The sequence below is a fragment of the Diprion similis genome, chromosome 6 (assembly GCF_021155765.1).
Source record: "Diprion similis isolate iyDipSimi1 chromosome 6, iyDipSimi1.1, whole genome shotgun sequence".
Taxonomy (NCBI): Eukaryota; Metazoa; Arthropoda; class Insecta; order Hymenoptera; family Diprionidae; genus Diprion; species Diprion similis.
The window spans coordinates 3,108,506-3,252,684 of NC_060110.1; the positions used below are offsets into that span (position 1 = coordinate 3,108,506).

Consider the following 144,179-nt stretch of genomic DNA (forward strand, 5'->3'; position numbering starts at 1 on the left):
TTTGATTTTTAACTCGCGATTGGCAGGTCCTGTTCATTACTCCTTATAAAAATGCCTTCTTATTCACGCTCGGAGAGACGCATTGACGAAGGAAAACTTCCTGTATATGTAGAATATTACCTTCCAGTTTGAAAATCCTTAAACCCAAAATCCGTTCAGGGTCACTATATGTATAAGCGTAGGATTCAAATTTGATTTAAATTGGGCTCGATTGTTAAAAAATATTTGTAAAGTAATACGCGTATTAAGATATAAAAAAGAAATTAAGTAACCTCGATTTCAGTGGAACTATCAAAAACCAATCTGTAATGATTATATGAGGAAGTGAGAGATCAACAGCAACAGGTAATAATAATTATAATAGTAAAAGCAATGATAATAACGATATAAATTGCAATAATGTTGACAATAAAAACAATTGCAACAGTAATAAAAATAATAATACTGTTGATAACATTGAAGAAATTATTACGAATATTGAAGAAGTAATAACAATAATGATAATAACAAAAACAGTAATGAAAACGTTGATAAAAATTTACGATGTGGAGAATTTGGAACGCAAAACTTACAATACGTATGTGAGTCCTGCAGGACGTCGATTCATTTACGTGAACGACCAGGGGGAAAGGCTGTAAGATTGTTGAAAAAAAATTTTTGGACGTTTATCTTTTGCATAATCACACACGGTGTTCGTGAAATAATAATAATTTTAGAACCATTCTTGCATTCCGTTTCAGAACGCCAATTCCGACCTTCCTTACTCATATTACTGACATTCTGTGGTATAGAGAAGTAAACGCCCAAAAACGGCACGTTTATCTCAACAGAAAAACTCCTAATCACATCTATGAGTTTGCAAAGAAACGAAACGATTTAAAAAAAAGATTAGAGTGGAATTCATTTTTTTTTTTTTTCTCATTAAATTTAATTACGAATTGACAAAGAATTCATTATAAGTTATTTTGAACTTTTTGAAGGAGCATTAACCTGGAAAAAAAACGGTTAATTTTCATTATTCATTCGATTTCAAGAATCAATTCTTCGGACAAAAAGTACTAGGTGATTTTAAATAATCGATGAAAAATTCTAACGTAGAAGAAATTGATTATTTTATTAGTCATATGGTGGGCTTATCATATTACGTATAACTGGAATGTATTCGCAAAGACTTGAAAGTAATTAAGCGGTGGGAAAATGAATTTGTTTCTACAACAAAATATCGACGAAATATAAGCAATTTTAATGAGATATTACATAAAAATCAACGATTTCCGATTGTGTTCAGATAGAATAGATGATTTATTCACGGAGAACTATTTGTCAATTCGCAGATAATAAACAGATAATAAATTCTCATTGTGTAAACATATTTTTATTGTAATGTTAATTCCTTGAGAGTGTTTTATGAATTGAATTCGAATGTCATAAGATGCTACTGTACTCTTTCATGGCTATTCCTAAAATTGCCAAGAATTCATACAGATTCTCATGAAGATGCATGAAATTCATTCGCAGGAAAGTCTTTGAGCCGTGTGGGAATGTGATGCGCGTATTACTAATATGCAGAATCCGTTTTCTATATTTCATGTTTATTGTTTCACTTCTATAATTTTTATTGGATTTAATTTTGAAACTAATAGGTTGAAACTTGCTGAGTTTCAAAAAAGTTAAATATAATTTGAATAACATTTCGATCTGAAACTTAGGTATGTGAAAGAACCCAGTTTCATTATGATCTATTCTCAATCCAGCTGAGAAGGTACCTCCATACATATATAAGTGTATTGTCAAAAGTTGAAATTTCAGATTGTGAACAAGCAGAACCTGCCAGGCGGCATACACTCATTGTTACATAAAAATAATACATTAAGTATCGTTACACAATAATATATCCTAAGGAAAATGGACCATGTATTGAGCACCTTTCTAAAAAGTCTATAGAAATCATTACTGTAAGGCAAGTATATTCATATGCGAACAATAACAAAGAATACACACGTGTGTCGTTTCTATGAAAAAATTATTTAGGATTTGCCAGATTCGTTGACTGAGTACCGTTGAAGACGGTTACCCTAATGGGTTTTTTTTTTTGTGTCTCATAGGAAATCACGTCAAGGGGACACTGCAATCAATCCTTCACTTATTTTGATAAAATGCCAATTCTACATCGAATGTTGAGTACAAATATCGAAAAAAGTGTTGTTTTCTTTGCAACAATAAAGCCAATAAATGTATTCGTATAATTGAATTATCACTTAATGCAGGAATAAATTTCCTGGAGTTATTTTCGCATGAAACCAACAAGTTTTTTAATCATTTTATTGAGCATTCCATGTAAAATTACGCTGACCGTGGCATTTCCACATCAGTGCTGTGTAAGGTTTGATAACATTAAAAATAAGTGACGTTTTATTCGATCCTCTTAATCGGTTCCCGCTGATAAAAAAGCTCCTGGGTCATTAAAACGGCTTCTTATGGAGCCAGGCCGACCCTCGCCCATTATCCGTGATGTACCACGAAAAATTTCCTAGGGATAACCATTTAAAAAATTTTCCAGTCGACACCCGGTTATGAACGATGACACCGTGGATTTGATAATCAAACTACGATGATAAAAGAAAATAGACCAATCAAAATTTTATTAGTTTTCCTGTATAGTGATCGCAACATTTAATCCACGTTTAATAATGATTCAAACCTACAGTGTCACGTGATCACATCGTTTGTATTCTAAGCACAATGAAAAAAATATTTTATGCAGATAATAGTAATTAGTTTGTTTTCGATTATTTATTATTCTGTTTTTCAATTATTTTCATTTTTATTTCATTTCGTCGATGTTTTTGTTTTCTTTTCTTTTCTTTTTTCTTTCTAAACGCGCAGGCTTTAAAAGCCTTATGGCACGTATTTCGAGGGGTCATATGTCTCAACATCACCCTAATTTTTCTTGGCATTAAAGAATCTATACACCTCAGAATTATTGAATCAGATGTCTGCAGAAATATATCGTATGTATGAATGAATTCATATTCAATTACCAAATAGATGGAAAAGAAGATAAATTATCTTTTATTTCATTTCGATCTCTCTCGTTTCATAGGATTAATTAATACAACAGCCCTAAATAAATATATTGTGAGGATAATTGATTAGATTATTTACTACCGGGTGAGCCTATTCGTATGGCTCTTTCCTCGAAAAGCCATAAAATACCATCAGTTACTATACCGGTAATTCGAAAGAAACGCTAGAGGTAAAGTAAATTTATTTATTATTGCATATTCTTCGTAAGGAATGTCTATAAACGGTAGTTAGTAAATATAGCATTATGGAACCGCGGCTCGATTTTATGTTTCGGTCAAAAGTTATCATTCTCATTGCACATGACGAATGGCGTGGGAAATTTTATCACTTGTTATTTAAAAAATTTACTGAGCTTTGTCAATTGAAGGTTTGTATCTCTGAAAGAAATTCAGCAGAATCATATATATGATGTATGTACCTCGATACAATTAAAATTCTCGATCGTATTTATTTGAATAAAAATGTAATTAATTTGCATACGAGACACGTGATGTTTTTTCCTTGGTGTCTATAAATCCTTAGAAAAAGTATTTGCAAAAGATAAAATTAAAACGAATTTTATTAAAATCAAATCACCGAATGTCAGTTAATTTTATTACACGTAAACGATTTTTTTTTTTTTTTTTTTTTCTTGTATTCACTTTTAAAACAATTCTGTCGAATTGAAATGGATTCGAAAATTTCTATCGTATACCGAATCAGAAATTCATCTCGTCTCGTTGAATTTGAATTTTATTTTAAGAGAAAAAAATATTGAAATAAAATAGGGCAGTTTTACTTTGTAAGTGTAAAAAATGATTGAAAATATTGACGTTGAGTTTAATGCTTCCTAATTTTGCTAAACTTCAGACGATTGTAATTCAGTGGAAGCTCGATATCTTTCTGTTTTCGATCCTGCCGTTCAGACTCTAAACATCTTCTCCGTCGCGTACCTAGCAAATAATACTGAATCTAAAACAATCGAATAATTCGGTATACAGCATAATAAATGTATTTTGTATTACACATGCTTACCGTTAAATCGATTGGAATAAAAAGATTCTTTAAGACTTGTAGAGTAAATTAAAATGAAATAATTTCAATTTACTGCAAACCTAAAATTTGTGCCGGTCAATCAGAAATTTCATTTAGACGGCCTCATTGTGAGATATGGAATATGGAGTTTCTACTGTATACGTAGTTAATCGTGAACAGAAACTTATAGTTTTCATATACGAGAGAAGCGATTTCAAAGAGAAATGATAATACCCAGCAATAAGAATAATAATTAGAATAACGTTATAAAAATTTAGCCAACACTCGATATTTATTCGTCAAACACATACTTGTCGAAGCTTAGGAATGAGGTGGTGAATGAAATTCTGAAAAATGAATAGTCCAACTATAAAGCTTATGAAGATAAAATGACACTTTTTGCAGGATTTACGAACTTCACGAGTTGAGGATACAAATGTACCAAAATACGGTTCCTATGTGTCCCCATTAAAAACGCGTAGAAAGATATAATAATCATGGTAAATCGACGATGAAACTTATAGCATAAAATTCGATAAATCTATGCTTGCGAACTGGAAATGATGTGAACCAAATATCATTTACTCAAATAAAAGGAATAAATACGATTGAGAAAATCTGTTAATTGTTGATGGTTTTACAAGTGATAAGTTGATTAATTTTCTTTTTCGCTATTTCTTTCTTCTTTTTTTACCTTTTTAAATTTTCTAGTTTAATGTGTCAGTAATGCCTTAATATTCCAGTCTCCAGAACACGTTATTACTGATTTAAATTCACCTGAATATCACAGAAAATTCCCCTACGCCGTTACTTCCACGGATTGAATTTAAAGTAATTATACAGATTCTTTGGTCTTCTATAATGTAAATGTGTAAATTTGATATATGTGTGTATGTATTTAAAATTTATATTGTATTGCGTTCCGATAAAAAAATCAATCCCCTTCTGCGGACATCGATTCAGTAATTAATAAATATTAACAAGATCGATAATAATAATAATAATAATAATAAAATAATAATAATAATAATAATAATAATAAATGTTACAGAATTAAAATAGTAATATAACCACATTGAGAAATGTATACTAATTATAACAAAAAACGTAATATTACTATAAATTGACGTATATAATATAATTGTATATCATTAGTTCATCAATCATCATCAACATTTCAATTCTCTTAGTTCCCCTGTACGACTCGAAAGAACAGAGCTGCGTTCATACTGAGGATAAACGTTAGTCGTGACGAATAAATCAAGTCTCAAGTTTGAACTTGAACTTCACGAGTAGTTGAATTTCACATTTTGGCATACCTACTTAACGAAGCCCTGTGATTACGGTTCATCTTTTCGTGAGGGAATGCTGACAAGCCTGAGCTGCTAGCTGGCTTGATAATTCACAAATTCAACTTATGCGCTATTTATCCACAGTTTTTTTATTGCTAGCCGTTATGCGCCCATTAAGTAATAAAGAATGAGAAATGTTGTATTTGAATAAGAATTTGCCAGAGTTACGAATTAGTGCAACGTTGGTTTCACAGCTTCATTATTTCAACGAATGTCACTATTTGTTTTAACGTGTCATCGGAATTAAAAATAAAACCATTCCCATAGGCATTGATTTGATTAAGAATAAATTAGATTCGTTGAATACAATGTTTAGCATTCGCAATTTTATGGAATATGGAAAGCAATTTGAATATTTGAGCCAGCGGGATTAGAAAGATGCCGCATGAATTATACCGAACACCGTTTTTTTGATTCGCGTAAGTTTACTGGGTGGGTCAATTAGAAACAGAAACTACGTCGCTCTGGTACTAGAAAAAGCGAACGAAGAAGCGAAGGCCACAGCTACGGATATGTCAAGTCGTTCACAAGAATTCCGCACAAAAAACGCACCGCGTACACCGGGCTTAATATAAATATACATGCAAGAATAACAAATTAAAATAGAACGTACGTGGAGCTCCTCATCACTTTGTACAACCGACAATTTCATTGATTTAAGAAACGATCAGTAATAAGATCTTGAAATTATGAATCTATCATGTAGTAGTTCGATTTTAGAGCAACTAAAAAAAAAAAAAAATTATCATCTTTTAACTTCAGATTGATTTCACAGCATTTGAGTTTTTCTTCTAAATATAAGAATTTCTTCTGTATCAGAGTTTACTGAATTGGTAATATCTTAGGTTGTATTATAAATTGTTACTGACACCAATCGAATAGAATCGAATGTACATAAAGTTCTGAATAATCAAGTTTGAACAAAAACTGAATTTGTCACGTATGAATGTATGCTTTGGTAATTTAACTCCAGACTAATTATTATTGCATTGACCTATATTCCGTTTTTTTATCGCAACTCAGTTTGCGATTGACTCCTTGAATTTCCTATTGAAAATTGGAAGTACCGCACAAATCCAGCAGGCAGCTAGGTTTATAATAATTGTTTAATAGCTTGGTATGATATTTTTCGTAATTCAGTTATCAAGAATCCATCAGCAAGAACGCAACGACTTCCAACGAGTTTCACTCTGAATCTTATTATCACAGTCAATCTCCTACACATCGAGCTTCCGTATTTTCGATTTCAAAATACAAATGCTCAATTATTCCATGTCCGTTTTTTATACAGAGAGCGGACACGGTTCAACTGTCGAACTTTAAGTGCAATATATAAATTGAAGATAATCTTCAAATCATTCGTCTAAAATTCAACGTCACTATAAATCATGGCAAGCTATCCGTCTCTAACTTGACACACTTCCAAACTTGAAAAACATAAAATGGGTAACAATCCCTCTAAATTTCGAGAGCTCAAAATCCGACAATTTGTCCGTATAATATAAACTATTCATTAAACCTATAAAAACAAAATTTACACAATACCCCTTTCATCTTACAACATCATCATGAATTGGTGTTGACATAGACAGATGGATAGATCCATGTAACAGTGCCCGACTAGCTGCGAATACCGTTTACATGGTAAATTCGCAAAATGGGTGTACATACCTATAATATGTACGCGTGTATGTCGTGTATTTACGTTATATGTACTATAATTTTCACACGATCCGTAATATATGTTCATTTGTTGGCTTTATTTATCAACCGTTTATATTTCATTTTCTTGACTCTTCATATCTTCTTTCTTTCTTTTTTTTTTTGTACATTTTTTAAAATTTATGAATTTTTTATTTTTATTTTTTTTTTATTTGTATTTTCTTTTTTATTTGCACCTGAGGGAGGTACTGACCTGACTAGTTCAATATTAACAAGCTCTCTTGCTCGCTATTCCTGAAATATTTACTAACAATAAGATACGTGACAATCTCATTGACGGGCAGAATTCTTGAATAAAATTATTGGAAAAAAGCTGGCGTATCGTGTAGCCGTCGAAATAAACATACGACCGTCTCATACTCCAACTTCATATACAATCGTCTCGCACGTTATCGTTGATGATACGACTCTCGAGGCTTATGCCCGGTTATTTGAATACCATGCTCCCGTTTCTAATCTCCGCTAGTTAACGACACTATCATCAATCGCTACTTCCTATCTACGAGTCTGCATCTCTACCTCTCGCTCCTACCCTTCACCTCTTTAGTTTTATCTTACTCATCGTCAGTTTCTCTCTCTACGACTCTAAATCTTTAATGGTTAATAATATACGCGCGTATTTATCATCGCTTGCTTGACTTGACTTGACTTGACTTGACTTGACTCGGCTTGACTTGCCTATAATAACTTTAAAACTCTGGAAGTCTACGGCGATGCGCTACGACGACGACCTGAATCTTTCGTTTGTTGCAGCTTCGTCGGAGACGCCTTGCGTACGATCGTTATGCTGCATATAGTATAATGTACATTTTGATGCTGACGTTTTACGTACTGACGCTAGCCAATGCGTCGTAACGGTTCATTCGGTAGCGAGGCGAGGGGAGCGCGTATTATTTGGTAAAGTTGCGTTACGTTGTATCCTCGGGGGCTAACTCGGAGCGTCCTCTGGGTCGATGACGCCGCCGGAAATTGGTCCAGCGTCGGTTTCTTCGGTCATTGACACGAACTGTTGAGACAGTGTTTGCAGACTCTGTCGTACCTGAAAACCCCGCATGGTTCATAGATTATTTGAAGGTTGAACGACTTGCTTCATTTCTATTATCTATATAACGAAAAGATTGAATTTATATTTGATCCGATTATATTATCGGAAAATGTCAGGAAACTCAGACGAACGAGTTAACATTTCTTAATTTATGGTTACCGCAGTCTTCCTAAACAGTACAAAACCATCTTTGACTGATATAAGGTGAAAAGACGACTATAAGACATCTTAAAAGCGTTTTCGAACGTGATATTGTTTAAAGATAATACTGAGTTCCTTTTTTGACCATCTTGTTACGGTCTTATTCAAGCACTGCTGTCTTCATTTTTTTTCAACCTACCTTAGATTTTTTTTTTTTGGTAATGCTAGCATTAAATGTAATTCCCTTCTTACTCGTCAAACGTTTGCGCATTAAAATACCGTGAAGAAACGGTGAAAATTAATACGTTGAATGAGCGACTGTGCATGCGTAAAATAGTTGAACACTATTGGTCGTTACTCGAAATGGGAATGAGATGTGAAATTGTCAAGTGAAGAATTGAAATTATGTTGTTAGAATGACGACAATAAAACACTATCGAGAAGTAACCATAGGTGCAAGCATTTGAACATTTTTTATTCAGTAAGAAAGTAAATTTAACTGAAAATATTGTACAGCTAAAAAAAAAAATTGTTCAGCGTTTGTTCTTCTTTCTTTCTCTACTTCAAAATTTCCCAATTCTATAATAGATCTGGATGAGCGAAAGTTACAACGAAAAGAACGCCTCTTCGGTAATCAACGTCAATTTGAATAATCCATAAAATGTTCACCAATCGATATACTGAATAAGCTAGCGTGCTAAAAAAATTTCTATTTCATATCCAGATCATGTGTATATACATTTTTTTCAATCAAAGGTGTCCAAAATACACTTCACCAGAGTTTTTACTTTAAATACGAGTTTTAGAAAAATTTGCGACAGTTCACCTGTCGTGAAATTTACTTAAGAAAGCCAAACTTTTATATTCACAAACTTTCGATCAGATCACTGGAATCTGATTTATAGTCATTACACGAAATAAAATTATTCATAAAACATAAATTCAAAAGTTAACTTCACCAGCATGGACGTTGAAAAAAATGAGGAATAAATGACAGACAATTAGTGTTGATTGATAGATAATCCCAAATAATCCAATGATTCATTGGTAGCGGGATAATAAGTTTTTGGGAAGAATGGTCACTTGCAAGAATTCAATTTTCAATCGCAGTTTTTTATCAGCACACGAAGTGACGTTATTCAGCGTACAAAATCACCCTTCAAAGAAATGATAGAATTTGTAACCCAATGAAGTGTGATCTGTTGGACCTTTTTTACTCTTTGATCGAAGTAATCCAAGAATCATTTCATTAAAAATCGAAACTTGAAAGTGGAATCATTCCGAATAGTTTTTCATTTAATAGCAACAGATTTTTATGTAATATGTATAGCGTGATCAGACCGATTTTAAGATGCTCAAAATCAAACATTCAAGCAAATCAGACACTATAGCTTGTACTTTGTTTCTTCTGCTTAGAATTAATTAGCCAACACACCTTAACGATTTGGTCGAGATTGGAATTGAGATACTGCAGGAGACGATCCTGGGTGAAGCGTTCCGGTGAGGCCAATGGATGATTTAGGTACGCCGCATGAAGACGATCAATCCGCATCATCATTAGCGCTGCAGATACGTACAAAATGGCCAACAGGGCAACAAGAACTGCAATTATGGTACCAGGCCTGAAGCCACCCCAAAGACCAGATGATGGTGCAACAGGCTTCGCGGTTAAAATCGTTTTTACCGGCGCCGGTGACTCTATCCTGTGTGTAAAAAATTAAATCCTTATCTAACAAGTACATGAAACCTTACTTATTATTAGCGACTAAAACGAAACAGACTCGTGATGACAATGAAGAAGAAAAGAAAATATGTATTGATTGTGTAGAGATGAAAAGTATTGATCGTTCCGACGTTTCGATCGGGTTTGATGGGTAGTTTTCTGGTAATTCAGGATTCGCGTCTCTGGTAATGGAATTATGTGACGGATTCACTCCTCGTGACGATGGCTGGTCCTGTTCGACAAATCCATCGCAAATAAACAACACTGTTATGAATTTTTAAACCGACAAATATTTTCTTCTCATTGTAAGCCAGCAAAGGAGATGTCCAGTCATGGTAGTATGTAACCACTGGCCGTAAGGATACTTTTTGTCACAAAGAGGTGAATTGCAATAATTTTGCAATCCTTTGCTAAACCATCCAGTGCCATTGATATGATCTAACATTGCTGAATGTCGAATACTTGTCAGTCAAAAATAGCAGGTGAATGAGGGAAAACGAAAACAGGCCTATACTGAAACGGAAATGAAAATAAAATTTTTATCCTTGAAATAACTATTTATGTGACATGCCCGTAAACCGCCTGTTTTTTTGGCAAGGATAAAGATTTCAGGACGAGCTGAAGACGAGCCGGAAGCGCGGAGTACTGAAATTATCCGAGCCAAAAAACGGTTTACTGGCACGCCACGTACAATATTTTTTACGGTATGGGCATTGAAAAGTAAAACGAAGAGTGAGGTTATGTCGCGATCTGTTCGACGAAGCTACTTTATAAGGCAGTTTGGGATGCGCACTTCGAACTGCGCATCAAAACTGCGGAATAAAGACTTTATTCCTCAACTTTGTTCGCTGGCGTATAAATCGTCACTTTACGTAACAAAAACTGCCACAAAAAGTGAACTTTTCAATGCCGATGGCGTAAAAAAGAAGTTATTGGTCTAAAAGAATAGAGTTACCTCGTCGTGGTGGCAACTGGTCTTGGAATGCTAGCTGAGAATCCATCTGTGTCCGTACAAGCTGTAGGTGGTCTAGACGTCCGATCAGTCCCACTCTCGGACATGCTGGAGTCGTCCTCCTCCAAATTGGCCTCGGAATCGTCGACCAAAAGGGTTTCCGGAGAAAGAAGTTTCCGCTCTACCGGTAGCGGGATGTCAGCGGCGGGTGTCGGTTCTTTTGCTGCGTCCCAGACTTGCTTCATTAGTTTAAAGGTCGAGTCCCTCGAGAGTAGAGAGCAGAAGACATGTCTGTCCTCCTCTGTGGCAATCGCAACTGCGTTCGGAATGATTCTGGCCGTCTTCTCTTTGCTGATTTTTAAAACCGACGCCGTTGGTATAAGTATTTTAGTCACGTAGCCGAAGACGTTGCTATAGAAGCCGAAGTAGTTTGGTGTGATGTAGAGATGTCCTTGTAAAAGGATGTCGGCTACTAGCGCACAGCTGTAGTAGTTCAGAACACGTTCCTCGGCGGGTACCTGAAGTATTTAGTCACATCAAACTCTGCGTGCTGATTTTCTACAAGCGCAAAGAAATTCTAGCAAATGACGAATCCTTTTTATAATAAATTAATAGGAAACTGGTAAATATTTTTCGTCCTGTCGCTCGCGCGTGTTTCTTCTCTTTCATAGAATTCCTCATGTTTTAAATATTATAATCTAAAATGGAATCGTTTGGTTCGTTCACTGTATTTTACTATTCTCAGGTAATGTCTCCTGCTTCAGGAAGTCGCTGTTCTTTCGATGGAACTACTCACTCAATGTTAGGATTCTAATAATGGTTGACATCATCAATACTTGCGAAATAACAGGGGCAATAAAGCGATCGATTTTATTTTGTCCGTCTAAAAGAGAAATATCTGGACTTTAAACTAAAAAATCACATTTTAAAAAAGTAAGGGTAAATTCATTCATTCAATGGCGTGGTAATTTGACATTGTAAATCGATTTTCTCTCTCAACTCACCCATAATATGGGTAAATTAATACTACAGGCGAAGAATAATTTGCAGCAGACTAATTAGGTTACTGATACTATTACTAACTACTCTTTCACTGACCTTACCAGCAGTGTAAATGTTAGTTATTAGTGTTGAAATTATATCATTTACGAAAATTATCCTTCCATTGAAGGTCTGAAAGATGAGGCTTGCTTCGAACGATATCTTTTTTTTTTTTTTGCTATCACAATAACGCACTGGAAACAACATTTTTTTCTGCCATCTAAAACCATCGCGTTAAACTACGACAAAGGATGTTCAGAATACTGTAATTAATAGTAAAATGTACAAGTGAGAAATTTCAAACTCACTTTTCGTACGTAAAAAAAAAAAAAAAAAAAAAAATGTATTCATTATGCAAGTTGCGGTAGAAATTTTCTTTTTCTTTTTTTTTTTTTACGAGTAAAAATGCTTTTTTTAACTGAAAGCTATCGCCTGCAAATCGTTTTTTTTTTTTTTTTTTTTTTTTTTTTTGCAAAAATAAACTGTGTTATTATCGATCTGCGTTAAAATGTAAGGAAATATAGTTGATAGAACTAAAAACTGAACTTATTCCTAATCAATGGACAGTTTTTAATTTTATTTCACACTCACACGAGTTATGAAACTGACATTAGAATTGCATCATATTTTCAATCCATCCCGACATGCGCTTCATAAAATTTTTTCCACATCGAAGATCAAAAAATTCAAAATCAAAATTGACCCTTGAAATTTTTCAGAGTATGTGATTGCAAAAGTTATTTCGGTCAAGTTCTAGCCACTTAAAAAAAAAAAGTTGGCATATTTTAGCACTAGTATAAAAATTATAATATATTTTAAGGACTCCATAACTTGTGACATTAAAAAGATCCTGAAATCGTTCTTAATAATTGAAATATACGTTTAATAACAAAAAATTAACGCGATATAACATACCTGGCTAAAGTGTCGGTGAAATTTCTTCTGACGAGCACTGCTCGTAGATGTCGATGAAGATCTTGTCGATGACCTCGTTGCTACAGTCTGAACACTAGCGGCCATGGATGGCGTACTTCTACTAAGCGGTTTTGATAGTTGGCTGCAAGTATACAAGAAATATTTGCATCATGAGACTAGCGTCAAGCCAAACGTCACGTTAATTCAAGTGAAAGGTGACAGCATATTATGAAAATCAGTATATTATTCCGTCAGCAAAGTTAACGTCACGTAAAACTTTATTTATATACCGATTCATTTTATGCAAAAATCATATGTGGAACTGGAATATACAAAGTGAGTGATCGAGGCACCAAGAGTCATGGTTGTGCACACATGATACCAATTGTATGGTAAATTCACGGTAGTTTCCATGTTCGATTTCACTGCTGATCGTAATAAACGATCTGCAACAAACGGGTTATGAATAGTCAGAAGGTCCAAAAAAATCGATTGTTTAAGAATTTTTTTTAACGAAGACCTTTGAATTTATTAATGTAAAAATTTGTCAAAATATTATGGTAAGTTTAAACTTTATTTTAGATATCGAAGGAATAAAAAAAAGAATAATTTTTGAGAAAATAGCGGCACCTGAGGAAAAAAAAATCGATTTTTGACAAAAATTTAAGCCTTATATATTGTTTACAAAATGAAAAATATTTATCGGTGAGTAAAAACCTGCGTTTAATTACTAAAAAATATATTTAAAAAGCTTGTGTTAAAATTTGAGACTGATCGGTTGAACTGTTTCTGACAAATCTTACTCACTGACTTTAGAAACACAGTTTTGAGAAAAACGAGTTTAAAGTTTCAAAAGCACTTGACATGTAGTAGAAATTTATTAATTTTTTTAACCTACATCGAGTTGTCAATATTTGCCGGATTGATAAGAAATTTTCTGCGTGTGTGCCTAAATATATGTGCAATACGAAAATAAAATAAAGAAGAAATCGAATTTTTTTCAAAATTTTAACTGTACAAAGGTTCCCCGTTCTAGATGAAAAGTCTCTCCGTCGTGCATGCATTGATTAACGAATGACGCAACAAAATTGGCTATTACAACAATTTGAGGCCTACATTGTTCCCGCCTTAAAGACCAGAGATTATGAATCTGAATTCGAAATTTTGGAATTCATTCACTATTACGTTAGAAGCACCAAAATATGAAACGATACTTGGGTTATGAAATTATCTATCTATATTATGTATGTTGTTGATTTGGATCAGATGGATGAGAATGAAGAGGTGATTGATGGAAACTTATTGTTATTGATGCCACAAGTTTTTCCAAAATCGAAAGAATTCATGCCACACACAGAAGAACGTGGTAAAGTAACTAAGTGATTGAAAAAAGCAAGTCACAGACCATTTTTAATGTAATACTGATTAACCATTTTTCACAACAAAATCACAATACAGTGATTGGTTTGAAAACTGAGGCTAAAACGAATTTTGCAAGCGTGTGACTATTGGTACAGAGTTATTAAAATGTAAAATAATATTTCAAATTTAATCTTTTTCACCGATAGCCAATATTTCGGTGATTCTAAATCACTAATTCACGTCAACGCAAGCCAAGGAATGATTGAACGAATGTAGTATCAGTAGTAAAATGAAAATTCCTAAACACTAACCTCCACTGCATTTCACCGAGACGAGTTTGGATTGACCAGTATAAGCATACGACACAACACCGGATAGGTCTGAATATTTCGATCGGATGTATAATCTTACCACCTGTTCTGATAACGATTTTCAGACAAGCGCAAAACGTTGATACGCCGACATGTCTGATTCTTCGGAAAGAAAGAGCTGGCCTACATAATAAATTCTAATGATGCTTCGTAAAATTAAATCCTGTATAAATCCCGAAAAATCAATCAAAATTAATACCAGAAAAGGAACCAGATTTATTCCACTAGAAACAGCTGTCCAACAGTTTCTGGTTCTTGGTTGTTCGCATTAAACGAATCTCAATGATAACAAAGTTTAACTCGTCGAGATTTCACTTTTTATTGGTATGATAATGATACAAAGATGCCATAAAACGAGAGAAACTTTTTCCAAATCTAAACACGGACGTGCTTCCGTATTAAAATCTCATTTTGTATTCGGAAAAAGACGGTATATAAACGATGAAGGTGACCGTTAAGATAACGAAGTACACGCACCTGGTTAAAAGACACGTCCAGATTCCCAACATCGGTTTTAAACTGAGCCATAGCTGTAACACCTGCGTTTACACCTCGCTATCTCTAGACACTAACACAAATTCCGTCTGTTACGCTGTGCGCAGTGATATACTATACCAAGTCAATTTCAAGAGGTAGAAATATTTTTCTAGATTGGTTTTTTAGGAAGATATATATGCTGAATTGCGATGGATTGTCGTTACAAAGAGATCTTGGATATCGATGGTATTTGCATCAAAGCCGTAACGGAATCGATTTCAATTACGGTGTATAAACTAACGTTGATCCGTAAGAGGTGAGTAAATTTTTTTTTTTCTGGACTGTTAATTATTTTTCGCTTGTTTTTCATAAAGAATTATAGTCTTGCCGATCGATTGAAGTTTCTTTAGAGATTACAAAAGAACGTGAAAATGAATTCGAAAGGCTTTGAAAAAACATATAGTTGCAATGAAGATTCTTTTTTACGAAAAACATGAAAATTAAATGGTGATGCTTGGAATTCTATAAACAAACTTCAAGTTCTTTTTGTTTCTTGAAAAAAATTTGACTCGATATCGCTAATCTCTCTTTTAATGACCAACGGAAGTAAGACTAACGATTTTATAAAGATAAGTTTTTTTCTTAGCCACCGTTGAGACACGATTTTAAATACAGGTTAGTAAGGAGACTGTTTTTCTTACAAGTTAAAAATTCAAAATCAGTTTCAAAACCAAGTTTTTTCTTATTTGTAAGAAGTGTGAGAACCTTCAAATGGGGGAGAAAAAAAATAATGCAGATTTTACCCGGAGTGGGTAAGAAGATGGAATTTGCAAAAAAATTTCAATGTGTATGACGTCATTGTATTACCGATTCTCCTGAATTTAGGATTCCGTGGAAGTTTAAGCTAGAAACGTTGAAAGCACTTTGTGAAAGCAACCCCTAAGTTTTTCAAAAATGAAATAATATTTCGTACCAACGTCGATAAATTTGATACTATTTGGGATCATCAGTTGGGAAGATTATCAACTTTTGGTGTTGAGTTTTCGTGCTGTTTTAACAAGCACACTTTAAGACGCAAAACCATAATTGGTAATTTTTGATAGAATCATCGATTTTTGACTTGAGGTTGTTGTTAAATGAATGTTGTTAACTTCTAAATATGTTTTTTCACTTATTTTCTTTACTGCATTGGGATGTTTTATAATAAAATAATCGGAACGGTGATTTTTGTCGCTTTCATTCAATATACACGTTTTTGATACTTGAATAGTGGGTCGGCAAGAAAAGCATATTTTTAAAAAAAATCGCGAGTTGTCACATACGTGAAAATAATTTCCCGACAACTTGCCTCATTTCGATTTTTCCATGGTTTTCTATGTTCGGGTCAAGTTTTTCGGAATTTTCGGAGTCTGAGGCGAATTTTTCATGGTTTCCAGAAAAAAATATAACGAACAAAAGAATTATTACTAACAAATATAAATTAAAAACCTAAGTTTCTAACATCGAAACAAAAACAAGAAGTCAAAGGTGCAAAAACAAATTATTAATCATTCTCCACCGGTTTTCGTAATTTAAAATACTTGGGACAACTTGTCACACTCGACAATTTTTTTTTTTTTTTAATTCAATTCAAAAAAACCTTCTTCAGACTTGGTCCAAAAAACAAACACGAATTTCTCTAGGTGTGTAAAGGATGCATCTACAGTTCCCGATACCTGAATTGAATAAAACTTTAATAAAAAACAATCTAAAAATCAGATAGTAAAAAGTGAGACAACCAGCCACCATCCCCCTTACCGAAAACTGACTTTTTGTACCTTTCAAGTCGTACTTTTGTTACTCAAAGTATCGCGCGTGTCATGGAGGCAAAGTTTTTGTCCTGGAAGATATACTTTGCCTCCTTGATGCACAATTTATTATTGCACTTGTCGTGTGAGGAATTTTTCATTACCTTTCACTACATTTCAGGGCAGTATGACTAGGGCTGCGAGGGGGTGGCAATTGTTGATTCGGTCCTGATACTGTAAGTTGTGCACCACTGATTGGTTGTCCTGCCTGCAGAACTACATTTTGAAGAGGTGTGCTGGGTGCCGATCGCGCGCCTAAAGATCCCGCTGACCTGAAAACCAAATTCGACAGGTTTTTTACTAATTTTTCCACTAGTTATGTAGTACAGTATTCATAAATTATCCAATATATTCTAATGGAAAGGCTTGTTTGACATTTGAATATAAACTTTCTAGATAAACGGAAAATTCTGCAATCCAAGTTGATTTGCAAGTATGTAACATTAGGGTGGCGCAAATAAAACCGACTTTTTTTTTTTTTCTTGAGTCTTGTGTGACACAATGTTAGTTTTTGATGTTTTAAGAGCCCACTCCAAAGGAGAGTTCAAAAAAAAAAATTTTAAGAGGTCGCTCCATATTTTTTAAAACGTCAGAAATCGTCAAAAAAAGGATTTAACATTTTTTTTTTTTCTCGTTACGGTATAATTTTATAAATAAAAAAAAAATTAGTTTCCAAAAGTTTCAGTTCAAAATTTGAATTTTGAAAGGTCGTTCATAATTTTTTTTCAATTTTTAGATGCATTTCTTTAGATCTCTTCGAGCGACCTTTTAATATTCATATTAAAATTTCATAAATTTTTTTTCTTCTATTTAGTAAGAAAGAATCGATAACAATACACCGCGACATGAATTAAAAATCAAACAAAATACTGAAAATATAATTTTTTTAATTTAATTTTTTGACGATTTATGACATTTTTTAAAATTTGGAGCGACCTCTTAAAATTTTTTTTTTGAGCTGTCCTTTGGAGTTGGCTCTTAAAACATCAAAAACTAACATTTTGTCACACGAGACTAAAAAAAAAAAAAAACAGTCGGTTTTTTTTGCACCACCCTAATGTACATACATACATGTGACATTGTTTCTTCAGATTTTTTCAGTAGCTTAATCAATGTTATCCGTTTTTTGAAACCTACTGATCATATGCAAAATCGAACGAAGAGGTTGAGTTTTCTGGGAAATTTTTATCTTACTTGATAGCAACACCTTTAGTTGCTATCAAGTAAGAATTCCTACGATTCTGACAATCTCGTTAAAACTTTATGATCACGGTAACGATAAGTTTTCACATATTGATTTGAAAAATTAATCAAACAACGATCTTTCCTTAGTGATTTTCTACACGAACATGATTTCGAAAAATTATGTAGATAGAATAAAATGTAAGCCATTATGCAGAGCCAAAAGTGACACTTTGATTCAACATATTCTCAACACACGGTTTTTTTAAATGAAAGAAGCGACTCAAAACAGAGTACAAAAATTGTGGGTGAAACAAAAAGTTCTGAGATCAGTTGTAGGTAATTGAATGAAGAAACTGCGACGAAAATAAAGTGCAACTAGTGAGAAGAATTATGCTTGGAAACACTTGAGAAAATATGAGAAACCCAGAGAAAACATGTCATGTTAGTAATCTCCTCAATTATATATATCTTTGCCTTACTGAGAATCAATTTCCACAATCTTTTCCACCTTCGTCTCAATAATCTTGGCACAAGATGCGGCAAGAAGCAGGTATAGTGATATAGTGATTCACTCACGATCGGTCCGTTCGCCTCCAGAAATGAGAAGTTGAGCTTGGGGGTGGGGATCAAAACTTGAAAGGATCAATATTTCGGTTGGCCGATGTATCGAAATTTCAATCAAGATCCAGAAAAATAACTTGTTAAAAATCTTGATTTTTTAAAGAGTCACTGATTACTTCTCATTCTAATCAGTGACACTTTCGAAAATCAAAATTTCGAACAAATCATCTTTTGTCACTTTATTTTCACTTTATGTTTGAGCCGCGTGGACCAGAGCTTGGATCAGACGGGTCGGTAAGTCAGTGATCGCTGCTTTCACGAATGAATTAAATAAATTCCAACTTCGAGCAAATGAACAATAAAGTAGGAAAGATTTTATACCTCAAAGTGATAAAAAAATTTTTTTAGTATAATGACTACGGTTACAATAATAGTTTGAATATTGTTGGAATCGTTGGAAAAAAAATGTGATACAAACAATGATTTAGGATAATTTCAATTGCCAAAACTATATTTTGTGGTTATTGCGTAAGTGAATTTGTTTGCTTAGTTTACTAAAATTTTTCACTTGAATAAAGAAAGTATTTTCTGGACTGCTGGAGCGGATAATTTATCACATAAATTAATAACAAAATAATTTTCTAAATATAACCTCAAGCGGCCACATTTCGTAGGAAAATTAATGTTAACGAAAAATTATTTCCCATCTCGTAAATACTCGTTGATCAGTCACGTGGTTTCATACTAAAATAATAATAATAAGTAGCACGTTGACTGGAATTTAGTTTTTGAATACCTATAACCTATTCCAGGTTATTTCAGTAAAGTTTATGATTCATATTAAATTATCAAGAAAATGAGGAATAGTTATATTAAAATACTACGATAGTTTTAACTTGATAAAATGACAATCTCTACCATTAAAAATATTATAAATGTTGATTTTTTTATCAACAATCTTGAAATACGAACAACCAAGCAAAACTGTAAATCGAAAATATAATCTGAAATATGATATGTCAAACATCGCGAGAATTAAAGATTGTCACGTTTTCCTAGCGGTTCCCAGTAATCACCAATTGACACGAATTCAGATCTTTCAAATTAAGACTACGTTATTGCATAAAGCAGGAATGTTTTATTCCCAGCTGTATGCTTTATATTAAATTAATAAAGTTTCATATTTTCAGACATCAGTGATGTGTATAAAATTTGATAATATCAAAACAGCGTCACGCTGCTCTACTGAGTGTTTTTAAGCTGAATTGGGCTGATTCGAAGGAAAGTAAATCATCCTCTGAATCCTCAGAAAAGTTAACAAACAACCAAATACAACTAAAACATAGAATTTTATCATTAGATGTGGATGGTTTCAAAAAAAAAAAAAAAAAAAACACTGTTTAGAGAAAAAATCATGGTCTCAAAACTAAGATCAGTGTCGAACAAACAAACACACACACACACGCACGCACTAAGACATTTTTTCTGACTAATGTGCAAATGAATCAGATCTATTTGCGAATCGGTTCGCAAATCAGGACGGCCTTCACGCTACCAGCGAAGCAGCATCGCATCTCTATTCTCCGGAAAAATGGTCAGTTTCGTTCGGATTTTTCAAATCGCGAGAACGCTTATATTTTGGATAAACCCATTCAGACTACCGGTAACCGTGAATCTCGGAAATCCGGTGAAAATATTGCAAACCATAATTGTGAGGGTGGATTATTTGTTTAGTGCCGATAAATTTGAGTAAAGGTTGAAAAGTGATAGAGAAAATTGTTAGTCCGTTCATTATAATCAATCGATACCTTTAGTTAGCACATTTATGTTATTAGAAAGTTACCGAAATTTTATAAATTATCCATTCCTCTAGTGCCAAAAATATTTTCTATTTTTATAGATCTTTATATGCACTGTAGAAAATTTCGTGTCACTTAAATATAAGTGAAATTATGTATTAGATTGAGATTGAATAACGTTGACTTCACATTAGATAGCGTTAGATTAACGTCAGTTAGAGTTTGTTTGATTGACATCGAATTATAGTTTATAGAAGTCCGCACCGAAATTTTTCTGAGAGTGTGCAGACATATTGTGAGCAATAGGGAGATTAGAATAGACACTTACGACGTAATTCGATCTATTTTCGATTACGAGATTGATACTGAAAAGCTGAGTCATTAAGGCGACATCTTGAAATTAGATATCTATATAACGTTGTACATTAAATTAGGTACACGTTTGTAAATTTTAGTATATAACTATAATATTGATGAAATACTGAATCCAACGATTTGGTGATGTTTTTTGTTCATTTCGAGCAAATAAACAATAAAGTATGAAAGATTTTATACTCCAAAGTGGTTAAAATTTTTTTTAGTATAATGGCTACGGTTACAATAATAGTTTGAATATTGTTAGAATTGTTTGATAAACAAATCAATTTACAGACTTACGTGAAAATAAGACTCGGGGATATTAATCTTTCCTTTTTATCGGTTTTTTTTTTAAATATCAAAAATTTAGATGAATGATGGAATAGTTTATGTTTATGATCCTATTCCGAAGTGAGCACAGGATGGAAAAGAATGGTATGGAAGCATTAGAAAATTTCTGATCAATTTTCATTCGACTATCTCAAATGCAAAACATTTTACCACGAAGTAAAAACTGGTTATAAACTATTGATATATATATATATATATATATATATATATATATATATGTATATACTCGTCTAGAAAAAAATCTCAGTAACAATTTTCGAAACGAACGAAATCGAACGTATATATATATATATATATATATATTCACGTGTTGAAATCGCAGATCATTTTGAAAATCAGTGATTTAAAAATGGCTTCAAGTCACTTGAAATCACATGAAATCGTATAAAATCCTTTAAAATTGTTTCAAATCATTGCGATCACTTGTCACCGGATTTATAAGTAAATATTGTAAAGATCACACTCGCGCTATGGTTCATGCATTACGTTGACACGTGATGCAGTTGCGTTTGATTGATATGCACTATATAATACGCTAACGTTGGTATTCTATATAAAAAAATGTATCGTTAATTAAAAATCAAGTGATGCAAACTCAATACGTGTAGATTACATAAACTGAAATAAAACAATTTATTGTTCTGTCACGTTAATAATTAGATTAAAGAGACATTCGTTCAGCAATGGTGCCTCTCTGAAATAACGAATGACCTCACATTTTGATTATACCATTGTCGGCCAATGACCCGCGTGTGTTAGCGCAATCGGTGTGGAAAGCAATGTTTTTCCAGTGTATATATGCATTGTTTGTTTACACGACACTTGGGATTTACGAAGCGTTCTATTTCAACCAAAGACCGATTTTTGGCAGATAGTCAATGAATTTTAAATCAATCTGCACGTAACCCAGTTTCTTTTTGTCGGTGAAATTAATTACTAGATGTGTATTTTTCATCCAGTTTATAGTGAGCCTTGAACACACATATTTTTTACCATTGGCAAAGTAACAGTTAAAATTCAGATAATTTTGGAGCAGGAAAAAAATTGAGATTCATATAATTATGTTTTTCTACATCAGAATGATCGATTCAATTTTCGTCTAATATTTCATTTTCTTAGGTACGATTCGAAATTTTCATCAAATATTCAGTTTTTCCGAAAAACAAGACTTGGAAGAAAAAATAAATTATATTGAAATTAATATCTTTGTTACATCTGGCTTATGAATCACACGAACTCTCAACCTCGCCGATGATCGATTAGCTGTTAGCAGATTAACTACTAGCCATATGCCACATTCTTCATGGTAACCCTCTAACTATCTTCCCATTTTAATACTTTCAGTGTGATCAGAGAAGTCTAACCATATCGTAGATTGACTTTAGGTGAAACTTTTTCCTTAAAAAAAAAAAAAAAAAAAAAAAAAAAAACTTTAACGCTTATTTCTCAAAACTATATTTTTTCCCTGGAACCGCAGAACCGATCTTCATGGAATTTTAACCACATGTTCTAAACAGTAATAGCTTCAGTCGATTCTATAAATGAATAAAAATTTTGATTTATACTATTTTTTTGGAGCCAATACAGTGAAAAAAAACCTAATTTTTCTTTTTTTTATTCCTTTAAATGTTTGCCATTTTGTTATTTATCAATAAATATTAATTTCCATAGAAGGAAATTTTAGTTTTAGATAAGCCGTTATTTAGTTATCAAGGTTGCCAGTATATATATAAAAAGTGTAAAAAGAAAAAGTTTAACCGAATGTCGAGTTGGCATGGAATGCCTCGTTTATTTTTTCCTGTAAAATGAAACGACAATTCGGGAAAAACATTAGCATGAAAGAGGGTCGCGAGTTTATTGAATTCGTAGAGAATGCACCATAGCATAGCTATAATTTTACTTCGTCAACCTTGTCATCCATATAGTGGAGAGTTAAGGCTGCGCTCGATCGAAACTAATTGCAACACTTCTAAGCCTTGTTCTTCTCTGAATACCTAGAGACACGTGGTGGTCAGTGTCTGGACGTCTGCAGGGTCAGCGTGAATAAAATGATATATACGTGAAATAAATAAGTCTTGGGCGATGGATGGCGGCGAAGGATTTCCTAGTACCTTTTACCTACTTCTCGAGACGGCAGCTAAAATTGGCACCCTGGCGATTAATCGAGTAAATAATAAGTCGATTATCCACTAGCATCCAGCTGAAGCGCATATATATGCTCGTTACTTATGAGATCGATTGGACAAAAGTCAATACTTTTCATTAATTTTATTACAATAAAACAGTCGTATATTGTGAGTATATATGAAATTGTTATGTACCCAGTCGTGAACTACGAGAATCTCTTGAAAAATAAAAAAAATAGAAAAGCTTTTATATCGATGCTTAATTTCAAATCGCTGTAAAAAAAAGTTTTACCGAGTCGCTGATACATGTTTTTTTATTTTTTTTTTTTATTTTTTTGGTAGCTAATTTATTATTGCCATTTGTTAATTGTATGCAATATCAGTGGAATGTGGTGAAATTAAATATTTAAGATGCCAACGTGATGAAAAAAAAAAAAAAAAAAAAAAAAGAAAGTGTTTTAGTGAATTTGTATAAAGTACGAATTTGCCAGATTTTTTTTAACATTTTCAATTTACTTGAAATAAAGCGTTGGAATTAGATAAGCTTCTGTTTGTGATCTGTTTTTACTTTCGTATTCTTCAAGAGATCTTCGTAGCCAATGAATATAGTAATTTGATAAATACTCAATTTACCACGATCTTACGATAAAGTTAATAAAAATTATCGGTCTTCGGCAAAAAATCTTCTTTAAAAGTATCTTATTTGAAAACCGGATAATGAAAAACAAGTTATTTCACGACCATACAGATTCCTGTCAATAACGAGGAATTGGTGTAGTTACATTGAGGAAAAATCGTTGTTTCGCAACTTCGAAATTGTATTTCGAAATTCAAGAAATAACCATAAAGCAATTAAAGAGTCTCACATTTTGCAAACTGTTTTTCAATGCTTTTTTACATTACCACTATTCACTTGACTCTCGTTGCCTGCAATTCGCAGCCAGTTTTTTCGATTTCAGCAACGACCTGTCAAAACGCCAGCGGACACAGGGGTCAAATTTTGAATGAATTGTATAAAAACTTCAACCGCCAATGCTTAGAAGCCAGATTTTTCGGAGATGACAGATTAAAGAAACACGTCTTACACGGCGTTCAATTTCCAATAAAAAAAAAAAATAATATGCCGCAAAGTTTTTACACGAGACATTCAGCTGCGAGACAGCTTGACGCGCACGAAATACTGCAATTTTGGCGCATCGAGCGAGTTTGCTAATTTTAGTCACTTCTTCGGACAGCTCTGTCTTGAAAACTATCTCTGTAAATAATCATTGGCTGAGAAACAGTTTTGTAGATAATTTTATAGTCGACAAGAATGATACAGCTTGTTTGGCCTAAGATGTACAGTGATTTCTCAATTCAAAGGTACTCATTCGTAGTTTTAGTGGATTAGATATTTTGTTGTAGAAATTGAAAGAAATGTTTTCGAACCGATTGCTTGATATTGGACAGTTTAAAATCGGACAGTCGGTCGAATTTTATACCAACCAAAAGTTACCGCCTGATTGAGCAGCCGAAGCAATACCAATTGCAATTGTCAGAAAATGTCCCTAGGAGCCCACAGCTAACGGTGAACTCCTAGGGACATTTTCGGCTGCTCAATTAGGCGGTAACTGTTGGTCAATTCCAATCGCGGCTGTCAGAAAATGTCCCTAGGAGCCGACAGCTAACGGTGAACTTCTAGGGACATTTTCTAACAATCTTGATTGGAATTGCTTCAGCTTCTTAATCAGGCGGTAACTGTCGGCTAATAAAATTCGACCGACTTGACGCATGCGCATTTTCTTCGTGGACACACGGTATATACTTTTAAATATTAATGCCTTTATTGAAAATCCATGTAAGTAATTAGCTTAGTATAAAAATTTCCTCTCAATCATCATCATACAGGTCATCTTATTACTCCTAACCTAAAAATAACTTTTATGTACACATAATCAAAATATCGTGGTTAATTTTATGAACTTTCATTGGGACATTATTTGGGATAGAATTACGTTCACATTAGGTAAATTGAAATTTGATTGCATAATATTAGGAAGGGTGACTCAATGCTGTCCAGTCAGCCTACGTATCGATGATCAGCATAGTGCTCGTGCCAACCGTCTAAAATAGAAGAAAAAAAAAACCATAATCGACGAGTAACCACAACATTATTTATAACATTCTGTACTTGGCCCAATTTGAGAATACGTCATAGCAGCTTACTTCGAAGACTTGTTTTGAACTATCCATGGAACCGTTAGTCACGTAGTGACGGGGGTGATGATTTGTGGATTGCTTTAGGAACGTATATCGCATATTCTAGTGATAAGTTGGTTTCGTATTCACCAGAATCGCATATGAGTAAGAAACCGCAGGACTTCGATATGCATCATTCGAAACGTCAAAGCTTGTGGAACCGGGAGGATTTGGACGGAAATCCTTTTATCGTTCGTGTTTTTTTTTTTTTTTTTTTTCTTAAGGCCAAGAAGCACGGCTCTTGTAAATTTATATCGACGTATTTCTCTGTTCCAACCTAATTGTGAAATGAAAATTCAACCAAGGGCTGATCATTGTTATACCGTTGAATTTTATTTGCAACTCTTGACATATGGCGACATTTAATGCTGATATATTCTGTTTAAAAATATTTTTATAAAATGTATAACACGTAATACTGAGTCAATTCATGGAAAACTTGTCGTACCAACCACTGATTTCTCAAGGATCACGTGAGGCAACAAAAGTCTTACAACAAACGCTTCGGCTTATGCTTATTATAGCTTATTTTCTCCAAAGTTAAATTTTCAGAAAAACCAGACTTGTTGGAATGTCACAACATACCTAAGTGTCTGTATTTCTTTAGCAAAGAAAAATTTTTCAACAACTAAATGAAATAAAAAATTTTTTACGAACGACTGTAAAAACAATCGTAAAAATAAGTATTCACAGAAATTTTCTTTTGTTGCACGAAAAATATTTTAATCAGATTTGATGCCAATGTCATTTAAACATAAATTAATATGTAATACATGTTATACATAGACATTTGTTTTTTTAGATTTGAAATATAAGGTAAGCTGGTAAATAATTCACTGTTCAAAGAAGGCTTATAGTTATAAGTTATACGTATAGTCGAAGACAATCATCATCATCCTAATATTGCAGTATTAATCCATGAAAAAATTATACCCAAAACCATCCGTGCATTTAAATCTTGTTCATATTAGTTGAAATATTTAATTTCAGAATTGTTTTTCGCTATTCACTTTCAGTTTCGGCTTCTTGTCTAGTTCAAGTCATCTTGATAATCGTCTTTCCTTTATATTCATGTCCCAAATTATAAGTAAATAAATTACTTACTTAACAAGGTGAGTTTTAGAATAGAAAATCATCATGGCGATTCTTTGTTCTACCTCATAAATTTGTCGTAAAATGTATGATGTGATATAATATTCACTGTTCTATACTTAGTTAGTTGATCCGGTTACGTAAAAGTCTCTTACACATCATCTATAGGACAACTGGCGCCTGTTTGAAATTGATAAACATCGGAAAATCCGTATTCAAACATTTTATTCATTCAATAATCACTCTCAATCTGTCACGAACGGAGTTTAAAATGGATGAACCAAAAAAAATTGTGTGATCTTCCAATATCATTTTAAAATGCTAAGCGTATTCGGATATCCGTTGATTCTTGTCAGTCCAGCCGTAACAGGCTCATTGAAATTTTAATGTACGAGTTTTATCATTTATGGGTCTGACCGTTGGATATCTGATGGGGTTGACCATATATTTTCACTATCAGATACAGAAATTCAATCACTCGAGGAGGTGAGACTGGAAGAAAAACTTCTTTGCCTGCCAAGTAGTTTTAGAATATTTTACAGATTCGCTATCGGGAGAGCTAATACATATATTCAACTACCCAACCTTAGCTGTGATTCTTCACTATAATCGAATCATAAAAAATCTTGGTATTTTTCTTAACGCGAACCATGACTTTCAATTTTTCTCGATATTCTACGAACGCTTGAAAAATCTTCTCATCATGAAGCTTACGTGTATAGATAATTTTTTTTCACAATAAATCTTGTGTACTGACATTCTAATAACTTGTGACAGTTGTGTTCACTAACACAACTTACAAAAAAACTAATTTATCTCTGTATACAGGCATACGAACGGTGTAAGTGATGCCAAGAATAACTCACATCGTCTGTTAAAGAATAAAATCAATGTCATCATTAGCTTTGGGCATATGGGCCTGAAATCAGCTGAGCCAACACACCGCCAAGAATATAATATCAATTTTACGCAGGAGTTTGAAATTCATGAAGCTATTGCAGTGATAAATACTTGGGTAAAGTTGTAAAATAAAAATTTTCAACACATAGATCGTTGACCAATGATTTGTGGAATAATTCTGCATTATTGTCAAGAGTAAAAGCTGTTAATCTGATTCACATATTTGCGCGAAGTAATGAATTCGTAAAATTTGAAATTTATTTTCACTTAACACTAACAATACACTCTCTACGCGAGTACCAGAGAAAATTTTTGATCCTGCGCATCCATGCGTGATAAAGATTGTTTAACCTTTTTTTTTTAATTTTGAAAAATTACACTGCGTGCTGGATAATTTTTCTCCGTTGATCATATCACGCAAAATCTACGATGAGGATGAGTTGAGTTTATAGCTTCCTCATCGGTTCTACTTCCCATCGAGGATGAGATAGTTCTGTAAGGTTTTGAAGACGTTATCTTTCAATATCAAAACTCGACGTTGAGAAAATAGATTTTGAAGCTTGAATCTGAAATACTTTCATCAACACGCAAATTTGTTTTCACCTTATATTAAAGTGTAAAAAGCAGTAAAGATTTAAATAGTATGAAAATAATGTGGAAACTCTTAAAAAGACTTTGGATCTCCATCTGATTACCTGTGCATAATTTATTACAAAAATAGTAATAATTACAAGTGACAGACCTTCAGGATTGCTGTTCTAATCTGGACTAGAACCTGAAATCATTTTATTTGATTTTATTCGACGCAGGCACGCGTTACGTAGTTTTATATTGAGAAGTTGCACTTGACCTCTGTAATTCGTTCGATACCGACAATTATAAATCTAAATACGTTGACTTTTGGCCCTCCGCAGGCAAACATAACAGGACATCAGTTACTCAACAGATACAATTGGGCGACTACAGAGTGTATCGATCCATTAGGGCAATAAAATTGTTTTCCAATATATCTCTAAATTTATCTAAAAAGTATCGACGGAGTATATTTCCGACTATGAATATCTCTTACTGTTGTGAAAAGGAATTCAAAAACTATGATCAAGACCAAAAATATATTGTATTTGATTGTAATGCTGCGGTAAGCAAAATTATATTTGTATAATATATTCTTTCGGTATATACATATACACACACCTAACATCTGCCGAGAAAAGTTGAAAAGATGAAAATTAGCAAGCTTAAGAGCACGTAGCCCACCTACCTTACCGACCGAGCAAAATCAACCATTTTCTTCCTATATTAATTCCTATATTATTTCGCTACGACAGAGCGATGCATCGTCGAAATTTGCAGCCCTTTCGTTCGTTTGTTTATTTAATATAAAAAGAAAAAGGATGAGTTTGCTCGGTCGGTAAAGGTAGGCGTGCTAGATGCTGTTAACGACCGACTGCGCATACGCAAGATGACTGAATTCTATTGGTCGTTAATATCGTACCGCGATGATATATATTCTTCTGAAAGATTCAAGGGAGCCAACATACACGAAACGAGGTATCAGCCGTCAAACTTCTACGCATTAATTACCGAATTAATGTTATGTTGTTACGTTTACTCTTAACAATAAACAGTCGTCGATTAGACTCTCAAGTCTTCTTGAATCACGATATGAATTATTTTAAATCTGTCTAATTTACAGTGAAATGGAAAGCCGGAAAAAAATCAGATTGTCAGCCATTTTGAGGAGCAATGTTGGTAATAGTATGAAGTGCCATAAATGCCTGTAAATAGTGTCAGTGTTGAACGTTGCTCGACAATATGGCCGCCGTGTTAGCGTATAATGAACAATATCATCCATGCACATAATAAAGAAGTATCGTTGAAGTGAATATCTGAAAAAATCTATCCAAGATCTTATCTCAAGAACGATACGTGGCGTCTACTTTGACTATAAAACGAATCTACATTGCCAATTCGATTTGAGCAGTCGTGAGGATCTATTTATTCAACGTCGCATGTCTGAAAACTGCAAAGTGCTAGTCGCAAAAGCTTGATGGGAACACTAAGACTCATGAATTGTTGGTTTATGTAAAATAAAAAAAATAAAAATAAAAAAAACTGTTGCTTATGCGTAGAATTCAACACACGGCGATCCTGTGGTATAAAAATTGAGAGAGACTTGTAAAAATCTCTCTTATATAACTCTTTCGACTCGTTTGTCTCCGTGACTCACAAACGGTTTGATAATTTGTACTGGCACGGTTCGTAGCACAGTAAACATTACAGATCCATGATTATCCGGTTTCAGTACGAACCGTTATCGGAACGGTGCCAAAGAGAATTGGCGGTTGTAACGGAAGTCAAAGGAAGCCTGAATTACTTTGAAACTGGAAAAAAGAAGGCACATGAAAAATAGTTGTGATCGCGGACTTTAAGGGCGCATAAAGTCCCAGTAAAAGAGATGATATAGAAATAGGTAAGTTCAGTGAAAATCGATATCGAAGGTATTCCAAAAGGTAGGTCAATTGACGACAGCTATACACCTGGATACATTGTCAGCGGCGGCCTCGATGTAATTTGCATAAAAACTCAAGGACGCGGTACACCAGTTCAAAGTAATACACGTACGATTATAATACCCTAGATAGGTGGTCAGGTACAGCATCGTATTATACATACGTGATACATAGACTTGGAATATTGGATTCTGGCTACCTTTTAAATAAGAAAAAAACTCCGTGAATATAGTTAGAATCCAATACAGTTTGAAGGTCAATGTTATGCATTATAGAGAAGGTTAAATCGCACCCTTTCTTAAATATATGAACATATTGAGTACGGTAAGATGCGTTATAAGCAGAATATAAGAGTATTTCTATTTCAAAGTCTATGACTGATGTATAACGAAGTGAAATATTCGTTTATCCCGAAGACTCAAGTTTCAATTCCTACGAGTGTGCACAATTGTAGGTGTCAGTTAAGGTTATCAGATATTTTGGGGAGAACCTCGTTGTGAGTTTAAGTCCTCAGCCTGTCGCGGAGGACCTAAGCAGCTACTTGCAAAAATTGTAAGACTGGTCACGCCGTTCAGGGGCTGAATCGGCGAATTGAGGTTTGAAATCCTGAAAGACCAAAAAGTCAACTAGTTAAGAAGCCGAACTTTGCGAAAGACGAATTTTAAAATAACAAATAACGAGTGTACCGGAATTCGTATTTTCGATGAATCACCCAGTAGAATAACTAAACGTTCTTTTATCGGAAAAAGTATTTTCAGAACAGTCAGCCTTCCGAATGAACAAAGCACGGAATTTGAAGAAGTTATAAAAAAAAATAAGTTTCGAAATTAAAAATTCAAGGTGGCTAATATTTCGAACGAAATCAAAGTTCAAAAGGAGAAAAATCTGCAGAAGAAGCAGAATCCCGAAAGCCGAGATACCGAGACTCTTGAAAATCTGGAATTCGTGAAATTCGTCAACTCGATACTAGTTTTATCTAGATTATGTCATTGTATTATACAATCGTCAATTTATTCGAGACATTATAACATCAAATCATGTTTTACATGCACGTACGCGCCCTCGTGTCAGTTAGTGTTAGTGTCACTTCACAAGCGTAACGCCATCTATTAGCTGCAACTGGTGACATTGGAAAAAATAAGTCTACTTCTGACGTTTTGCAAACTTTCCGGATTTTGACCTTTCGAGTCTTTGTATCAGTCAATATTGATGATAAATTCGGGTTCGTCAGTTTTCGAAAAAGGCACGAGTCTGACATTTGAAAAGTCGACATTTTGTAACCTAAATTCTTGTTCTCCTACAAGACAAATTTCCACATTTATAGTCTTTCTACGTTTTTAACTGTCGTTTTATCCCTTCGAATTTTTGGTCTTTCGTATTTTTTTATCCCACCGAGTCCGGTTACATCTTTACTGATTAACTGATCCATTTCCCCTTCTCTTGCCTCACCTATTATCATTACAATTATTATTTATTTGCACGTAAACTATAATTGTTGTATCAAAAGTAATATTTAGTAGCATTGGCTGAATTAGTTATATGGATTCGCGCAGATTGCAATCGTCACTAAAAATTTTCTGCCTAGAACCACTAAAGGAATGATATCAGAAAAGGTGAAATGATACGTGATAGTGCGTAATACAACAGAGGTGAATAATTGATTTTTTTTTTTTTTTTTTTTCTTCTAAATCGCAATCATGAACAAGCACACACGAGTATCGCGTAACGTATATTACAGAAGTGGCCGTTTATCGTTTACATCCTGTCGCGTTAAATACACGCAGTCTGGTGACGGCTCGGTGTATTCCATCGTTATCATGTTTATCAGTGTACATACATACGAACAACTCAAACAGGGTATACGTAATAAGTGCTTGAATAAACGTTACAGTGACGTAATTAGGATTCAAAAAACCCGGTACAAAATTTCAATTCCACGGTGTTTAGAAAATTGTAATAAAATTGTTTGTCATCGTTGCAATGAAAAATTATAAAATACTTTTCGAATTGTAAGAAAATATGGTAAAAGTAATTATTCAACGTATTGTTAAAGTTTTAAATTTTTTTTTTTTTTTTTTTTCACTCAAATAATGTCTTAACTTAATCAATTGATTATTACACCAACATTAAATTTTCAAAATAATTAGAAGTAAATATACAGAGTGAATAACACTACAATTGATTTCAGTTTTGCATAAAAAATGAATCAATCGAATAGATTGAATAAAATTAAATGCACGCGATTTTGAAATAACTTTAAAAATTACGAAGGTTTAATGAATCTCCAGTAATGTTCAATATTGATTCCCAGTGGCTTTACTACTTTTTTGAAATCAAAACTGTAACGAGTTTTATTTCCAAGTAAATTTTATGTGCCAATGACTAGCGACGTGAGTGACAGGAGATAGAAACGATACGTTGATTATAGACACATAAAATTTGTATAGAAAGAAAAGCTTGTTTCAGTTTTGATTCCAAAAAAAAAATATAGTAAGCCACTGATATTCCATAAATGAAAGTTACCGCAGAAATGCGTTATATCCTAAAAATAAACATATATTTTTTTTTTATCTGGCAAACGTTTCCGTCATACGACCTGTGTAATTGATTGTGAGCGTCTGCTGACTCTCCTTCTTTCTTTGAAGTTATTACATAGAACTGCACATGTTTACTTGAGATGGCAATGATGAAATATACAATAAGAACAACGATGGTTGATGATGGATACATTCGGAAGATATTTTTTTTTTTTATATAAGCACGCTGAGCCATAATTCGAGCTACAGGTAAGTATGTAATTTTCAATGTCATTATAATACGTATGACGGTAAATTTTATTGAAATAAAGAAGGAATGTATCGGTATCAGGAATTTTTTTAAATTAATTATATTCTCTTTTTTATAGTAATTTGTAATAATTATTGTTTTACAAACTGATTAAAAAACTGGAAATATTACTGCTCTTTGAAGGAAAATACTTATTACAAATAGCTAATGTATAATTTGTACTCTGATCATATTATAAAGATTTTTCTAATTACAGAATTATACAATTGCAATTAGTACTGTTTTCTAATGACGAATTATAATTGAGCAGGTAGTATTTTTTCTAGTAAGTTGCAAATAGTAATTTAAACACAATTATTTACGAGAGGTAATTCGTGATGCTCAATTAAACTGATAACTCATATTGCATTAATAGAAACGCAGCTGATGAATGTTATAGATCATTCTTCATAATTTCAAGATCAATTCATAATTTGACTAAAAATGATCGAGTGGCATGATAAAAATACTGTGTATCTATTGGGATGAGTAAGTTCAGTGAATATGAAAACTGTTGGTTCGTTATCAACAACCAGAGTTAATTGACATGACACAGAATGGTCGCAAGCTATCACAGGCCTGCGTAATATAGCTTTTACTTACTTTCTCCATAGAATAATAATGCTTTTTTTCTAGGTATTTAGGTATGTTGAATTAAAATATAGCACTAATTTCTTTATAGCACATCGAAATGAATTTTTATGCAAAATATGCATATTTAGAAATTTTTGAAAAATTTTCACGAAAAAATTAGATGTAATAAATATGAAATTGAATGTTTAATTATAAAATGAACATCATTAGAATTGAATTAATAAAAAAGACTTTTATTATCTTTTTCTACCTTCTTCAAAACTCAAACTGTTCAATTTTTTTCTCTTGTATTTACGTAGCTTTAAATAGTGTTAAAATCACCATAAACAAGAACTAGTGAGGGTAGATGAATATTTAAATATATATCAGAAAACAGAAAATAAAATTTCTCAGCAAATTTACGTGACAGAATTTTTTCAATATTTTCTTCACATATTCGTACATAATATCTACTAAAATTAGTACTCAATCAGTTTTGTCAAGGCCTGTGCTTATTGGTGCAGATAATATTGTCAAATGTCAAAAAGGGCTTAATGCGCATGCGCCAAAATTCAAGAGCAAGAACGTTGGTCGCCCTGACAAAACAACTGCTCTTGCTCTCGAATTTTAGCGCATACGCATTAAACCATCCAGTTATTAGCAATTCACTCTGTAAATATTACTATACTATTTTTCAATTCATTGAATTTGCAAAATGAATGTATGTACATACATTAGGGTGGCGCAAAAAAACTAACTATTTTTTTTTTTAGTTTCGTGTGACAAAATGTTAGTTTTTGATGTTTTAAGAGCCCACTCCAAAGGACATCTCGAAAAAAAAAAAATTTTTAAGAGGTCGCTCCAAATTTTAAAAAATGTCAAAAATCGTCAAAAAATTAAATTAAAAAAATTATATTTTCAGTATTTTGTTTGATTTTTAATTCATGTCGTGGTGTATTGTTATTGATTCATTCTTACTAAATTAAAGAAAATAAATTTATGAAATTTTAATATGAATATTAAAAGGTCGCTCGAAAAGATCTAAAGAAATGCACCAAAAAATTGAAAAAAAATTATGAGCGACCTTTAAAAATTCAAATTTTGAACTGAAACTTTCGGAAACCTATTTTTTTTTTTTTTTTTTTTAAATCGGTTTCTGACGATTTCTGACGTTTTAAAAAATGTGGAGCGACCTCTTAAAATTTTTTTTTTAACTGTCCTTTGGAGTGGGCTCTTAAAACATGAAAAATTAACATTTTGTCACACGAGACTCGGAAAAAAAAAAAAAAAAATACTCGTTTTTTTTGCGCCACCCTAAAGTACATAGTTAGGTAAAGTTATTGACGTGAAGTACTCTGCATTGGAATAAAGTACAAATAATGGCATTCGACTTAAAAGACATTACCGAAACTGGAATCTTTCTTTATACCTTCATAGATTGAAATATGTTTTTAAAATTATGTCCAACAGTCCGGAACTGAGAAACTTCACCCGTTAGCATTAAATTTCAATGATAATCAAAAGAATGAAATAATATTGAGACTCGATTATACGCATAGAGTAATAACTTCGGATTTGAAATAAGGTTCCATTATTCTATTCAAACATTAATTACTAAACATACATGGAATTTTTTTTCTCCTTAATCTATCGCTTGTGGTAACAATTGTTTGAATTACGCATTTCCCGGGTTATAATAAAAACAATTCTATTTTTTATCTTCGATGCTAGTGTTGTTTGAGAATATTTATTTCCTTCCATCCACGCTATCGCTGACAGATTACTTGTTCACGCGTGTGTCTACATTAATTCAACCGTAAAACACACGAGTACCTTATGCCTTAAGTACATCCCCAAGCGTCACAGGCCTCCTCCATCTATCGTATGCGCTCTATTTATCAGTTCTTTACATAAGTCATTGACGCTCTCACCATGAAATTCCCTCTACAAGGATCTGATAAACCGTCTTGCAGCAAAATATTTACGTATTCCTGAACCAGTAGCGTATAATCAACGTCTTCAAGGAAACCAAAATGTTATATACAGTTGGATCAACAATCGACGCTGTTATACATCGGTTGATAGATATATAAAATATCCGTTTAAGAAAGGAATAGAATATAATGTGTGCAAAAAACTAGCGCAGTTTCTTATTTTATATATATAACATATAATTAAAGATCAGTAATTAACCCAGATTTTTCTAACGATCTTCAGCATTCCTATGCAAATAATTAACAACTGCAAACAATAAACTGTAATTACCATCAGACACAGTTAGTGGGATTTACACTATCAAAGTTGGCTGTTCGATGTTAAACATTCGTAGTAAAGTCGACGAATTTTTTTACGGGATCGTCTCTCCCAAGAAATAAGCTATGAATATGGATAAATTTGAAGAATGTTTTAAGTCAGATTTAGAGGTTAATTTTTCTATAAAATAAGAATATAAAAAACACAGTATAATTAAAATTCGAAATATCTCACGGAATATGTGCGAAATCAAAAACCCTTGGAGTTTTGAATTTGAAAAGAACTGAATGTGTACCAAATTTCATGAAAATCATATGTAGTGTTTCGAAATGTCGTAAAAAAGTGTTGAGAAACGTTATTTCGAATAAATTACGTGTCAAAAAAAAAAATGATAAAACTATTTTTTGAGTTTCAAAGTTTAAAATACAGGCAAAGCTAACTATAGTATCATTCGGCACTACGATCATAGATCATACGCGAACTCACACGTGTTAATATCAGCTCACACGGTGGTTTCCGGTGTTACTATTTGCTAGAAAATTTATTTCGACATTTCTGACATCGAAACTGAAGGAATAGCCCGAAAAAAACAAATTCTGACAATGTTAGTAATAAGAAAGTTACCGCAGCACAACACCGGAAGTACACAACATCATACCCACGTTGACAATACGCATGAATAGAATACGTATTGCAAGTCTATGACAAACCACGATGACTGTGAAGCAAAGTTCACTGCATTCTTCTTCCAAGCAAAACGAGGTTCTACTAAAATACTATAAAACAAAATACCAAAAAACCTATCTTCCTAAATCAACATTCATTCTAATCAATACCGTACTGAGGAAGCACATGAAACATGGAACTGAACCACAATGCTAGACTCGACTCTATGCATAAAAACTGGATGTTATTAAGGTTATTTGACAAGGTAATGGAATGATGCTGGTGTGTTATTGCATGCGAGAAACGGTTCCTTAAAATGAAATTTTTCTAATTTGCTAAATATTCAGATAAACTTTAATCATATATAAATCCTGACACAAATGTCATTTATTCGAAACAGTAAGAAGTCTATCAACTACTACCAACCTCCACTAGAGAGAGAAGAAAAATATAACTTGGATCGAGTAACTTCAACATCGATTTCACACACACTCACTTCGTGAATGTATACTTACTACTTTCTACGTATTACTATCTCTAACTCAATTTACTCGACGCACATTTGTCGAGAGATCTCGACATTCTCTGACATAATTCAACCATCAGTAATACATCTGCGAAGAATTTTGTACCGTAATGATTGGGCCCTTCGGGCCATTCAAATGTCCCGGTGCCTTCCGCTTGTAAGCTTTATTGGTCGACACTTCCACAGCCATGCGCAGGCCCAGATTTTACCAAATGCTTGTGGTATTTATACCGTTACGAACGCAGCACGTCAGAAGCACCTTCACCATCATTACGACTATACACTATAGTTGTTTCAAATTTTTTCACTAAGCAAATGTCATGTACTTGTTTTAAGTAAGTAATGTCCTCATAATAGAAGAGTCGGTACAAAATTTCGATTTCGCTGAGCGTTGATGTGTCATAAGGTGTACGGTGATATGAAAAACCTCAAATTTCAAATTTTGGTTTCTTATTGTTTACGAAGACATGTTGATTCATTTTTTCATTTGATTTCTTTTGTAATATGTTACAGCAGACTAAAAACTAAGTCTGAGATATTTTTTATTTTTTTTGCATCTGCCATTGAACATTCTAAGGAGGTGAAACCATCCTCCAAAGTAAGGCATGTCAAGGGGGGATTTGGAAGTTTGTTTTTCTTTTTCTCTTTTTTTTTTTGAATTGAGAAAATGACACGTTTCATTTGTCGTTATGAGAAAACTTTTCCAATTGAATTAGTTTAAAAAAAAAAAAACATTTTTGTTTACTCTTGACATGCCTCACTTTTGAGGGTGGTTTCACGCCCTTAAAGTGTTTATTGGCAGATAAAGAATAATAGGTATCGCTTAGTTTTCAGTCTACTATAACATATAAAAGAAGAAATTAAATCAGAAGAGGATTGACTTGGGATATCTTCCTTGTAAGAGGAATTTCTTTATTATTAAACCTCCTATTAAACTCAGTCCGAGTAAGAAAAGGAATTCAGTAATGTTTGTTAAAATCAAAACCGGTTTTCAATAATCACATTTATCTTGAAATCAAGTTTGAACTCTTGTGAGGACCTAAAAATTATACACGGAGAGATTTAAATGCATTGAAACAACAAAACACGAACGCTTCGCAAATTCGTTGTGATTTTTTATACATAAGTCGGTAACCAGCCATGAATAAATTTGTAAAACTTACTAAGTTTAATGCCGAAAGAACATGTACACTTTGCAAACGTATAAAATTTACATACAGCACAAGGCAAATGCGCGAATAATTATCGTCGTTGATTTAGAAAAAAATCAAGGACTTATGAATATTTTGTTGGATTAATGCTGTGTATAGAATTTTTTTTTTTTTTTTTTATAGATAAAATAGCGAGTAGTCATCGTAATCATCGAATCGGTGCAACCTTTTGGCCGCACATTTTTTTCTTCACGTCATATCAAGTTAGGGAATAAATTTTTTTGTTCGGCGAAAAAATTCCTAAAAATACACTCACGTATAATGAAAAAGTTACGCAAATTTGAAAACGTAAGCCAACCACTTCTGAAGTCAACAAAAAAAAAAAACACGTTCTCCCTGTTAAGGGAAATTAAGGAGAACGTTTCAGGGACTCTAATTTAAATTCATTTATTCCGATATCTTTACAAGTATAAATAAAAAATGCACAAAAATATATTCGACTGATCGTAAAGTCGCTTGATTTGAACCGTAAAGTTTTTTGGAACGAATAAAATGACTCCGAGTTGATGTACTTCTGTGTTTGGAAGATTTGAAGATTTTCTAATCGTGAAATTATACAATTTTTGTTAATTTGTTGTTAACTAACGGTGGTCATTTGTAAGGATGAAAAAGAACGACGTTGACGAGTGTTTTTGGTGCCTACTTAGGATCTAAAAAATGATGAAGTTCCAAATGAGATGAATTCCGAAATATCAAAATCGTATTATTTCCATAAGAATTGGGTTTAAAAAATTATCAGGTCGGCTAATTCCGAGAATGGCATTTACTTGCAAAATTAAAAATATCAAAACACAAGCAACTGACTTTAAAACTAAAAAATGAAAGTTTTCAATCTAATTAAAAATAATTTGATGTTTTCATCTGTCGTCTAGACTTGAAATTTTTATGTTCAAAATTTCGACACTTTTTCCGGTATCTTGGTTTAAACGAAAACGATCATCTGTAGTATCAACAAGTTTTCCTCGTAATCCCATACTTGATTGTATGTTTGGATGGGTGATTTATAGCAGTGAAAAAGTCTAGAATATTATAAGGTCAAGTTTAAGTCATTTCAGGCTTGGAAGAGCCCTTCTTACTAATTAATTATAAAGGTAATTATTATCAAGTGATGCGATACCTTATGTGTCAGTATTACAATATCTGATAATTATAAGTAAACTCTGCTTATTAAGGCGATTAGAGCGTCGCGTTCTTTCCTTTACGAAGTTTACGTGATAAAGTAACTGCTGTATCAGTGGAAGGTAATTAAAACAATCGGGTGGTTAGTGAAATAATTGCATCCAAAGAAATCACCGGATTCGTCGACATCTGCAAAAGCGAATTTGGGGTCGAGGTGTGTACAAGACTCTGTACCTTAAGGGGTGACGAGCAGAAGAAAAAATGTTTTTTCAAGAATATTTTTAATAAGTTTTAACTGTAAATATCGATGCAGGCTTTGTTAGGCTTAATAAATAATTTGTAAAAAAAGTAGATCTGCAATGTGGATGATTTCTCAGAGATGGTAAACCTGAAACCAAAACATCGAACGGTTTTAGGTTCAGCATGTTAATGGTCTTAGAGTGAATCATACGATTTTTAATACATGCAAAATTAACAAAATGGCGGCCATTTTTCAAAAAAGTTAAAAAAGACCACTTTTTTGGCGTTTTTTGCAAAAAAATATAGTTTGAATCAAAATTTCAAAAAACGTATGATTCATTCCAAGGCCATTAATATGCTGAATTTGAAAACGTTTGATTTTTTGGTTTCAGGTTAACCATCTCCGAAAAATCATCAACACTGCAGATCTATACCTTTTTTCAAACTGATTTGCAACTACGATTTTCACGTATAAAAAGTGATTAAAATCAATACAATTTTTTTAAATGTAATTCGCAGGTTACCACGTGCGATCTCTACTGCAAAGAGAAATTTGTGTGTTTAAGGATGAATTGTTCGGACCGTCTGAAACAAAAGTTAAGAATACAGAAAAAGATCGCGAACACGAATGAAACGAATCACCTCTACTAGAAATGAAAATAAATATTGACAAATTCGAATAATACAAGCTAAGATATTATAAAAATATAAAACATTGTTTTATAATTAGAATGTTCAAACTGATCGAACTTTGATGTTTTCGATCTGATCCCTAGAAGTTATCTGAAAAATATTCAAGATATTTCAGATTGTCTTACAGTTAAAATGCGCAAGCTTAGTTACGAAGAACATTTGTCGTACCGTGTTAGTACATTTCTATTTTTATCCACTCTCGAGATAAATCTTTGTTGCATTGTTTTCACGCGATCTCTCAAGATCTCTATGATGATCAAAACAAATCCAAAAGCGTTAAAATGAAATTAAAGAAAAAAAAAAAAAATATACACCAAAGTTTACTAATTTTTAAACGATCTAATCACAAAACCTTTTCTCAAATTGTTGATATCGGCTTACATTGTTCGAATTAGTCAGATTCATTTCTATCGTTCAAAATCAGTAGAAAAGCTGGTTCATAAACGTTGACTTTCATGAGGCCAAATGAGAGTGCTTGAAGAGTTTTTTTTCCAGTTTCTTAACTTTTGCATTGGAAGTTCGAGTATCGCCTCAACACCGTGTGTCTCAAGACTTTGACGGCGAGAGCCAACAAAATGAATGTCATAAAAAGTTGACACGAAATAATAAATCAAGTTTCGATGCCGGTCAAGGACTTTTAGAGGAATAACAAGTTAGTTCACGATATCGCTTACGATCGGGAGCACTGCAAGCAAGTGTTTTTGCCCACGATCCCCAACGCGCACAATGTCATTCACCGTGCATATCTGATTCGATTCAGTTTATCCAATCACCTCATTCAGCGTGGGGTACGCTTACGGGGTCAAATCGTCAAGAGTTACTAAGCACGGACTGTGCATAAATAATAACACGCGTAGATTGTATAGATTGTAACGTAAGCGGAGAGCCACGCCGCAGCCACGGCTGGTATTTGAGCGCGCAAGCAAATAGACAAATAACCAGCTGCAGCTGCTGAACAACGTCACAAACGCTTCTCTGCTGCACGGGCTCACCTAGAACACAACTTTTAGCAAAGCCTGTCGTTTTCCATTGTTTGAAAAAGCGAAAGGAACAACTTGTTACAAAAGAAAAAAAAATATTTCAGAATTTCGAAATCAATATCGAAAAACTTTGTTGTATCGTGCGAAAATAACGCCGGGAAATGCATTCCTTCAATTGGTGAATAACTCAAATATAATACCCAACAGGGATTATATATTTTCTGGAATTATTGTTGCATAACACGTAATTTTTTTTATTTTTTTTTTAATATTGTTTTGTGTTCAAGATTAAACGATGTGCAGTTTCACTGTTTCTGGGGTTTTAACGTTAGTGGTAAATAGGCTCTGATAATGGTAGAATAACTGACATCGAACTCGGTCGGTAAAGATTTTTTTAAAGCACCGTCTTAAGAGATCTGTAGTCTCAAAACTGAAAAAACGTAAGAACGAGAAATTATTTGAAAAGCATGTTGAAGTTAGTAACGTTATCGTAACGATTCATGATGAGGAAAACCGTTATTTCGCATATTTGGAACGTTCTGAAATTCAGTAAACCGTAATAAAACGAAATAAATTAATATTTTGAAATCCTAGTTCGTTCAAAACCAATGTAAGAATAAGAAAATAGTGATTTTTTCTCAACGTTTCATTACTATAAAGTTACTATCTTCAACTTCGTATCTAAAAAGCCTCTCTCTGTTCTCCAGTACGAATATATTTCCGTCGACGTAGATAAACAATTGTAAAATAATTATTATTTAAAAATATATTTGATTTACTTCGAAAAGAATGCATCTTCAATAATATTTCATTTTATTATGTACCGATGAAAACGAAGTTAGTAAAGTTACTACAACGATACATATGCCTAGAAAAACATACTTTTACATCTTGAAAAGCCAAGTCCTTAAAAACCATTCTCTAAAATTGCGTTGTAACAATAATTATTCCAAATGTTTCGTTACGTTAACGTTACTAACTTCAGTCTCACGTATATATACCTTCGTTACCACCACAACCGTTAAACCATGAAACCAACCTGCCGTACAATCTACCAAAACGATATATATATATACAGGGTGATTCAGTACTCGGGGACCACCGGGCACTGACGGATTCCTTGTGAAAAAATAAGACTAAAATTTCTCTTGACAATTTTTTTTTAAAGCAACGGTTTTTGAGTTAGAGCCGTTTGAAGTCCATCAATCACAGCGCAGATAGGACAGAGCGCGCGAGCCAAGTGCGAGGCTAGTGTAGTTGAGCCCGATGCAGCGTACGCTAGCCTACGCTAGCCTCGTGCTAGGCTCGTGCGCCTGGCCCTATCTGCGCACCGTGATTGGTGGACTTCAAACGGCTCTAACTCAAAAACCGTGGCTTTAAAAAAAAATTGTCAAGAGAAATTTTAGTCTTATTTTTTCACAAGGAATCCGTCAGTGGCCGGTGGTCCCCGATTACTGAATCACCCTGTATACAGACATCGAGAAACCATCGTGTTATGAAAATTCCTAACAAATACAATATAATAATTATGGTTTAAAAATTACCTTTTCGAACGGCGCAGTCTTGAATTTTCACGGGCATTCAACCCCTGGACAAAACAAAGCATTATCGCTTCTCTTGGAGGGGAGGTTACCTCCCCCATGCACTCGGAGTATTCAGCTTCTTCAAGGTGTTGAGGTTGCGGGTTTGTCTGCAGAGAGTCCGATTCTACCGTCACTTTATCTCTGGCATAAATCACTTTTCGCAAAAATATTTTCGCACGTGTGCCGAGAAACAGGTTTACGTCTGTCTCCGCTTTCGAGGCAACCTTTCGAGCAGATTGAAGTGTCGGTTTTTGGATAGCCCACTTCGGGAGTTTTTCACTCCTTTCGCTCTAGCCGAAAACGTTATCCAATCGCAGTAACCGGCACTTCTGAGTCGTCGAGATACGATACGATAGTGTGAGTATTCCGAGCTTTCCGTCTTGAGTATTGCTTGAAATCTGCCGGCACGTGAACGTTTCTAAATCCGTTTCAACCGTAAGCGATCCATGCACCAGCTAATCCCACTAATTCAAGATTTCCGATCATAAGTCAGACGGTGTCGCATTGTATAGCGTTGAATTTATTTTCAGAACCAGTATACAGCTGCTTAAACAGTTATATATATTAGATTATCGTACGATAGAAGAAGAGTCTCGTTATAATCACCGTTTCTATCCCGATTATTTATTACTCAACTATTGCGCAGTGCGCGTAAATTTATACACGCATCAAACACGTTACTTAATTTCCGAATATAATTAGCTATTGGCATTACTAAATATATATGAAAACACCAAAAAATATATGCAACAAATAAATAAATAGCTTCAACAGCTTCTATTTCATATACAATTTAAACACCTAACTTCACTCCGTTTCATCTATAAGGCACGCAACACTGGACCCCACATTATTAAACATAAAGCTCAATAAGGAATGCTTCAAGGATATAACACGTTCGTTATATACCTGTCACAACTTGTATTCTCAAAAAATTGATCCGATATTAAAATAAAAACAACATACAACACACCACACGTTGGCACTCGCAAGCGGCAACTTCACGCGCGTCGTACACTCGTCGGAATAAATTCGCACAGGTTCACACGTGTACGCGACGACGACGTACGCTATCGCGTCATCGAGCGACACGTAAACTTCATAACCGACAATAATTCACTTCTATAGGTATGTACGAAAGAAGAGAATTCGGACGAGCGATCGTTAGACTCAAGATGAACGTCGTCGTCGTGACATGGCGCGTAAAAAGGCCGACAAACGTGCGATCCTCACCTCGGACGGAGCAGATTCGACTGCCCGACGGTGACTGTCTCATACTGATAACTGCCACTGGCGGACTCTTCCGTACCGGAGAACCGACGACGTCGCTACGCTCGATATTCTGCCCCAGCTATATTCCGTTCCCCGTAACTCTGCCTCTCTCCCTCTCTTCCTCTCTTCCTCTTTACCTCTTTCCCACTTGGCCAATGCCGCTTTCCTTACGTCGTCGTCGTCGGTCGCTCCCGTCAATCCGCCGCAACGTCTGTCTCTCTCCGTCTGATTCACGTCGCCAACGCGTTCGCCTCTCGCGAGCGACGGTGTCGACGCAGTATTGAAACTCCCGTTCATGTTCTATCTCTTTTTATATTTCACCTTTCTCTTTTCGTTGTTCTTATTTTTTTCGGATATCACCGTCATGCGTCAAAAGTTTTTGATCCAGGGAGGAACTTGATGATCGATATTCTTATTTTTGGAAATTTAACGATTAATCGGATCTACTCGTTGTTTTAATTAATACAATGCTGACGTTGATGAGAAACCCGTTCGAAATATGTTTGCCGGTTTTTTATTTGCGATAATGAAAGTGAACGAGGATTAAACGTTTCAATCCAGATATACGTGGTAGAGACGAATTTGAGTAAATTTTTAATATGACGGGATTAAATATATGTTCACGATTTGAGGAAAAGTTTTACTATTCATTTTTAGATTAGATTATATTCTAATGATTTTTGACTCATTTTTTTTTACAGACCAGGTTTACAACAATTGTTTGAGAAATGTTCAACAAATCTCGTATTGTAACGCACAAGTGTATAAATTGGTGACGAACATCTACTTTCTTCAACTTCACGGATATAACTCTATGTGAAATGTAGATATATCTATGGTGACCGAAATAAGCCCATAAACAATCTATTCGAATGAAAAACACCAGAGTTTTATAATTTTGAGCGTTATAAATATAAAAGTTTCCTCGGATTAATTTCTGTCGCGTGGTTGAGTCTTCGTTTCATTCAAATCTATGGTCGCTGACGCAAGTAAAGTTACTGGAGATTCTTTAAACGGTTTACTCTTTTTTCTCAACTTTTCATTCAGACGACAAGATCACTGAAATATAAGAATAATGAATCGCGCACTACCGCAGTCATGAGACCTTGCTAAGAGAGAGAGAGAGAGAGAGAAAGAGACTCATCCAGGAATGTTCTATCTTCTTCTCATACAGTCGGATCAAAAAGTATTCAGCATGTGTCAGTGAGCAACGATACGATTTATACAATAACGATAAACATCCAACAACGTTTGAACAATTTTGACATTACATCATTCGTTTGTCTTCGGGTTAAAAATACACTTCAAGCGATATCCATACTTTTTTAAATCCCATTCTATTGTAAAGTAGACTCACTTCACACGACTTTCCCTACCTATCATCGTGTCACTGTCTATTGATAAGAAAAGAAAGGGACGAAACAACCCTCGGATGGTACTTGCTTGGCGTTTCAAATTGGCATGCTTAGTGTGGGTTACAGTATTCTCTTATATTTCAGTAGGTGGATCCTATTTATCCTTAATTCATTTTCTTCTACGCATTTCTTAATAGGGTCGTCCATAAGTGAGGTAAGGTTATTTCTCAATATTTCGGAACCTCGTCATCCCCGTACAAGGCTTCATAAGATCCGCAGCCCCTCCCATCCCATTTTCACAGAATTATTACAAAGGAGTTTTCTCCTTGAAGTAATGCCATAAAATATAAATTACTGGAAATAATTCACCGTCTGTATTCTTGAGAGAGGTTAAAATACTGGTGAATGAACGTTGAAAGTGATCAATATTAGAAGAAGAAAGCTTCATTATCGGTCGAGAATATGAGTGTGTCCAGAACACCATGCATAATACAAATTCAAATAATGTAAGGCTACGTGAATATGATATCGGAAATTATATATTATACCGATCCATAAACGTCCCAAAAAGCCGTACGTAAAAAAGTATGAGACGATTTTACTCGCTGTATTTTATAAAAAAGATATTTGCAAATGATATACATGAAATGGAATTTTATACTGATTTCGTAATGCACGTTTAATTATAAACTTCATGTGGTTACAGTTTTCAATTTGGTGTATTTGCCTTAATTGCTACTATTACTATTATTATCGCAATATTGATTAAACAAGTGTTTCGCAAGTGGTTAAAATTAGTCTCGTCGCGATGAGCTGTGGAATAGGCCAGGCATTTTGGAAAAGCAGCCGTGTATTTAAACATTATACGTCATGATGATTTTTATTACGTTTCAAACGTGATCGACGTCGCGGGATTTTTATTTCTTAACTTTACAACACTTTGTTGCAAATTATTTTGATAATACGCTTTCTTTCACACAGGAACTATCTTTTCAAACTCATCTATAATTGATAATCATAAATTATTATAAAAAATACATCAACAATTGATAGCGACGTTTAAATATTTTTCCACCTCCTGCAGGTTTTACGAAAAATTTTTTCGTATGTCGTTTTTTTCCAAAGTCGTACGATCGATTCCAAAAGTATCGTGCAAAGAGTGCGGAAAAACATCTCGTGTGAATGAAAGCAGTCAAACAATTGCAGAAAATTTTTAAATTTCAAGCTTAAAATAAAGCTGAAACTAATCTTCTAACCATATAATTATTGATTATTTCCGAATCTTTCCGTATAGCTATATATAACTATTCAAAGTTAACCTGAAAATCAAAACCCCTTTCAAACAAAGTCCCAAAAGTACTCTAGAAATTCTGTAAAATCTCAAAAGTAGTTTGTGAACCAACAATCTAAAATCAGATTTGACGATACGCATATCCGTCAGAAGTTATTTTGAAGCAGCATGTGAGTTGGATCCGAGGTAGCAGCATCCCGGTAGCAAACCCTTAGGATTGCTGGCTGTTCAAGAGACCATAATGTTGTGAATTATGTTATACTTGTATAGTTGGTAACTCGAATTATCAGAAAATAATGTCGACGAGTCAATCGTGATTAGCGAAAGCAGCCTGCGGTTTTTAACTGCGCATTTCATTGATAACGTTTCACGTGCGTCGGTATTTTATTAGGAAAAATATCTATTTCTTCGAGTATCCGGTGATTTTTTTTCCCTTTCATTTACGTCAGACTGTTTCATTAGAATTCAACTAAAATGACTTAAGCTTTTACTTTTCAAAGCCTGATTTTATACCTACTATGTTTTTTTTTGTTTTATTAATTTTTGACTTGAATGTACGTCTAACATGACATCCTCGAAAAAAATTTATATATAATAACAGTATTAGACTGTGGATAAGAGGACCGATTTGCAGCCAACGACATTACCACTATTCCGGAAGTGGTAATTAGTATACTTGGAAGATATTTTGAATGATATATTTATTACGATATACTAACGAAAGTTTCTCGACCCAAGTATTATGTAAAAATGAAAGAACGTATAGATTGGACGATAGCATCAGTGACCTTCCAATGAGTTAGTTGACCCATTCCGATAACCCTGTTGATATCAGAGTTTAGTCGAGGCGTAGATTAAAAAACAGATAGTCCGGTATGTCGCAAAGAGATAGTATTTCATCTCGACGTTTAATAGCTAGTATCAACGTTGTTAAAAGTTCATTCGACAAGATATTTTCGCAAAAGAAACTTCTCTAGAATTATAATCGTGACGTTGGATGATATTGCATAAGAATAATTGTGACTTGAAAAAAGGATTGCATGCATTTTATGACTTACGTACGACTTCTGATGAGATACTATACGGACAGGCGTTGATAAGTTTCCGCTCATTAACTGAATCCGCCATTCGCGTAACATTTGAAATTGCGATTTTCTAAGTCATTCTGCGAATTGAAACGAACGTCATGGTTGCTATAGTCATGTGTCAGCAGAAAGACATTTGTTTTCTTTATACGATTACACTTTTAGTTTTACGTGAATACTAGACTTTTCATTCAGGGTCATTCCATATCGAACTGTATACAGCTTTTTCACGCTTATATTTCCGTATCAGCTGCTATTTTTCTTTTGATTTTCCTCTAACAATATGTGTGAGGTAAAATAATTTAAGGGATACAAAGCTGGAGTTCAAAATTCTACTTAGGATTCTCGTGTACTGACAAATGATCGAATTTCTCGTTTGGCGCCTGTTTTCGTTTTGTAAAATGAAACTTTACACGACTGACCTCAGAACTGCGGTCTATTTATACCGCAATCGCGTAGTTCGAAGTATAAATTCCAACGCTGCAGTGTACTAGTGCGGAAAGTGAGCGATTTCCGACGATTGTCAAGTTTGCAGCGTGAGCCGCAAAGGCGATCGAATACTTGGTTCAAAGGAATTCAACTGCCGCAATCGCTTGAGTACTCGGAATCATTATTAATTCTGCGAAAGCTAATTTTTCTCCATTGCCAACGTAATTGACTAGGGAGAAACACGAATGCTCCACAAGCTTCGAAACCCGAACTTTTCATGCAAACGTTAAAAAAGGGCTATTTCATCAAATCTAAAATTTTTTCAAATATACTACAAAGAAATTAAACTTGAAAATGTGGAAATTCACTGCAACCTGGAAATGCTCTGGAATTCCCCATATGCATGCAGTAACATACCGGAATTAAACGTGGAAACAAGCCACCTCAGCACCTACACATAGGCAACCGGAATTGCAACTTACCATCTCACGAACGAAATTGTAACGCTCGGTTGCCTATCTGCAGGCATCGAGGCGGCTTGTTTCCATGTTGACACCCGGTATGTATCGTTGTCCGTTTTTTTTAAAGAGGAAACGATGAAACTTACGAAACTGTTATAGTCAGTCTTTACGACAACCGAGTCTTATGCCACTTATTTTGACTATTATTAAAGCCTACGGATCACTTATGTGTAAATGGTGCATCCACGTGTGCAATGCCGAATATTAATATCCAAAGGAAGTTGTTTCGTTACGCGACATTAATAATGGCGATATTCCTGTTACTGAATTACCACTTATTGCAGAAATACATATTTTCGTATTTATTATGGGTTAAGCCAAAGCATAAGCAGTTGCGTATAGATAAACCACCATACTATGGTGACGGATTCTGACCATTTGGAATGTTGCAATGTTCAACATGATTACGACGATCTTCGGGATTCGTTTTCCCTAAATTTTGAATGCTATGATAGTCCAACATTAGATTTATTCTCTGGGATTTCGCATTCATCACTTTTTAAGACTAATGTTTGGTAATTTAATATATATTATCGTGTAACTTGCATTTGATGTGTGTCAATCCTTACTCAATATTGCAACATGGAACCCTAAATTTTGAATGCTATGATGGTCCAACAGTAGATTTATCACTTGGGATTTCTCCTTCGTCACTTTTTAAGAATAATTTTTTGGTAATGTAACTTCCATTTAATGTGTGTTAATCCTTACTCAAACATTGCAAAATGGAATAAGGCAACAACCAAATTACGTTTCGCGGCATTAAGGCCCCGCTGACCTGGCATGTCATATATATATTTCTAGTCGTCAGAAGCGAGGTAATTGGGTGAAACGCCATTACGAATCCTGCGAGAACGGAAGCACGAATCTTACTCGGAAAATTTTTAAATTGAAGCTTGAATAAAAGTGTACGTGGCTAACTCAGTCACTGGTCATGCAAATCGCTGATAATGTTTATAATAAAGAATAATGAGGTGAATAAAATCACGCCACAACAAACATGGCCGATCGGAGCTACCGCGTGTTGAATATTCACTGATTGCACTGTTTCACAATTTCTTTCACTCTCGTCAGACAGTTAGCCACGTACAAAAGCACTCACTTTATTCGGGAAAACTTACACTATCAGTTATTTTTTTTGTAAATATGGTACGATTCGTAACGGCGATTTTCATGTGACAGCAGCCCCCGTTCATGGACCACAAGAAGTATGTCTCGATCTGTAGCTGATATCATTGGTTGGATCTAACAGAACAAGCCAATGAAATCAGCGGCCTTAGTTCACCGTTTAATATTCAGACGCGCTGCACGTACTTATGACGTCACGATTTGATATTTTCAAGTCAGTTCAGCGGCGCCTTAAGGTGGAAAAAATCATTGGCCACCATCTAATAACACCTCAATTGTCTCACGATCTCTAATGTTCAATGATTTCCCCTCGATTTACTGATATCATCGATCATAGTTATACCGTGCTATCGTGGCAACGGTGGATTGAAAGCGTTTATACGTGTAGTATTCAGTTTGATGTGATGTACAATTAAGCCGACAGACAACGAGTCTCCAAAGAAGCCAGTTCCGTCACGCTGCAGGGATTCGCGTCAAGCAAAATTGGCTTTCTGCTTTCTTCCTGGTATCGGATACGTCAATCTGACTAATTTTATAATACCTTCGCTACATCACCGTACGCAAGTACGGCGGTTATATTATTTTAAGGGATCAACTGAGCGAATGATTGATCGAAGCATTTTTTATTTTCCCAGACTTTTTTGCTATTACGGGACAACCCCTGAAAACCTTTTGCAGAAAGTTTTCATTCTTTTTCATAACTCATTTTCAGTTTGTGAATCTTACAGCTATCTCAAAAAATGTCTGAATAGATTTTCAGAAAGTATGAGCACGATTATCTGTTTTTTTTTTTTGTGTTTTGTTTTTATTTTATTCTTTTCTTTGGACTTTCTATCTTCGTGCTTATTCAAATATTTAAGAACAGGCGTTATTGGATATTCTTATTATTCAAATCCAGAAACGGTGTTAAAAAATTTTAAAGTAAATCCAGAGTGTTTCAGAATCAGAGAAATCAATTAAAAATATTAAGCGAATAAAAAGAGTCGGTCAGAATCTGAATCTGAAAAGAAATGGCCGAATCGTTATTGACTGTCCCTCACATAGACGGTTTTGTATAAAGGTTTAAAAATGGAAGTTTTCGTACAACTTTAATATCAACTGTATAAATTACAGCAACAAATTTCAAACTATAACACTTAGTAAATCGTAAATAAATGGAAATCCAGTAAAAAAAACTCACTTCTAACGGAATTTAAATGAGAATATTCTAAATCGAAAACTGAACGGTGAGTTCTGAAAATTTTTAAGAGAAGTTTGAAAGTTTACAAGTTGAAGACTAGAGATGTTAAAAAAAACCGTTGAACTGTCATAGGAAAAATCCGTATTGAAAATAAAAAATATCATGGTCAACTATTTACTGAGTTCATATGGAACGTTTCATTTGTATTTGACAAACGATTAAAAGATAGCAGTTATGAACGCATAAACGGATCGATTGCGTTTAAGACGCACAAATTACTCAGCACAGTGAACCGCCTAGTATTTCGATGAATTAATTTAAGTCCTAGGCACCTAACTATTTCATTGATATAACACATATGTTATATTTAAAAGAAAATTTCTCGTGTTATTCGAATAGGAAATAAAAAATTGCGACAATGCGTATCTAAATATTAATATTATAAGATTTCACACTTGGACAGCGTTCGTTTTTTTTTCAAATTTTTTAGAATGAATAATTAAATGCGGAAAAATATGATTGTTCGTTTAAAAAAACTAATAAAGATGAAAAAAAAAAACATAGTATAGATTCGTCGGGGAAATATTGAGAATTTATTGGTTTCCGATGGAACCTAAAGTTCAAATTAAACGAGACGTTAGAATTTTTCATAACCATCATGTGGTTGTAAAATTTTATAAGTTTCAAATTTTTTCATCCGGCCATTTTCGAAATGATCTCGATAGTTTGTCGGACAGAGCGAAATTTCTCTAAAAACCTGTTTTCCGGTGTGTAAAGGTTCTGAAACTTAAAGATTCGTTAAAATTAGGAAAAGTGATTTCCGAATGAAACCAATAATTTTCTCACATTACCAAAAGCGATACAAAGTGAAAATATTTGTATTCGGTAATTTCGATAATCATGTCACCATGAAAAAAGCAATTATTGAAAAAATTCATGTGAAATACTCTTTCCGCTGCAAAGTGTTTAGCTATTAGTTGGTAATTATTGTGAAATACGTTATTCTGCTCAACTATACGAGCCTAAATGTGAAAACGATCCGCCTCACCGCCTATAGATAGGCAACCAGGCATTGCAATTTCTAACGGTATTAAAATGAGCTTTTTATCTGTATAGTCTTGTCTTCGATTGAGAAGAAACTCAATTTCCATAGTGAATTTCAAACTTTCTTCTCATTACCAAAAACAAATGCTTTCTTCATTCAATTCCGTTAAGTGATTAATTTTTTTTTTTTGTCAATTATTTATAAGTTTCCGGCGATACTGAATTTGATTACTTCAGTTAATCTCACGATGATCGGCGTTGGATTCATACTTTTTGACAAACTGCACGATCCACCGTATCTTAAATCAATGTGAAATATATTTTCGAATTCCAGCCATAGAATCGGAAAGCAAATTGTTGGATAAATTTTGAATTTTCTAACGACATGCTCTGTGCTGCCGAATTATCAGTGATTACTTGTTAATAATTATAATTCCTTTTAGATTGTGCTTCGTGCGTCTCCGTTATCAACTGCGGGTTGCCTAATCTAAAGCCTGTGAAAGTTCGCGTTAGTTAGAATTAGATAATAAGGTTTGCTACAATAGTCAGTTGTTACCGACCGAGTTAAATCACTTATTTTGGCAACTATCCGAGCCGACGTGAATACCAAACAAGAATATTTAAGAATTTTTCAGAAAACAGGCTCTTGCGATTAGTATTAATTCACATGACAGGAATACATTTTTTAAAATTATTTTTGAGTAAATTTTTTTGTTTTTCATATTTGTATCAGACTTTGCGCGTCGCATTATGCTAGCTGCGACTTTTTTCGGCTTGACATGAGTGACATTCAACGAACGACTGATTACAGCATCCGAGTTTTAACTTGGATTACGTTCACTATACGAATAAGAAAACTGCGTACGAGATTTTTTAGTTTTATTGGTCCTAAAGGAGTTGAGATTGAAGTTGGTGGATACCTAAGGTAACTGAAAACTGCGCATATTTTCAAATGGAAAAGTTGAAAAGAAAAATAATCACAGTATTCGTATACGACGAAATTTAATGTCCGACGAATTGGTCAATTCATTTCTTAAATTGCATCCCTGGTTGACAAAAGTGGCTGATAAACTATACTTAAAATTATCCAAATAACACAAACAATTAATTTTTTCCAACCTACGCACCGCTGTAAGTTCATTTTAATATATTACATCACAGAGAATCCGAAAGGTGGTGGGTTCTGATAAATTCAAGGACACCAGTATCGTCTGCTATCACCTGTCTTACCTGCGTAGCAGACGACACGGGTAGCCTTGATCGCTCAGAATCCATCACCGTAGGATTATACGCAACGTTATCTCCCAAGTACCAATTCGCTATTCCATTGACGACCATCGCAAATATATTTCTTAGAAACCAAAACTTTCTACATCAGTTTCCATGTAACGCTATATAACGAGTGAACAGAAAAAAATTGACTACTGCAAGGGTCACGATCAACTTTACTAACGATGAAAGCTATCACGCTTACCAATTACAAGTGCCAGCAATCGTATGTTTGCGGTAGAGAAGTTCAAGGCGTATCTGCGATAAGATAACCGTTATTTAAAGCACTCTGTGATTGTTGAACAGGATTGTAAAAATCAGGTAACCGAAAAGAAAAAAAAGACAAGAAAATGCGATAAAAATATTCTTTGATGTTGTCTACAGTTTTTTTACAACACTCGGTATTTTCAGGCCCCGAATCGTTTATCCATGATGGATTATCCATATCGTTGACTGAAAATTGCTTGAGACAGACAGCCAACCATGGGTATTCGTGAAGTAAAGAAATGGGCACGACGGGCACGTGGGTGGTAATGACAGTGTCCTACACTTACCGACACGCTTTTGCGTATTATAATGGTAACCGAGTCGGTAACGATAGGAAATTTCTGTACAGAGACTGCAGCATCGACTCTCGCCTAGTTTGACGAAGCCTCGAAACGGCACATTTAATTAACTGACGATAAGCTGTCTTTGACTTCAGTCAACGCTCGTGTCTACGGGGATTTTTTGCGGTATTTATCAATGTTCGCTTGATTAATAGGGACTAGTTACAAGTTCAAAGATTGTAGTATAAGAGAGTAAAGGATCTTCAACGTATAAAGCTTATACACTATCAACCACCTAATATATATGAGAAAAAAAAGTTTATCGAAACATAATTGGACGCTAGACACCTTGTGCAGAGTGATTCGAAAACAGAAATACTTCCGAACAATTGAAAGTCAAATATATATTATAAAATTAATGAGAAATTTTTTTGGTCTTTGGAGAAACATATGAGTTATCGAGTTTATGCTTGTGAACTTAAAGTTCTGGGAATCATTTGTGAATTAAATTGCGAACCTGTGTAGTTCATTATTTGCAAGATGTGCACAAATCAATCGGGGAGTAATAAGTTAGAGAAAACGACGTGCTGATAACTTCAGTTCAAATCCATTACGTTTGTTTATTTATCACTTTTATCAGTATCTTGTTATTCTCGTTGATACTTCTCAAGATACTGACAAATAAACGATCACAAAGGATTTAAACTAAAGGTGGAAAACATAAAACAGATTTGCGATATTTTTTGGTGCCAAATAAATGAAATACGATACAAAAAACTTAATCACCCTTTATTGAACCTCGTAGACTCCAAGTAGAAAACGATTTTACCAACTCTCGGTATCATAATACTCGAATCCTCAAGTATTTCCATGAAACCAACGAGTTATCGGTACCTTATTCCGTAGCAAGTTGACCGGCTCTTATCTCATCACCAGTCAAATTCGGATTGTAAGTATGTTAGTACTTTTTGACGTGAAATTGGACGCCCTTATTTGAAAGAAAAAAACCAAGTAGACTCATCTTCTTTGCGTCTCCAAACCCTAAATATTTTGCAGGAAAATTTTGTCCATATCTTACTTAGTTTCGAAGTCATCGGTCTGGGACGATTAAAATGAAACACCGTGTAGAGCAATCGTAGAGCGTAATAGAGTAAAAAAAATTCAGGTGGCGCTGATGTGCACTGAGGTTTTGTCCATATTTTTCAGAACATACTTGAGGTGTTTCAAATAAGATGTAAGCATTCCCAGTAAGCCGTGTATTATGATACATCGCGTTATAATCACAAACAGAGAACTTTGCTTCGTAGATTTGTTAACTCTGAATGACATGATTGATGTTTTATTTAAGAACGCATTTAATCTACCTCTGCAATTATATCTTCTAAAGATGTCGCAAGCAAGAAACAAATTGACATGTTTATTCGATTGACTGCATGTACACACGAATTCATCGTGAATCTCAATTGAGAATTTGAATGTATTTTGTACACTCTTAGCACTGCGCATGCGCGAGCTTCGTTGTATTTTCATACAGGCTAGTCACTTCTCTTTTGGTTCACCTCAAGTCTCAGCCGTCAAACTCGGTTTAGAGGTTATGTAGGTGATGCGAATCCGTCTAAATTAAGCAAATCTAAAGCTAAAGTGCGTTGGGATCGGTAGATAATCTTTTATTCTTAATTGATGGATGACTGGAGTCGAGTACTTTCAATCATTGTAACAACATAATTTCAAGACACTTCATGCTTCGTTTCGAGTATCGTTGGCTCTCCTGTTTTGCAGAGGAAAATATTGCTGTGAAACCATCTCACCGACAAATAGAGTTGAATTATTTCGCGCATGCGTATAGTCGGTCACTCAGCCTGCTAAGTTTCATCGTTTCCTCTCGTTAGTGGCACTGATGTCTTCGAAGTAGTCTACAGTTGACGTTCGTCTGACAAGTTTGTCGGTAGAGATAACCCAGAATCGGGGTAAAGAGATTTGAATGGGTGGATGTGAATTAGAATCGCAGCCAATGAAATCCATTCAATGCAAAAATGGTGGCAGATGACTGCACATCATACTTTTTTTAAACACTGATGGAGGCGTAAATAAGTTCGCCAAATTTTTCGATGACGAAGGAATGCTCTGTTCAACCTTTGAGCGAGTTCCATTAGCTTGTTTACCGAATAAATAAAAAGTAAAGATGAGATGTTCAATAGGTCAATTTTCACTGAATATGAATGTTAAATAACTTCAAACATATAATTGCATAATACTCCTACACCAGTATATTTCTTATGCATTTAGTTTCAAGTAACATCATTGTTTAAATTTCTAATCTCTAAATCAGTGTTAGAAATATTATTCGCTCATCATACTATACATCAACATCGAATTGGCACAGTTTCAGAAGGAAAAGGGAGATTACCTGACAAAGCACTTACAACCAAGATAGAATAATTAGGTGGCAATTAGTTCAGAATGTAATATGCTAGATATTACCGAGTCCTTACGCAACTGTTCATACAATTTGGTAAAATTACGGGAATGGTAACGTCATCTACAAGTAAACTCATTGGGGTTGGAGGAGAGAACGAGTCCGAATACTTCAAGGTCTTCAAGTGACCACTTCCGGTTACATGCCTAAGTTTTATTTGTTAAAAAAAATAAATTCTTTCAAAGTTATTCTTCCACAAAGGAATACTGGGTATAGGATGAACATTTTTGTGGCACCCAAACTATTCATAACGGAAAGTCGTAGCCGTAAGATTTTTGTTTAGAATGCCAAGGTCTTCGACATAAAAAATCCAGACAATTTCACTGAAACCCAATTCCCATAATATTATTGCGGTATTCTTGTCAAGTTCATTATTTCTGGTGATTTTTCTTTCAGATTTCGTAAACCTGTGGTTGAATCATTATTTTGCTTTTCCGAACGTGGTGATGAAACGGGTTTTGGAGTTATTTGGAAAGTCATTTTTCCCTCGCTGTATTTCAAAATTTTTCGCGTTGAAGGATTCTCAACGTCTGGGGTCAAGCGCTGATAACTTCTAGTGTTCTAGAATAAAAAGCGTTGTATCGATCCTGACTACCCTTCAAACATATTCACCAGGAAGACAAAAGCAAGTACTGCGCCGAGGACTACGCACTCAAGTATGGTAGTCTTGTGATAGAGAATTTAAGAGATGTTCACAGTTTTCAAAATTAGACAACCTTCGGATTCAATATAATACATTAATGATCAAAAAATGACGAAATAATGAGATTACATTGTGAAGTATTTATTCAGATACTGTAATATTTAATATTTAAAAATTGTAATTAGCTTGTGAGAAGAAATTATAATTGTAACTTGTAACTTGTGATTGAAGGCACGTAAATTACAAATGACATTGATATTTTCTAATTAGAACAAAGGAAAATATAAATTATCATGTAATTTTTAATGAAAATAAAATAAATACGAATTACAATTGTATTTTTGGATCAGAACAAAATTAATACAATTCATATTTGTTGGCGAGAAAAACATATGATCCAAGGTATTTTCGATGCAGAAAAGTTTGATCTTTTCTATTACGGAATTCGTTTCAGGCTAGATCCTCACGAACCATAGAAACACACGTTTTTTTTTACGAAAAAAAGGATTTTTTCAACGTTTCCCAACTTATACCTCAAATTTGATATTACTATTTGGAAGTTCACAATTTTTTATACGATAAACTTGTGTTTCTAGAATGTGCTTAAAATGGGATCAGATTTAATAAATAATAACAATTTTTATTCTCTCCGTGAAATATATTCCCCTTTGTTATAGGCTTAATAAATACACTCTCGAATAACATTCAAAAAAATTTTTTTTTATTGATTTCAATCACTTTTTATACACAAAAATCGTAATTACTTACGACAACTAGGATTTTCGTGTATAAAAAGCGATCGAAACTAATGAAAGTTTTTTTTTTTTTTTTTTTTTACGTAATTTGAGAGTGTATTTATTAAGCCTAACAAAGCTTATATAAATCAATATTTACAGTTGAAACTTATTAGAAAAATTCTTGCAAAAAAATCCTTTTTTTTTTTTGCTCATGAGTGGTGTAGACCTACTAATGCCAATGCAGACTAGAGAACTCGGAGATAATTGGAACGAGAAATAAACAGATTCACCCCGATATTACGTGAGACCTTCATGCGAAGCCCTACAACATGAGTTTTACCTTATTCTCCTGCAAAACAATGCGGACGCCCTAGTTTAACAATCTATGACACTTGGACATTGTAAGGAGTATCATCGCAAAGTTCGCGGTGTTCAAGGTCAGAAGTAGACAACCCTTAAGGGTGGTTTTTTGAGGGTGGTCCTCCTTAGAGATAAACAATTTATTTTACATAACAAAAAGCCACTGGGCTAACAATATCCTCAAAGAATAAATTGCTTTGGACGATCTCGACAAGACAAAACTTTTCTATGCTCTCAAATGTGGCAGCAAAATTTTTCATTGGTTTCGTATTGCAACGATACAGAGAAAAAGAAGAAATTTATAACCAAAATGCTTTTTTGATTCCTGACCATCTTAACATTCTATTTCTCTACATATTTTTCGTCTATTTCTAGCTGTCGATATCGAAAAGTCTAGTCCTAGTTGGAAAAGGTAAAAAAAAAAAAAAAAAACACGATCTACACTGTTTGGATTATCTAATTTACTACAAATCGAAAGGGTTCGACAAGGTAAAAAAAGTTCCTGTTAATGAGTGTAGAATTTTACCATCTTTCGTTGTAGAAATGATGAATTTTTACTATTCGGTGTAAAAAAATTTCGATCAGAAATAGGTAGTTAAAATTTCACAATCAGACACCATTGTTCAAAAGTGTAAAACGAAAGATTTCTTGTTTTCTGTGTATAATTTCCGAGTAAATTTTCTACTTTATTGAAAGGAAGTGTTGTACTTTGAAAAATGAAAAATAACGAGTGTTTTGAAACGTTCGTCCAAAGCACTATGAAAAATACGACAATTTCGAGATTTTCTGAAACAGTTTGTTTGTCTTCAATTTTTAAAGCTCAGACTTCAATATACCGCACAAATTTGAAATCTAACTGTCGATCTCTTTGCTGAACTAATTTACATTTCGTATTGTTCTGTATAGATAGACAGATATTTTTATTTTTACTATAGCGACGTTGGCCAAAATGCAACTGGCTTGAAGACTTTTTATGGCATATCGGATATATTTTATCGACAAAGATCGTTTCTTTACTGATTCGTAAAGCCTAATGGATGCATAAATGATCACGTTTACCAAAATTAGAATTAATCTGACGATTAGATGCGTTACCGATCTATTTAGGTACAACATGTTATAATAAAATTGCTGAAAATCTGAAATGCAGAGAATTATACGTAAAATAAAATTTTATCTAACGTAATCTGAAGCCGTATGATAAAAACGAAGATATAAACTGAAATGGATGACAAAGAAAATTTGAATTTCTAAATTCGAAACGCGAAACGAAATCGATAGAAAAGAAAGAATGACAAATATAAAAATTTTCAAGAAGATTTCAACCTTCATTCATAGAAATCAACGATGATTAATTCTATCGAAGATTTATTGAGTAAAAGAGCAAATATTTTACAAATCATCACCTATGATCACGTAAAATAAGGTGCAATAACAGAAGACAAATAAATTTCTTAATACCAAGAATATAGTTCATATGAATCGGTTATAAATTCAATAATTATATGTCAATTTAACATTTTCGTATGCACTTTTTTTTTTTTTTTTTTTTTTTCTTCTTAAGTAAAAGTAAAAATTAAAAAACGAAACGCACGTGCTTGCAGGCGAGCGTGTTGTTGCTGGTAATAAATGAAAAAGCCCGATTCTAAAAACGCTGATACATGAAAGATATCAATTTTTTCCTGGTTGGTATACCAATGAACATTTATTCTCGATAAAGCTTATTGAGTTACCAGATTTGTTATAGTTTGATAAGTTATAACTATTGTCTGAGAATGCCAGACGATGGACAAATGTTTACGTGATATTTCTACTCTGTTTACTAACAAGTGTAGCTAGTTAAATGCCCCTCTAAGTTTATCTTTGATGCGTAAATTCTCCGCGATATACATTCGACAAGGAAGATTAGTTCGTACCTTAGACATTAAAATAGCAACTTGACATTGTGTTTTTATCAACGATAACGTTGATCGGTCGATCAGGCGATCGCCTGACTACGATCACATTCATCAATAACAAATTTAATGCATCTTGACTAATACGATTATGATTAGGCTAAAATTGTGGCTAAATGTGGATGCATTGGTTTCCTAATTAATCGATCATGTTCTTTAATTAATCGATCAGACATTAGACTCCAAGCAAAGGCCTTTGCGCTTATTTTTTAAACGTAATGACTGATATTCGTCGTCGTAACACTTGACGAAGCAACTTTATAATCTGATGTATCATTTTTTTAATTCATTCCTAGAAACTCGGAACACTTTTCGCCGTATACTTAGTCATAGCGAGCATATACGTTGGAAATTACAGGTAATTTTGTAGAATTTTCTAAGTTAAAAATCATCTGTATGTATGGGAGTAAAAATTGCTCTCAGAAATAAATTGAGAGAGAAGATCGGCGTTCGGTTGAAAATGTCGAAAAATCTATATATTGTCGCTGAAATTACACTTTTTTTTGTCTTATTATCATAGGAAATCAACTTTTTTCATTGTATGCAGAGTATTTTAAACTAACTTTTAGTTCAAAAGACTTTCACATCAACTTTTTTGTGGTAATAAAATCGATTGTTTGCCATTTTTAACCTAACACCGAAGTCACGCCAAGCTGCGATCAAGGACGTCAGTTCATCATCGTGACTCGTAAGAAAATGTAGAAAATACAGCAATCAAATAAGCTGAAGTTGATAAATTCATAAAATAAAGAATAATATAAACTAATTTTTGAGAATATCAATTTGATATTACATGCTGGAAGCGTCAAGATCCTGCAAAAACCTGCAGATCATTTTGATTTTTGGCTTTAAAAAAGGATCTTTATTTACAAATATTGCCTCTATGTGCGCCAATTTCGCAACATTGACTATTTTAGTCCACTGACAAGATGTTGAGGGCTTGGATGACTTGAAGAAGCAATTGTTGAAGTATAATAAGCTTTATAAACTGTGATACGCAGAAGCTATTCTTACATAATCTTAAACTAGTTCAATTATATTGAAAACATTTCAATTGTCGCGTCTTTTGAATGGCCGATTCAGACCTTTTATTTGTGAAATGTAAACTTCGTTCATGTATGCCATATATTCACTTATCGATGTGCTTACACACGGTACAACAGAATTCAAATTAATTCTCTAAAAACCATATTTTATGCTACCACCAAAACGTGAAATAATAAGCTGATAGCTTCTGCGGGGTGAAGAAGAGATAGTTTATTGCTAGTGACGATCATTATGCGTTTGCAGCCATTTTAGGACGTTCAATGACAAGAAAAACTTATCAAGTCATAAGACTTACCAATTTTTGTAATACCATAAAAACACTCGAATGAGCCCATAAAATACAGTCATATTCACGAATGCTTTGACCTTCCGACTAACTTGTTTTCGGTCCAAAACAAAATGCGAGTTTGATTCTACACGAATTATGTGACAATGACTGTCAATCTCTCACTTCATTGTCACATAATTCTGGGATTTTGTTTCGAACTGAAACCAAGTTATAGCCAGCCATAAAAGCCTAAGACATTAAGGCCTTAGGCCACTCTAGAGGCCGAAAAAATATGCTTTTTGGGGATTTTTTTTCAGAAATACTACAAAATAAATCGAGATAACAGAAACGTGATTTTATTATTCATATCAGTGACTGCTTACAATAATTTTTTTGAAGCGATTTATTTCAAAATGGTGGCTGTGCAGCGTTTTTGCGACGACGTCTCCTTTTTTTCGGGGTCCACCGCCGGATTAACAGCTCCTGTAATTTTTTTAATCATAATGAGCCAATGAATTTTTTTCATTATATATAATAACTGCTATAGAAGTACGTAGAATTTTTACGATATATTGATTTTTGGCCAAATGGCGTACTTCTAAAGTGGAAAGTGAAGAACTTGCCTAAAAAATTGTCAGATAATTGATAATAACAAATGAACTACGCAATATAAAAAAAAAATCCTACGTACTTCTATAGCAGTTATTACATATAATAAAAAAAAAAAACATTAGCTGATTATGATTAAAAAAATTACAGAAGCTGTTAATCCGACCGTGGACCCCGAAAAAAAGGAGACGTCGTCGCAAAACCGCTGCACAGCGGCCATTTTGAAATAAATCGCTTCAAAAAAATTATTGTAAGCAGTCACTGATATGAATAATAAAATCACGTTTCTGTTATCTCGATTTATTTGATAGTATTTCTGAAAAAAAATCCCCAAAAAGCCTATTTTTTTCGGCCTCTAGAGTGGAAAAAATGGATGAAAAATTCTTTGTCGTTGCTTGGAGACGTAATAACAGTAGAAAAACGGCTGCCAACTAACTCACCATGATGCACGGGTTTTGCGAAAGAAACGCGGCGACACGGCATACAAAGAGAGTCGTCGAAGGGCGTCCTCGGGGTAGATGGACCCGACACCCTCAAATCGAAGCCACTCCATCATACTCAATCGATTTCCCTCTCGATGCTTTGGTTTGGTCTTGTTCTCCTGGCTTTGGTTCACATCCGACGTACTACTCCGAGTACCAGGAGTAACTTTTGTTTTAAAATTCACCAACTTTTCGTAAAAAACCATGCGTCTACCGCAGGGGTAGTTTACACTTCATCCCCGCGCACGTATTTGAACACGCTGTTTAGCACCGGTGAAAGTAATTGTAAGAGAAAATAAAATCCAATTTTTCATATGAATGTAAACAGCAATCACCAATTATATTATCGATAGAAACAAAATCGTAATTAAAACATTATCACACGTACACAGACACACACTTAATAAAAAAAAATTTAGGTACTAAACTCACTCAACTCTGAGTCTATAATTCTTATGACAAAAATTCGTTGATGTCTTTTATACGATGTAAATATTATAAATTACGTGAATAACCGAGAAAATACATAACGCCGAGCTGTTTTTGGCGGCAACGAGACGTCAAAATTTTAAAGAAGAGACAAAAATTTAAACCAAAAGTGAGAGTTAGGGTACCACGCGCGTTGTTAGCAAGCCGTTGCCCCGAGATCAAACCTTCATACGATAAAGAGCCGCAGTATACTAACGAACGGATGACTGCCAATTCGTTATCTATTAGCTGCGGGACACAGATGGAGGAGGATGTTAGGTATTCGTGTGTTCACTGTTATCTAAGAGCTTTTTTTTTTTGTTATTACATTACCGGTCTTATCTTGTGCAAAAATATTATATAGATATGGAATAACGCCTGTAAACACCGCGTATATATAAAATGACAATTCAGAAAGGAACCTTGCGAAATGTGAACATATATTATTACATTTCGCCCACTTATGAGTCGATTTAAGTTTGGTGTTAAAATTAACCGATGTGGACTTAGAATAGAATAATTATTGCGGTCAATCTGGAAATTTATCACCAGATAGTGTCACATGGACACCAATAATGTTTAATGGACGTACCAGAATATTTTTTACAGTGTAATATCATCGAATCGCTCCTGCATTATTATGGCCTTGGTTTTACCAATCGATCGATGAAATTGGCTTACTTGTTAGAGATAAAAAAAACATCAGGTATGAAAAGCTAATCGAAAGATTCGAAATCGTCAAAAGAAACACACCGACGTTTTTTCTGTGCAGAATTCAATGGAAATAGTGAAATTGAAGACATTTTCTGAAGCAGTACATGGCAAATAGATTATTTTGATTATGTTGATATGAAGTTAGATTTTCAAAAAAAATGTCAAGATTTTATTATGTTTTTTCCATCAATTTTTGGTTTGGAGTCATTTTGAAAACAACTGGCTTTGATCAGTTTTTCAGATTCTTTTCACTGTGACTACCATCAGTGTAAGTAAACGCTCTGGTAGATCTGAGTGTTAGAATTCGAATTTCATGAATCTCATCACTACTTTTGTAGGTTCTCAATAGATCCCGCGTCTCGTAAGATTCACGTGTATAAAACTAAATACAATTTGCAATTACAAATTTTTTGCTTCCATTGCGGCGGGAATCCATTAAATACGATCATTTTATGGATCTCCGTGTATATAGTTAAGCAATTTGAAAATTAAATTTCAGAGCATAGTCAGAAAGAGAAGTAAAAAATGTATCAAAGCCAGATATTTTTAAGTTGATGTCGAACCGGATATTGGTGGAAGAATCATGTTGAAACTAGCCAGATTTTTTTTTTTTTTTTTTGAAAATTGAATTCCATACTAAAGTAAACAAAATTAAGTTTCATGTCTTTTAATGATATTCATGCCAAGTATTTTTTTCATTGCAAAATCGATGACAGTTTCAAAGACGAAAATTATTCGTGTAAATTACGGTTTTCTGAGATAAGGAAAATAAATATTGATAAAGACAACTAATGTTTGGACAAATATTTTCATTTTTCATTCGAGTCAAGTTGCTCCAGATTCCAAGTCAAAAGTTTTAGAGGTTTGTTTGTCATGTTTATCCAACTATGCCCGTTATCGAAGGTTGCAGGCTTTCACCAGTCTTCGTTCACCACGTAAAGTGTCAGTTCCTTTGACTAGCACGAAAGCCTATATAGGCGTACATTAGGAACTGACGCGAAAACGTAACGACGACAGAAAAACAGCTGGAAACAGAAATCTATTTGGATTCACGTTTTTTTAATGGCATGGTTTTTACGAAATCGCAATTGTAAGTTCGTAGAATTCGGACCGTTTCTTTATTTCTACGTCAAATTAAAATCTATTTAAGAATGGAGCTATTAAGAGCATGTCGCACTCCTACCTTTACCGATCGAGCAAACTCACCCATTTACTTCCTTCTAGTTTTCGTCTAGCGACTTCAATATTGCATTAAAACAGGATTCTTTCCGGAATTCCGAAAATTATCTCAACTATGTACTTTATGCCCCCTGAAATGCAGGAGATGTGGGAATAGTGGCACGTGTCAAAAAGCCAGACATTTATTCACGATTTTTGGATTATAAGTAATTTTCCTGAATTCCGTTACGATGAAGAACGTTGCACTTTCGAAATATGAACTTTTTCCGTTCGTTTGTTTATTCAATATAGGAAGAAAAATGGTGACTTTCCTCGGTCGGTAAAGGTAGGAATAGGTACTAAACGCTCTTGAATGACACGCTTGGTTTTTGTATTACACTGATTTAAAAAACAGGTAACTTCCAAATAGATTCATTTTACAAAATGCGCAAAAAGAGTTCGATAGCATTATGATTTGGGAAATTTCCAAAGCTGTGTAAAAAAATTTTACGAAATGTGACCCAGTTTACAAAGCATATTGTATATGCGTATCGGATGATAAATATTTACGTACAACACACGTGAGCACTATAATAAAGCGTAACTTGTTACTTTGTACCAAGTCCTTATCGTTTTGCGTTAAACACTCGACGCACTTACACTATATGGATGATAAGATGTGATACTTTATGCCCTTTACCACAATTTGCAGACAAATCGCAGTAATGGTTTTTGATACCTCAAAGTATATACCTTGAAAAAATATTTGAATTTTACAAATATCGTATCAATCGAGTATTCGACCAACATAACCTCAATCCTCATTTCTTTCTGTACAATAGAATCGTGACTTCCCGATAGAGTTGAAATATTTTCATTCCTCCTAACGCATCTGACGAAAAGTTATTAATTTCAAAACTTCGGATTGGAAATTTAACGAATAATATGTCCGATATTTTCCCGTATCGTAATACTGTGGAATTCTCTGATCGGGTTTTTTGGCGATTTCGTAATGTTCGGGAAACCGAAAATCTTTGGGAAGCCAGAAATTTTCGAATTTACAACATTGGTCGAATACTAAATACTAATAGTAACGGAAAAATCTAAATGCCATCAATATTTTTAGTAAAATGTATATCGATCTTGCACCGGAAGCTCCGGAAATCACGAAAATTTTGATAACAGTAATATTTTCGGGAATCCCAAAATTTTGGCATTTGAAAACCCGACGCAAAGCTAATAGATTTTTCCCGAACCGAACCAACCCGAAGAATTTTGGAACCCGCACAGCCCTATTAACGATTACAATTGATTACACATCAGTGGACATGGTCTATAACGGTTATACCTAATGGTTTAAAAAAAAAAGATCCTTCCAATGGATAGGAAGTATATAGAGATCACTCGACATGGTCTATAAGGCTTATAACTAATGGTTTAAAAAAAAAATGGTTCCAACGGCAGTACAGACCTGAAATGCAACTTCGATTGCCTATGTGCTGGCGTCGTATCGGCGAGTTACAACATGGATTGAAATTGCTGCTCAGTAGGTAATAATTCACTAAAACTTACCCATTGAGGCTAGATGCGGGATCCAGGGAATTCGAAGGCCCCGATACATGGACTTTTGGAAGCCCAATTCCCTCCACTTGTCCGTGACTGTAGACATGATGGCTATGGGTTGACAGAGAATCGTCGCTGTCACTACTGGGCAAATGCTCCGACCCCACTCCTCCACGAGGCCTGAAACCCCATTGAAGTATAAATTATTTCTGATATAGGATGCTGAGATGTCAGCATGACTTCCGAAAACAACACCAAGTACACGACTCGTGTCTACATGAATGTTTGAACACGTATATACCGGTGCGTTCCATGCGAAATCAACAAATTTTATACCGCCTGTTTGAAATTTTTTTGGAACTTTATAAGGTGATAGTAGTGTCTCTAAAACTTACAAGATATATGTTCTGTTGAATTCTTTGTAATGACTTCTGTGTTTCTAATATTTGAACCTTTTTGAAGTTTTTGAAATTCAAACAACAACCTTCTTAAAACATATCAATTAATGACGACGAAAAAGTTTTATTATCTGCTCCAATCATTTTAATATCATTTCTAAGATGTTCTGATTTTCTTCTTCTTTTTTCGAGGTTTCTGGTAATATTTTAATGATTGGTACATTACCAAAGCGCTTGAATAATAGGAAAGTAAGTATAACTAAACCCAACCCTACTAAAAATAATGTTAAATTATAAAATATTATGACCGAAATTAGTGAATTCGATAAAATATGTAAGAAGTCACATAAAAAAATACAAAAGCACGAATCGTCAGATATATAGATCAAAAATCGTGTAAAGATATAGTTCACTATATATGATTTTTGATCTAATACATCTGATGATTCGTGCTTTTATAATTTTTCATGTAATTTTTTACATATTTTATCGAATTCGCCAAATAACTCATGTAATAAATAACACGTGACTTTCAGTCGTAACGTTATATAATTTAACATATGATCATTTTCAGCAGAGAAGTGACACACGTTCGACTCACAATTGACTTATTGCCGTCGAAAAATGACGTCAATGAATCGGAGACTGATGAGGAGGGCGTATTTGAAGCCATTAGTTGACTACGTGATATTTAAAAAAGTTTTAAATGTTTATAACTTAGAACCGATTCCATAAGAAAAGAAATTAAACAAATTAGAGACTTTAGACATACTACTGTTAACCAAAAAAGTCTCAACACAGTTAAAAATAGTCAGGATTGAAACTGATTTATTTCGCATAAAATATTCGGTTATAATTCAAACTATAATAGAAGAGACTGCGATTGTAAAGTGATTCGGGGAACATATGCTTAGATATTGGATTCTTTCCTAATATTAAGGTATTACGGACTAACACATTCTTAATTAAGCTCCTGATTTGAATGGTTATCAAGGGAGTTCCCTGGTAGATTTCGAAAAAAAAAGAAAAAAAAAAAAATACCTGAATATTATCAATTGAAAATAAGTCGCGTAATTAAGTAACGTTACAATTGTGTGATTATTCAAAATTTGAGTTGGAAAAAGTGTTACGCAAATAGCTTTTTGACGGATACAAATATTTGACCTTATTCAAATCAATACCTAGGAATTTACTGAACAAAATTAATCAAAAAAGATAAGAAAATACACGCATCATTAAACTTCGTTTATACTAATATGTTACATCGTTCGGTGAAAAAAAGTTTAGAGTGTCAGTAACGTGTGCTTATAGAGTTGATGTGTAAATGACGTGCTCGCAACCTTCTGGTAAAAAATTTCTTATTTTTCGTCGAACGGAACTTGCGCTTTAAAATTGTGGATAAGCCTCATGGTATCAAAGTCGTACAAAAAGATAATACAAAAAATAATGTTTGTCCCTAGCCCTCAACGTTGAAAATTTTAGGCCCCTACGTGTAATGATTCTCAAGAAAAGAGATACCGCAGTTTTACATTTCCGTGAAATATTGCTTTTGCATTCAATTTTTATTGTGTAAAAAAGATGTTAAGAAAAAAGTAAATTTCTTCAACATCGTTTGTTACGCAGGTAATCAACTAGACAGCTTTAGGTAATACGTCGATTCAGAGGGCCAAGTATGTCGAGCTTATTGTTAGATCAAGTGGCCAAGCGTTCGTCGGTAATTCATATCGTTCACCGTGTCTGTCGGTAAGTTAGAGCGTCGCTGGGACGTTTGGTCGATAACAGTAGACCCTTGTCTGTGTGTAACATGGTGTAACACACGAATATCTAGAAAACGGCTGCAGGCTGCATATTTTTGTCGGTATGTCAGTCAGACGTGTCGGTACTACAGATCGCGTACTGATCGGTTGTAATGATAGGTGGCGGTAGATTACTACGAAATTTTTGCAGTAAATGAAATTAAGTGTGCAAATAAAAAATTCTATCAATATCGTCAAATAGAATGTCGAAAAATAATTGACACGTATCTTTTCTTTTTTCAATTCAATGTTTATTAATAAAGATATAGCGAGTTAAATTCCGCGTGACGTCATAATGCTACACATTTTTCACATTGTAGTATATCTAAGCGCATTGTGACGTCACGCGTCAATTTCAAACTGCGATATTCTTGTTAAGGAACGTTGAATTGAAAAAAGAAAAAATACGTATCAATTATTTTTCGACATTCTATTTGACGATAATAATGAAATTTTTCATTTGTACACCCAATTCTCACAAGGCTTGGGTTCCTCTTGTGGCTACGCAACGTAAATTCGAAAATTATAAAAATAATGTTTTTAGGTTATTTCAGAAGATATGTTTAACCTTTACGAGTATCTTCTTAAACTGGTAGACTCGAAATGATCCATAACAGGGATCGCTAATTTCTTTTACCTATACACACACAGATATAGGCATGATATTTTTTTTTTCTTTACTGACTTTACACAAGGAATTGAACTTACTAAAATTTTGTTAACATAAATGGTTTTCAAAAATAAATAATTTTATCTTCAAAGCCATTTGGACAGGTGGTTAAAAAAAATTATTGTATTGATAAGGTATCAATTTATTCGCAGATTGCCCATACGAATAAATTTCAATCACATCTGCAGCGGACTAATTACTGATAAGGCAATAAAACACAGAGAAAACTAATCACGAAAATTAATTTTTGTTCGTTCTGCGTGTCAACTATATTCATATATGAACTCGCTAGTATTTAGACATTCATCAGGTGTGAATAAATCACGAAATTTGAGCGATTTATAATATTTTCAGATGAATTAACAGTACTTGAATTTTCATTAAACGTTATAAATCATTTTGCCGAAAGTAATATCGAATTTATAAACATTTAGCTACCGATTGAAGGTTTTATCAATTTAGTTATACCTTAAAAATTATGCAATAGGTTAAAAGAATGTATATTGACCAAGTTTACGGGGATTGAATTCCTTATAGGGATAATGAAACGTAGTTTTAGAGATATAATAAAATTATGTAGTACACGTAGTGTATGTAAAAATAATTTCTACCGACTTCCGTTATTCGTTACATAACGAAAAGTGTAAAAGAGAAACTGAGATGTCTCCTAATTTCTTCAAAACAAAATTTATGTTTCCCAAAAAAAATGCAGACCTTCTGACAGAAAAAGCATCAAGTCAATAATGTATAATTAAATATGCATAATGCGTGTAAAAAATTGAGATAAAAGTAACGTTTGTCGAATGAAAAATGTTTAAATTTGATAGCTCCATTTTCAAGAACTATGAAACTTTTCATATTTTTTTTTTGAGTCTGAATTTTGATTCTAAAATATTACATGGCAGCAGGTAAAATGGTTTACATTATTATTATTATTATACATGGAATTATCATAAAAAACTTATATGCGTACACGAACCGTGCAGTGCATTGCGTGAAGATGATAGAAAAAGTTCATTTTTATAATATAGTTATATAGTAGAAGTGCAAGTGATTTGTTGAATTGAAAAAAATGGACACCAACTTTCCGAATTGAATTACACTCATGACTGATCACTATATAATCACAACCTCTTAAGCCTAATTATAAATCCTGTAGCCGTCAAATCACGCATTTTTTTTTTAAGATATTTGAAGATGAATTTATTTGATTTGATTTATTTATAATTAATAACTACCGTAGGCACACCTTTTTTCTAATCAGTCTCGGGTTTATTGACTGAATATATAATTCAAAACGATTACTATCAGAAAAACAATAAAACGTATCACAACGATTTGGAAAATGAAAAATCCAATTTTTTTTAAAAATTGAAGACAATTAAATAAAGTAATTGGATCAGATATGAAAATGTCAAGATTATAACCAAGAATTCGTACAAATTCGAAAATCCGTATAAATTAACACAATTAAAAAAAATCTTTTCCTTTATCTTTGAAAATTTTTAAATCACAATGATTTAAGAATATAACCATTCGAGTTCAACAACCTGCGCTGAAAGTGTAAAGAAATCAGTTGATGCTTCCCTGTAGAATATTTAAACAAAAATTTCAAGTAATTTAAGAATGTAAGTGTCAAAAGTTGGCCGATTCAATTTGAATTGATTCCTTAGTGGATAGGAGCGAAAACAGTTGTGAGTTTCCTAAAGAAAAAAAAGATCACGGTTTGATTTTTTAAAAATTCATAAACAATTACTGAATTCGTTAAACCTCATTGAGGAATCAGGCAAGAATTTTTGAAAAGTTTGTTGTTTTGATTAATCAGGAAATTTTCAAATAGTTGTATCTTATAATAAATACGTATTTTAGAAACACGTGTTTAAATCCTCCCGAACCGATTTTCTCGACGTCCAATCACAAAAATCAAATATTTGCCAAGTGTGCCATTCTTCATTTTTTTATAAAACATGAAAAATTTTGTTTCGTCATATTTAGCTCATAATCTATACTCAAGAATGAAAAGTTCTAGATTTTTTACAATCAGAGGATTTCAAAAGTCAAGTCGGGTTCTCGCTTGAAGCCATTCAATCAGTCAATCTGTCAATCTCTCTGCCAATATCTGATCCGCATGAATAATTTTTCAAACTTTTTATACTAATAAATACAGTATAAGAATAAAAACAAAAGTACATTCAAGCGTTAGGCTTTAATACCACGTAAGAAATTTCTATTTGTGGCTACTGTGCGCAGTATTTAACCGAAAAATATTATAAAATAACTTCTGCTTTCGTAATTATAACCAAATATCCATTACGTGTTACTATTTTTATTGATTATGATCAATCGGTAAGCCCCAAATATTTTCTTGTAAGTGTCACTATAATTTGAAATTATTAGTGCAAAGTGAATTGATATTTGAATGAAAAATCATTTAACTTAAGGAACAGATTTAGTGTTATAAGAACTATAAAATTACGTATTGAAAACTATAATCATTTTAAATAGTTACTTATACAAAATTTTCTTTTAATTCTAACAACGTTTGAACCATTGTTGTAACGATACGTTATACTTATTCGGGTGAAATTTTTTTCAGTGTATATAAGATAATTTCGAGAATACCGAGCAATCTTAAGAATCATGTAACAGAAAAAATAATTAATAACAAGAACATGCTACGAGTAATTTGGGAATATGACATACATGCAAAGAACGCATAACAAGTACTTTTCCAATAATTACCAACAATAAACGATCGGGTCTTTTCAAGCTGAAGGGTAACAAAAGATGTCTGTGTACCTTCGAAATGTGTCCTTGCCCAATGGAATATCTGAGCGCCAATTGGTAGACATCTTTTTGCACGATATTTGGTAATTACTCGTCTGCTTTGGTGACTGTAGATCGTAGACATCACGATTTTAGGTTTCGGTACGTCCGAGTTATTCGATCAAAAGTATCTAGTTGATCGCGTGCACTTTCACGGTTTTCAAACTTGCCCAAAAAAAATTTTCACTTCAAATTTTGGTACAGCCTTTTTGATAAATCTCGCTTTTGAATATCTGCAGATAATTCCGAAACTACAAATGTGTTATTAATTTAATTTGACGAAAATACGTTTTAATTATGAATTGTAAAAAATTGGGTAATTTTTTTTATTACAAACGTATATCGTTAAATTTCTTTTCAAATTAGTTCATTGATTCTAATTTCGTCCTCGTTCTTCTATGGCAAAGCATAAACCGCTGTGTAAAAGATTGTAAGTAATTTTTTTTACTTAATAAAAAAGAGATTTTCTTTTGTCAATTCTCTCAGTTTGAAGGCGAGAGTATTTATACAAATATTTTATATTTCTTGGTGCGACAGAATAAGTGTAATCTTTAAAACATTGTTATCACTTTCTCGCTGAATTTTCAAGGATATATGGGACGTACAGACAGCTGAAAATATGTTGAAACAAAAAAATTACTGGTGAAGGGTTGGAAAAAGTGAAACTGAAGTTAATCAAGTTAGGTGATTCGAAAAAAATTTTTAAACACTGAATTTTAACTGCAGATACCTGTTATTAACAACGTCAGAGATATATAACACATTCTACTATTTTTTAATAAAAATCTATACAATTTGTTCAATTTTGATAAACAATAATTTATTTAATTCTTAAATAAATACTCTATAAATTGTTTCAGACAGATTTTTATCATAAGCTCGTTGATTGGTAAAAAACGTTTAATATGTACAACCGTTACCTTAAATGAGACTTTCTAAGTCTTGTTTTTTCCCACTTTTCTGTTTTAACCACTTATTCAACAATCCTAATAATAAGTCCCATAAATTTCTAAGTCCCGATAAATTTTACAATGAAAACCGTAAGTCAGAATGAAAGCTATTGCTTTCTGCCTCCGAATTGTCCGACTATGCGACAACATATTTAAACAACATTGCTGTTAAAGTAAAGAAACAAAAAATTAAAAACAACCAAATCAGTGCACCCGAATGCGTGGAATAAAATAAATTTCTCTGAAAGTATATGATACTCGCGTGATTTAACGATGAAGAAAAACGACGTAACAAAATGATGATGCAGGGTTTGATGTCGACTTAAAAACTCGATCGTATTTTCACTAAAATTTCATTGTATTGAAATTTGGTCGAGTAATTACTGCTCAATACCGCTAAGTTTGATACTAAATTCCGTACGATTACATCAATGAATTTGAATTTACTTCCTGTTGAAGACTGTGCAATTTTTATATCCTTGTATAGTTAACACTTTGCATACTTTTTCAATTCTACAATCACTGTAAATAATTAGAAAATTAATTAATGCCATTTAAACGTGTCTGTAGACGTTGGTTTTTATTTTTCAAAAGTAATGTAAAAAAAAAATGGTAAGTCTGACGACAAAATTACAGTTCGACGAATGGCTTATGAAGAATCTTAGTAACTACAGTTTACCGAGCGAGGATGTATATCATGTGACACGTAAGTACTGATAATTTGATTTGACTCGTGTTACATTCGGATCTAATTACACTCACGCTGTAAAATCACGAAGCTGAAAAGAAATTAAAAACAAAAAAAAAAAACAAAAAAAGAAAAAAAAAAGAAAAGAAAGTGTGAAAGAGAATACGAAAGACGGGAGAAAAAATAAATCTGAATCTATCCCAACGGATCAATCAATGATAATAATCGAAAAGAGAATATATAATAAATGCCGTGTAAGGACTATATCTATTTTACACTGCCGTCCTACGTAAACAGCATCAGCCATACAGCTTCTGCAATCAGAATCGATAAAAACAAGGGGGCGCAAGCAAGCCAAAATCTATAACTAATTTTTCTAATTTTAGTTTTATTGTTAATGAAATTGCACCTGTGGCGAGTAGTCTCGTAGCTTGCCGTCCAGTACAAGGGCGCCACCGTTTCGCGTTTTCGAGCAAACGATAAGTAAATCGAAAATCGAATTTTCTTAATCTCTTTTTTTCGTTTCTTGTTGTTTGTTTTTTCATTTATTTATTTATTTATTTATTTTGCACGTCTCTTTTGATTAAAGTTTCACTCGATTGGCACGTAACTTTTCTTCAACCTGTATACAACACACACGTGCCTAATAATCAGGCTTTAATTAATCATTTATTACAACTACACTTTGAGAAAGAGAGGAAAAAAAATTAAAAAAAAAAAAAGAAATCTTTCACGTAAATGAATATTAAATTTAATCGAGACGATGTAGAACTGATTTAAAAATATAAAAAAAAAAAAGAAACTTGCTTTTCATTTGCCTTTGGAATAATTCACCATTATAGGTACGTATGTGAATATATATATATATATATATATATATATATATATATATATAATGCGAAATATGAAGACTATGGGAAAAGCGTAATCAGACAACACTCGTTAAAAGATTAGGTTTCAAAATTACGAAGGGTTTACACGTAAGTTTAGAATCGATTTGATTGACAAAGATGAATAATAAATTAAAATCCGATTATTAAAACCTTTTCGTTGGATTATCGCGTAAGTATGATAATAAAAAAAGAATTGAAAAATAAAAACAACACCAAAAAAAAAAAAAAAAGAAGAAGAAGAAAGAAGAAAAAAAAAAAAAAATCACTCGTTTCTCCCTGTAGCGATAAATAACAAGATATTATAATCAAACATGTACGCGGAAGAAGATCTCTTCCTCGACGTGCCTGCCACAACGCTTCTCGAGTAGAAGCTTAATAAATTCGATTGTTCAGACTCAACGGCGAAAAGTAAGCGTTTCGAAGATTTTTTCAAATTCTAACAAACTAGAAATGGTAGGTATATACGGCAATGCGGCAGTCGAAACGTGCAGCGCCCTGCAGTCATGCACTTTCCGATTCACATCACATCGCATCACAGACGTTTCGCACACTAACTCACATTCGCTTATCCCGTTGCGTCTGCGCGCCTGAGGTCACCTATTGACCGAGTATATAGCTTATAGCTATATGCCACCTCCCAGCTATACCTAAATATATGTATTCCATCTCGTGCATACATGCATATGTGCATGAAATATACTCAGATGTGTATACGCGGTTAGTGATTTTTTAAGAATTTTTTAATTTATTATTTAGTAGTAAAAAAAAATCTGAAAATTACAAATTAAACGGTGATATGATAATTTAAATGTTTGAATCACAAAATTTTTTTCTCATATTTATTAACAGAAATGTAAAAAATTATATATAATTTTTTTTCAATATGTATACATAGACTAGGGTGTTTCGGAGAAAAATATTTTTCATTCTTCACCATGGGATACCCTAAAATGTTTGTTTAAATGCTAAAAGAAAGATTCTATAGAAATATATGAGCGTTTTACGTTACGTGGAAGATCGTGGTCAGTTGATTTTTCACTTTTTTTTTTTTTTTTTTTTTTTACAGGTTTTTGAATTTATGAAATATCAGGAATGACATATTTTTTTTTATTGCTTACATATCGATCGTAATATCAATTAATTTACGTCCCGAAGAATAATACGATCGCTTGTAATAATAAATTTCTTACGATAAATCCACTCCTTCAAAAGTTATTTGATGTCCTTTGTTGATGTTTGACCTCAAATAACTTTTGAAAAAATAGCTTCATCGTAAAATGACAAGAAACCTTTTTTGTAGAACGTTCTAATTCCTACAAAAACATGTTTATAAATTTTCTGTACGACGCGTCGTTATCTAGTTATAAAAATCGCAATGAGCAAGAACCATTTTTGCCACGTTATTCTTATGGAAAGTAGAAAATCGCGACGAGGCACCTCTAAATATCAATATTAAAATCTGAAATTTTTATAGTATTTTTTCTTCGTCATCTTGAACGATATTTTCAGTATAACATTGAAAAAAAAAAAAAAAATAGTCAATTTTTTTCATACAGTCTAATATATATATATATTATATATATATATATATATCACATTAGTCTCTGCAGTGTAGCAACCATAACCACAAACACAAACCGCGCAGCATTGTTTATTCATCAGTGATCTAAATAATTATGCAATACCTACGTACCTAGAGAATAAATATAAAACTCACTGCGGTATGGAGACGATTGGACAACCGAGTTGCAGGAGACTACGTGCCAGGAACTCCGGTGCAGGTGCGGCTGTGGAAGGTGCGGAGTGTCTGGTGGGCCTAGCGGGCCGGCCATTGTTTTCATCAGGATCAGTAGAAACGGTTAGTGTAGAGGATCCATGATAATTAGTGGTCCTTTGTATACGTAGGGAGCCTCCTCGTCTTAACTGCGACCCCACCTCACCCTCTGTAAATAGAAAACATGAAGAAATAAAATCATGAAGAAATAAAATAGCTCGCATTTGTAATAACAAGCCCAAGTAGTTGACTTAAAAAATTGTAATGTCAACTGTCGTTAGACAAAAATGAAAGCCGGCGTAACGTTGACGGATAATAAAATTCGACTTAAAGTTTGGCGGGAAATCTGCGAAATAGTATCTATTCGCCTGAGATGTGATAATGACTGTCAATAACCTAAAGAAAAGTCAAACGTACGACAACCACGTGCCAACAAATGTCCTCAAAAACATCAAAAACAAAAGAATTCCAAAATAAAAACTAAATATCGCCGCGTATGGTACTCGGCGTAGCTCCCGTAACGGGGTAAAAAAAAAAAAAAAAAAAAAAAAAAAAAAAAACTGATAATTATCGAAATTTTATACTTTCGTTTGACTTTTTTTTTTTTTTTTTTTTTTATTCCGTGACGACAAATCAATTTATAGTCGACTTGTACATTCTTGATTAGAAAATAAAAATCAGGTAACACGCGCGAGCGGGCATTCTATGCGGATATTTGGGTGCGTCCATAAATTACGTCATCAGTTGGGGGGGAGAGAAATTATTACGTCATATGCAAAAATTAAAAAATTCACAAATAAAAATTTTCAGTCGGTAAGAATGTATGCTGCACGTGATTATTTCTTCCTTGTAAGAAAGAGAGTCTAGGGGGGGGGGGGGGGGGGGGGGAAGGGGTTAAAGATCCTCAAAATTTGGTGACGTAAATTCATGGAAGCTATCTCTTCTATGAATGCGATATTTTTTTCGTTATGAGAATATTCCAAATAATTTAATTTTTGAGGGTTAAAGAAAAAAATTATAATCCTAGCAACGCGGATTATTATTTCTGCTAGTAAGATTATAAACTTCTCGCAAGCTGTCTAGTCATAATACAATACATGTATATATACTAATCCTGTTAACGGTGGACACGTACGATAAAAATAGACCTACGAATCGATGGCTTGTGCCGAAACGCTCATTTTGAAGAAAACATACGCTCAAACCGGAGCACGTGGCACTTAAACTAGCATGAAACTATAACTATATTATAGAGAAAGTCATTTCTGAAGACATGCTATTCACTTTTTCAAATGTACATACAACAGAGTAGAACGTATTAGTCCAGGAACTCTTATCGGATCTACAATTAGGGTAAAATTGTATATGAATCGATCGGGAATATAGTGGTCAAAATAGGGTGCCAGACTTTATAAATCTTGGATCTTGTCCGAAGTGCTGAAAATAGGTCACTTCCGGTCAATTTTTTCGAGGCCAACTTCCTTGATGGAACTTACGATTGGAACTGGTACCAATCGATAGGGGATGTAGAGTAGTTTAAAAAAAATCAGGGTGCCACCCCCACCCTGTTCGAGAAGATGGTAGCTACCCCTAATAAAGTGTAACCCATTTTCGTACTCGACTTCCCTCATCGAACTTATTACGATTCGATGACGGAGAGCAAGTTCTGCTTGCAATTTTTCTCTTTTCCTATTTTCATTGTATCTCAAAGTTGACGGAAATAACGTTTTTTAAATTATTTACTCCGATATTTCCAAAGCACATGACTAATGTATGAAGAAAAAAAAAAAAAGAAGTGAATTATTATAAAAATCGAAAATTCAATTGCATATTCAAATTACTGAGAAAAAAAAAAAACAGCATAGTCGAAAAAAAATTCAACTATTTTTTTGACCTAGAGAAAATGTTCCTAGAGATCTAATTTTGATATTTCTTTTGTTTCTTAATATCCACCGAGACACTAATAAACGTCGGATGACTTTAAAGGGTGGCGTCGACTGGATTAGTATCTTTACCCAATGAACACCGATAAGTGTTCAACACACTGTCGTAGTTACTGCAGTATACCTAACCTCTATTGATTTATGTGATTTCAGATACTGATATCAGTTAAGAATAAAATGCTTTCTTGATACAACAATTTTCTAGCCTAGATCGATACGGTAAATACTGTAGTAGGTGTACCTATATACGTATAACCTTGCATTTAATGAACTTGAGTCACAATGTTACTACATTGTGTTGACCTATGTTAGGAAATTGATGTAATAGCATGTTACCTGTGAAGGACAGTTTGATTTAGGAAGCAACATAAGTGCTACTGGCAGCGGGTAAAATTTATGTTGAGTAACTTACGCTCAATGACATGGGGTTTGCAATTGAGTTAGTCGAAATTGCGCATGCGCCGAAGAAAGCCTCAGTGTGAGAAATGTAGGATTTTAACTCTACGCATGCGCCAACGTCGTTTTACCGCACTGTTCAGAAATGTAACACTTTACGCACGATCCACAAGCCTTGAGAATCAAACTTTCCATGCAAGTGTGAGAAAAACGGTTTAGGGTTAACGCTATAAAAAAAACCACGTATCATCATTCAAGTGTGTTTTTAAAAGAAATTGTTTGAAAAAGTTATTTTTCTTCAACATGAAATTCTAATCCTTATGCCTGTTGGTAGAGTGCAAAAATGCCGGATTTACACATCATGACGCGCAGTGTTTCAAGTAACTAGTTCCTTAATAATTAGAGGTTGCATAAAAAAAAATAGTATACAATTTGCGCGTGCGTACTCGATCTTCGCACTTTGCGCACTTGTATCGTAATTGTACCATTCGTTAGTGTCTCATTTCTGTACAGCCCCAGTAGTATGCAGTTGTATATTTTGATTTCGTTATAGATTTAGCTAGAGCTCACAATCTATGAATATAAAAGACGTATATATATATGCCTATGCGATAAGAACTAGTATTATCAACAAAGAGCGAGGATACAAAAGCAAATCGTAAAACGTGAAATGTTAACACGCTCGATACGTTAAACAGATGTTAAAAACAACGTCAGAGTTTATTTTCATTCCAATGAATATTTCTTTTTCATTTTTTTATTACACTGATAGTGCGAATCACCTTTGTCTTCCGAGGATGATAGCAAACGAAAGCTGTGAACTCGACGTAAACCGACAGGGCTTCCCTCGATGCCATCACTGGGTGTTACCATTTTTGATTCACCGGTAATATTACACTTGCAGCTTGCAGTTAACTGTGTTCAAATTTTACACTATTACAGAACAGAAAACCAGGCCAGCCCACCACTCCCGCACAGTAGGTAGGTACTCTAATGACTAGTGAATAGGCAGGAATTCGTTCGAGGAACTAAGTATCGACTACCCTACGGTAATTCAGTAAATATTATGTACCTATATGTATACGAAGCTACGAACACCCAATGAAAATATTCGAAGAATGTCACGTGCCAGGCATAAGTGCGACTATACACGTTGATAATCTACTGCCAATGTCAACGCGTATTAACGTTAGAACTTTTTTATTGGTAGATCGAGATCTTAAAATGGTCGTTTAACAACCGCGTTATTTTTTTTCTGTTTTGTCTTTCGTTACGCATTCATGCGAATAAATGATACCAGAATATATTAAAACGAATTAATTATACGTTTCACTTCTTCTAATGCTAATGCGCTTTCGATATTTTTAAATTCACAATTTTATTCGCCAAGTTTTTTTCAAAAGACCTGATCAAGGTGCATGGTAACACGTGTCACGACGGTATGCATTCAAATTTGCACTTCTATTACGTACAACTCGTAAGTATAGTGCTTTCTAAGCCGAAGTAATTGAGAAGCCGACTCGTTCAACAGGATCGAACACGATGTTCCAACGTCGTCACCTTGAACTTGAAAAAGAACACAGATCGGTAAGACGACGTGTCCACCTTCGGTTTCATCTCCAATATACCCAAATCAAGGAAACATTTTTGGAAGATGTCTCGACGACGTGCGATGACGTGAAAATAATAAGCTATATCGTCGGAAAGGGAGGCTCGTGGGCGATCCGACGAGACGTAATCACTCTCTTCAAGGACGTCGCTGTAAGGCTCTGAGAGTCCCTCACTACTACTGCTGGTGGTGACCTTTTCCGTTATAATTTTAAACACCCGCTAACGCACACAGACTTTTCACTATCTCACGGTTTACTGTCTATTTTCGCACATGTTGCACCTGTTGCTTCTTTTCTCTTGTACAATTCTGTATAAAGTTATAGGCATTAAGGAAAGAGATGCATGTCTCTCGCAATCATTATGAAACGTAGCAAGTTTATTTACGCGGAAAGGTTTTACTGGGATCATACACTTCGATTTATGGGCCTTGGATGTTACACTACCAATACTACTGCACTGAAATTGCGCGATTTTCGTATTCTGGTTTTATTTTTATAACTCTGTCTGTTTTAAATGCTGTCGTGAGGCACTCGATATTCCAACGTCAAAACATATTGCAAACTGGTTCATCCGCAAGCTCGCGAACGACTTCGCAAACTTCACGACAAACCGCGGACCGTCCACCAACGGAGGTACAAGTTCGTTCGACGGTTAAATATTGCGGGCTATTTTCACGCCGCTTCCACCTCGAATAGTAGACCGCGTGACACTGATCAACGGTCAGCCGGTACCTAAAGTGGTAGCGGAGTAGCTTGTGGTGGTATGTATACACAATATACACATCGTGCAGATATGTAGTCCATTGAATAATGCCAATAGATCCGCGATTGTCGAAGGTCGAAGGTCACCTATATCGACATGGTTACGTACGTACGCTTCCCGTTGTAGGCACGAAAGCTTCCGACACTCGACCTTAGCTTAGAGTGACGTAATTCTCACCTATGAGCTACTACCAAAACGAGCCGGTAGTATTGATCTTCGGTGGTGTGCTTAATAAATGACGACACGCCTGGTGCTCTTTCATTAACGAACCCACAGAAATACGTCACTGATGAATTTGCACTTCTCCCGATAGAGACGGGCATAGCCCTTTGCGATTGGAATATGATTTTGGCTGTCACATGCCTTTTCTTTTATAAATATTCAATCCCTTGATACACATCCAGTTTGTATGCTGTATGCACAATTGAGATTTCGTGCTTGAATGTATTTCGGGTTTTGAGGCATCGTTGTGTAGAATCTATTATATATATTGCATGTATGTACAATAGACTGTATCAAAAAAATTAGCTATTTTTTTTTTTTTTTAATGTTATACTGAAAATATTGTTCAAGATGACGAAAAAAAAATACCATCAAAATTTCAGATTTTAATATTGATATTTAGAGGTGCCTCATCGCGATTTTCTACTTTCCATAAGAATAACGTGGCAAAAATGGTTCTTGCTCATTGCGATTTTTATAACTAGATAACGACGCGTCGTACAGAAAATTCATAAACATGTTTTTGTAGGAAATTGAACGTTCTACAAAAAAGGTCTCTTGTCATTTTACGATAAATCTACTCCTTCAAAAGTTATTTGAGGCCCTTTGTTGATGTATGTCCATTTTGATAGTATTTTTTTTTTCGTCATCTTGAACAATATTTTCAGTATAACATTAAAAAAAAAAAATTAGTCAATTTTTTTGATACAGTCTAATGTACAAGTTACGAACCAAAATTTCTATGTTTTTGGATTTCTATACAAATTTTATACTTCGACAATTCAAATAAAACACAAAATATTGTGCCAAGTGGAATAAATCTTGAATATGCAACGAGTTACTGAAGTAGTAAAATAATACATTGGGTATCGAGTAAGAAATACTATATATGGAGAAGCTTGACTGTCAAGTTAGAAAACGTTGATTATTTAAAAATTTAACCATCAAAAAATAGTTGATCGATTGTTGGCTCAAATTCAACATCGTGTTGTGTATTATAATACGTATAATATCGTAATCTTTCGGTACCTTTAATGCCAAAATATATAGTACACTTGACTGAAAGTTTTGTAGAGGCTTGTGTATTATTATTATTTTTTTTTTATATTGATCACGCAGATTTTCACCTGGGTTAGATGTCTGCAAAGATTCGCAGATGACTGAAATCTGATTTTCTGAAGGAATGTCGCGGTAAAAAATTATATTCAAAAAGTCTGAAAAAATGTATTAGAAAAACAAAATAAATCGAGCAAAGTCCGGACAATCGTAGGCCGTTCGATTCTATGTGAAAAGTTTTTTTTTTTTAATACATGTGCCTCTAGTCCAAAAAAAACAAACAAATTCCTAGTAATAAACCTAATTGAGAATTCATTTATTAACGATGAGCGGCAAAATAATTTTTGTACTCTAACGCGTTTATTACCGAGTCAAAGAAAAAAAAAAAAACGATTTATACTAAATTCCATTCTGTAATGAAATTCTATTCTCTTCATATGTTTAATTTGACAATTATGTACAGCTGGGTTAACTATTTTGAATATATAGTTGATCCTATTACGTTAGATAGTTTTCGGAAAATCTGACAAAGTTCTCTAATTAAAGTAGAGTGATTTCACCTACATGTTTTCGAATTTTACAGGATAGGCTTTGTTATTGTTGGTTGCATAATGGAAAAAATGCTTATCGAAAATTCACGAATCCTAAATGATTTCCATGGAAGGAATCGACACTAGCAGCCATCCAATTATCAATATTGTTAATTACAGTTTGACCTCTCAATAAGGACTCTTCCGCAATACACCCGCTTCCCCAGTTTCTTACTACTGTATCGCTATCAAATTTTGAATACTGTTGCGTTCTTCTTTTTTTTTCAACAAGTGATTATATATGGCGCAGAGACGATTCATTGTAATTTATGCCCATCCACTTATAAGGCTTGTGCAATAGGTGAAAAAATAGTTTCTCAATAAAAACTTTATAGAAATCAGATAATGTGTAAGGCATTCAAAAATGTTGCTGACTGATAAACGTGCCAACATCATGCGTCTAATGATATAATAGTAAAGAATAGCGATATTGCTGCCTACAGTAATCTGTAAGGCTTTGCTTGGAATTTTCAAGAAATGCTCTAATTGGATATATCTACCCGAAGGCTCATAGAATAAGTCTTGTATAAGTGTATTTAAATTTGTTAGAGTACACATTGTGTTATTTATCTTGACAATAGTACATAGTGACACAACGAAATATTACTAAGTAACTCTGATAATTCGTACAGTAATAAAATTTTGCGGTCTAATTGCAAATTTTTGGTATTTTAGTGAAAGGTGTTTTAACCAAGTTTTCCTTGACCTCACACCTGTAATATATTTTTTGCCGCAACGACTTGTTTTTGTAAGGATGACTTTCAGGAAGCAATAAGTAGTCTTCAACAATCTCAATGTCTTGATTTTCATGTAAAAACTTGTTTTATACAACGCAAGTATGCGGTTTACGCATCATTTTTTATCTGTGTCCTATGCTTGAAATAATCGTTCGTAAGGCACTGCTAAAAAGAGCACTTCTCGTCCTTATACCTATACTAAAAAGTGCTTTTTTCTTTACCCCATATAAAAATAACTTGTAAACCATACTTTTGTTGGATAAAGTATTGTATGCACCATGGAGACAAACCGTTTTACGCATACGCCAAAGAAAGCACTAGTGTGTAAAATATAGCATTTCAATAGTGCGCATGCGCCAACGTTGTTTTACGGCACTGTTCGGAAATGGGGTAATTTATGCACGCTATACAGGCTTCGAAGATCGAGCTTTCCAAGCAGGAAAATTAAAAAATGTTAAACACCTATAGTACATTCGTTCTATTTCACTTTACGGTGGCTTATTCTATTTAGAAGATTATTTTCTACAAATTCATTGGAATGCTTTTTTCAAAATATGTATAAAGTCTTTTGAATAAAATGAACCATCGTAAGTGTGCAAATTTTCTCGGGTTGAAAGTGAAAATTCAGTATTCTTCCTTCAAACCCAAATATGAACATACATCAAATGCATAAAAATAAATGAAGTATTAACTCGTTATAAGAGAGCATCAAATGAGCGTGTGATTATCATGACTACTTGTTATAAGAGAATTTCAGTTATGTACATGAATTCGGTGTGTAAACACATGGGATTCGCGCAATCGCTCGTCGCGTGTAAGAAAGAGTTCAAGCCAAAGATGGGGGGGACCACAGATGAGTGGTGGAAGCTATAAAACTTACTCAAGCGGGACGAAAGGGAAATTCTTTTGTGACGACGTGTACTGCACAAAATTCATTTTTGCTATGCGAATGATTGGCATCGTATCGAATACGCGAGATCTCGCGAACTCATGGATCTGGCACGGCACAAGAATACGGCAGAAAATAGAAATGACGAGAAAAGCAACAAATCAGATAAATTAGGGACTAACCGTAAATGTGTATGGCCCACTGAACTTGATAAGTTTAAAGTTCGCATCATACTATGACGAACGTTTTTGTTCACTTAATTTGTCTGTGAACCCTTACATTCCACTCTATTTGCACTCAGAGCATTCATTTTCTCAATTATTGCACGCACGAAACATCTGATAAACAGATTGCTTGTTCCAACTTCAGACTGATGCTTTGAAAAAATTGAAGTACGAATTTTCGATTTTCGAGATTAGGCGCGCACGCGTAGTGCGTGAATATTGCTATTATCGGTCGATAACGAAGTTTCCAGTTGATAATGCAAATCCCCTAAAAAGTACCGAATATAAGTCGAGAACGGTTTTTAAGGGTAAAGTCGATTAGCAAATACCTCGACTTATACTCGGGCTATATGTGAATGATGGAAATCTCCAATTAATATGCATATAAACTATTACTGTTTATTTAAAATATACAACTCCAATAGACGCTATTCTCTATACTACCTATAAACGGTGATTAGGGAACTTACAATTAGCAATATGCCAGTTATAAAATTCAGCTCATCCTTTAGGCACTCACCTCGGCCAGGTAACTTTGGTACACTCGAAACACTTTAAATATACGTACAATAGTAACATTTGTTCACATGCAGCGAAGGTAATTAGACACATACATAAATGTTTAACAAAAATTGTAATTTCCTTTATTACACGATAATCAATTAACGTTATGCGATGAAACGACAATTTCTCTACACCTCTTAATGGAAGTTGAACATATCGATACGTATAAGATACAGTGAAAACAACTGACCCGCTACCCCACTGATACGATCTTATTTACACGTGGATAGCTTACACACCAAGGCTGTACAATTAATCGATTAATCGTGGACTTGAGTTAATATTATTATTATTTTTTTTTTTTCACTAATTGATTCACCGTTTTCCGATGGATTTTACGCGCTTTAGTTTATCGTTTTTGTGTTTCATCCATTAATCGGCCATTATAATAAATTGGTTTTACAATAAATCGATTCATCACACAGCCCTGTTACACACCAAATATATAAATATACAATTATAGTACATACATCAGTAAAATAAGTTCAATACCTTTCATTTTCTCAAACAGATCCAAACAGTTTAAAAATTCACAATTCTAAACCGGCGCTCGTTAAAAACCTAGCAAATCTTTCACCCATGACGTTTTGGTGACCACCGACTTCCCTCGCTCTCGCAATTACGTCCGAATTCCGCTTCCGGTAAGCGGATTCTAACGGACTCTGTGCTCTGCGTTGAAATTTTCGAGCTTCAGACCCGTCTCCTTCACCGCCGAAAAGTCGGTCTAAATTTTTATCGATCAGTTCCGTTTTATAATAAGAATATCTCTCGTATGACTTGCTCATGACAACCAAGAGATGAGAAAGGAACCTCCTGTGATACCAAAAAGACTCGTGACCTGGATAGAGATTGAGCAATTCTTCGTTAAACATACATTCTTCAGCCCAATATGAGAGACCGGTCAGGATAGAAAGACAGTCAGTATCGTGGCGAGGTTGGTGACCAGGCGTGGCGTGCAAATAGTTTAAAAGTTGATGACACGGAGCAGTCAATATATGAGCGGCGTCTTCGAGTTTGACAAAGTTAGCAATGGTTTCCCTGAATTTCATTTCTTGCTTGGTTATATGGGTGAGTTCATCATCAGCCTGGAGAAGCCTCTTTATCAAAAACTGTCGATAAGCAAACCCACTGTAGTCGGATATGTGGAGACTGCACCATTTTCCCGAAGTCAGCCATTCTGACTCTAAAAATGAGGCAAACGTACACGGAGAATATATAGCGAAGGTGTTGACAATGTACTCGCGATGATTCCAGGCGTGATAGTTGTTTGCGTATCTATCAGCGGACATCAAGGAAATGTCCACTTCGTTTTTCAGCAGTCTTTCAACATCCAACGTCTGAAGTGTGTTGGCACTATTAAAAGCGAATTGGAGAAGCCAACGCCTGTAAGCGAATGCTTCGAAGCATTTCGCTTTGTAGTATAGAACGACCGCAACAAAGTGTAGTTCACCTTTCCACTCGAGTCTTCCATTCCTGACAAGTTCTCGCCGCATATTCCAAAATGTTGTTACGTCCGGGTTCAACAACAACGCACCTAGTAGCCATCGGGAAACAGTACTCGGATCCTCCCTTTTATTGCGATTCTGACGCAATTCAAGCAGTCGATTATATGTATAGCGATATAGCGGCTTCACACTCCATGATGCTAAACCCAGAGAATTATCAGCATGGAGCACTGGTGATTTGTTCTCGTTGTCCACTGCAGGTATTATTTCGAAGCCGATCCTGCCAAACATTAATGACGATATATTTACTGTTCGGTTCGGCAAATGTCGATATGAGAAGAGTGCAGAATAAAAATAAGTAAGTTTCAAATATAAGTGTAAATTATTCATGGAGATATTGACGCAGATTAACATGAAATAATCGAAATGCAACTTTGTACTGTCAATAGTGGGTATATAACTTTACATAATTATGTACGTACATATGTGCAAGCTCATTTATAGTAGCATACCGACAGTATTAGGCACACGTAATAACATAGATACAGTCTGCATGACATGGATAAAATGCATAAAAAAATTCAGATTTTCTGTACGAGATCGAATAAATTGTGTATGTCTAATTGTAAGACTATTCGAAAACCCCGCCCACAATGGTCCCAAAACTCACAGATTCGGATCCTTCAGCAACACATTCTCAATGTCAGAAAGTATTTTTTCAGCCGCCGGGAAAAAGTCCTCCTGCATCGTGCGACCGTCTGATTTGGATGTTACATTTCTTTCAGGGTCAATCCTGAACTAGTTCAGAACACTGTCTCGTATTTTGTACGCACACGCTGTGGCACATAATCCGAGATGGACGATCTGAAGGTTGCTTTCTTTTTTTGCTATTTTTTCCTTCTCTTTTTATTTTCTGCGGAAGTTGTTAAAAACTGTCTGAAGTTGGCATGACGCGTCCGCGTTGGTAAGATATATCGAAGATAACGCCGGGTCATCGACGATCTGAAGAACAGGTAAGTAGGTTGACTGAAGCCAGTCACCGACAGGTATTTCCGCGGTTTCGAAATTCCCACGCCTCGTCTTCTATGTTACAATAGCAATGTTATTATCACTTGAAATGCCACATAATCGTTTCAAGTATAAATATGTATTCAAGGATTCATTTTACCGTTTGGCATGATCAGCCATTTACCGTTGACGTATCTACCCCTTTGTCCATGTATCTACCAGAAGCCCTCATGCGAATCCATTTTCGAGGCTGGTCGACACCGCCGACAGGCTTCAATCATGTCACCACGTAGTACTACGGCTTCTCCCTAGGGTTGAGTTCCGAAACCTCATACCCGGAGACCAGAAGTTGCGTTCCGAAATTAGCTAGCAACGCTACAAACTCCCTAGGACAGAGGCAGAGCTAGTCGCGAACTCAAAACTGCAACAGAGATAAAAGATTGTTGACAACACTCGGAGCTAATATCGGAACGCACCCTATCCAGCTGTTTACTGCACATGAAAATCCAGTCCATGCAAGCGGAATAAGTAGATAGTTTCGGAAATTACTATAGTTAGACGCTAGATGTTATCGTGAAAATGCTGCCAGACGCAAAATCAATAGTTCTAGGTCACCAAATACCGATTAGGGATTGAAATGAATGGGCTAACTGACTCAATCTTCTAATTTAGATAAACCGGGGGTAAATGATAATATTGGAATTGAAAGTTTAAATATTTTTACCTTTAGAAGCTGACTGGAACTCGGATGAAGTGCATTTCCGATGAGCCGGTGTTGAGCGAGAATTATTAAATTGGGAGATTGATCGTAATTAATTTCGATCATTGATTTGAAAAAACTAGATATTTTATTTAACCGATTTTATTGTTTAATACGGACTGGTTACAAATATAAAATTTTCGTGTTATAAAATCACTCGAAAATCAGAACGATAGAATTAAGTAATTGCTCTGGTATTTATTTCCCAACATAGTTCTAATATTTACTTTTTCTTTTTCGTCTCTACTGGAGACCGGGTAAACAGAGTTACATTCTAATTATTTAAATTTTGTTGTTTTTGTTTCTTTTGTTATTGTTGGGTTCTGTAAGTTTACGAATATTGAGCTGTTTCGCGGTCGGTCGACGCCACTGAACTAGGTAGATGATCCTGCAAACGGCACACGACTTTCACAGCCTTGGCTCCATTTGCTGTATATAGTATCACCTTCAGGCCGACCCTTCACACGCGTCCGTGATTGGTTGGGGTCTGAACCCTTATTTTAGAAATCCTTTCACGGTGCTGTTAAACGAGAAAGGTTGAACAGTTCCTTGATATGGTCTTTCGGTGTGTATTGCGATAGGTCGCAAAGTCTAACTTGTCAAATTGTCCCGAAGCGCCCGCTCGACGCCATGCGAATATCACCGCGCTTCCCACGGAGAAGCCAATGAAAGTGTGAGTTATATGATCGGCGTGGTGGCGTCACGCTGAGTTACAGGGGTACAGCGAATCGTATTCATTTTGGTTGTTCTCGGTGTTATTTCCATGAAAACTACACACGCCCAACGACTTCCTCCATTGTCCTTCTTTCCGGGATACTCTACGAGGAAGGATGGCTCAGAATAATTATTTCGGGTTTACACACGGTGGAACACAATATGGGTACGAAATCGATTAAATATCATATTAATGAAAATCGTAATTTTAAGTAAAGTTGATAAATAGCGCGAAGCATACATCGTCGAACGCAATAATAACAACGGTAGAATTTTATGTGCACGCGAAGCGTAGCCGGTTTAAGCCGCCATTAAAACTTGAGCGTCCGTGCCATCGAGCGATTTGAGCATGAGCGTCGTAACTTTTCGCGATCAGTAGTTCAGTTCGTAAATCGTGACCATCATCATATATTCGTATTAAAATATTGCTTTACAACAGTGCAACTAGCGCTGCCGCTTATCAAACCGGACAGGCGGGATACGCGGTAACACCAGCAGCCACAGCAGCTACATACACTCAACGACCCGCCGCAGCGGCTGCAACGGGATACGAAACTTATCAAGCAGCTGCAGCAGCGGCCGCAACCGGCACGACTTACGCTGGTAAGTATTCTTAACCGCAACTCTTCATCCTATCATTCAACAATCATTCCATTATCAATCCGCTTCAGTCAAATACCTTCATTTCAAAGACCACGCGGACTTATTTTACGTCTCGAACGTTACACACGAAACTACGTCAAACCGGCACGGCTTGGGACTCTACGATCGATCGACGTAGCGCCCAACGTTCTCTTTTATTTGATGTTTTCCGTCTTTTTTGTTTGTTTATTTGTGGATTTTCGAGTTAAATTAGATGCCTTTTATTCAGCCGAATGTTTCAAGTAGATGTTACGACGAAAATTAGCCGGTATCTTGGACTCTTGTTAGTTTGAAGGTTACACTTTAAAACGCGGTTAAAATTCGTAACACTTGTTTCTGAAACACTTTTTAAAGAAATTTCTATTTTGCTACTGTAGTATTAACTCAAATGCAGTAAACCTTCAATCATGAAGTTTTGGCTGAAGCATTGGAAATTTACGAAAAAAGCTTTTCGGTCCATTAATGTTTCAAAACTTCAACCTCGTAGTTGTTAAAGGTTTGGGGTTAAGATTGTAGCGCAAGCGATACGTAAACCTTGAAAATACTTTGGATTCCCATATTCCTATTAACAATCCTACATCATAAACTAATATCTGTTAAATCCATTAGTTCAAGAGAAGTTCTAATACTAATAAACCATATAATAAATTTCAGACTAGATCTTTCTAAGAATGATAGGAAAATTGTAGATTAATGATCAATTTTCATTGAAAGATTACGTATTACCATTTTGCACAATGGAGAAAATTAAACTATCCCAAGTCCTTGAATTTTATCACATTTGACCCCAAACCTATCATATTCTACAACTTGTTGCTCCAAAGCCTAATCCTTATGATATGGTATTTACTACGTGTACTGAAGTTTTGATCGATTATACATCTGATCAAAGCTTAGATTGTTACTAATACTGCGATTTGATAATGAAGTTTTGGTCAGTGAATGAGACCCGGATGTCAGTAATAATGAAGTTATGTATAAATATTGAATTAAAAGCCAACCATATCCGTTTTCTTTCGCAATACATGTAAATGCACGTGATGTGCAACTGATTAATTTAGAATCGTATCAATTTTATGCACTGCATCAGAAGTAAGTTGGTATCAAAAATATGGTATGATTGAATGAAAAGAATATGGATATTTTGTTTAAATATCTTCTTCCTCTGTAGCTATATCCCGTTAAAGCAAGTGCCAAGTGTATATATCTCTACTGTTATATCTAGCGTCAAGCATAGAGGTAAAATTTTTTAAGAACTGGTCTTGAACTTTGGTAATTTCGTTGAAAGTAGCAAACGCGGGAACGGTAGCGCAGACCTACGACTACGGGTACGGGCGTGCAGCACCAGCAGCTACATACGACGCGACGAAAACCTACTACCAACAGCCTGCAGCTGCACCTGCGACTTACACTACAACCGAGACTCATTACCAAGCTGCAAAGCCGGCTTACAGTACCACCAGTGCCTACACAGGCACAGCACGTCAAGCCACCACCACAGGGCAAGCCAAAACCTATCAGGCATCCAGCACTGCCTACCAACAGCCGAATCCCACACAAAACGCAACGTATTCCACTGGATACACCGCACCTGCTACGCCAGCTGCCACAGCATCCACTGCAACTAACAGTAAGTTTTGCCATGATCTATTATGATTTCTATTGATTACGTGTAGTATTGCAGACTCCAGGATAATACGAAGCCGCAGCTAGTTACCGGAATTCTTAAGTAAGCATGGCGAACTTGATTGAAATATGCTAGAAAAGCTTGGCAATATAAATTGGGTAAAACATAAAAATATTATTTATACTTTCGAAGGGATCTCAGTGTTGAATAGTACGGTGTCGACTGTTTCAAAGTACGGCAACAATTTTTTAATATTGTTGGAACAAGGTCTAAACATTAGTTTTTGCCATTAAAATAAATCCCAAAGTACAGGATTTTTTTTTAATCAAGTCTAAGATATGTCTCGCAACATGTGATTTACCCGTTTAAATACTTTATTGAAAATATACTTATTTCAGATTCTGCTCGGATTTTTCCAAAATAATTCAGAGTTCAGTCTTATATGAATATAATCGTGTTATTTTCAAAAATGATGATTACTTTTTTTACTTCTGTTTAATCAGAAACCAGACACAGTGCACTCTCTCAATAGGACCGCTATGAGACAAGAGTGGTCGCGATTTTCCACGAATCCAAGGCCCTATTGAGAGCGGCTGTATTGAGAGAGTATACTGTATTAGTAATATTGAGTTTTTATACCTTTTATTCAAAACGATGGGCTGAAGTTGGCCTTCCAAAGTCGACGAATACAAATATCCTATACTTTGAAAGGATTTTCATTTATTACACAAGAATTAACGGATAGATCTTCTTCCAGTGAACAAAGAATGTATGGCTGTAATCCGAACCAGTCTATTACTGCATTATTCTATTCAAAACTGGTTTACTGTTTTTGTTTGCTGAATCTAGCTGCTGGCTTCAGTTGTATTGTTGAAGTTGATTTCATACATAGCGAGGCATCGTAAATTATCAGTATCGGCAAGAGAAATTTCCTTTGCATCTCCATTTCTACACCCAAGTAAAGTCAATTCAGCCTCCCTCACCGATCTTGGGGGCCAGAAATAAGGTTGGCAATATTAGTATCTAGCATACGTCTATTGAATAACACACACCGTATCTGATTGACGGAGCACTGCATTTGATTCGGGGTTGCCAGAATCAATTTTAATTGTTTGATAATACACAAATAGTTTGACAAAAATATGTTGTCTTGTGCCAAAAATATATAAAAAAAAAAAAAAAACACTATTCTAGTAATTGGCAATCTCTTCATTTAAGTATATTGAGATTATATGAGAATTGAGCGAATATTTTCAACATGATATTCAGAATTTCTTATTACCTCAGAAATTCCTGACAATGGTGTGGCTAAACCAAATAAATCAATTGATGAGACATTTCATATGACTCAAGTCTTGTTTCTTATCAATGTCGATGCTCAAGTTCATCAGTCTACAATTGTGCAAAGAAGTTTTTAAAGTTGAAGTTGAGGAAAAACATTGTGTTCTCAGAGGAATTGATAACTACCTCCTATACTCCCTTGATTTATATGCTTTGAATATTATCTGAATTTCAAATGCTCATAGGGTCATTTCTCTCTGTGTGTGTGTGGTTAGCATACTTTTTAATTGAAATTTTTACCTCCAGGCATCGCTGCGAATGTTTTTTATCTATCTTTTTTGTTTTGTATAATAATTTATGTTGAGATGGATGGCTTTATTTCTGTTTACCAATCAATATTGAGTAATTTGTGGATCTTGTACTGAATTCAAAATTCAATTGAATTAACTGGAAAATTTATACAGGGTAAGATAAGAAGCGTGACTAAAAATAGTTTTTTTTTTTTTCAAAGTTTCATTACAGACTCATTACTGAATGCAAGTAAAGCAAAAGCTGGACACCTTTGTGTGCGTAGAACAGTTTTGCATAATTCTAGAGTACCGTGATCATTTATTAATGAATATTCAGATTGGATATGTGAAATTTATGGTGGCCCTGAATTTAGGTACAGAATAAATATAAAATTGAAGTTCGTAGTTTTAATGTGACGAAACCTTTGTTGAAAATTGCTATGCAGCAATTTAATTTAGAATCGCTCTATAGGATTTATGTTTGTAAAGTAAGCGTATGTTTTGCTTCATTTAATGCTCTATGGTTGACAGTGTTTCTGAAAATACTCAAGTTGCGGAATAGCAATTTCTCTTGAAGTTTTATTACATTAAACTTCACGAACTTCTAACTCATGGAATAATTTTTTTCTGGTGTGGCAACATTTAAGATTGCTGACTAAGGTTCGAGACAGACAAGAAATCACCAAATCTTTGTCAAAATGAAGCTCGAGAAAGATGTCATATAATTCAATATTTTCCTGTGTATGTTAGAATTGTACTGTAAATTTTAATGGTACACAATATGTACCTACGTCAGTACATCTAAAACTAGACGAATGGACAAATCTTGTATTTCTCCTTTTCGTCTGGCATAAGTAAGTAAAGTAAAGAGAGAATGCCTGTATACAGAATATGTTCTTCAAGAAATTTCACTTTTGTAGGTTTCAACGGAAATCTCTGCTTCGGTTAACAACGATGCCTTGATCTATGTGTGGAAATAAATTAGGCTGCGCCCTGATGATTATATTAATACATTATATGTAAAATATTGTGGACTCACGTAGTTGTCTCACATAACGAAATACCCTTTTCCTTTTTCTTACTACCTGTAAAAATTGTCACCTTGGGATTGTTAGTTTGAATATATTAGGACAGTGTTACCTATCTCTGATATCTATCTGTTTATTAAATTAAATTTTCACGCGAATTCAAAGTGAACAATTACATTTACGTCATCTTGTTTTGGTTTTTATTAATAGCGTAAATTCGTACATTTGTTAAAATTTAGAACAATAGTGAAGGAAGTTAATTGCTCCGAAATCGATACTTTCGAGTGATTTTATGTTGAAATATTTGTACATTGAGTATTTATTTAATTATTATACTCGTAAGTTACAAAGTACTCTTGTAAAGTGCAGTAATAGAAATTACTGGAATCGTCAAAAAAAGCTTAGTTATTGATGCTTCATTTCAAACCACTTCAAAAAGGTTAAAAATCTAAATAAAATGAGCTACTGCACATTGAAATAGTGTATATCCACTAGATTTTCAACCATTTCTAAGCAATTTAAAATGAAGCATCAGTATCTCAGGATTTGTTACTTTTTCATTTTCTAAGAGATCATCAGAGCTTGGGAATATAATAATTTGGTAAATACTCAATGTACGAACAGTGGAATTTAGTCAAGATTCTTGGACAACCAACCACTTTAGCCTTATAATGGTTTTCTTAAAACCAAAAAAATTTTATTTCACTTTCTTTTGCGCGTCATTTCAATATTGCATAGAAACCTAGTGCCTATTTACCAATTAGTGTCAGTAAAGGTAGTACTTTCTTTGAAAATATATATTATTTAAATTATCAGCAATTGAAAGCATCTAAAATTGTGTATATAGCAAAATAACAGGAAGTATGAATTAAGTTTTGAGATATCAAATTACCACCAAAAGTACTCTCATCATTTTTTATCACACTAAGCATGATAATAGTTTATAAGAATTTTCAAGCATTTGGCGATCTTGTTCGCAACATCGCTGAATGCTTTCTCTAAGTCGTTAAGTTAATGTGTACACGCTGGTAGCAAAACTTGTCGGGCTACGACATTGTTAGAAATCACGTAGATCCGCCGAATCAAATAGTCAGACGATTCGGATTGTCCAACTTTTTGTGCTTATCTGCAAGGCTGTATGAATTGAAAACTCGTCATTTTTTTTCTTTCGAGGACGTGAAGCTCGCAATTTAAACAGTCGTCACATTGTTGGATGTTGTTGATTTATTTCACAAAAGTTATACGCTTTTCAACTTCATTTTCACTCTTGGATTTTCAGTTCTTCCAATTCAGTGTATCTTGAGTATGAAATAATGAGAAATGATGAGCCGATGACGAGACTGAATAATCATCAGTGCTGCTATTTATCGTTGAAGACGAGTATTTTGTCTTCTTGTGATAATAGCTGTATCTGTTGTTCGTTAAAGATGATTTGGCTGACTGATCTCTTGACTCAATTTACAGCACATAATATATCAATTGTTGATTTTTGCTTGGAATCTTTATTTCCCTTCTGTTTTCTCCTTGTCTATGGAAATTTCTTTGATGCTTTAATGGATTCTATCCACTTGAAAGTAATGTAAACCTGAGTTCATGACATTCAACAAATACAACGATAGTTTTTTGCGTTTGTTAGCCTTCACGATTCACGTAAACAAGAATAGAATACCTTTTCCAAATTTGAGGTCGGATATTAATTTCCCCTTGCAGAAACGGCGAGTACAACGTATTCCGGCTACGACGCGGCGCTTTATAGCGCCGCGACCATGTACGTAGCCCAACAGAGCGCAAACAGCAACACAACTAACCAAAAGTCTGGAGGTTGGCAGGGTTATGGCAGGAAGGGATTTGGCGCCGGAGGCGGAGCGATGAAATCGATGCGTCCCAAGCAAACCCCCAAGCCTCAGCAGCTCCACTACTGCGATGTCTGCAAGATTAGCTGTGCTGGACCACAGACGTACAGGGAGCATTTGGAGGGGCAGAAGCACAAGAAAAAAGAAGCCTCTCTGAAGGTGCCGCAGCAGCCACCTGCCCGGGGAGCTGGAAACTCTCTTCGATGTGAACTATGCGACGTCACATGCACAGGGAACGACGCCTACGCAGCTCACATCAGGGGAGCGAAGCATCAAAAAGTTGTCAAACTTCACACCAAATTGGGAAAGCCAATTCCAAGCGCTGATCCCACCGTTCTCAATCCTAAACCAGCTGCTGTTGCCAAGGCAACTGTTACCAAAAAAGCAACGGTCACCGCAACACCTAAGATTAATTTTGTTGCGTGTAAGTACTCATGTTTCATCTTTTTATTAACAATGTATGTCTTTGTCGTTGTACTAATTTTGGAACGCCTAAATCGTAGTATGATTTCGTACTTACTGGATGGGAATCTCGTGTGACCAACCGGCTGTACCAGACTTCGTTTTGGCATTATTTTGCAAAAAAGGACACTTATTCAAGTATTGACAGCACAATTCTACACATGAACAAAAAAAAAAACCTTCAGTTTGGTTCTCTTTAAGTTTACATCTTGAAAATTAATATGTGTAATGGAAAATTCATACATAAACTTTTGCAAAATTTATAATCTTTCAAGAACATAATTGTCTTGACATCCTTTGATAAATTATCAAAGTTGCGTTGCAGATTCCGAGAACATGCAACTTCACATAACTCTCAAGTGCCGAAAGCAAAGACAGAAGTGAATTATTTCCATCATGGTTTTTTTTTTTTTATAAATGAAGTGGGTTTAAATATAAACCCTTGAATGAGACAACCTTTTAATAATGTTGAGAAAATTAGCATATTCAGCACCAATCGCATCTATATACTGTAGAATTTGTAGGAAAAACAAAGCTAATTACAAACATCAATCCAAAATAGTTCGCAGACTCCAATTTTATGCAGTTGGTACAAGTAGAGTCAATTTTTTTTATATGCAGGTTTGATGATGAAATTTTCACATCAACAACGTCATTCATAAAGTGTACAATTTACAATATCTAATATTGAATCATGGAATATGCTATTTCAATTCTTCTTCCAAATTGGAAGAAACTCTTAGTCCCTAGGTATCAAAACTGGACTCTCAAACATTTTACAATTAATATTTAATCCAACAATATGCCTTTCTATGTTTCCCATTTTTAAATTAGCAGACAATTCATTGAAAAATATATTTATAATTTTGTACACGAAGGTGACAAAAGTTTAGATTTTCTATTAGAATCTTTGTGTTCAAGTTTTATTTCGTTAAAATTAGCAACTGAGTAAAACATTTTATTCATTTTATTCTGGTTTCTATTAAACACTTCGAGTTCATTTGAAAAAATAAAATTGAGCGAAATTTAGTATAACAAACTATAAACAATATACTTTAACGTATAAATTATTATAATACAGAAACGATACAACCAAATAGTAAAATCGACTTCAAGTGAAGATGGAATTTATTTTCTTCATTTATTAGTGAATTAGACTGCCCTGTTTGAGAGACATGAGAGAACACGTACTTGTGAAAATTGTACTAGTATGAAACACATGAATGAAGTTTTAATGAATCGATGTTATACTTTATACGATAACACACTCACGCTGGCATGTCGAGCGGAGTGGAAAATAAAGTAATCATTGAATTTTCGGTTGTCGAAACAAATGTGGTTGAATTAGTTAATATTCTGGCATTACGTTTTTGAGTAAAATTGTCTAGATCTTTTGTTGACATGTGTTTTATCTTACAGCTGGGAATCTTGGAACTGTGGCTCAACCTCCAGTAACTGGGGAAGTCAAAGTAGAAGAGCCAGTTGCAGATGACACTAGTGAAGATGCCACGATTGACGAAAAAGACATTCAACCAGTGGGTCAAGAGTATATAGAAGAAAACAAATCTGAAGACGGAAAGATCATCAGTTTCAACTGTAAATTATGTGAATGTAGATTCAACGATCCAAACGCAAAAGACATGCACATGAAAGGGAGACGGCACAGATTTGCATATAAAAAGAAGGTGAACCCTGATCTCGTTGTTGACATGAAACCAAGTCTAAAGCAGCGGAAAATGTTAGAAGAGAAACTCCGTCGACAGCAGATGCGCGACGAGTACATGCGCCGTAGAGAAGAGATCAATCAGTTGGGTCCTATAGGACCAATGGGACCGATGATGGATGAGGAAATGTTGTACTGGGAAGAAAGACGCCGGTACGAAGACGAGTGCGAATACTATGAATGGTACCGCCGTTATGGACGAGGACCTGGCGCTCCACCGCTTCCTCGGCCATTCCCAGGACCTCCGCCAATGATGATGTTCCCAGGTCCGCAAAGACGCCCAGAATCTTCAGACGACAAACATGTGCTGTCTCATCATTCTACGATATATCCCAAAGAAGAAGAACTACAAGCTGTCCAAAAAATCGTTTCTCACACAGAGAAGGCGCTCAAGTTCGTTTCCGACACACTCGCTGAAAGTGGTAAGTTCAAAAAAAAAATTCAGAATAGGGATTCGTCCATCTGCGCTGAGCAAAATGAAGATTTTTGATTATCAAAAAAATGTATTTCGCTTATTTAATTTTGAAATTTAGTCTTGAATGCCTTCATCCAAACGAAGAAGCACCGCCTTTTATTTTTCTCAATTTTTGGATTCACTTATTTGACTGTGGTAGTCTCATTAATCTATATCTATATTATACATCTATACGAGTCATTTTTTTTTTAGAAAGGCTTCAACACTGGTGTTTTCCAATCGTATTGAAAGCAAGAGTTTTCAAATGTAAACTGTAACTTTTGTCTAATACACAAATCACTTGCCTAAACTTCATTACCATGAGATGGCGATGTTAAAGTATCCCATCTTTTAGTTTATAACGGTCAGGGTAACAAAGAGGACCGAAAAATGTATGCATCACTTTGATAATCACAGGCAAAAAACCAGCGCCAGCAGCTGCAGTTCCTGCGCCTGTTGCGACCACGCCTGTTACACCAACAACTCCAGTGACTAAGGATGATGCAGCTGTAAAGAAGGATGGAGAAGCCGACAAAAAACAGCCACAAGCCCCACAGAAAGAAGATGGCAGCGATGGTAACCTTTTTTCTTTTCAAAAAGAGAAAGAAGATTCCAGGATTCTACGTGGAGTCATGCGAGTTGGAAATCTTGCCAAAGGTCTTCTGCTATCCGGAGACAATCACGTCTGCCTTGTGGTGTTATGCGCTGAAAAACCTACTAAGTAAGTACATTACTTTGTATAGAATAAATTTTACCGCATATGACAATCTTCTCTGTGGTTTTTTTTTTTTTTTTCTGTTGATGATTTTAACATCATTTCCCCTTAAAAATTGAACTGACTTACTAACGGTTTTTTATCATATTTTTCTAGAAACGATTTCAGTACTTCAAAACATACATTTCGCCATTGCCAACAACCGCATTAGTATTTACTTTTAAGTTTGTGAAACCTAAAACATTCGTGAAATCTTTTACCTCACGGAAATACCCCGAATTGTGAGGGATTCAATTATGTATTTTAATAGATAAAAAAAATCCAGGATGCTGACCACATTACCAAAATACCTTATACCTTATCAGAATATTGCGCCTTAGTTCAAATTGATAATAATATGTTGAAAAAAAAATTTCATTCAAGTTTAGTGGTCATGTCTACCCTTGTTACCATTTTTAACCTATATTGTGATTTGTAGAACACTGTTGAATAAGGTGGCGGAAATTCTACCTACTCAGTTGAAAACTGTGGCTCCTGACGACACCTACAATGTCGGAAAACACCCAGAATCCGCAGCTCTGACAGTTTCTGGTGGATCTGTGACGGTTAGTGTGACACTGACCAGCCCTCTGATGCGAGAAACGCCAAAGGTTGTCGCACCGGCCGGTGAGTTGAATATTTTTTATCTTCGCAACGGCCAAGAAAAGGATAACTGTCACTAACGATTTGATGCGTGGAGCACTTTTTATTTTTTCATCACCATTTTTCTAGCTATCAACCGTTTATCGATTTGGTTTGTTCTTTTCATGGCCCGGAAAAAAAAAATTTCTGTGAATTTTTTTTTTTTTTCTTGTAAGCAACATAGGAGGACGCCATGACAACAAGGACTTCGTGGTCGCCGGTGCATTTCTGGTCTAATGTTGAAATGTATTCTTTTAGTTTTGATGTAGGGTAAAGAGCTGCGTTTTAGTGTGTCCACGACTACAGCTTCTAATCGCAAAGTAATGCCTTGAGGAATGTTTAAAATAATTCTTCAATTTAGCCATGGATTAAAAATTCTAATATTAATTAAATAGAGAATTTAAAATCTTCGCAAATTGAGATGACCACTTTCATTCGTTTCGGTTTCACTTTTTTAGAAGCACTAGTCCCGTTTTACATTTTTTTCCAACTCGACAAAATCAATTGTATGCTTCAGATATTTGATATGTATATATATATATATATGTGTGCGTGTATATATATATGTATTCCTTCATCCGTGGACACGCTTTCAGACACGAAAACTACGCTGAGGCAATCTTAAAACTATGGACTTTTTGATCATGCGTGAACCATGTGACTCCTCTCCCTCCATTAGACCAAATACCGTAAAAAAATAATAATACGGCGACACTTTCAATACGAGTATTTTGACTTGGGATTCTATAGACGTTCGATGTAGATTCATTGTTGGTGAAAAAAGAAACAGAGACGAACAACCAATATAAAAAATGAATAAATAAAGACCTAAGGGTGATACTCCTGACGTTGATTGCACAAATCTATAGTAATTAAATGCTATCGTCGCTGTCTTTCTCGAATCAATTATTCTGAAGCAACGTGTCACGTATTAATGTACTGTATTTGATTAGACCTGTTTTAATTTGGACTGTTATAAGTCAAAGAGGCTCGAGTCGCTGCACTCGAGTTCGTAATGAAATGGAGGGACAATCCCGATTGCTGGGCATGATCAAACACTCTAAGTGTTGTCTAAGCGTGTTGTGCTTTCTTTGTTGGGATCTCAGAGAATGCTGGACAGCAGCAACAGGGAGCTGCACAACCGCAAGCAACGCCCGCGACGCCGGCCGCGACGAAACCAGACCCACCAGATGTACTTCCCAAGGCTAAGTGTTTGGAGGCTTTAGCTGCACTCAGGCATGCCAAGTGGTTTCAGGTTTGAATCAATCAACTCTCAGTTCAAAGTTTCAAACTCAGTACGCCACTTCAGCAACACTCGCGGCTGTTTTCTGTTTTTTCTATTATTGGTCAACCGCACTCGTGCCAGTGTTCTTTATTCTTCTGGCAAAACAAAAAGAGCAGTCTTAGAACTTCCAGCCTTGTTACGATTTTATTTTACCATTTCAACACCTTGGAACCAAGTGGCCTGGTTACTGATTCTTTGCTCGCATTTTATGTATACTTATTATTGTGTGGGCTAGCCATTATATAACATACATATCTATATAATGATCTAAAAGCAGCAATGCGGAATACCTTATTTAGACAGAAGAACGATTTTCTTTGTAGTAATCAGTCGTTATGAAAAGTTTGAAATTATTGCATCTTCGTACAATTCAGTGAAATACAGAAAATCACTAATGTACTAGAAACGTTGCATCACCTCCATAGTTTTTTTTTTTGTTTGAATAATTCGTCGTAAGACATTTGAAAAATAAGCTAAAATTTAGATTATGATAGCCAAATGTTCATTTTGATTTTTTTGGAATTTCAGAAATTGAAAAAAACTTAGCTGAGTTCTTGTTGAACCCGGGTGATTATAACAAAGATAGATAAAGATAAATTGTATGACTAACCTGACGAACCGGTATTCTCGCGAAATTTGGTTTTCAAATTTTAGACACAGTTTTGTGATTTTCACTTTTATTTTATTGCTCATCTCTCGATTTCCCAATACTTAACTACTGGTGTTCAATTTGGATATACAGATGAAAAACAAAATCATTTGGGTGAAACTTGTTTCAATTTGAATTGTACAATTAATGTTGACCGATTTTTAACGACTTATGGTAGCAATGAAAATATGGTAATTACATTCAAGTATTGCTGTCTGTTTAGTTTGTTTCATCATGTAACTCACAAATTTTGTATTGTTTATCGAAAATCTTGTTATTGGGCAAAGCACACGAATAGTCTACATTAAAAATGCGAACAGATAGTCTGTGTTAGGCGAGAAGCCAGCGCAGTATGTAAATGTCACTCTGACAATTGTGTGTCATAAGGGATATTTATGTCTGCTACGCCTCTGGTCGGAAACATCCAGAATAATAGGAAACTGCTCGTAAAGTGATTAGAGATTTTTAATTGTGTAATATCGAGATAAACGAATTTTATTTCTTTTATTTATACATTGAAGGAATGCTTTTCGAATAAGCTTATTCATTATTCTGGATAAATGATAATAACCAAATAATTGTAGCCTAGACTGAGTCTGTTATAGGTCTGTCTTAGATAATGACCACGACATTTCCTTGTCTATTTGTAATAAAACCATTGATCATTTAGGTAAATGATGCCTAAAACTGAACTGTCCAGCTTGTAGCTAATTGTATAGCCGCATTTCAAGATAAACAATATTAAGACAGACAAGCACACACAGTTACGTCATAACTATACCGGGTGTTTCTAGATTAGAAATTGCAGCTTGCTGTAAGTAATGTTAAGATAGGAATAATATTTTGTAAAATAATGAACACTTCAAACTGTACTGGTTCTTCTACCACCTACAAAAGTTGTGTAGTACATGCCAGTTTAATAGGTCCCTAGAGTTTGTCTAATTTTAAGACACAATAAACACCCGGTAATTTTGATATGGGCTAAACGTTAGAATATGTAGGACACGAGGCTGGGAGGATAGCTAAAGCCCACACAAAGCAAAACAAAAGTTAAGCTAGGATTACGCCTCTTCGAATGGATCGATGTTATCTACCTTGATACAACAGATTATTTGATTTTGAATTAATGTCATTTTTAACAGGCTAGAGCAACTTCCCTTCAGAGCTGTGTCATGGTTATTCGCATAATGCGGGATCTTTGCAACAGAGTACCCACCTGGGGACCTCTCAATGCATGGGTTCGTATAATTTACATCACACTAATTAATTATAAAGTGTTTTTTTTTTTTAACTATTACCAATGATTTGATCTAGATGTTGATAATTTGTATTACTTACGACGCCTCGTCGAATATTCTTCAAATTATTGTAAATATTCATTTATCAAGTTAAGTTAATGAAGATGTTGAGACAAATGTAAGGTCGTAATCTTGAGACCTAAACTGTATATTACAGAAAAAAGAGTGCAAAATTAATTACGGCGAAGCAACAAGTCAGGAATGAAGCATCATTTCAGGCAGCGAAACAGTGAAAACTCAGAGAATTTTTAAACCCAAATTTAGTGGCCACCCTGAATTTGATCCGTTGGCTCATACAAATTTCATACACCTAATCGAAGAGTCTCATTCTACAAGTCATGCCGGTTATATAAATTACTATCTGTAAATTACTATTGCAGACTGGATATATTTCCTACAAGATGTAAATAGTTATTTGAATATTCGAGATATTTTAACATGGAACAAAAGTTTGTAAAATTAACGTAAAACTTTTTTCTTGCTTTTTTTAAATGTAATTTTAAATGCATAAATAAAATTCTCCATTCTCCAAAAAATATACTGATCAGAAAGAAAAAGCGCTCTTTCCGTTGTTTATAATCTCACCTGGTTTATACTAATGTCAAAATCTTTCAGATTATCAAATAATTATTTAAATTTGAGTTTTTTTGTTCCTTGAATTTTACGTCAACCGTTGCGATCTCCGAAAAACTTGGTCTTGCAACATAACTGCTCCACATACCTATATTTTACTCGTGTCAAGTCTGTAACCAAGGAATTTCTCACTGGTGATAGCAAATAAGAGTAATTCCAAAATTGTCTTTGTCTTCTATCATTATTGGCAAATACTGGGACATACCAGGCTTGAGGAAGACTACCAATGCCGGAAATGCCACTTTCTTATCCATTCGTCATGGTTGAATCTTGTTTTCTTCAGTGAATTTCATTTCATTACAAATTATCTGCATCGTATGTTTTCTCTAAAACCTCATTTTCTATTATTTTATATATTTTTGTTATTGTAATTAAACTTGCTTGAATTTATGAGACTTTGAATCCATAATGTCACTTCTCTTTTTCTTTCTTCTCTTTTTTTTTTTTTTAAATATTTATTTTCAAAATGTGTTAGTGACATTTAAAAGTGTTTCACCTTTATTGCAGGCATTGGAGTTGCTGGCTGAAAAAGTGATCAGCACTGCTGGAGGACCTCTGAGCCCAGGAGAAGCACTGAGACGCCTTTTGGAATGTGTAGCTGGTGGTATACTACTTCCAGGAAGTCCAGGTATTGGCATAAAAAATAAGAAACTATAATAATAATAATAATTTCCATTTCGGTGATTGAAATTGAGATATGATGAGCCGATGACGAGACTGATCTTGTTATACACTCACTTAATGATCTTGAATACAAGTATTTTGTGTTCATTGTATTATTAGTGACGTCTTTAACCTTGATAAGATGATTTGGCATACTGATCTCTTCATAAGTAACCGAGAAGAAGAACCGTATTGTTCATATTTATTAATGATCATAATATTGTTGTTTAGAATTTGTTCTCATCAGATAATAGAAATTCTTAATAAATTTTCTAACGCTTGTTCATTTTTATTGTTGAACCAGTCATTATCAATTTACATTTGTTCGATCAAATTTTGAAGCAAACTGAGGATCTTTTTCGTAAAATTGAACTCAGTCCGCGAAACTTGAACTGCGAAATAAAACGTACATAACACCTAATTTCCAGAGTAGAACAAAATGAATATTGCAAGCAGAATTAGAAATTATGGAGATTTAAATACTTGATTCGCCTTATTTATGTTGGTATTGTAATCAAATCTATGATATCGTAAATATGCTGTGTGTTTTCATTCTTTCTAATCATTTTTTATGCAATCAATTCTACGATGCAAATATCTATAGAATTGCAACAATTAATTTGAAGTTATTTCACCAGGTCTGCTTGATCCATGTGAAAAGGAGCCGGTCGACGCTATAGGAAACATGACAGCCCAACAAAGAGAGGACATAACTTCATCGGCGCAGCACGCACTACGATTGGTCGCATTTCGTCAAATTCACAAAGTCCTTGGAATTGAGCAGCTACCACCTCCAAAATACAAGGGTCGTTTTGCGCGTAAGCGCAGACGTGACAATAGCAATTGTGAAGGAACCGACAGTGAAGCCTCGAAAAAGGACAAGAAAGCTGAAGAAATTAAAATGGAAACAGACGCAAAATAAGTAACACCAAACATTCAATTCACTTTATAAATTACTATAACTACAAAGTTGTAATGAGATGAAAATTACGTCTTTTTTTCTTGTACTCGTTTTCTAGTAATATCAATTGCTTGTTTAAGTATATGGTTTAGACATAGAAGTGACTTTAAACAGTTTGAGATCATTGTGTACAGTTCGATAGTTCTTGTATGTCGTTAACTGAAACTCTATAATAAGCTAATTTCAGTCAATACTAAGGAAAATGGAAAATTATAGAATTTTGCTGCGAGAAAAAATCTCATGATTCCAAGTCGCATAACTATAATTTAAGTCACAACTGAAAGTAAAATGTATTCATTGACTGAACGATTTCAGCTGTTTTATTTATGACTTGGACTCTGATTCGTCGCGACGGACTTTGTTACCGCACTTGGAGCGCGGTTTTGCGGTGACAGACGTTGTGTCGTGAAAATTCTTGCAACAAGCAATTGATATTTAGCTAGATCTCAAGACTTTCGTAATAAATGATGAAATAATGTATTGGTCAGTTCTGAACACTTACTTACAATTAGCTGTATTCGAAGTCACAATGTAAGAGCGTTTCGATTTAAGTATGAGTACGGTGGTCATCGGTTGCCACGAACGTTGTTATAACGAAGATTTATAGATCCTCTAAAATTAAGCTTAACTGTAGTTTGTAACCAGTCTCCTGTGAATGTTGTGTGTAATCGTAAAACATGCATAAATTACTTGTAATACTAACATGCCGATGGTTATATATGATTTGATGGACACACGTAGTTCCTGGCATAAAAATGAACAACTTTGACGTACGTAATGCGTTTTTATTTATGCAAGTTAGTTCCGCAAGTAAAATTTGATTAAGATAAGTTTAACGTAGTGTTTGTGTCCACGAAGGCAGCTTGCGGTATGCCGAAGAACTATCACTTACGTCTAAGTTATTAACTTGTATCTGACACGTGTAAGACCCTGCCATTGTATTTTCAATCACGATTGAATAAAATGAAAATGTATGCGTAGGCTGCCAGTTATATTCACAGAAATTCTCATTCGAAGTTAATTCCATACAACATTCAAATCTTATTTAGAGATTTATAAAAGTAAAACTTTATCGTAATCAATTTATGAACTGATCATGATCTTTACCATTTCAATACTCACTGTAGGTCATGCTGCAAAAATAAGAAATATTTGTTTTTCAATACCATCATTTATAATTAACCGATATTTTTCAATGAGCAGTACGTATGTGAACAGGTTTGCAAAGTATAATACATTCGATATGGCCATGGCGAAAGGATATACTTATAATATTAATAGAATTTTTAACAAGGAGTCAAACTAGGTTTTTTTAATAGTATTATTAGGCAAAGAAGACTGCCTCCAATGATGCACACGATACTTCATGTAACAATAGTTTGTTTTACAAGTTTCTACTTAAAGGTTGACAGTAAATCGGTAGTAAATCATCGAAATAAAAATAATAATTAGGTTTGGGGAAGGAAAAGTCATAAAACTTGGCCATTTGGCGGATGCCTCGAATTATAGATGAATGTATCAGACTCTTTTATTTCGTTGCTGTACAGAATCGTTGCATAATTATTTTACTGCTCTAATTCCGAAACATTCGTAAGACATCTTATCAATATTATATACCAACGTTACGTGTGCTGTGGTCAAGTTATTCATATCAAAAGGTAAGTTGTTAATAACGATTTTTATTCTCGATTATATTCACTCATCTCAACATAATAAGATTTACGAGGGATAATTTGTTTCTCATGCCTCTGAAGCCTATAGACGTGGAAATGAAACGTTTGTTATTGAATTTTATGGTGTTGTACGTGGTTACACCAAGCTTGGATACGAATATTCTTACAGAGATGGACAATTTAAGCTTCTAGAGGTCCGTCGGAACTTTTTCAGGAACGTTCCAGTAAGGTAAATGACATCAACAGCACTGAAAATGAGCATCGAACTGTTACTACAACATAACAATAATCCAATATATGATATCTAAAATAGGAATTGTTCACCTAGAATGGTTGTCTTTTCAATCTGTATTATGTACAATGAATAAGTCTTGATCACTCTTATCGAAATAATGTTTATTATGAAGAATAGATGTTTAATTATCGTAACGAAATCGGTACTTGCAAGTGTCCACCTAACTTAAAATGCAATTCATGTTTACATCTAATCAGTCGAACGAGCGGAAAATTCAGTAATGGTGTTTTAACTGTAGCTGCGCCGAGTACGTTTTTGCTATTAGTTAAAAACTGTGGAAATGTGTTCACTGCGTACCAAGTCCAAGCAGTTGAACCGATTACAAACGGTTTTGTCTTTATCAATTCAACAATTTGTGATTATTGTGTGTGCTTAATTTTGTCGCCTCTTATCTTCGGGTTGATAATGTTATTTTCGACACGCTGCATAAGTAAGTATCAACATATTGTCGTAAACTTGTCAACAACTTGTGACGCTACACGACCCAAACATGAAAATCACCTGATTTCATCGTGCACATCGAGCAACATTCATAAACAGTACCGCTAATTTTTCTATCCCGATGCGTATGTTATGGACATTTGAATAGGCGAGCGGCGTTTGCATAGGTATCTTTGCTGACTCATGTATTGATTACGGCACATGAGTCACAATTTCAGTTTGACACACAAATGAGCTGACTTGAAAAAATTATTTCAAATATAACATGAAGGTCTTTCTTACGATTAATTATGCGATAAAGAAAGATCGTAAATGATATGAAATGAAATTCTAGTTGTCCCTTGTCATATCTCGTTTCATCATTTATTGAATGTGTTTTGAGATCGTATTTCATGTATACCGAAAATCCTGTCGTGAATGATTAATTCAGGGAGTTTTGTATTTTTAAGGCATTTTCTGGAAAAAAACATCGTGTCGTAAGTTTGTTCACCTTCGTATGCATCAATTTAGGATCTGAGACCTCTGGGAGAAATAGCACTCTCACAGTAGACTGCGAGAAAAGTTCTAGTTTACTAATAATAACCGTGCGAATGTAAACATTTCCGCGAATATCTATTGCTCGACATTGGTCAACAAGATTGTAGGTCAACAGAACATTACTGCGTCGTTACGAAGTATACAAGACGGAATAAATAATGATGCTTCTTTGTTCGAAAAACTACTCAATATAAAAACTACTCAAGGATTACTGTAAAATAAACATGAAAAAGAAATTTGAGGCTGTGATTCACAAGACAATTTCATCGAAAAGTCAAATGTTGCGTCAGTTTTCGATAAGATATGACTAACCAGAAAATTGTCGTCGATGCGGGAAAATTTTAATCGGTTATTCTTGAATGCCTGTTCAATTTCTAAACTACAAAGTTAGTCAGCATTTTTTGAGAACAGCATTATACTGAGTCCTTCTGAAATAATACTACATTCTTGTAACATATGCACGTTCTTCTTCTTCTTCTATTTCCTACTGACTATTCCCCTTGAGAAGATGTGTCAATCATATGCACGTTGGAAGTACAAATGCTGCTAAATGACCCGCTTTACAATATGTAAATACTCTAGGTATTACCATTTAAGTGTATCATACTGTTACACAGTAAATTATGCGCTCGCTTCATTAAATACGTCAACGTATGGGCCGAAAAATCAAGAAAATTCTTTTGAAATAAATGAACAGCAGCTGATATTTTATGTGCCAGATATTTTCAACGTAGCCATCCTTGAGTTTGTGACGTGTAGTGCCATCTGGTCTCCAGGAAAGGAAGACCAATAACAAGAAAATGGAATAAGAGTTTCGGTTACTCCGCTAATACTTTGAGAAATTCGCAGTGGTCAAACAAATATTTTAATCATAAAATCGAAAACGTTCCAAGTACCGCATCAATTTAGTCGTCGATAAGGTATTTTTACTCATATTGAGCAAAGAATATTCTAGAGATCGCTTTGTTCCACAAGCCAATGAGATTCGTCGACGCAAATTCAAGGTACGTGACGCAGCTGGATTTCAGCCAATAGGAACGTCCGCGCAGACCTTCCGCACCAATCGCGTGTTTCTTCTCCATTGGCTCAGAGGTCTATAAATACAAGCTGCACAGTAGCCCCGACATTTAGTTACGAAGTTGACGCCACGTTTGTACGGGCAGTTCACTTGAAGTCATTATAGTGCAGTTTTGCGTTGCCTTTAATCGCGTTATAAATAAGTTTCACAAGAGGTAAATATCAAATATCCGTTCATTTCGTTCCCAGAGTTTTTCTCTTTGGTGTATAAAACTTTTGATTGCCTCCTTTGTTCACTGCTTTGTTTCACAACCGTCCTTTGTCGACATGTCGCCATTAGTTTTCCACCATTGATCAGAATCTGCAGGTCTCAAACCTAACGGTACTGCCTCAATTCGTCACGATTATTACTGCGTCTGGTATTTCTTCGCGATGTAAACTGATTTCAATCCTTTTATATCAGCTCACGAAGGTTTTAGGATTAATCGAATTTCATCCTTAGTTGCCTTGATGCACCGTCCGCCATTTTATGAAAACTGCCAAACTTATTGATCGCGTCCATCCACCTAGCCACTAATTCCTCAGTTGACACTGTTCTTATATCGTATTTGTGTCTTTTCAGATAAACATGCAGATTTTTGTCAAGACCCTCACGGGGAAGACCATCACCCTTGAAGTTGAGGCATCTGATACGATTGAAAATGTGAAAGCAAAGATCCAGGACAAAGAGGGAATTCCACCAGACCAGCAGAGATTGATCTTTGCAGGAAAACAGCTCGAAGATGGCCGCACCCTTTCCGATTATAACATCCAAAAGGAATCCACCCTTCATCTGGTCCTCCGTCTCCGTGGAGGTATGCAGATCTTCGTCAAGACCCTGACCGGCAAAACCATCACCCTCGAGGTTGAGGCATCTGACACGATTGAAAATGTGAAAGCGAAGATCCAGGACAAAGAGGGAATTCCACCAGACCAGCAAAGATTGATCTTCGCAGGAAAACAGCTCGAGGATGGCCGCACGCTTTCAGATTACAACATCCAGAAGGAATCCACCCTTCATCTGGTCCTTCGTCTCCGTGGAGGTATGCAGATCTTCGTCAAGACCTTGACTGGCAAGACTATCACCCTTGAAGTTGAGGCATCAGACACGATCGAAAATGTGAAGGCGAAGATCCAGGACAAAGAGGGAATTCCACCAGACCAGCAAAGATTGATCTTCGCAGGAAAACAGCTCGAGGATGGCCGCACGCTTTCAGATTACAACATCCAGAAGGAATCCACCCTTCATCTGGTCCTTCGTCTCCGTGGAGGTATGCAGATCTTCGTCAAGACCTTGACTGGCAAGACTATCACCCTTGAAGTTGAGGCATCAGACACGATCGAAAATGTGAAGGCGAAGATCCAGGACAAAGAGGGAATCCCACCAGACCAGCAGAGATTGATCTTTGCAGGAAAACAGCTTGAGGATGGCCGCACGCTTTCTGATTACAACATCCAGAAAGAATCTACTCTCCATCTTGTCCTTCGTCTCCGTGGAGGTATGCAGATTTTCGTGAAGACACTAACTGGCAAAACCATCACCCTTGAGGTTGAGGCTTCTGACACAATTGAAAATGTGAAAGCAAAGATCCAGGACAAAGAGGGAATCCCACCAGACCAGCAGAGGTTGATCTTTGCAGGAAAACAGCTCGAAGATGGTCGTACTTTGTCCGATTACAACATTCAGAAGGAATCTACGCTTCATTTGGTTCTCAGGCTTCGCGGAGGTATGCAAATTTTTGTGAAAACATTGACTGGCAAAACTATCACTTTGGAAGTCGAAGCCTCTGACACTATTGAAAATGTGAAGGCCAAAATTCAAGACAAAGAGGGGATTCCTCCAGACCAGCAACGTTTGATCTTTGCTGGAAAGCAGCTTGAAGACGGACGGACTTTGTCCGACTACAATATTCAAAAAGAGTCCACCTTACATTTAGTTCTTCGTCTGAGAGGTGGAATGCAAATCTTTGTCAAGACTCTTACTGGCAAAACCATCACTTTGGAAGTCGAAGCCTCCGACACTATTGAAAATGTTAAGGCTAAAATTCAGGACAAAGAAGGAATTCCTCCAGATCAGCAACGTTTGATCTTTGCCGGCAAACAGCTTGAAGACGGACGGACCTTATCGGACTACAATATCCAGAAAGAATCCACTCTCCACTTGGTTCTCCGACTACGTGGTGGAATGCAAATTTTTGTTAAAACTTTAACTGGAAAGACTATCACTTTGGAGGTTGAGGCTTCAGATACAATTGAGAATGTAAAGGCTAAAATTCAGGACAAAGAAGGAATTCCTCCAGATCAGCAACGTTTGATCTTTGCCGGCAAACAGCTTGAAGACGGACGGACCTTATCGGACTACAATATCCAGAAAGAATCCACTCTCCACTTGGTTCTCCGACTACGTGGTGGAATGCAAATTTTTGTTAAAACTTTAACTGGAAAGACTATCACTTTGGAGGTTGAGGCTTCAGACACAATTGAGAATGTAAAGGCTAAAATTCAGGACAAAGAGGGAATTCCTCCAGACCAGCAGCGTTTGATCTTTGCTGGAAAACAACTCGAAGATGGCCGTACTCTTTCGGACTACAACATCCAAAAAGAATCCACGCTGCATCTTGTCCTTCGCCTTCGAGGAGGAATGCAAATTTTCGTGAAGACTCTTACCGGCAAAACTATTACCTTGGAAGTCGAGGCCTCTGACACAATTGAAAACGTAAAAGCAAAAATCCAGGACAAAGAAGGCATTCCACCAGACCAACAGCGACTGATCTTTGCTGGAAAGCAGCTTGAAGATGGACGAACCTTGTCTGACTACAACATTCAAAAGGAATCAACCTTACATCTGGTTCTAAGGCTGCGTGGAGGTATGCAAATTTTTGTAAAAACATTGACCGGCAAAACTATCACCTTGGAAGTCGAGGCATCTGACACAATTGAGAACGTGAAGGCAAAAATTCAAGACAAGGAAGGAATCCCACCAGACCAGCAGAGATTAATTTTTGCTGGAAAACAGCTGGAAGACGGGCGTACTCTTTCCGATTATAATATTCAAAAGGAGTCCACCCTTCATCTGGTTCTCCGACTACGTGGTGGCATGCAGATCTTTGTCAAAACCTTGACTGGGAAAACTATCACCTTGGAGGTTGAGGCATCTGACACAATTGAAAATGTCAAGGCCAAAATCCAAGACAAAGAAGGAATTCCTCCAGACCAGCAGAGATTGATATTCGCAGGAAAACAACTGGAAGATGGGCGTACCCTTTCAGACTACAACATTCAGAAGGAGTCCACTCTTCATCTGGTGCTTCGGCTCCGCGGTGGATCTCTCTAAAGTCAAGCTGGAAAATTCCAATATCTGATCTCGCTGACGTGATCTAATGAAAAATTGATAGTATTGATAGCGTTATTGAACTTTTTTTTACTTTCTTTAATAATAGTGCTTTCACCAAAATGTGATAATATTGATTTATGCTTCAGCAGCGAATAAAGAATTCAGTTTAAGATGCTGACTATTTATTGTGCAATCATCCCTTCCCTATTAAACTGTAATATTCACATAGGTAAATAATCTTGTATCCTATTGTTTTCATTTCAGTACTTGCTTTCATTTATACCGGGACCATCTCTAGAAACTAAACAGGAACTGCGCATGCGCCAAATGATTCAATTTCATTGGCCAGCGAAATTGCCCCGCGGAGTAATTTTCGTCAGCTAACCAAGGCGACCAACGTACACGAAATGTGACAAGGCTCTGAATATCTCGCGCGTAAAGTAGCGTATTGAGGTTAGGTTGTTATTTATTCCTACTTATCGTGAATTTTCTAAGAAAAGTGTCATTCAGCAATACCGTAGTTGATATTAGCAGATATTTAATCGACACAATAAAGGCGTCAATGGAGAAACAAATATCAAAAGCTACAGAAATTGGATCAGTTATTTATTGAAAGAAGAAAACTGAAATTAAATGTGGAACGTCATCAACGAGTGGGAGTCTAGACAAACTGAGGCAGGTAAGTAAAAATATTGTTTATTTCAAACAGATTCTTTATTTACATAAAATTAAAAATAAATGGATTGTTGAAACCCAGTAGAGGGTTGCTCCAGAGTAAATTTGTTACAGTGCAGTGCTCCGGAAGCCAGTAATCAGTGCCAATGAACATGAAATATTAAAATAAAATCAGTAACAAGGAATAAAAGAAATAGTGTATCTTGAAACACAAAGCTTAGGAGTACAAAAAGTAGCAATTCGTTTTTCTGTCGCAATTTATTGAAAATTAGTGGTATTCAAAACAATTAGAAGCTCTTGTCTGATGATAATATCTTTTAATATTTTCAGGTGGGAAACAAACATCATCGAAGCGAGACTAAAGTTGTCAGGCGTTGAAGCGTGTAAGTAAATTTCTGATACTATGATATTTGCATATTACAATATTTTCACATGTATTCAATGATAAAATTCGTTTGTTCTGACAGACTTGAAGTTTCAAGTTTGGATAATAGGATGACAATCATACCTTACCTGATGGTCAAAACGTTTTGGTGGCTAGGACCCTAGTTTCTCGATTGGTGCCACTGTTCCAACCATCGAACCTGGTTGTTCCGTTGTTCCATTAGACAACAGGTATCCGAAGGAATTTCTTCTGGTCATCGCCACCTTCTGAACATCAGTCGTGGCAAAATTGAAGAGCACGACACACTACAGATCATGGTGTTTGAATATTCCATCATTTTAGATCTATCGAGCCAATAGTAAAAAGTTTGTTATTCAACAATTGCTGCTAACTAATTTTACAGAGCAATCATTCCGTGCACCATTGTAATCCAAGCAGTATTATTGGCCCGCATTATTTTTCAAATTTTATTTTCGGCAGTTTTGATATTTTATTTTTCACTCTCTTGGTATTCAATTCAGATGAATAGTGTTTCAAGTGTTAAATCAGATTCCAAGGATGAATTTTGATGTGTAAACTGAACCAATCTCAATCTAAAAATGTTGGATAACTTCAGTTGAAAATGTCTTTAAAATCAATATTAATCGACAGTATCATCTGACTAGCTAGTTGCAGCTATCATCCGTGCTTGAGCCTCGTTCAACCCCAGCAAGGTCTAAGGAATGCATTCACTTACTAGTACACGTTACAAATGATCACTTTGTCTACAATAGGACTTACTTGCTGGCTAACTTTTTTATGATGAATCTTTATCAGGGAGTCATCCGGTAACTTATTGAAAGCTTGAAACCAGATTCAATTTTATACTCTTACAATGGTCCTTCATTGAAACTGAGAGTTTGTGAATCTCCATTTATTACAATTAATTCTGCATCCCATGTTAACACTGTTCGAAACAAAAAATCTCATCCTAAGATTGGAAATGGAATCTGCAATGCAAAAGTTATCTAGTGGCACAAGTTAAAAACAAAGAACCTTATAACGGTTTCTGCGACAGAGGGATTCCTTCCGGATATTCATGTTACTGGATGATGTTCGGAGCACTATGAACAAGATATTGTATTGGATTTAGGTTTAAGTAAATATTTTCATGAACTTCAGTGAAAATTAGATATTCATTTGTTTCAAAGGAACAAGGGGTACAATGTTGAATCCGATAAGTCAATATTTTCATATGAATGTTCTGAACATTACTCTAAAACATGATTATCCTTAAAGTTAATTACTGAGGCACATTTTGAAAATGTTGATTTTTAACTTGTGTCACAGAATGTTTCTGAGTTTTACTCTTCGGATTAGATTTCTTGAGATTAGATTTGAAATTGAAAGAAACCGTAAGATCTACAACTTCCTTTTCCAACCAACAAAAGTGGCCGATGATCTCTGCATGTGTCACGAATTGAATGGGAAGAGAAGACATCAGCTAACAGCAGAGATGCTATTATTTTGGCTGTATTTTCTGTTGAAAGAAAAAAATTTCATTGTTATTCTTAATGTATGAAGTAATGAAAATGATTGAATAAATTGTCCCCACCTACCTGCTTCGTTTCTTCCAAGCACCCAACATTTGAACAGATTTCTTGTTTCAATCGAATAGGACGAATTTTCAAAGAGCATCAGCATTAAATTCCGACCGTTCTTTGAACAATCAATTTTCAATAACAAATGCTTCCCAAGCCTTTCCGAGTGACTATCTCAATGACTTGAGATTCTAACCTCAAAAATGCATGTGAACTACATCGCCGACAGAAACAGAGTTTGACAGCAGGGTCTCGGGGTGGCCAGACTGCACGGACGGCGGATTTAAATTCGCGCATGCGCAGTTCCTGTTTAGTTTCTAGAGATGGTCCCGGTATATTTATTAAATGAGTCTTTTCTTTTTCGGCTTCTGCAATAGACTGAATTGTATATATTTATTACCATTCGTTAGAATTATATAGTATTATTATTTGTTATTGATGAGCTTCAAGTTGATAACTTTGATTAAGCTGTTCATTTTCAGGACTAAGCTTGTTATTTGCTACTTGGGTTGTCTGATAAACTCATTAATTAATCCTCATATATACTTTGGAAACTCAACTCCTGAAAAGTTATTGAAGATATTGCAGAATATAGATTTTTGTTGATTATATATTATCTGCAATCAACGATATAGGCTTCGATGAATGTTCATGACTTCGATAACTCCAACTCCGTTAATATTATTTAAACGCTGTGGCAGTTTGAGGAAATGTGGTGTAGAAGGATTAGACATTTCGGCGTTATTTTACTGTAAAGCTGAATAACAATTAAAAATTGTTGTCGAATTTTGAACCGTAGATAATTAATTATTCGAAGTAACAGGATGAAAACATATGCGGTCTCTTTCCAAGAAATTGATTGGTCGTTGCAGGTAGATGTATGTTACACAGGAACCAATGGGAACCATAGACTTCACCATGGAGGAGTACGTGAGGAGTGCCTAATACGAAAACGCGTTGTTGATGGTAATAATTTATGTACTTTCTGATACATTTCGTTTAACAGAAAATTAGTCAAATATGGTGTACACTTATTTTGTGTGCAAATGGCGAGGAGATCGAGAACCTCGAAGATCTTTTCACAAGTAAGTGAATAAAATGTGAAAGTAAGGTTTGGTTTTTGTATACAAACATAGAAGGATTGACAACTTGAGTTAAAACTAATCAAAACCAAGCACAGGGTTGAAAACGTGATTTTTTAAATGTTTTAGATTTCCTTTGGGCAAAGTTCAAAAGCAACAATGGTTAGATAATATTGGAAAAAGTGACATGGTTGTAGGAAGTCGAGCAACAATATGTTCGCTGCATTTTGAAAACCACTGTTTTCGTTATGGGTTAGTACGCGGTAAACGATTATTGAAGGAATATAGTCTACCAACTTTATATTTAACAAAAAATTAAGGTAATTAAATGGTTCGTACAATGTGTGACTTATATGAAAAAATATATACTTCTTCAACTTATATTTATATTGCAGATTTCCGGATCAAAGAAGAAATCGAGGACGATTCTGTTATTTTAGTTGAACCCGATACTTGCGCTACATCGGCCAAAACTATTGCATCGTCGTTGTCAGATGAAAAAGAAGGTAATTAATAGGTTCGTCAAGTGTGTGACTCATGTGAGAAAATGTATAGATTTTTAATTCTTATTTGTGTATTTGAGATTTCTGGATCAAAGAAGAAATTGAGGATGATTTTATAATTTCACGATCAGTTGAAACTGATGCTTGCGCCACTTCAGCCAAAATCATTGCACCGACATTATCAGATGAAACTTTTACCAGCAGAGTGGCTATCGAAAGGTATTAGTCGAGTAAAAGGTCTTTCAGTGAGACCAGTAAGAATATGATCCTCGAGACTCAAACTTTTCATAATGGTGCTAATTTTTTTCTCAATCACAGATGTGGCCAAACGATGGAAGGTGGAATACCAAACCGGAATAAATGTTTGAGCAGTATAACTGGGGGAAGATCTATTCGAAGTCGTTCAAGCAATACTACTGATGCAAACATCTTACAGGATCTATTAAATCGAAGGAATTCAGAAATATTATTATTGCACCGACAAGTAAAGCGAATGCATAGAAAAACATTAAGTTTGAAAGCTGATAATACCAATTTGAGACGGAAAATGAAGCGTCTTGAAAATGAAGTCAAGTCACTGAGAGAAAGTGTGGCTACTGCTAAACAAGTATCAAAAAATAAAAATTCCATGAGCAATAGATGAAAATTTGACATGATTCATCATTTTATAGCTATTGCTGTAAAATTATTTTTTCAATATGGTATGGAATAAATTGTACCTGCCCCAGTTTACAAAATACAGAAGTAATAAACTACCATGCTCACTGGATTCAGGTTGTGTGGTCGGTCCAAATTTATCCTGGATTTACGTGTGGCAAATAAAATAAATTGTCAACAGAAAAATTAAAGAAAAGTCGGGGAATTTTGTCTAATTCCTGAAAAAAAAAAATTTGAGACTCAAAATGTAATATAATAGTTTCAAATGTTACAGTTCGGCTAAAATGATTGGCAGACCTGTATGTGCGTTATTTAGTTACGAATGAAAAAGTTGAATTAAAGTAAAACACAAAGACTTAATACTAATTCCGTTTATTAATACATTTTCTTGCTTCTGAACTTACGTCCTACACTTATTTATTTTACTTTGCAATACTTTGGTATTTCTACAAATATATTTATGTATCCATATCTTTATTTTTCACTTATACAATCTTTATATTTTATCTTTGAATCTTAATCCTATTTTTAAACTTTGTTTTGAAATATGTTAAATACAACTGGTAGCGATTCATCATGTCTTTTACATTTGTTATTTTAATTTCCAAGGATACAATATATCTGAAAAACTACAATTTTCGATCTGGAAAATATGGGAAAGTTAGGTAATTTTACAATCCAAAAGTAGCGACAGTCCTGTCTTAGCTTACTATTTTTTTGCTGGGTAAGCAGTACGGACAGAACCACTCTGATGGAAACAGTGTTGCATAAGATAATATTTGCATTTAAAAAATGGGTATAGAGGTGTTAAAAACAAATAGTAGCCAAGAAAAAGAGGACTTCCGGCAGCAAGAGTGCAAAGTCGAATAATTTAAATCATGCTGAACAAGTATCCGTAAAGTTAAACGATTAAATAAAATAATTATTAAAATGGTATTTTTACTGTCAATAAAAACCAATAACCACAATTTTGCCAAAGATGAAATTATAAACACATTTCCATCGCATTGTGGAAATTAATCCCACCAAGTGCCACATACCGAGCCCTAAGATGTTACGTATCAATTTTCAAGTAAAAAAAAGTTAACATTATCGACGGAGTCGGGATAAAATACATTCATTAACGTATTTTTCAATATTTGGAGAATATTGACTATTCTTCCTTCAATTCAGCCGGCTTATATTAAAATAAGCAGTAATTTATTTTTGATACGACATCACACTCTCTGACCTAGGATCTAAGCTACTATTCAACCGCTTAGACAAGCTGTCGCCAGTTCCCTACTATACCGGTGCTGCTACAGGTGGTTGCATGATCAATTGTGAATGTAGCCAATAGACAGCACGCTGCAAGCAAGTTCCAAAATTCCTCAACAGAGAGCGCCAAGAGTATCCAGTTGTTGGAATCCTGGATATAACTATGAATACATGGCCCTAAGTGTACGGGCAGCTGAAGTGTAATACGGACCAGTAAACAATATGGCTGGTGTATTTTTGTGCGCGGGTTATCTTGTCTGTGGTGTTCTATCAGAGTGCTTCGCATGTGGCAAATAGAAACAGCTGCAGCTGGTAAGTATCGTAGTATTTATAATTCTCGATGAGATTTGTGTCGCGGGACCGGCAAAAAACATTTGTGCCACTTAATTGACTTGAGATCTTGAACGATCTGTGTACATATTCGCACGTTTTGCCTGTCGCCTGTTGCAGATATCGGCAGCGGCGATTCGCGCAGAGCAATAGGCCGAGTGCCAAGTGTCTTATAATATATTAAAATTAATTTCATATCCTGCTACCTCCCGCTATAATTGCATATCGTAAAGTCGTCGCACGTATTTATGGCAGTTTCATAACGTGTGCTTGAAAATATGCTCCGACTGCAACGATCTCGATCGATTTTACTTACACCTGCCACAATCCGCGAGGTGAATATTATTTTTCAAGTCTGTTCGATTATACCCTCAATTTTATTACTACCCGCGATTATTCATCGATGAAATACTCGTTTCTGATCAAAGTATGAACGACTCATGATTATCTCGATAGGTTGCAGAGAGCGCGTAGTGCATCCGAGATCGTGGGCTTAAGGTGATCAACTTGAAGTTGCACCGAGTCGTTGACGGAAGAGTTTAAAGACTGTTACCCCTGGGCAAATTTTCGTGACCCGTATATACTCGAAGGGCAAGTGAGCCCAGGTGAGTCTGGGTCATGAGAAGCCGTGTTTGCGATCCAGGATCTTTTTTATCGGTATGAGCCGTTTAACGCGCGATTCCTTAAGACAGACAAAACCCATTAGGGTAACCGTCTTATTACCGACTATCCGGATTTTACGATCGAGATTCGAGGAAGAGTAGGTACGCGTTTAACTGTCTTGGGATAGTTGAAAGTCGAGTACTACTAGCTTTCGTATCGAGGTCACGGATTAACGGCTGTATGATTCGACTGTTTGAAATATGATAAATATGCAACCTGTGTTCGACTGCAGGCTGCCCAAATGCGCGCGGCAGATTCAAACTGTGTCTGTGTAGGCGTAGGAAATGTACGTGTGAAATATGCACGCGCGTAGTGAGTAGGTACAGCGACAAGCCAGCTGGGACAACAAAATTAGTACATCATACGTGGATTCTGAAATTTTTTGTATGAAAATCGCTATACCAGTTGGGTCAGATCACGTAAATGAAATGAACGAAGTTGAAATTAAATCATGACATTTGCGAGATTGCGAATCTTCCACGGATTACCTAGTCCAAAAATATTTCGAGCGTTTCGAAAGTTGAGAAATTGTAATAAGTTGAGGTGGTATTAGGCAATGGTCATAAAAATATTCGGAAAAATATAAGATTGTGTGATTGAGGTGTCAAAAACATAGGTAATTAAATTTTTTTGAACTGTCATCCACCACAAATTGTATTCATATTGTACGATTTAATGGAGTTGTTATATAACGGGCGGCATAATAACAGAATTTGAGGCAATGCTACGCGTCAAATTCAATTACAAATTTCAATCGATTGATACAACTTTTCATTCGTTGAAAATCGTTGAATGTCAAAAGGAAATTATTTTTTATCATTCCGTTCAGAAGTAGCTGTTCCGAAAACCTAAATTCTCTGTAAACTTACCACCCGATGTTGCAAATTATTAAGTTTTTGTGGGAGGCCTTGAGGTTTTTAGGTCTTCGGAATTTTCGAAAATAGGCTGGGCCGAAGAGGATTTAGAAAATCATTCACAATAAATGAGATGTAAACTTCAAAGAATACATCATTTTTGAAATCAAATCCATTTTTTTTTACGAGTTTTGAACAATAATCGAATAGTTCCATACTTATGTCCAAAATCATGTAAAAATACCGATATCCCATTCTTGCAAAATCGCTAATTTTTTTTATGAGTTCTATGAAATTTTAGAGGAGTTATAGACTTTCTGATAAGTAAATTATTTATATTCCGTTTCGTTACCGAAATATTGAAACATATAGCTTCGCTATCATTGCATAAGACGATAATTAGTTCTGCCCAAGGGATTCTGATAAGAGTTCTGAGTAGCTTCGCAGGACTTCTAACGGTGACCGAAACGATTTTTTTCTTCCGAACGGATCAAAGGGTTTTTCAGATTTCTCATATGGCGCTTGGGATCACAGGCCAGTTCAGAATATGATTTGGCACACATTGAGCTTGCAAAACATAAGCGTATTATTTTCTTTGTACGATAAAGAATGCCCCATACATTTTCATACTTCAAAATTCGAAATGCAATTCGAAATAATCCTAAAACTTGAATGGGGAGGGGGTGGATATGTTGAATAGTATTTTTTGCTAGAAGAGTACAAAGATGTTGATTGTTTAGTGAACATTGCAGCATCTGAAGAGCCTTTCTGCCTTCTTCCTGGCTGAAAGGTTATAAATTAAATTGCTAATCTTTTACTGGCTTCCGAAACCAATCAATATTCTTATATTACTTACAATTAGCATCATATCCGCAAGGCAATACATTTGATGAATATACTTGCAATAAATTTTTGATGTCGTTACTTTGGTGAAGAGTTTTCTTTGTTGAAAAGATTGAAATCACTCTTCGTAAGTACCTACATAATTGTTCGTAATTTTTTCGAACCTGCCTGAGATTGTACTCTGTACTTCAGTCAAATTCGGTCTCAGATGACATTGACAATTCACTATATTTTTTGTTATTCAACTTGGCAATATCATGATACTTCTTACATCAGACCGATTACTTTATCCAAACTTTTTTAACAAAGAATTTACCATTTGGCATACCCATAAGATGTATCAAGTTCCAATTATCTCTCATGCCCGAAAGGGTTGTATAATATTACACCTTGCACAACCCTGGCATTGAACAATTATTATAAAATCGAGGATTATTATATTAAGGCAATCCGTTCTTAGCCTGACAATTTTTTATCACTCGCTCTCTAGCATTAAAAATTACAGAGACAATATACCAATTTTTTTGAAGATGACTTTAACAGTCGCGTTTGGCCGGGTAAAAAGGATTTCGTTAAAAGGAAAGGAGTTGGAAAAATGAAGAGAGTATTAGCGTTGAATCTACATAAAAAAAATTTAAGCGATGGAACATGTTTAAAAGAGATCATGAATAACCTGGATTTTTTATTTGGTCGTGGAAAAAACTGGAAATGTCGCTTTTTTATCATAGGAATTAGAAATGATTATTTTTTTCGAGGTAATAAGCTTACTTTTTTTCATCGAGAAAACAAATTAGCTCAAACTGACTTTATTTTAACTTATATTTTTCCTCAATTCGAATTGAATTTTAACCGAATGTAGAGTTAATAAGTTGAAATATTTAGGTTTTAGTAACTTACTAGAACTGGTAAAATGTCAGGGAAAACTAGATTTTAGGTCCTGGGAAAACCTGGAAAAGTCATGAAATTTTTTTCACAAAAATTTGTGGCCACTCTGTGCTAGTGAGCTCTATCTAAAGAAGTTACCTACTATTTTAATTTTCATCTCGAATATTTTAATTGAGCTAAGAATATGTTCATTTCGCGTTAAAAGAACTATTTCTGTACAATCCAAGAAAGGGATAATTTTCTATCGTGTTATGTGCTTCAGTATAATTATAACTAAATAATGTTTTGTTATAAATTCTTTTGTGGAAAATCGAAAGATTATCGTATAACTTCTTTTTTTTTTTTTTCTCCAGCACCGTATGAAACGAAAAGTTTGATTACTAGAATATATCAGTAGCATAAAAAATAAATATAAATATGTATATTCGTATTTTGGGTAAATCTCTCCCCCTGGCCAATGTCTATCCCCTGACACCTCTAAAAGGCATTAAAAATAATTAAAATGTCTCGCCCTACTAGAAAAGCGTATGCTCCCTTGTGAAAAACGTTGCGAGATACGCCATTCTGGATTAAAATGGAAATTTTCATGTTTCGTTAACTGTAAAGACGACAGACAGAATTTTGATCGTGATAAAATAAAATAACCCGGAAATTAATTTTAAAGATTACAGTAAATTTTTAATATTGGTTCGTCTATCGGGGTTGTATATAATAAATTTAAAATATTTCCCTTTGGAAACCGGAAGCTCCTCAATTACTTCAAATCAAAGCATCTCGCATTTTGTTGAAGTAAATTTTTTTTTTTCTTGCATGGTGAATTTTTCTGGGCTGAATCTCCAATTTTCAGGCCGAAGAATTATTTATAATATAGCAAGTTACATATCAGCCTTTTCGTTTTAGCCACAAGTTTCATAAATATAAGACAGTGGCAAACTAATTGGAGAAAGAAACCTCGAGAGTCGCGTGCGAGACGACAACATCAAGGGAAGGCTTTTGTCATATTCCTCGTTAAAATCTAGCGTGACTCCCGAGGTGACTCCACTAATTTCGTTATTATAAAAACTCGTTCCCAAATGAGCTACACGAAATTCGCTTTATAAAACTACATTCTCTACTCGTGTTACATGTATAAGTAAGTAGTAATTTCGTCTTGCATTTTCCCTGGACCTGATCAGTTTTTCTAGTCCTTTCGTGGACTTTGCTTTGGAAAAAAAAAAAAAAGTATTTAGCCTCTGCAGTAACGTCACACTCCAAATATTGAAAGTGTTGTTATTATCCTCAGTTTCGACTAATGTCTTTTAGCTGGTTGTGTTTCGTCAGATCTATATTATTGCAAATGGAAGCATATAGCTTGTATGTAATATCACGATAACCACGTGCCAGGTATGTATGTGAACGTAACTTAAAGTTAAATCAAGTAGAAAGTTGGATACAAAAAAGAAAAAGGAAAAATGAAATTTAATCAAGTGCGATATAATATATTACAAAGAAATAACCGTTATAATTAACACTGTTAACACATGATTATAGCAATTTGTAAGAATACAGAAATTTGTACGAAATACACGATCTCAGGACTGGATTCTTTAGAACAGAAACTTTCACGGGGAATTTTGCGATCCAAATACTTTTCTTCGTGAAAGTGAAAACTCGTTTAACCTGTGTCAACTTATCCAAGTGTTAAATACAAAACGTAAAAATAGTATTTGAATGCGAAATTTTTTAATTTCAGATTTAATTATTGCATACGGCTCAAATAAATACATAGTACGTTAAACAAAGTATATTCTAACGGGGGTGCCATAAAAACTCATCCATATACAGGTAGTGAACTTAAAAATTATCTTAGTATTAAAATTTACCCATCTAAAAAAGAATTTATACACAGTAAAATTATTTTTCCTGTTATCTTTGTCGCTAATAACGAACATTATAGAGGAAAGAATAAAGAAAAAAAAAAAAAAAAAAACATGCCATTTTAACTCTGTCAAAAATATTTTTTTTCAAATCACTCGCTTCATTCCATATAATATTTTATAATCCACTTTTAAATATCTTAAATTTCTCTTCCTTCTCCTGCACCAATAAATGATGAAAAATCTTTGTTGCTATATACTTATAATAAGAAAAAAAACAACAACAAAATAAACACACTTTTATCAGATGATATTACAGTATTATATATATTTTTATCTTTTAAAATTTTTATCAGAATTACATAATTATCATTCATACAGCACTTTGTACATAATGTAGTTATTAATTTTCATTTATACCGTAATAAATAAAAACTATTTATGCAAATTCTTAAAAACTTTACCGTTAATTGCATCCTTTGAAAAATATTGCACAGAATTTTTTCGAGTGACGCTGTTTGATCTGGGCAATAACACGCGATTAAAATTTGAATTATTTGTTGTAGAATTTACTGTTCCGCTTGACCAAGTCCAATCGACGGGGAGGAACTTAAGTATCACGATTATTGCACTACGCGCATATCATTAGTAATAACGCATCGATTTTGTTGCTTTAAGCGTATGTAGCGGAATTACCAACAATCACGTGACCTGGATTGCACTACGTGTATACGTAGATGTGAAACGGATATAATTTCATAGCAACTGTACGTGGAATGTTGAATACTTAATAACACAAGTTTCGTGAACATGTACGTTGCTACTTGCATTATTCATCGAACCTCTGTGTTACGGTATAACTAGGTATATGCGTGCCACGTGTCGATTAGATAAGAATATCGCTAGATCGCTATAAAATCTGATCTCGGAACGTCTTGATCTGCAAAGTGTTCCACTTCGAGGGGAGGTTGAATGGCCAAAAATCTATACTCTGTATTAATTTTATGAAGAGGTTGTTGGACATTTTGTATATATTTAGCAAATTATTGCACCTACTCGTAAGATACGAAGATCTCTTCGAAAATACAAAAGTTATAGAAAACGCTGGAACTATCAATATCTATATTGTTTTATTTAGAAGACTATTTTGAACCATTTCATTTGAACTATTCAATTCCATCCTTTAAATATAATAATATAAAAATATTTTGCTTGGATAAAAAATTGCATCTTTTATAAAATATATTGCAATTCTCGACATGATCTCGTTTCAAGCGTGTTCGGAAAAAAAAAAAAAAAAATGAGTTTTTCCTGTTAAAAAACTGCTTTGCAGCTGCTGAACTATCTTGTTTATGTAAAGAAATCAAATTTGGACAATATAAAAATAAATTTCATCATCGACTAGATGAGACAATGTGACCAGAGTGACAGTTCTTAAACAAAAAAAAAAAATATATATATTATCTGGAAAATACGTATATATTTTTCAATTTAAATTATAAGATTTTTGTCTGGAAAACTTGGAAACGTCAGGGAATTTCGAAATGGAAATTTAGCGTCCATCCTGATTATCTTTCATTTTTAAAACCCGTCAAGATTTGTATCAAACTTTTTCTCGTACCTCTTCTAGTTTTCGAGATACTCGCCTGAGGCTATTAAAAAACTCCGTTCACTCTCCCTGATTATCGCTCTCTTTTTTTCCTCTCATACTCACTTCTCGTACGTTTCACTCACTCTTATGTATTCGCCGCATCGACTTCACTCTTTACTTCTTTCCCACTTACTTTTACTTTTGGCTTGGAGTTGACATCCCTGACCTCACGCGTATCGTACAAGGTAGAAAGTAGTAACTTATATAATGCAAAGACGGTAATTAATTGAAATTTATCAAATTTATAAACGAACGTTCGACGCTGATTTTAGTGCTCTGCAATGTCATTCGTCTTCAATATTGATGATTCGTTGTCTACCTAAAGTTTAATATTTTCCATATTTTTGAGTTAATAATAGCTATTTATGTGGCATGCCCGTAAACCGCTTGTTTTTTTGGCAAGGATAAAGATTTCAGGACGAGCTGAAGGCGAGCCGGAAGCGAGTACTGAAATTATCCGAGCCAAAAAACGGTTTACGGGCATGCGACATACAATATTTTTTACGGTATGGGCATCGAAAAGCAAAACGAAGAGTGAGGTTATGTCGCGGTCTGCTCGACGAAGGTACTTTATTCGCCAGTTTGGGATGCGCACTTCGAACTGCGCATCAAAACTGCGGAATAAAGACTTTATTCCGCAACTTTGTTCGCTGCCGTATAAAGCGTCACTTTACGGTACGAAAACTGCCACAAAAAATGAACTTTTCAATGCCCATCCCGTAAAAATGAAATTTAAGATCTGCGATTTTGACTAGAATTTAGGAAAGTTCAGAAGTATTCACTGGCCAAGAGTTTTATTTAATAGCGGTGTTACAATCTCATAGTGTTTTACAAAGTATCACATGACCATCGATCTGCCTACAGTGAATAATAGAAGTTGAAGTACAACCAGCGTCTGTTCAAGGTCTGTTTTACAGTCCGTGAAGAAAGTGATGATACAATATTTTTCCAATGCCAAATGCAATGCGCTTGCAGATAGTGAGAATAGTCGGTAATCGGTGTAAGTAAGACGGGATGGATGACTCGAGTTACACTTTTAGTTTGCCTAGCCAGGTATCGGATTAAATAATAATTTCAAATATTGAAGCGTTTTCTTGATACACTGAAGTTTTTTTGAGATGAAAGTCCGAGCGAGTGGCTTCGCAAATATTCGCCTGCAGTAGCGAGGGCGAAGAAATGGATTGGGGTCGTTCAGTCTCGGTCTCTGTCACTCTATCGTATCACTTATAGTCAATCAATTTCACCTAATCATATTACCGAGGCCTTGACCATTTTGTAAGTGAATCGTGGCGACGGTTTGTCGTAATCAGAAGTTTGCTATTCACGCACAAGTTGCGATATTTCTAGTCTTGAACTATTCGCTTCTTATCATTATATATAGGTACCTATAGACAAATCTATGTCTATCGAAGTTTGCTCACCACTACAACACTCATATATGTATATATATAAAAATTTGGTATGGATCAGTTTTTATGAAATTTTACCCATTAAATTTTTTTTTTTTTTACTTTTAGGGGAACGCCTCTGTTTTTCAAAATCGTACATTTTTTTCTACGTAATAAAGTAACGTTAGTGAATTTTTACACAGCAATTGTCTTGTTTAGGTTAAAATATTTTTTATTACGTTCATAGACTGATTATATAATTATTTTTCGATGAAAAAATATTCCTATAAATATTTATGATATTTTTTCTCAAAAGTACTAAATTCCTAAAGTCAGTCTCAATTTTTGAGACATGTAGCGTGATTTGAATCGCTTCAAGCGTAACTGGCATTATACCGAGCATTATACCGTGAATCTCAATTGAAGTGAAGTTTAATTATTTTTTTTTATGCGCAGTCGGTTACTTGTATGAAAAATTTCTCATCGTTTCCTATTGATTTTTCATGTTGATCCAGCCACTAGTAGGAGAGGGAAATAGGAGAAAAAAAGATTTATGGGTGTGACGGATAGTGTACGTACAAAGATGTAATTTACTTTAATGGAAGGTTTCGATCCGGAACACGGCCAGTTAGCCTCAGATTTGTGAAATATATAATATCTAACCTCACGTTGCACACCTCCTGTGTATTTAATAACTCCAGTGTCATAACGGGGTCGTAGAAGACCCCACATCGGAAACCATTGCGTAGAAACAGAGATATCGATTGAAATAGCTTGAAGAAATTCCGGGATAGTCTTCAACTACTATGTTTCAAGGCAAATTAAGGTATCTTTAGCAAAATGACGTTTTGAATTAAAAAAAAAAAAAAAAAAAAAAAAACGAAACGAAATACGAGAAAATGATTCATTCTACTTAAAAAATTGTAACTCACTGAGTTTTCAATTAATATTTTGCGCTGAAAATTGATCGAGTAACTCTCAAGACACGGATATTTAAGGAAGAAATGAAAAATAAAAGTATTGAGATACTTCACGATGAAAAAACAATATTTTTTTGAGCGAGGGAAGTTGAATTTCGGAAAAAGAATGGATTTTTACTAATGATATTTACGATTTTTTTTTTTTTGTAAACCACGTGGTCAATAGTCCAATAGTTAAAAATAGAGTAATGAGAAAAAGTAGATAGTAATAGTGATGGTAGTAGTAGTAGTAGTAGTAGTTTACTTGATTTGGGTCAGAAAAGAATGAAAATAAAAACAAAAAAAATAAATAAATTGCAGGAGTACAGTTTTGAGAATTTGCAAGTATTACCTGTGTTATAAGTGAAAAGAAAATAGCTCTAGACCTTCATATATAAAATATTGCATTTTGTTATATTTTCGAAATACCGAGTCAAATTGTTTATACACGTGGTTACTGTAAAAAATAGTTACAACCGTTGAATGAATTTCGAGTAAAATGGTTTACTAAAGGACATGAATCTTGAAGCAATATAATAACAGAACGGATGAAATCTGTTATCTCCGTTTTATCATCTCAAATGTTGTTAATTTTTCATTCTTTATGGTACTTGTTTATTTATGGATATTGATAATGATATACCAACAAAGCAAAATAAAATTTCACAAAGTTTCGTGAATATGAAAAAGACACGCTACAAAATTGAGTGAAAAGTACCTACGAGCGTAGGAAAATGGCAAGGTGAAGATATAAATTATGCTGCCCAAGAGGTAGAACGCTCGATTTGCACATCGCTTACGTTTTAATGTCAACTGGTACATAGAATAGCTGACTGTGGAACGTCACTACGACATAACAGTAAGTTAGAGGACGTTACTAATCTTACAGATAAAATTCACCTCACATTCAATCGATGTAAATAAATTATTACATGCAACCGATTTGAAATTAATGTTTATAAAATATTTATTTAAATTATGCATGTCATTTATTTTATGTGATTAAGCAAAAATGGGTAAACTGGTTATATGATTCAGACATGAAATGGGACAAACTACTTTCCTTAAATTATTTACGAGTATAATATTACATTCGCAAATTAAATGTTCTGTACTTGAAGTGAGAGTAAAGCCGAAATCCTACAATCTGCGAGAAACCGAATTTTTTATATTTTCATGTATATTTATATTTTCATTTTTTATATTTTGCAAACATTGTTTTTGTCACCGCTAGTTCACGTTATTAGATTTTGCTTCCCTAAGCAAAGGCTTAAATGAAACTCAAAGCAAAGCTACAGTTTTTTTCTAATTTGTTTTCAGATGATGAATGATGCTTGATCATCCGTCGGCTGAGTGATGTGATTGGTCTTTGGCGATGACGCATAATCCACAATTCGTTCGTTCCATAATTTGATTAAATACCGTGTTACGTGAGAATTGTGGTCGGTGATAACGAAAGAAACGAACAGGTTTGTTTAACATTATTACTTATCTATTAGGTAGTACAGAAACTTTTTGGCACCTATGAAAAAACATTTTCTTCTATTCTATTCTTTTTATAAAATTCTATACATTTTTGGCGTATGCTTATATATATAAAAAACAACAAACAATATTATAACTTGTAATAGTCTAGTACATACATACATATATTCTATTCAAGTACCAAGCACGTCTTTTCCGTCAAAAATTGAAGTATAATATGGTTAGTAAACGTTGACTTCCTCCAAATATGCTTTGATAACTTCGAACTTATGTATTTACGAGACTCAACATTTTCAACTTCATTCTTTCTCTGTTTTTAGAGAGAAAAAAAAAAATAGAATTCAATACAGTCAGTTTAAACTATCAGAGACATTGAAACGCTTGTACGAAATAATAACAATTGACTTTGACATTCACTTCTTGGCTCAAATATGATCTGTTATTCCTGTCGGAGGAAAACATTTTTTTTTTTCATTATTTATCAAAGCATATCCACAACAACGGTGTTTAAAAATTTTATAATCGATACCTATTTCACGTCAACGCTGCCGCTCTTCCACCTGGTATTCGATTGTATACCTACAGCGTATCAGGTAAGTCACTTAACTGACTATCAATATTTCAAGTGAAGAATATAGGCATAACGATTCTATATGTTATGAGAAACACTGCATCCTTTGCACATTTGAGGTTAGATACATCGCGGTTTGCCGTACGACCCGCAGTTCGTACAGTGATTGTCACAGTAAGTAGTAGTAAAACTGGATCAAAAAACAATTAAGGATACAATATTGGCACATGTGTAATACATTCGAAAGTTTTTCATCGTCTAGAATTCTTTCTATAGAAGGTAGACAGAACATCAGTATCTACCTATCTTACTTCCACACATGTATGTACGTATGGACTGTCCATTAGGGTGGCGCAAAAAAAGTCAACTATTTTTTTTTATTGAGTCTCGTGTGACAAAATGTTGGTTTTTGATGTTTTAAGAGCCCACTCCAAAGGACAGCTCAAAAAAAAATTTTAAGAGGTCGCTTCAAATTTTTTTAAATGTCAAAAATGGTCAAAAAATGAAATTAAAAAAATTATATTTTCAGTATTTTGTTTGATTTTTAATTCATGTCGTGGTGTATTGTTGTCGATTCTTTCTTACTAAATTAAAGAAAAAAAAATGTATGAAATTTTAATATGAATATTAAAAGGTCGCTCGAAAAGATCTAAAGAAATGCACCAAAAAATTGAAAAAAAATTATGAGCGACCTTTCAAAATTCAAATTCTGAACTAAAACTTTCGGAAACTTATTTTTTTTTTTTGTCTATAAAATTATACCGTAGCGAGGAAAAAAATTAAAAAAAAAAAACGATTTTTGCCGATTTCTGACGTTTCAAAAAATGTGGAGCGACATCTTAAAATTTTTTTTTTTTGAACCGTCCTTTGGAGTGGGCTCTTAAAACATCAAAAACTAACATTTTGTCACACGTGCCTGAAAAAAAAAAAATAATCGGTTTTTTTGCGCCACCCTACTGTCCATCGATTCCTCATGCAAGTAAAAAGAAAGAAAAAAAAAACAAACAAACAACAAAAAGTTGTAATAAGTGTCATGGTGTTACACGTTTGCTTTAAGAATACTTAGAGGCATCACGTACACGTGATTTTTTGCTTGAAAAAAGTAAAACTTGTATTCAAGGAAAACTAGCTATCAAGTAAACTATTATCGTGTCTATAGTGAAAGCCAAGAACTGTAGATAGTTTGTATAAAAAACCACGTTAGCAAATACAAAAAAAAAATTTAGTATAATATAATTTTCCACATTTTGGAGTATTATGCTCTACACACGAGCCACTGTTATAAATTATTGAATGAGTCCTGCGTAGTCCTGCCTGTGGTTAATTATTTTTGCGATCAATATCTGTTTGGATGCCCATCATTTGTCGCTACTAATTATCCCGAACGTGTCATCGCACTGAGAAAGAGAGTTTCAAATCATTTTGTAAAACTCGACTTCTGACATCCCGCACTTGAGAATTCTTTGAATTTAAGTGTTTGTTTATTGGTAAGAAATTGATTGTGGCCAATTCCTTTGCCTGAAGGTCTTAGATGATATTACCTATTCCGCCCATCGTATATGGGCAATAAATATAGGGAAGGTAAATTGACTCTGAGGCAGACTTCAAGGGCAAGTAGAAAGCAATTGATAATAAAAATAGTTTCCAGTTGTGGCTTTCCCACGACGTCTTCGATGTCCTGGTAAAGAGTTGACTATATATCGGTTACACCGAACAGCATTTTGCTTCGTTAAATATTTCTCAAGTATTTTTTTCTCACACGCAATAATGTTGAAAAATTACTCGAACGTTCGATAACAACGATACGTAATTTACTGAGGTATCTACAAAATTAAGGTACGTCGTGTGTTTTATTCTTAATATGGCCACGTTGCCACAAGTATCTACGAATGATCTGATGCTCAATTTTTAATTAAAAGCTGAAAAAAACACTTTTATTGCAAATTTTAACACAAGATTATCGAATCAGGCTTCAGAATTTATATACATAATAATCATATAAATAGGAAAGACTTGAAGTCTATTTGTCATTGGTCGTACTTGGTTTTTAACTTCCGGTTTCACCGTTTTCGGAGAAAAAAAGAAGTTATTGTAATCACCCCGAAAATGAAAAGTTGAGTTTTCACTAGATCTAGACGTTTCAAGATCTAGAGAATCACTTCCGATCACTTTCGAATGCACGTTTGTGTGTATGTGTGTCTGTATGAATGTATTTACGTATGTATATGATCAATTTTTTTGCCCGACGGTATCTCAAGAACAAGTGACTGGATTTCAATGATTTTGGTCTTAATCGACGTGGCTTTTCCAAAGTTAGAACTGATAAGATTTTGGCTATGATCGGTCAAGTACCTTCTCAATTATTTAAATAACAAAATTCCAAAAAGTCAAACAAAAATAATATCCTGAGAATGGATCGACGGATTTGAATGAAAATTTGTACTGTGAGGTTTTTTGGGTCACTAATCACGAATCAGAAATCAGATTGTGAAATCCAAAGTGGCGAATCCAATATGGTGGAAAAAATTTAATAATACTCAGATTTTGGGTCACCGATCACGAATCCAAGGTCAAAATTTTGAAATTTATGATGGTGGATCCATTCTAGTAGTTCAAAATAAAAAAAAATCATAATATTTTCATGTAATATGGCATCCAAAAGCTTTTGAATCGTCAATCACGAATCCGAATTTGTATTTCATAATTTAAATTCGATATTAATATTTTTTTGTTCCGTGAATTTGGAACCTGCAATGAAAAAACAGGAAGTTTGAGGGCTGGCTCATGGTCAGCCTAAAGCCGCTTGTTCATATCCTGTCTTATCGTCTGGTACGGTTTATCGACTGAAAGCAGGATGTTTCCGTGCTGACCAAAGCTTTATAGTGAATAGCTTTCATTTCACGTTGTGATAATCTGTGAGTGGCGATTACCGGGTAACTTAGAAAAATTTATAAAAACGGAATCTCGTGCCTGTGGTTAAGAGATATTTAAAAAAATTAAATAAAAAAAAAAAAAAATGCGATTTTAGAGTTCAAAATTTTGTCTTAATAGGTATTATTTTTTCCTTGAACGGAGTTCTTGTCAACTTAATTACACTTTCTTGTCCGAAAAAGTCGATCACATGCTCGGCTCTCGAAGTCAGCTACTCATGTCATTCAGCCAATAGGCGTTGAGTACCTTCTCGGTATCGCGGTGATGTTTATCTGTATAACTTTAGCGAAATTGTTGATCTGCTCGTATCTTCGTTCTTCCGTGTCGTCAAGGGTGAGGCAGAAGTGGGCGTGGTATTTCCTGACCTTTTAAGAAAAGCATTTATTTCATGCTTCCGTTTCTTACCTTCGAACTTTTTTGCTGTCACTAATATCTACACACGAAATGGAAACAAATTGCCAGTTGTCAGTCATCATTATTACACGTTAGTAAGACTGTTCTGCAACGAAATCCTCCTTAAAATAAAAATACAATAGAATTAAAGGTATAGAAGTGACGAATCTAGATCAGGTTTCCATTTTATGTCATCACGTATATATGTATAACGTAATATGATTTTTTTTTATTATTCAAAAATTAGAATTTGCCTTTTTTTTTTTTTTTTTTTTTTTTTTTTTGGGAAATCCTTAAAGCTATTCTAGTTGAAGGGCTTTATTATTTATAGTTTGAGAAACATTTTCAAAAATTTTCATTAAAATTAATGACAAAATGGCGGAATGGCGCATATCGTTTGCTACTTGTATCCGTCATGACGCCATTTTGTCGTTAATTTTAAAATGAAATTTTTTGAAAATCTTCCTGAAACTATAAATAATAAAGCCCTTGAACTCGAATTGATTTAAGCGTTGTCATTTTCTTGAAAAAAAAAAAAAAAAATCCTAAAAGTGGGAAATCCTAAGTTTTTAACAATAATTAAAAAAAAAAAAATCATAGCATAATATGAAAAGCTGATCTAGATTCGGCACTTCTATACTTTCATTTCGATCATATTTTTGTTTGAAGGAGGATTTTGTTGCAGAATGGTGTAATCGTGCGAAGTCGAAAAGTCCGAATGACATCACGCTTCCTACGCACCAAAGGAATTCGTATAAATTCGAACGTTGGTAATAAAATATTTATAATCTCTGATTTACTAAAAGTAGAGTATTCTCGATTTTGTTCTTAGCCTTAGCTCGATATATCTCTCAAATTAAGAGTACCCTTAAATTTTGAGTATCATAAATTATGAGAAATACTAGTTAAAACGATGTAATTTTTATTATTGATCGTAATATTCATTGTAAAGTATCGGATTTGATTGCCAATTGAGAATACTTTGTATACTTCTGATTCACGTTTAATCTTTGCTGTGAAATTAACACTTTATTCGGAGTTCACTTCGAAATCAAAAACTCCACTAATCAGCGAGCGAATTAATGCTGTGTGATTCAGGCATTCTTTTTTTCTAGGTCTAAGTGTTTCTAAAGGAATATAAACTCAAAATTTATAAATGAGAACTAGCGAATCGCAGTAGCGTTTATAGTATCGTAGTCTATGCACATAGGGCATTCCAACTCAAATTATTACCTTCGATTTTTAGTATTTTTAATATGATGTTCTTATCAACCCGAAAGGTTTCGTGAATTTTTTCATATTTTCTTTAGCCACTGCTGGCATTTGTAAAAAATTGTAAAACCAATTCCGAAAACACCATTTGTAATAATTTGAAAAAATTCACAATTATTATATAATTTAAAATGTCATATTTGACCACCACGTGATAACTGCATCTTAATATTTACTATTTTTCGCAAGTTTTTAGTTTTTCCACGTCAGATTTTTTTTTTTTTTTCACGTGCCTCGATCTAAATAGATTGAAGAATAATATTACTTTCATGATTCCGTGATCTATTTAGATCGGGGAATAGAATAGAAAAAAACTCCATCTTCGATATGGAGAAACTAAAAACTTGCAAAAAAAAAAAAAAAATAGTAAATATTGAGATGCCGTTATCGCGTGGTGCTTAAGAATCGCATTTCAAATTATCGAATCTCAGTGTTCACATATTTTTTCCAATTTTTAAAATCAAAGTTTTAAAAATTGGTTCTTTAATTTTCGTCAAATTTCATCGGTGGCTAAAGAAATCGGCAAATAATTCCGAGACCCGTTTGAGTCGCCAAGAACATCACACTATAAAATGATTTAAATCAAACTGGTTAAGGTACATGAGATACAAATTTGACGTGGAATGCCCCATATTCATAATTCATATCGACGTCACGTCACGAGGGTTGGAAAACATTGGCCTCGATTCGTGTATAATTTTTTTTCTATCTCCAACTGATTACTCGGGAAAAAAAAAAAAAAAAAAAAAAAAAAAAAGTTTAGAAACCGAGATCCATTCAATCTTCTCCGCGATAAATTTTCTAGCGGCGCTTTCAAGCCGAGCACACGAGAATGCTCATCGTCCGTATAAGAGATTACAGCCGTAGCATTTAGATTAAATAAAGGAAGGCCCTGACGAAATGGAATGATATGCCACGCCTTCGTCTATCTGTCGACGACCCAACCCTTGCAGAGTTGCCGTCATCGTTCGCGTGGGCGTTCGACTCGCGCCCTTAAAGTGCATATAACAAAGCATATCTAACGACGTGAAAAGCGTTCATTTTGCATTGTTCAACGTAACTTTGCCCGTAATTGATGTGCCCTAAAGTGTCGTAGTTATTTAACGCATGGATCAATGTTTTTTGGAAAACGATTGAAATGTGTTTTATAATATATGGTTGAAAAAGATTTTTTGTCGAAATGTAAATGGGGAAAATGTTACTTTGGAATTTTAAAGTGGGAGGGAAGGTACCGCAAAATACGGTTGGAAAATATTCTGTTTCAAGTATCCATTTTTGTTATCCATGATTAAGTTGATTTCCAAAACATGTATTACATGTAATGAAACTCAGACCATTCAAACAATTTCTTACAGTTTGAAGGCTATTTTCTTGTCAAGCAGTACAAACGAACGCTTGGTTAACACTGATTGATATTGACAGTTCAGAATGTTGAAGATTAAGACTTTGGATTATTCATTATTATGAAATGGAAACAAAAAAATTGAGTGAAATTGTCAAGTATCCTGGGAAGTTGAAGTTTTCAAGAAAAGTGTCTCACAATCAGTCAAAGTCTTGGGGGTTTTGAGGGGTCCTATACTTAAATGTTGCTGTGCAGGATCTGGTCGCACTTGAGAGATTTTAATGGAAACTTATCGTTTTTTCGTGTGAATGCAGCACTCGTCTTTACGGCTTACGTTTTGAATGTCACACTCGTCGGAAATGGCCCAATTTTCGCTGTCGTAACATAATATACTATTTTGTAAAACCTATTTTTCCGGGATATCTGATTATTCCACCAAAACGTAATGCCTTCAATAATTCCTGTAATATTATTTATTAGTTTCACTATTTCGAGTTTACTTCATCATCAAACTAAGATTTAAAAGTTCTTCCAGCGTCTCTTTGTCAATCACAAGACTATGGAGTGTTCAAATAACTCTAAGATATACACACTTTATACATAAGACTTTAAATATATTTACTCGAATTTGTATCAATGACATAAAATTAAATAGTAATTTAAACAACGTATCGTACGGTGCAGATTTTGTACTAAAGAATGTTGAGTTCTTAAATTGTCGGAGTATCGACTGAGTGAACAAATTGTATTTGATGCTCTTTTTCGCTTCTGCAAGTAACGAAATTTTTGAAAACTTTGAAAAATGATAGTATTTGCAGTTGGAGTTGTGTGGTCATTAAAAAATTGTCGGCATATTGACAAAATAAAAGCATCGATACACTTACGATCTGCAGCTAGTTTTCACTCGTCTTAAGTATAGAGCTCGTTAGTGATATCTGAATCTCACATTTTCAAAATATTTCGTTTCAATGTTCTTAGACTTTTCTCAATTACCACATAAACACAATGGGAAGGATTGGATCTCCTAAAGTTTGAAGAAAATGAACAGTAAAATACAATTTCCTCTGTTCATCGGCACTCCAACATCCCCTTAAGGCGTTTTGAGCGAACCATCCGAACTCGTAAAAACGTTTTATAAACTATAGTTGCCGATATCAGTGTGCAGAAAATGATGGCCTCAGTGAAAAAGTTAAATGTTCTCTAAAATGCTTCGGGTATAGTTGAAATTCCTGATCATAATTTCGGAAATTTACGGGAAATGATATAAAACTTGTGTAAATTTCAACATATTTGCAAAATAATAAATTCCAGTACCCCATCATTTAAGCGTCACTGTCCACACGGATCTCACCATCTATTGGAGGTCCATACATGGTCCACAGCTCCATAAAAGGTCCATATCCATGGTGGATCTCTAATAGACACAATAGATAAGCCGGTGATTGATATTCATTGGATGTCTATGAATATCCATGCACTTGAGTGGAGGTACCATAGACAACCACCAGATGGCGAAAGGCTGCTCTCCTCTCTCGCGATAAAAGAAAGCTCCAAATCATACAAAGCCCCAGCGATTCAGCCCTTTCATAGACCCCGAATGATAATTTTTTAATGTTTATTATATGGAACGTAAACAGGAGTAGAGGAGGAGAAATAACGTTTGTTAAAGATAATAATTTTTTTCTAACAAAACCCATGATATCTCCTATCAAACATGGCCTATAAGGTCTAAGGACCCAATGGTTTGAAAAAAAATGATATCTCCCTTAAAGATATCTGTGTAGATATCTAGTTTAATTCTACTAGATGTATAACAAGCAGACATTTGGATCTCTAGTAGAGGTCTAGTGTACTTCATTTCGGTTGTAATGGATGTCTAATAGAGGTATTGCATATCCATCATGGATTACGTCATGGTACGTCAATTACAGGTAAATGTTCCGTGTGGCTGGTGCTTTATCTTACTTCGCAAAGTTTGTTAGCGTTGATGACGAGCGGCAAAATCGGTAACTACGGCTACACGTATAACCTATGAATTGAATAACCTATATTTGTGCCAACGCGCGACGTAAACGCTTCGCAATTTATTGGGAAAGTTATTTTGCGTTGTTTAATTTTTGTCACTCGGAATAATTTCGGATCATCGATAATATAGGTTTATTTATATATAGGCATTAATAATATAGGCAGGATTTTGTGATTTCGTATAAATAAATCTAGCATTAATTAAACATCCTTGCCTTAGTTTTTCAAACACCAAAGCTTTGTACAGAATTTTTAAAGTTATATTTACAGAGCAACGCGAAAATGATACGTGATCTGGTCTTCCGATCGAATATCGCTCGTGATCGAGAGCGAAACAACGCGTCGTTGCACGGTCGGTAAAACAGACACAATGCTCAAAACTCCTTAGGTCGAATATTTATGTTATCTGTCTACACGGAGAGGTAACGTTGCAATGAGATATGATTATTTTCAGAAATTGAATGTTCGGCATCCCAATCATCAAGATTCAACCTCCTCGTCGCTACAACCGACTATAGTACGCGGGTTAAGAATAGCTTGACGTGAAATTCTATAAACTGGAAGCTATGAGTATGAGTAAGTGCTTAGAAGTTGACCGTTCTATGAGTTTTGTTTGTTAACGAGTGCGATGTAAAGTGTGGAAAAAATAATTTTATAAATGTTCTGCATGAAATTCTGGATATTTTTCTTACGTTTTTATACAGATTGTTTATTATTATTCACGTTACGATGATACGATTTGATTCTTCGCTTTAGTATACTATTTAGTTTGCCATCTTAGCATGAGAAGTATCGCACGTAAGACTGCGTTGCTAAAAACAAGTTATAATCTCACGGTTTTTTTATTCAATATCCGAAACGATATATTTCTATGATTTTAACAAAGTTGAATTGCTTCCCATTTTGCGTGAATTTATTACTGAAGCCAGAATTTCAACAAACTATGTTGGTTCGTGGAAAAAAAAGCTAATAGTTGTTTTCATTTTTTTTCAATTCAATCAGTGTAAACGTTATTTATGCAAAAGTTTATTCTTAGTTGTTCAAACTTTACTATAATTTTGTTGAATTCTAATTTTAATTCTAAAAAAATTCTAATCTTCTGAATTTATATTTGATTTTCATTTTTGGTTGTCACCTATATATTACATGACATGATTTTTTTTTTGAATTAATTAATTTTAAAAATTTAGAATTTGTTGTGTTTCTTTTTGGCTTTACACTTCTTTAATTAATCTATTTAAATAGTATCTGTACATAAAAAACAAGTTTAAACTGATGGAGGGAGAAAGAAAGATATCGCCTGACGGTTTTTTACCACCAATTCATGCGCCTGCGCAGTTCTCGTTGTGACTTCATGTCGCGCAGTACGAAAAGAAAGAAAACTACAAAACAACTAGCATTATACTAGTAAATAGATTTTCTGATGATTTTAAACCTTTAAACTCTATAACTTTTTTTTTTTTTAATAAACAATATTGTCATCATTAGTGTTTGATTATAATTTGCAAGCTAAAATGGTGTTTTATTTTTAAAAAAATCGCCATATCAAATCGTCACATCAATTATTTGTGACTATCTTATACCAAAGAAATTTGCATCGCCTACATAACCTCTATAAGCAGCGTTTGCTAGCTAAAACTTAGGGTGGCCAGCCTGCACGAGCAGACGACAAAACTCGCGCATGTTTACCCAGTCACTCAGCTTGCTAACTTCCGCCATTTCCTGTCGTCGGTACGTTGTTTCAATGTGACTGAAAGACGGTTGAAGCAGGGAAAAACAAAACTGAAGCAACTTACTAGCAAAAGCGGGAGCTTCATATTGAATGGTCAAAATTCTGACGATTTCACGTTTGGATTTGCTATATTACTTATTCATCCTGTTATTCTGTAGTTTGGTTTTTTATACTTTGTAGTTTTTTTCTATACCTTTCTAAATTTTGAAATTTTGTGAAATGGATTTTCACTTCCTTACAAAATTTGATATTTTGGTTCTTCTGTTTTCTGGTACTTCTTCACTTTTACGCTAACCCCTGGAATCCATGAACGATATTTGTTTTCAAAATTCAATTAATATTAGGCAGATTACAGTATCTATACTAATAGATTACTGAAGAGTTATTAGTTCATCCTTTGGTACTATCTGGCTGTAAATTATGCTTTTTGTTTCGTTTTTTTGTTAAACTTCCTACGCCATTTAAAAGCTCACATAAATATGTCTCGTTTAATTTTTTTTTCTCTTCCAAATGTACCTTTTTATTTTCATTTCTATAACAATAAACTTATTATAGTTGAGTTGATTGCAAATAAACAAACGATTTTATGCAACAGTACAGATTCATCGGAAAATGAAGGAAGTAATAAAAAATTAAAATTTTGATAATCAACCGGTTACTCTATAAAATCGTTCCAGGATCAGGACAAGATAAATGCGACTGAGTCGTAAGGATTCGAAAAAAAATACAAAAATTTACAATTTTCTTTTCGACGTATAAACGGGAAAACTTGAAATTCAGAGAGCGAGCATTAAAAATCGCATCGAGAGACACCCTCTCACGGGGATTTTTTTCTTTACTATCTACACCAAGTTTTTAAGGTGAGAGAGAAAAAATATTTGAAAATTATATTTTCTGAACTTGATTATAGCTGGCCATTGTAATAAGCCGATACGTCATTCCAAATGAAAGGTATTTTTATTTTTGAATAGTTAAGAAAATCAATCTGGATTGTCTAAGTATAATATCTAGCTGCCTGAATGTAATAATATATAGTAACTTATTAGTGTTAGTTGGAACAAAGACAAGCGAAAAAAAGGAGAAGAAAAGAAATGGAAAGAGAACGTAGGAAAGCTATAAATATTCATGTGTCATGTAATAGAGATAATAATATCCGTTCGAAAACACGAATGAAATGACCAACGGAGAATTAGATTTTCATTACTGTAACACGCGACTGTCATTTTCATTAATTACTACCCACTTCCGTGATAAATTACTGATATTTCATTATGTCTTGTCCGGATGTTGAACTGCCGCTTTTTCCATTCCGTGCGATGTCAGTAAAGCTAGATGAAACGTCAACAGACACACACACGCCTAACTTTGGCAATCTGTCTGGATAATATCCGTGAAAGAATTTACACTTCGTCCAATAACTCTTGTCTATTTTTACGCCCGAAAAGCGGCGAATAAGACACCCGAATAGAAAATATTTGAAAATAAAAAAAGAAAAAGAAAAAAAAAAAAAACTTAAACGGTATCAAAAACTTGGAAAATTAGGTGCTTATATATTATGTGATTAACGTCGCTCAATTATAGATATGCAATCGCGTCGTCGTCAAGAGAACAGTCTACCGCCTATGAGTGTAATACATCGTCTCAATCGATTTTCTTGGATTCTAACAATAGAGTACAAAAGAGTCAAAGGTTAGAGCTAGGAATGAGTGCAATAAGTACATCAAGGACGGAGGACCTTCGTATGCAATTTGACTAATTTAGACTATTAATACACAAGTTTTCTGCTCTGCAGAATCAGAAGATATTAATAATTGCGGTTAACCAGCTGAATGTATTCTAAATGTTAGTACAATATCTCAAGTTACGTCCGTAACAATATTATGCGTCAAAGTATTCAACTGATTTGAAATTCATTCTATTTTCGTCTTGCGTTCATATATTTTGTGTACTTTCTTACGTTGGCGTATTTAGCGGCTTCTACTTTCGAAACTTACCATTATTTGTAACCGTTCGTTACATATCTACAAACCCAAATCCTCGACGTACTTAATTTTGTCCCACGAAGCATTTTCTGAATTTTTTTTTTCCTCAGATTTTCATTCGTATTTTCTACTATCGATCAGCAACTAATACTTTTGCACACTTCAGTCATTTCCCAACATTTTTCGGGACGGCATCTCGAAGTACCAAAGTTTTTACCATGCAGTTACACAGCGCATAATATTGAGATTTGGTAACTTACGCTTAATGGTGCAGTGCGCATGCGTCGGGGATGGACCTAGTGTGGAAAAACAAACATTTCACTAGCGCGCATGCGCCAAACTCGTTTTACCGCACTGTTCGGAAATAGAGCACTTTGCGAACGCTAAACAGACTTTGAATGTAGTTTCTTTGCAAGCAGGTGTTGTAAAATATACTGTTTCCATACTGATTACGAATTAAAAATATAACTAGTAAATGTTTTTTTTACGGCATGGGCATTGAGAAGTCCACTTTTTGTGGCAGTTTTCGTTCCGTAAAGTGACGCTTTATACGGCAGCGAACAAAGTTGCGGAATAAAGTCTTTATTCCGCAGTTTTGTGGCGCAGTTCGAAGTGTGCATCCCAAACTGCCGAATAAAGTAGCTTCGTCGAACAGATCGCGACATAACCTCACTCTTCGTTTTGCTTTTCAATGCCCATACCGTAAAAAATATTGTATGTCGCATGCCCGTAAACCGTTTTTTGGCTCGGATAATTTCAGTACTCGCTTCCGGCTCGCCTTCAGCTCGTCCTGAAATCTTTATCCTTGCCAAAAAAACAGGCGGTTTACGGGCATGCCACATAAATAGCTATTCTTTTATGTACGAAATAAAGTTGCTATCAGTTTTTAATATTTTCTAATCACAAGTAACAGATTCAATTAGTATATTTTTATGAATTACAAATTCTTATTGTAAACGGTAATTGTTTTTCGATTACAAATTATAACTTACAAATTTGCAATTTAATTACACTATAATTATCTGAAAAACGGTACATAACTGCTCATATAACAAGCAGTTATTCACGTAGAATGATATACCTTTTTCGACTCTGGAGTGAAGGTGATATGTCGATGTGGCAGAACCTTCGATCTTGCTTATTTCTTATTCAAAGCTCAATTGCGACTTGCTTAAACGTAGTTGAAATCGTGCTGCCTGTCATCACGAAGACAATAGGACCGTCTACAGTAGAGTGGTTCTCACTTAGGGGTCGGACGAATTTTTTGTCAGACGCACTCCAAATCGGCTCCAAATAATTCAATAGATCGCCCGATATGATGATGTGAATTTTTTATCAGATAGTAGCACTAATATGCCCATTAATTCGGTAACCATAGCTAACGATGGGCTCCTAGGGACATTTTATGACAGTCGCGATTGGCATTGCTTCGACTTCTCAATCAGGCGGCAACTCTCGGGGAATAAAATTTGAACGACTTTACGCACGCGCATAAGGTGCGCACTTTCTTTATGGACACACGTTATATTCAATGCTGAACACAGATATACAAAAATAATTGAATTTCATGCAACAATTTCATCGCAAAAGAACAAACTGTAATTTTTGGTAATTGACGTACGATCTTAAAGAATTCACGAGTCTCGGAGGTTGGGTAAATGACAATTTTCGTTTCAGCAATCAAATGTATAAGATCCGTCGGTAAAGCTGAGATGCGAACCACCGAGATTCGTCGTTTCTATAAGATTCTGCATCAATTACGAAAAATTACAGTTTCTTCTTTCTCACAGACACTCGAGAAATCATTACGTTAGATTGTAATACCTGCTCATATATCATCGATTCTGAAAGTTACAATCTGGTTTGTAATATTTTTTGTCTAAATTCTAAATCGACAAGCAAGAAAAAAAAAAAAAAAAAAAAAGTTCAGAAATGTCC

General features: G+C 34.4%; 5 protein-coding genes across 12 annotated transcripts; 3 read left to right on the forward strand and 2 right to left on the reverse strand.

Moving 5' to 3' along the window:
* Positions 1-7,886: 7,886 nt before the first annotated feature.
* LOC124406954 (GRAM domain-containing protein 2A-like) lies at positions 7,887-79,782 on the reverse strand. 2 transcript variants are annotated; one of them, XM_046882695.1, is made up of 8 exons: positions 79,560-79,782; positions 76,382-76,607; positions 66,453-66,623; positions 17,154-17,321; positions 12,993-13,134; positions 11,040-11,554; positions 9,797-10,064; positions 7,887-8,214 (listed from the first exon to the last, which is right to left on the reverse strand). In XM_046882695.1, the coding sequence occupies exons 1-8, from the start codon at positions 79,648-79,650 to the stop codon at positions 8,104-8,106; spliced, it is 1,692 nt and encodes a 563-aa protein (XP_046738651.1). In that variant the 5' UTR covers positions 79,651-79,782; the 3' UTR covers positions 7,887-8,103. The 2 variants fall into 2 exon arrangements, with proteins under 2 accessions (XP_046738651.1, XP_046738652.1); XM_046882696.1 differs by lacking the exons at positions 76,382-76,607; positions 79,560-79,782 and adding an exon at positions 72,107-72,301 and having other exon boundaries at positions 7,889-8,214.
* A 5,707-nt stretch (positions 79,783-85,489) lies between these two features.
* Positions 85,490-88,185, reverse strand: LOC124406956 (protein prenyltransferase alpha subunit repeat-containing protein 1). Its single transcript, XM_046882698.1, has 3 exons — positions 88,046-88,185; positions 87,548-87,960; positions 85,490-87,157 (listed from the first exon to the last, which is right to left on the reverse strand). Exons 2-3 carry the CDS (start codon positions 87,622-87,624, stop codon positions 85,963-85,965), a joined length of 1,272 nt encoding a protein of 423 aa, XP_046738654.1. The 5' UTR covers positions 87,625-87,960; positions 88,046-88,185; the 3' UTR covers positions 85,490-85,962.
* A 1,206-nt stretch (positions 88,186-89,391) lies between these two features.
* Positions 89,392-106,608, forward strand: LOC124406948 (zinc finger RNA-binding protein). 6 transcript variants are annotated; one of them, XM_046882678.1, is made up of 12 exons: positions 89,392-89,525; positions 89,799-89,962; positions 91,290-91,631; positions 95,938-96,504; positions 97,962-98,687; positions 99,137-99,440; positions 99,913-100,100; positions 101,222-101,370; positions 103,192-103,287; positions 104,488-104,608; positions 105,270-105,565; positions 105,920-106,608. In XM_046882678.1, the coding sequence occupies exons 1-11, from the start codon at positions 89,476-89,478 to the stop codon at positions 105,563-105,565; spliced, it is 3,003 nt and encodes a 1,000-aa protein (XP_046738634.1). In that variant the 5' UTR covers positions 89,392-89,475; the 3' UTR covers positions 105,920-106,608. The 6 variants fall into 6 exon arrangements, with proteins under 6 accessions (XP_046738634.1, XP_046738637.1, XP_046738638.1 ...); XM_046882681.1 differs by having other exon boundaries at positions 105,282-106,608; XM_046882682.1 differs by having other exon boundaries at positions 96,049-96,504; positions 105,270-106,608.
* A 3,046-nt stretch (positions 106,609-109,654) lies between these two features.
* Positions 109,655-113,114, forward strand: LOC124406949 (polyubiquitin-A). Of its 2 annotated transcripts, XM_046882686.1 has the most exons (3): positions 109,655-109,782; positions 110,190-111,107; positions 111,564-113,114. In XM_046882686.1, the coding sequence occupies exons 2-3, from the start codon at positions 110,196-110,198 to the stop codon at positions 112,938-112,940; spliced, it is 2,289 nt and encodes a 762-aa protein (XP_046738642.1). In that variant the 5' UTR covers positions 109,655-109,782; positions 110,190-110,195; the 3' UTR covers positions 112,941-113,114. The 2 variants fall into 2 exon arrangements, with proteins under 2 accessions (XP_046738642.1, XP_046738641.1); XM_046882685.1 differs by having other exon boundaries at positions 110,190-113,114.
* A 3,406-nt stretch (positions 113,115-116,520) lies between these two features.
* On the forward strand, positions 116,521-117,886 carry LOC124406962. Its single transcript, XM_046882706.1, is given in 5 exon segments — positions 116,521-116,665; positions 116,792-116,982; positions 117,058-117,168; positions 117,246-117,384; positions 117,484-117,886. Coding segments are annotated over 5 exon segments (831 nt in total). The 5' UTR covers positions 116,521-116,600; the 3' UTR covers positions 117,809-117,886.
* The last annotated feature ends 26,293 nt before the right edge of the window (positions 117,887-144,179 follow it).

Coding starts and splice junctions, on each gene's coding strand:
- LOC124406949 (XM_046882685.1), top strand. CDS start 110,196: ATGCAGATTTTTGTCAAGACCCTCACGGGGAAGACCATCACCCTTGAA.
- LOC124406954 (XM_046882695.1), bottom strand. CDS start 79,650: ATGGTAACACCCAGTGATGGCATCGAGGGAAGCCCTGTCGGTTTACGT. Junction 11,555..12,992: donor TTCACCGACACTTTAGCCAG/GTATGTTATATC, acceptor TAAATACTTCAG/GTACCCGCCGAGGAACGTGT. Junction 10,065..11,039: donor CCAGTTGCCACCACGACGAG/GTAACTCTATTC, acceptor TTTTACACACAG/GATAGAGTCACCGGCGCCGG.
- LOC124406948 (XM_046882678.1), top strand. CDS start 89,476: ATGGCTCAGAATAATTATTTCGGGTTTACACACGGTGGAACACAATAT. Junction 89,526..89,798: donor CACGGTGGAACACAATATGG/GTACGAAATCGA, acceptor GCTTTACAACAG/TGCAACTAGCGCTGCCGCTT. Junction 99,441..99,912: donor TGCGCTGAAAAACCTACTAA/GTAAGTACATTA, acceptor TGTGATTTGTAG/AACACTGTTGAATAAGGTGG.
- LOC124406956 (XM_046882698.1), bottom strand. CDS start 87,624: ATGCAGGAGGACTTTTTCCCGGCGGCTGAAAAAATACTTTCTGACATT. Junction 87,158..87,547: donor TTGCTGAAGGATCCGAATCT/GTGAGTTTTGGG, acceptor AATGTTTGGCAG/GATCGGCTTCGAAATAATAC.